Source organism: Gymnogyps californianus, chromosome 1, assembly GCF_018139145.2.
Source record: "Gymnogyps californianus isolate 813 chromosome 1, ASM1813914v2, whole genome shotgun sequence".
NCBI classification, from domain to species: domain Eukaryota; kingdom Metazoa; phylum Chordata; class Aves; order Accipitriformes; family Cathartidae; genus Gymnogyps; species Gymnogyps californianus.
In genome coordinates, this window is record NC_059471.1 from 134,058,173 (window position 1) to 134,201,586 (window position 143,414).

General features: G+C 45.1%; 4 protein-coding genes and 1 pseudogene across 4 annotated transcripts; 3 read left to right on the plus strand and 2 right to left on the minus strand.

Moving 5' to 3' along the window:
* Positions 1-16,045: 16,045 nt before the first annotated feature.
* On the plus strand, positions 16,046-32,260 carry NRIP2 (nuclear receptor interacting protein 2). The gene is made up of 6 exons (XM_050915601.1): positions 16,046-16,276; positions 21,328-21,504; positions 27,774-27,856; positions 28,322-28,449; positions 31,267-31,319; positions 32,168-32,260. Exons 1-6 carry the CDS (start codon positions 16,046-16,048, stop codon positions 32,258-32,260), a joined length of 765 nt encoding a protein of 254 aa, XP_050771558.1.
* A 6,291-nt stretch (positions 32,261-38,551) lies between these two features.
* Positions 38,552-54,830, minus strand: ITFG2 (integrin alpha FG-GAP repeat containing 2). Its single transcript, XM_050898580.1, has 12 exons — positions 54,735-54,830; positions 52,968-53,063; positions 52,476-52,517; positions 51,440-51,617; positions 50,979-51,118; positions 50,396-50,544; positions 49,170-49,264; positions 46,600-46,653; positions 44,224-44,315; positions 43,568-43,685; positions 43,070-43,243; positions 38,552-42,908 (listed from the first exon to the last, which is right to left on the minus strand). Exons 1-12 carry the CDS (start codon positions 54,828-54,830, stop codon positions 42,760-42,762), a joined length of 1,383 nt encoding a protein of 460 aa, XP_050754537.1. The 3' UTR covers positions 38,552-42,759.
* An 84-nt stretch (positions 54,831-54,914) lies between these two features.
* On the plus strand, positions 54,915-100,789 carry LOC127014400 (TRPM8 channel-associated factor 2-like). Its single transcript, XM_050893769.1, is given in 10 exon segments — positions 54,915-54,939; positions 86,288-86,650; positions 86,653-86,915; positions 86,970-86,974; positions 89,273-90,252; positions 92,219-92,304; positions 93,322-93,535; positions 94,394-94,633; positions 96,467-96,804; positions 99,553-100,789. Coding segments are annotated over 9 exon segments (2,718 nt in total). The 5' UTR covers positions 54,915-54,939; positions 86,288-86,304; the 3' UTR covers positions 99,799-100,789.
* FKBP4 (FKBP prolyl isomerase 4) lies at positions 56,642-76,547 on the minus strand. The gene is made up of 10 exons (XM_050893781.1): positions 76,137-76,547; positions 72,234-72,378; positions 70,822-70,964; positions 66,276-66,396; positions 65,581-65,737; positions 64,631-64,721; positions 64,201-64,284; positions 63,293-63,478; positions 62,513-62,752; positions 56,642-58,436 (listed from the first exon to the last, which is right to left on the minus strand). The coding sequence occupies exons 1-10, from the start codon at positions 76,218-76,220 to the stop codon at positions 58,338-58,340; spliced, it is 1,350 nt and encodes a 449-aa protein (XP_050749738.1). The 5' UTR covers positions 76,221-76,547; the 3' UTR covers positions 56,642-58,337.
* A 9,851-nt stretch (positions 100,790-110,640) lies between the features above and the next one.
* Positions 110,641-124,149, plus strand: LOC127015862 (TRPM8 channel-associated factor 2-like; annotated as a pseudogene).
* Positions 124,150-143,414: the final 19,265 nt, after the last annotated feature.

Sequence of the window (143,414 nt, forward strand, 5' to 3'; positions counted from 1 at the left end):
CTGTGATCACTGAGTAAGTAGTGATCATTAGGCCTTTTTTAGTATTCCTCAGGCCATGTTTGCCATACCACATTAGATTTGGTTACTCAACCCCTTGCTTCATTATAATATACTTTTTCCTGCTGTTCATAGGTAAATCCTGACTTTACAAGTCACAAACATACTAACTTAGTCTAAAACATCAGAACATCACCAGCAGACTAGTTTCTGTATTTTGTAAATGCAAAACAAGTCTCAATGTCGTGGTTTAACCCCAGTCAGCAACTAAGCACCACGCAGCCGCTTCCCCCTTCCCCCTCCCAGTGGGGTGAGGAGGAGGAAAGGAAAAAAAAGTAAAACTCGTGGGTTGAGATAAGAACAGTTTAATAACTAAAGTAAAATATAATACTAACAATAATAATAATGAAATATAATAATAATAGTAATGAAAAGGAATATAACAAAAAAAGGGGGGAGGGGGAGGGAAAAAAACCCAGTGATGCACCATGGAATTGCTCACCACCCGCTGACCGATGCCAGAGCCGCGATCCGCCCCTCCTGGCCAACTCCCCCCTGTTTATATACTGGGCATGACGTTCCATGGTATGGAATACCCCTTTGGCTAGTTCAGGTCAGCTGCCCCAGCTATGCTCCCTCCCAGCTTCTTGTACACCTGCTTGCTGGCGGAGCGTGGGAAACTGAAAAGTCCTTGGCTTAAGTGCTACTTAGCAACAACTAAAACATCAGAGTGTTATCAACATTGTTCTCACACTAAATCCAAACCACAGCACTGTACCAGCTACTAAGAAGACTTAACTCTGTCCCAGCCGAAACCAGGACACTCAAAAAATCTGTATTTCTGCCTTCCCCTATAAACACAAAACCAGATTTAGATGTGTGTGGTTTTCAGAATTGCAGTTCTTTCATGTGCTTGTTTAGAGGTTATTTGCCCTCAGAAGGTGTTTCAAGCACTTTGTGTTGATGATTATTATTTCAGTTTTTCTGGGGAGGAATATTGGACTCCCTGATCTGCATTTCTGTCTGCCTAGCACAAATGAGTGCTCAGCTTGAGGCCAACAGTGAAAAATGTTTTACTAGGCTGCCATGTGAATTTCGGACCAGAAGATTTTTGTCAGTGATTAGAAGTTGAAGCTCCATCACTTCTGATTGATGGAGTCTCAGGGTTTCTTTGCCTCTAAACAGGAAATAAGAAAGGACTTCAGAAAGCTTTAGGACTAAGAACTGTTGGGTGCCAGTAGCCTCTTAAGTGTATTTTGTTTAGGATTGATTTGCCAATACTGCCTGTGAGGGTAGGAGGTCTTGATTCCTCTTTGCAAATGTCCTCTAGTAAGGAGTTCATGTCCTCCAGCCTGGATTGAAATCATCATTCTCTGCTCAGGAAATCATAACATACTGCTGTGAAAACTGATCAAAGCTACACAGTACATCTGTCTTCAGGGAGGAGAGCTGAGGGGAAAGCCATAAACCTAGATCTAGGCCCAGGGGGAAGAAGAGGTGCAGACAGAAGGCAAGATTGTGGTCATGAGGCTGCAGAAGAGGCCCACTTTGTGGTTTGTGGCACACTTTCTGCTAGTACGTGTTACACAGCTGTCAACACTCGGGTTTCTCAAGACATCCTATCACCCTTTCACCTCACTTCTTGGTCCTGAGAGGATGCGTGCACACAACTGACATCCAAGAGCCAGCTTACTAAGGATCATGTCTCCAGCAAATTATGAAATGTTCTTGTCCTTGGGATGATGGGATGGTGTCAATTCCAGGTGGGTGATCCCTTGCTGTCCCCGTCAGCTGAGGTGCTTTGATGGCCACCTCACATCATTATGTTTTGAACATAGTAGTGCCAAAGACTAGTTTCCCCTCCTGCTAAGTATTCCAGTGGGAGCCCTGCTAGAGGGCAGTTATATCAAAAAAGGAGGGGGGAACAACAGAAAAAATCCCATTGAGCAGTCCTAGCTACTGCTCCCATAGCAGATTTCCCAGTGTTTTGCCCAACCTAATTCAAAGCCCCACTTGGTGAGGATTTTGTCACAGCCCTCAGGAAGACTACTTTATTTCTCTCCATCTGTGTTTGCCTGATATTCTGCCTGGATCCTTTCCTTAGTTTCATCCTGTTACATCCACCACTGTAAAGCTGTACAAAAAGCTATAAAGCCATCACACCGGTGTCTGAGTGACTGCAGCCAGCTTGTTGAAAATTGAAAGTCTTTGCTTCTCCTTCTGTTCTTTCCCTGCTGGTATTTACATGTCACTATTTATGGGAATGAGTTTTTGCAGCACGTAAACTACTATGAAGAGAAGTTTGACTGTGGAAGTCATGGATATTTGCATCTTTAGCAGTAAGAAGTTTCACATCTCTGCTGTCACAAAGGGAGGACACTTGCTCTTAATATCCCAGGCCTAGCCCACAGCAGATCTGCAAGATTATATGTGATCAGGTGTTGGAAGGCAGATAAGCATGGCATGAGCCAGAGAAGCGGGGAGATGCACTTCTAATCACTCAGCAAAGCAGCTCTTTGGAGGATGTTGGATTAAACTGGCAGAGTTTGTTGCTGGAGGTCATTGCTTAGGTATCCTATATTTGAGCAACTGAACTGTTCAAGGGTGCCATTCCTCAGGAGTGAAGTGACAAACAAGCAAGACAGTTGGAACTCAAGCACTTTGTACTTTCGGGCAAGTGCTAGAAGCATATGCAGTGAGGTCATAGTGGGAACAGTGGAAGTGGGGCTGCAGGGTAGCAGTAGTATGTTTTGAAAATGTTTGTCATGAACCCAAGGCTAGAACAACAAGATGATGGAGCTGCCAGGCAGAAGTAAAATATTGTGTGAGAAACAAAACCAAAGGCATTATTTTGGACCATGGGGAGCCAATTATTGAACTTTAGGTACATGGGCAGAGCAGGGAGTTGATTGAGCAGGACAGAAATTCTTCTGCAGTCAGGTTGGATGTGTAGTAGAGAACTTCTTGAGCACAAGCCCATCATGCTCTCCATTACGCAAAAGCATACATTCAGTGCTCAGAGCACTAATATCGCTGTCAGCCTCTGTTCTGCAGGAATTAGCCGAGTCAAAGAAAGACAGAGAAGTACACCTGTCCGAGAATAGAACACTCTGAACTGTCTTTCCCTTTGGACAGATACAGCCTCCAAACAGCAAGAACCAGCCTGCAATCACCCTGTGTTCGGCTCAACCCAGTGAACTGACTGGGCCTGATCTTGCCCCAGTCCTCATCCCCATTATCAGGAGACAGCATTGAGACTTTCCTTGAGGAAGAACAGTCGCCTTCTGTCAGGAGCTGGTGAAAAAATACTGGAAGTGCATGCTAGATAGAGAGTAGAAGACAATAGGGCACCACAATAAGGTGCAGCAACAGCACCCTGTATAGGAGTAGAGCATACACTGAAGTTTAGGGAGTTTGGGGCACTGTATACAGAGGTCTCAGACAGGTGGAAGCATATAAGTAATTGCATCATGGGATAGAAAGTCCCCCCTCCAGCTCTTGGCACAGACAGAACAGGTAACACAGCAGCATCGTCCAATAATAAAGATTATTGATAACCTCCCCCAGAAAAGACATGCTCCTGTTATGCCTCTGTTTTAAAACAGCACAGCTCTTGGGCAACACTACAGCAGCTGCAGCATTTCCATATTTTGCCAGTGTCTCCCTCTGCAACCCTTCTCAGTAAGTAACTGTACATTTTGAAATCAGAGGTTCTCTGGAAATTGTACAGGACCATCTACCTCCTTTTCCTGCTTGTGAGCAGGCAGAGGTGCAGGGCTTACAACCAGCCTCAACCAAAAGAGTTCTGATGTCTTCCCTGCAGTAGATCCACCACATACCTCCATCCTTAATGCTGATCTGGGGTGCTCACTTGAAGCTTTTGTCTGTGTCCTGGTTTCAGCTGGGATAGAGTTAATTTTCTTCCTAGTAGCTGGTACAGTGCTGTGTTTTGGATTTAGTGTGAGAACAATGTTGATAACACTCTGATGTTTTAGTTGTTGCTAAGTAGCACTTAAGCCAAGGATTTTTCAGTTTCCCATGCTCTGCCAGCAAGCAGGTGTGCAAGGATCTGGGAGGGAGCTTAGCCGGGGCAGCTGACCTGAACTAGCCAAAGGGATATTCCATGCCATGGAACGTCATGCCCAGTATATAAACAGGGGGGAGTTGGCCAGGAGGGGTGGATCGCGGCTCTGGCATCGGTCAGCAGGTGGTGAGCAATTGCATTGTGCATCACTGTTTTTTCTCCTTTTTTTCCCCCTCTTCTTTTTTTGTTATATTCCTTTTCGTTACTATTATTATTATTATATTTCATTATTACTATTGTTAGTATTATATTTTACTATAGTTATTAAACCGTTCTTATCTCAACCCAGGAGTTCCACCTTCTTTCCCGATTCTCCTCCCCATCCCACTGGGAGCAGGGGGGCAGTGAGGGAAAGGCTGCATGGTGCTTAGCTGCTGACTGGGGTTAAACCATGACAGTCTGGCTTGGGAATAAGATGGGACATATCAAGTCAGACTTGCTCAGCAAGTGACAGTTTGAAGCAGTTTGACAGTGTTGTCAAAAAGAGTGTCTCTCAAAAGAGATCTATGGTTGTAACCAGTTAAAAGGCTTGACTGCCACATGATGGTAATAGCAGGAGGGAAAAAGGAGTATTTTGTAAGGAATAACGGGGAACATGGTTAAGGCTTTGTGAATAAAGATCTTTCTTACTTCAGGCATTTGGGATAGGGGTGTCAGGGCAGTGTCAAGTTGGCAATTCACAGGAAACAGGAGGTCTGTGTAGCATAGGGAGTTGTAACCAGGCAAAGAATTGAAGAGTTGTATGTTTGAGAGCAGAGCAATGAAGTAGGCTCAGAACAGAGGAGATGTATACAGAGGGAGAAAAGAGGCCAGAAGGCAGGTATCACCTGTCCCTCTGCAGGCTCAGTATTTGGATTATAGTGTAGAGGTGTGATCTTTTTAAGAGGGTGGATGCCTCTGTCCATCCTCCTTCAGTAAGAGCAGAGCTATACTTCTTGTCTTCTCATGAACCTGTTGTAGTTCAAGAGCAGGTAGGCACAGTTCTTCATACCCTTTGTGCAGCACTCCCCAGGACTTCTCTGAGTAATGTGCAGGAACATCCCAAGACTGTCCTTGAGTTCTGATAACAGAGCAGGCTGTTTAACACCTTCTAGCCAGTGAAAGAAAACGTTAATTTAAGATATAATTTTCAAAGGATCTGGGACACACAAATCTACAGGGAGCCAGCAAGTGCTGCAGATGCTCCGCTCCTCCGAAAATTTGGTCTACACCTGGCAAGAAGTGCGACAGATGCAAAGGGGAAGGTAATTCCCCTTCACCGATTGAGTGGGGTTCCTCCTACTCCATTTTGTCAGCTGAAAAGGAGTGGATGCCCTCTGACACGAGGTGAGTAAAGATGATTACCACCTTTTTGCTTTTGCAACTTGGCTGGTGGAGGAAGAACTCAAGCCCTTCCCCATATGGAAGAAAGAGACCCTGTTTTACAATCCAGCAATCTTTTTGTGAGGGTGTCAGGCCTTCATTTCTACCAGAGGGCAGTCTAGCTCTAAACAAAGGTGGAAATTTCTTTTTTAGTAAAATACCTGACTTCCTTTTTAAAATGTGTTACGGATTCAGAGACCAAGACAGGCTTGAAAAATGTGACCTTGTTCCTGAACAGAAATAGCCTCCCTCCCCCTTCCCCTTTTTCCAGCAGATATGAGCTACAACTGGATAAAAAGATATTCAGGGTATAACAAAGTATTGGCTGCCTGAAATTCAAGAAGAAAGTGTCCTGCTTCACTAGTCATCTCAGAATGGTTTCTTGCTTTGATACAAGCAGAGTTTTTGAACGTAAAGTCCATGAATCTGAATTGCTGATGCAGTTCAAATGACACATTTGTCCTTGAGTTTCAGTTACAACTTTTCTTGGAAAAATAAAGATTATAAATATCCTGATACACAGTTTACCAATGCAGGCAAAAGATTATGCAAAGCAGAATCTATTCCACACCTCAAAATCTGTGGGAAGTCATTATATAGAGCACATTGGTAAACTGTTTGTGTAGAAGATATATCATCAGAATTATTTATCCCCCATGTTTGCTTCCTTTTTTTTTGATGTACCCTATTTAAAAACAGAAACATGTTATGACATTATTTAAGAAAGTCAAGCAGAACAGTCTGCACAAATTATTATTAAACTACAGTCAGACACGGATGGCTTATGTTCCCTGCTGTTGGTCTCTATTACCTTTTCATGGATGGATAGGAGGTTGCTGCCTATAGGGCCTTTGTTTATTTAGTAATGTAACTTGTAGAAGGTAAGCTTTGTTATACTCATCTGTGGTTACAAACAAGAGACCAGCTCATTAGAACCAGGACTGTTTGAAAAATGGATAGACCAATTTTCCAACAGGATAAAAACCCCCTCATCTTCACTGGACTTCAGAGGAATCTCTTAATATTGCTGACATTTTCTATAGAATACTTTTTTTTTCACTACCAATATGGTATCTTTTCTTGGTGTACTGTATTCTTTCACATTTTATGTATCTTTGTGTAAATTTGAATAAAGGCAAAGCTTTGAATATCATCACACAATAGGCCAGAACATCCCATCTCAACTCTATGCTTTCCTCATGGAGTAACATGTTTAGATTACTTACATTTTTTTTATTCTGAATTCTGAGATTACATGTTTGTCTACGCTCAAAGTTATTTTGGATCGTGGAATGATATGAAATTCCAACTGCAATTTCTATTCTGGATAATGCATGTGTATTGTTAAGCCCTGAAACACTCGACTTTTACTTAGGGGTAGTTAAATGACTCCTGTGGTATAATTTGTCCTGAATTATCAACATGCACTTTCCACTTTAAGATTCACTTTAGAAAAGCTTTTGTTTGGGGCAGTTAAAGTTTTGCCTGCTTAGCTGTTGTTGCACACAGAGAGGTAACTAGAGGAGGAATTGCTTCGGGCATTGTCAAGTCAACAGTACATGAAACTTTAATACGAATATTGGTTGTCAAGAACTCCGTCATCCTCTTAGGGCTACTTCTTGTAGGCTGGAAGTGCCCATACATAATCTGTGCTATTGCTGTCTCTCCATTTAGACACCCTCAGTTCTCTCTCTTTCTCAGGTTCCCCATGACCACACCCTATTTAATCTTTGCTCCATACGCAGTGTCTGTCTTCTCCTTTACTTCTCCCTCTCTTGACAGGGGGCATGTTACAGGTTAGGACTCGGATGCTGGGAAAAACCATGGTGCTCTATGTGTAAGGCCATCAATAGTCTTGCCAGGCCTCTGAATAGGGCTTTCATGTTTGCAAAGTTTCTGTTGGAAATAGTCTCCCAGGAGAGTAGGTGTCTCTACATTTCCCTCCACAACCCTAAGTCTTTACATGCAGACCAGGATGATCCCCAGCTTCCAAACTCCCACCCTGCCATAATTTTGGTGCACATATGCTTACTCTTTGTAGACCTTCACTCATTCCCTCTCAGCCCCTCCTCTAATTTTCTACATGTCTTAATCACTCTCTTTTTCTGCTTCAAAGGCCATTTGAGACCTTTGTCATTCCTTTATGAATTCAAATTATGATGTAGCTTGACGTTTTTGGACAATTATTAACAGTGTTTGATGTATTTAGCATCCAATGATAGGAGGGGGAGAAAGGTCAGGAATGCAGCAGAACTGATACCATAAAGCGCATCATTTGCAACTTGTGGGATCACTGAAGATGCTTTCAGCATCAATATGCTTTTCAAGTATTTGCAAATAATGATATCAATGCCACAGAATGGTCTGATCTCAGGAGCTCCACCCTGTAGCTAATTAGTGCTTGACAGTCTGCACTCTGCTATGCATACCCATGGGACTGGCTTACTACAATGATAAGAGCTGTTTTGCCGTTTCCCATAGCTGAATTTCAGTTTTGATTTGTTTGCTGTTTTCATTAAAATCTTGATTGCTGGAGTCAGGAGATCATGAGACAATCTCAGTTGTTATTCAAATCATGCCAAAGCCTAGCCATCAAGAACGCAAAGAACAGCTGGGTGATACGATGTACCAATGCACCCTAAAGGCTAAGAAACCAAAGGAACCCAGTATTTACAATTTAAAATAAAATTTCATTTTTAAACCATCATCGTTATCCATCAAATCCTTGGGGTGATAACACATCCCTCTGTCTTCCTGTCACTGTATGTGCATTGTGTACACAAAGCTGCTTCTGTACTAGCAGTACTACTGTGCTGGTGATTCCATCATAAAATCCTGAATTGTTTTAGCAGAAAATATCCCTACTGAATATCAGTCTCAGGTAGAGTTATTCTTGTTCTACTGGGGAGGGAAGGGGCAGGGAACACAGGGAATTCAGTTCAAACAACAGCCCAATTACTTCTATAAATGACAGCACAAGAATGTTTTGCTCAGGTTAAAAAAAACATAGCAAACCTTTTGTTGAAAAGACGTAGGGCCTCCCTGCTGTGGAGGAAGTTTGTCAGGGTGTCCTTCTTGGCTTTGATGTATCCCTTTTTATGAGCTGAATAAAAATGTTCCAATTTTTGGCTGTTATAAACATTCTTTAAAAAAAATCTATTTCACATCCTTAGCAGAGACATAGTTGGCAACTAAAACCTGAGAAGAGATTTGTTCAGTACAAAGTGTGCTCCAGCACAGACTTGCTGGAGTGTATGGAGATTTCTTTCTGAACTTGCTCTTCACAACTGCCAGCAGCTGAGCATGGGAACATGAGCTCTCTTGTGTCCTAGCGACTTCTACTGGGCTTCAGGGAGTGGAAGACCTTGATGAGAAGAAGGTGACTCAAAGAGCCAAATGGAGACAAGGGCAGAAGACATAGAATCATAGAATTGTTTAGGTTGGAAAAGACCTTTAAGATCATCGAGTCCAATCGTAAACCTAACACTGCCACGTCCACCACTAAACCATGTCCCTAAGTGCCACATCTACATCTTTTAAATACCTCCAGGGATGGTGACTCAACCACTTCCCTGGGCAGCCTGTTCCAATGCTTGATAACCCTTTCAGTGAAGAATTTTTTCCTAATATCCAATTTAAACCTCACCTGGCACAACTTGTTGCTGTTTGAGAGAATAAAGAACAGGAGAAGGCTGGATAAGGACCATCAGAGTTACAGATTCAACAGTCCTCAGGTTTAAGGCTGGGGCAAAATGATCAGGTACCGCAGAAAAGCATGAGACATGTGAAACACTGTTTTCAGGGCTGGGGTTTGACTGTTTTACAAGGGATGAGCCCAGTGCCTTGCACCTACCAACAAGGAGAAAATACAATGTGGAAAAGGTGCTGCTTCACTCCTGAAGAACCATCCACAACAGGAGCATGTCTTTAAAGATTTAGGCAGCGAGCACTGAAGCTTGAATTGCTGTATTTCTAAATAAAAGTCTGCCTGAACAAGAGAGCATAGGTGGGCTGCAACACCCTTTAGAGTGGCTGACTCCCCCCAGAACTGAGTGTGAGCATTTGAGTAGCCCTGCTACAGTAGAACTGCTCCAGCCAAGGTGCTCACAGAGCATTACATTGCAGCAACCAGAAACATGCTACAGGCACAAATACACATGGCTTAGACTGTGGATACTGACAAATATAGCTGCTTAAAGTTATTATAGTTAATTTCAGCAAGTTATACTGCTGACTGATGAAGAATTTGACTGATCTCTGTTGCTTTAAGATACAAAGCAAGCCATTTACAAACAAACATGGCAGGAAACATCGCAGTGCACCTAGCAAGTGCTGATAGGAAAGTTTCCCGCAGCGTCTGTTGGAGGACTCTAAACGTAAAACCTGTCCCCAAAGGAAAGGAGATTGGAGGCAAGGACAGCCAACGGAGAGATTCTTTACCTTCTGAGGACTACGTCTGGGCTTCATTTTGAGCAAGATGAGATCTGCTCTGATTCTACAGCTAGCTAGGCACAGGCAAAAAGTGTATAGGTGATTGTCTTATTTCTTTGCTTCTGTTGTTGTTTTATATGAAAAAATAAAAAGTTTTGACAAAAGCCCGTAGACAGCCACTCAAAAGCAGCTTGCCAAGGCTCTATAAGTGCTTTTAGTAATAAGCCCACACATATGCATACCAAGTTAAGCTTTTTGAGGCAACTCTAACAGCGCTGGGTTTTACTGTTTGAACATTCAGCTTTGAGGACATCCTCTGAAAGGAGCCTTAACAGTGAAAAATTTTCATTATTATTATGGCAGGATATAGAGACTTAAAAAAAAATGTCTGTGTTAAGGACAAGTGCATTCTTAGCCTCCAGCTAAGTGGATAATGGAAATACTGTTCTCCCTACGGATAGGAAGTGGAGGGACAGCGAAATGAAAGCAACTACCCAGAGACACACATGGGAGACATCTTTGAGACTGCACATTCCCAAGTACTATGCTATTGGCCTTAAATACACAACTATCCTTCATCTCAGACTCTTGCATACTTTTATTGGTAAGCATATTCCTACCAGAAATTATTCTCTACTTTAAATCTCTTCATGAGCACAGAGAAGCTCTAGCATGAGTAAGATAGTTGTCATTGCTACGCATTAGCACTCTAATAAAAGTGGATATTCTTTCCCCTTGTGAAAACAAAGCCAAAGTCATCTAGTATAATTCATGCAGCCATGTAATGGAAGGGGGAATTTTGTATTGCCTGCTGTGTGATCAGCAACTGTTCTGTGGCAATGCTAACTATTCTAACCAAACAGAAAAGGCCCCTTTGTATGCAGCTTAGCTCAAGCAGTGAAATCAATACATACAGGACACAAATAATCACCAGCAGTATTTATACAGCAGGGGGAATTCATATTGGACATTGTTCCAAGTTTGCCACCGTGTTTTCATAAATCTAGTCCCTATGGCAGGTGACTACAGAGACTTGACCCTAAATTACCTAATTAAGCAAACTATTCTACTTTCTGACTGACCTCACTGGCAGGACACACTTTGCTGTCCAGCAGCTGAGCTAAAACGTTATGTACATCTGAGATGACATTTGTCTCAAGGAAACTTGCCAGACATATTCACAGATGTAAATACCGTAACCTGTTACTTATTATTTGAAGAATAGGAAGATAGTTTATTATCCAAATAGACAAACTGGAGGGAATTCAAAGCAGAGGAAGCTTTTTTTTAAAATATTTTTTTTCAGAGATGGAAGGGGAGAGAGAAGCATGCATAGTTTGCCTGAGTAAGGTTTGTCCTCTCATCCCTCCTCTGCACCATCTGTGCATCCACAGACTGCGAGAATGCAAGAGGATGAGCAGAAAGTTGTCTCATAGTGATCCTGCACTGGGCCACCCCAAGGAATCTCCTGGCCTTGACATAGTTGCTACACCCAGGGGCACTTTTACAGCCACTTGAAGCTTGCTCTACCAAACTGAGACAGTGCCTTGGAAACCGGTGTAAAGTAGAAACAACCTTCGGGCTGGTTACATTATGTGGGGGCTATTGTTGAGCTCTGTAACAGCCCGGCTTGACACAAAAGAAATGTAAAGCTCTTTATCTACAATCTACCCTCCCACCTGCACTGTGTTGGCCCTACAAGAGGACAAAATAATAGTTTCTAAATTGTTGAAAGAGACAAAAATTCAAAGCTGAAGAGAATTCTCTAAGAAGGGAACAAGTGTTAGAAGTTGCAAAAGTAGCAGGAGAATATTTTAAAGAGGAATGATTAGGTTAGGTAAAGCTTCCCAGAAGTGAGATACAAGGAAAATCTGTGGTGAAAGAACCTCAGCTTGTGAAATTTAAAGTCAAACCAGTGAAAGCCTTCAACAGAGCAGCTCCTCAAACAGCTGGGATGCTCCCTAATGCTCCTGGCAGAAGGAGGTAAAATCTTTACTTTGTCTCATGTTCTTTAGTCTGGGAGTTACTTCTTTCAGCAAAGGAGTCCATTCCTCCCCTTCACTACTCTGGGTACTGTTTATGAATTTCTTTAACAAAGGAATAGCTGGCTGGAATATTGACCCTCTCCTGTTTCTTGGCTGGGCAAACTGGCTACTGGGAAATGCTGCTTTTCAGTGCCTTTCCTCAGAAATATGGGCACTAGTTCTGAATTCTCCAGCATTCTCCAGACATGGAGGGGGTCAAGGTCAGGGACCAACAGCCATGAACACAGATACAGTGCTGTGGCTTTGTGGTTAGAAGCTGGAATCTTTTGCCCCAGAGCTCTCACTGACCTGTAACTGCTTGAGATAGAAGGCCAAGCTACTAGCAGGAGGAGGGAGAAGGGCTTTTATCTTCTGTGGAGGTGGAGTGGTTCTTCCATTGTCTGAATAGCACTGTTACACATCCTGTAAGAATTTCTGTATGAAGAGTGGTGAATAGTGAGGTATAACAGGTTATGATTATTGTATGTGACTGGATCAAAGAAGGAAAATAATTTCTCAGTGTGTATGGATGTTTTTATCTAAATCAGTTTTATTTTTCTAACACAGGCTGTTGGTGAGTCATACGCTATTTTCCAGGGCCTACAAAAGATGACTGGGAAAGGCACAGCTATTGGGAATAAACTTAAATTTGCTGCACTGTGGTCTGGCTCTCCATTAGAAAACCTTTAAGTGTCCATTCTGCAAAAAAACTGAAAGCACCTAACCTGCTTAGTAAACGGGCTCTGCTAAGAAGAACAGGATGGAAAAAGTAATAGCTGAGCAGAAGAAAACAGTGACCTAGAACCCAGCATGCCTCTGAAGTGAGAAGATAATATCTTAGCTGACTCCACCTCCATCAAAATGCTAGGGTTTTTTGCTAGATCTGGGAACTAACACATCACAGGATATAGAGAGTTAAGTGACCTGCTTTTTGGAGCAGAAGGGATGAAGGGATGAAAGCTTTAAACAAGATTTGAAGAATTCTCCCCTTCGAGGCACTAGGAGAGAAATATTTTGTGAGTTAGGGGCCAGGATTAGCTGGTCAGACCCTAAGGCAGGACTGCTCAAGCAATGGCTCCAGCACAGCTGCAAGGCAAACCAACTTTGCCAAAGTGCAGTGCAAGAACAAATAATAAAGGGTGGCTAGCTGCAAGGAGGAACTGGGACTGGGAACTATGAGCGCTCTCTCCTCTTCGTGCCCACATGCATATCCAAGGTGGGAGACGATCTCATCAGAAATTGTGTAACTCTGCCCATAGGTTTCAGGGCAGGGACTGTAGGGGATCTGGTCCCAAGATGTTCTGTTCTACTTTATATTTTTAAAGTCTGTTCTGAGGCATTAAGAAAATTGGCACTGCCATTGCTGCCAGCAGAAGCAGAGCTGCCTTGTCAACCCTAACCTGGCCTGCTGAGGTATTCACAGTCAGCAGGAGGGGAAACACCTCGTGGCCCTGTGTGAGAGTAGAGGTGCATGATTCAGTACTGGTTTATGGGGATAGTTAAAGGACTTGGTAACAAGACTCAGAGGATGCTCAGTGAGGCCACTAGAGGTCAAAAGTGTGTGTAAATCAGGAATCATGACAACCTAGAGGCAAGAAAACAAGACCGTGGGAACACAGCGTTCCTGGGAATATCCATTATTTAAACTCTCCTCTTAATTCAGCTTGCAGAGAGACAAGGACAGTTGAAAACAGCTCTGCTGAGCTCTTGATGGGACTCTGCCTGCATTATGATGTTGGAGTTTGGCCTTGTAGTGTAAAGCAGTTGTTAGAATATATTTTTACTCCCATTCCTGCCAAATCTGGTTCTGCAAGTTGGTGCTGTGGGAACCATGATACCTTGTGTAAAGCAGTTAGCATACTGGGAACAAAAAGGTTAACCTCTTCAAATTTTAGAATGACTCTAAAAATGACCAGCCTCCCTTCTAATATTTGAGGACCAAAGATCCCAAGAGAAATGCTAACACTGTGATGATTAGCAGGGAGTAAAAGGTAAACACCATGGTTTGCTTTGCACTGAGGCCAACTTTTTTGTAGTTTCTGCGACCACACTGAGGTCTCACAGTGATTGACTGGACTCGTCTTTGTACATGGACCACTGGATTTACTTCCTAACATTGCAAACTCAGTGTTATATTTTTATATACAATATCTAGAACATAGAAATACTTGGTATCAGTAATGTTGGAATGTTACAGAATACTGTTGTGATTTAACCCCAGCCAGCAACTAAGCACCACACAGCCACTCACTCACTCCTCCCCGATGGGATGGGGGAGAAAATTGGAAGAGTAAAAGTGAGAAAACTCATGGGTTGAGATAAAGACAGTTTAATAGGCAAAGCAAAAGCCATGCACGCAAGCAAAGCAAATCAAGGAATTCATTCACCACTTCCCATCAGCAGGCAGATGTTCAGCCATCTCCAGGAAAGCAGGGCTCCATCACGCGTAATGGTTACTTGGGAAGACAAAATGCCATCACTCTGAACGTCCCTCCCCTTCCTTCTTCTTCCCTCAGCTTTATATGCTGAGCATGACGTCATATGATATGGAATACCACTTTGAGGTCAGCTGTCCTGGCTGTGTCCCCTCCCAACTTCGTGTGCACCCCCAGCCTACTCGCTGGTGGGGTGGTCTGAGAAGCAGAAAAGGCCTTGACTCTGTGTAAGCACTGCTCAGCAATTACAAAAACATCCCTGAATTATCAACACTGTTTTCAGCACAAATCCAAAACATAGCCCCATACTAGCTACTATGAAGAAAATTAACTCTCTCCCAGCCAAAACCAGCACAACTACTAAGCTGGAACAAAAGAAAGGGAGCAACAGAAAGCCTCCTTTTGCTCTAACTTTCATAGTCTGTTGCTGCTATTCCTTCTATGATGTTGTACATGAAAGCTGTTTCACCCCCAGTTGACATTCATGGAAAGGTAATGCTGTCTTCAGCTTCATAGCTGAGTAAAACTCAGTTTCCTCCTCTGTACCTGACGTCAGAACTGGTGCTTACTGGGGCAGTGCATTCACCCGTGAAAGGGAATCAAAATAAAGCAGTTTCAGTTCAAGTTGAAATTTATAGTTTCAAGCAGGACAATGTGGAGGCAGAAAGTTGAAAAAGTGAGCTCTGCCATGTCCTCTCTCCCCTGAGAGGAGGGATGTCTGCCCTGGTCCAGACTTCCCACACTGCAGCAATATCAGCAAACTCTTAGTGTAAACAGGGAGTCAAGTCCACTGGTATCGACAAGCTAGTGATTTTAGGCTTCTGCGACTTCAGGGGAATTGCTCTAGATGGAGAGGGGTGAAAATGAGGGCAGACTCAGGCCCAATACATTTGCCCTGGCTGGAAGCAGAAACCAGGCCTTCAGCATTTTGTTCAAGCTACAGAGTAAAATCCTTCAGTGCAGCCTATTCCAAATGCATGACACTCTCTGCAGAAATGAGACTGGGCATGCCTGCCAGGAGCCTTGAGGTGGATGCTCTCTCCTATTTACCAAGGCACTGCACCATCTCCTAGGCTGAACCATGTTGTTGCCAGTATTTACAGATTCACTGAGATGCGTCAAAGCAGAGACACTGAACTGCACAGCCTGCCACCGAGAGATTTACTGTCTCTTCAGCGTATCAGGGGGCACAGGCAGTGTACACACACACATACACACACAGGCTCAGACACACACACGCGCGTGCGCGCGCACAGCCCGAGGGAGTTAAGTCCAGCCCCCAACAGCAGGGCCATCCTTCTGCTGCTGGATTTTTCCAGCCGGAGCATCTTGCCGGCTCTGCTGTAATTTATGGAAATTGGTTTCTGACGTGGGGCTTTTTCTGTTACGACAGGGACCCACCGACTGGAGGAGGCAGAGCTGCAGTCAGGGCAGGAGAAGAGAGGGAGAGGAAGAAGTGGGGAGCAGAGGGACACCGGGTGAGCGGAGAGGACAGAGGGAGAAAAAGGCACAGAGACACTTCAGAGATGGGTGAGTTATAACTAAGAGCAGGAAGAAAGGCAGAGAAAGGGAGAGGAGAGCTGTGAGGAAGGGAAAGGGAAAGGGAAAGGGGCTCAGAGACTGAGTCAGCCTCAGGAGGGCAAACACCAGGAGACGGGTTCAGGGAACACCCCAGCATACCAAGAAGGACCTGTTCTGTCTGAATCTTCACCATGAGCACAAGGAAGAGCTGTCCCCTGCCACTGGGGCAAGGAGACTGGGAGGAAAAGCAGAGTAAGGATACTCCTGACCTGGAGCGACAGGAGTGTGAGGTGGAGCTGAGGAACAAAGCTATTCTGCAACAGAAGAGGCGCCTTAAACAGGCCACCCAGTTTGTGCACAAGGACTCTGCTGACCTGCTGCCCCTGGATGGCTTGACAAGGCTTGGCACCTCCAAGGATTTGGTGAGTCCAGTGGGACCCCATTTGGGAGGGGGTCCTCCTAATAGCCTTCATCCCAGTTGGGAAGTGCTGTCAGGCTTTGTGAAAGGGTCATGGGTTCAGCAAAGATGAAACTTCCCTTCAGCATCATCTAGGAGCAAGTCAGGGTGAGGGGAAAGAATGAATCACCCATTTTTTTGCATCCATCTTCCCATGCATCCCCATAGTGACCAAACTCCTTGCAGAGGCAGGCAGATAGGGACTGCAAGGACTCTCCGGGATCCAACTGTCCACTCACCCAGTACATATATATGTTCATCTGACATGTATGTTTCCATGTGGGACGTCTCTGAAAGCCCCCACATATACCTGCATGATCCAGCTCAAAAGCAGACTCCTTCCTAGACCCAGCAAGGAGGGGAGCACAGTTCATGAAACTCTGAGAGGCTTATGTTTGACCTTGTCACCTTTTTGCATTATTCTCTTTCCCCCCACTCTTTGGATTTCTGGAGGGGCAAGCACAGGGCAGGACCGCTAGCCAGGCACGCAGGCAGCTGCAGTGGCCAGCACCCGTGGATGACACCTTTGGGGAGGAGGCACAGGAGTGAGGCCTGTGGGCATCTCCTTGTGGAGACGTGGAGCAGGGGGCATCAGGGAGGGGATCTGTTCCAGGAGCCTGGGCAGTCTGTGGTCTAGAGGGACTTCCCCAAGGCCGGGAGCAGTTTCCCACGGGATCTCTTGCTGGCTTAACTGCATGCATCTGCCCCTTGCTTTGGCAGTTTTGCTGTCTGACTTCTCCTCTCTGCTGTGAAGTTTAACTGCTCAAGGATGCAGAGGTCTAAACCATTTTCCCAAAAGAGGGCCTGGGTCTGGCCAGTGATGGGGGCACAACCACTTATTCCAGCTGTGCCAGTGGGTGTCATAAAAGATGTTGCCCCTCCCTGCAGGCCATGCTTCCTTCTGTATCCTCAGTCCATTGCACCAACACCACAGATGCTCAGGTGCGTGTTACCTCCTCCAGTTGTTTCCTGGCTCCCGTGGCAGGCCCCATGGCTGCCGGCAGCAAGGTGCTGCTGCGCACAGGGGCACACATGTGCGGGACAAGCAGGGTCCCAGGCACTGGGCCTGAATGGAAGCTATCCTCCTTGCTGAAACCTTTGGGTGCAGCCGCTCTGCCACGCGCAGACGAGGGGTCAGTGCCACGTTCCTGTGCTGGTGCACCCTCCTGCTCCCACCACCCTCCCCGCGGCCGCCTCGGCTGCTGCTGAGAGTCCCTGGCTCAGCAGGGTCGAGGGTGCCTCCTCAAAGTCACCCTGAGCTGTTGTCTCATGCTCTGCCAGCCCTTCACAGCCGCACACATGGCTGTCAACAGGGACTGGTCTTGAGCGTCCCTCTGGCCCTGAACACAGTCGCTGTCTGAAGTACAAGAGGGGAGTCACATACAGAAGTGTCATGTTAGCAAGGAACAGGGCCTCCTGCCCATGGGGAAGGAGGCCTGGCCACACCGGAGCCTGAAGGGCCCCATTCAGGCTAGCAGCACGGGCAGGCTAGCACTGGCCCTTCAAACCCTGCAGCATTGCAGCTGAAACATCTCCTCAGGAGGTGATAGCCAGGCATACCCCTGGGCTCTTCCTTGTACAGCTTTTAGCAGCGAACAGAGAGGAGCCACTTTTGAGTCTTTTAGTTTGCTGAGCCCATCCACAAGGGCAGAGAGAAACACGTCTACTTGCTTTGCTTTGGAATTGACTCCTGTCACACTATGCCCCAAAATGACAACTGCGGTGCCAGCCAGAGGCCTCTGTGAGAGTCCTGCACAGTACGAGTGGCAGTCTTGGCCTCCAGAGTCTGGCACTCTGAAGCCCCAAATGCTTGCTCTAGCAAGACAAGCCTTGTCCGAATCGCTTGCCACGAGCAGCTCTCCTGGTCAAATTAACCATTCTAGGCAGGAGACTTCCTCGCATGCAGACGGCGTTTGGTCACTGAAAACCACTGCACAGTTCATGTTTGGTCCGTAATAGAATGGCTGAAACATTTTTACCATGGAGCTAGGGAGCAGTGAATAAAGCACAACATTTTTTCTGCCATGGAAATTTTGCACTGGTGTTAGAAGGCACAAAATAAAGTGTGGCACCTGTGCAAAGTTCGCACGCATAGTGCCATACCTGGGGTCAATGCAGTAGCTGTGGTACCTCTGTTTCTGGTTTACCTTGGAGCAAGAGAAGAACCAGGCCTTAGGTTTCCAAGAGAAATTCAGCAGCCCCTGCAACTTGATGGGCCACTATGATATCACTGTGATGTTTTGGGGGCTGCAAATTAGAGTCCAAAATATGCTTTCAGGCACTCCTCCAGCCCCATGCAAAACTCCATCTATGTTTCCTAAATTGGTCTGGCTCCCTCCTGGAGGACAGGAATGCAGGGCTGAAAACAAAGCAGCATCAAGAAGTGCCAGAGAGGTTGATTTTGGAGACAGTGCAAAACACCCCAGAGTCTTATAGCACTTACACTGGGAGAAGAGTTTAATTAATTCTCCAAAACATGTCTCCATTGACAGTGCCAGAGACTCCAGCTGTGGCAGCCCCGCATGTCCTAAAATTAGAGCAAGGCCCCATGTCATTTAAAAAACCTACACGTTTTCTTACACAGTCAAAGTCAGGCTGTTACTTTTTGCCACTCTTTTCTGTGTATTCTGGGTGTGCAGTCAGCTTATGCAATGCATCCAGCAGTGTCTGGGATTTGACAGGCCCATCACATCTCCAACAATGGGAAATTATACATTTCAGTGGAGACCTCACATTTCCCGCTTTATAACAACTACAAGCATGACACTTTTTTTTTTAAATGGGAAAAAAAAAAAAAAGTAGCTGCATGAGCTAAAATACTCTGAAAGTACCGAGAAGGTCTGAAGATCTGGCTTCTCCCCTCCCAAAAATCAAGATCCCCAGCTCATACCACTTCACTAATCCCAGCAAGGCCTTGAGATTTCACATTGGAGAGCCTGAATGTGATGAGTTGCACTGGGAACCTGCTCTGACCCTTCTAAGAGTCCTGAGAGGATCTCCCTTTCAGCTGCTGGCCACAACTCCCTTCAGGTCCTCCCTCACCATTCTCTTCATCTCACTGTTTCTTACCAGCCCAAGAGAGACAACGGTCTCCACTTCTCCGTCTCAGTGGTGAGACAGAAGACAGGGAGGGCCCCAGGCGTCTGCTCTTGAATCAGATGCCTCCACAGTCCCAAAGCTCAGCTACTCCCCATCAGTGCTTGGCCTCTTCCCAGCCTGAGTGACAAGAAGGGGACAGAGGTGGCAGCTACAAAGGGCCTGCTCTTTCTGTGGGAAAGGTTGTGGGGAGAGGGAAAGGTCCTTTGCATGCCAGATTGTGAGAGGAGACAAGAGGGAGGATGGGAATTTGGAGACCTACTGTTGGTTCCCTGCCCTTTTCCCATGGCCCAGATATTAGCTGGCAGCCAAACTGGCACTGTGCTCAGAGTATTTAGGGAGTGAAGTACAAAGGCCAGCTGTGCCGTGGGCCTGCACAGTAGGCTGGGAAAAGACCAGGAACAGAGGGATATTTTTACCTCACTTTTTCAACTACTGCAGTGTCTCTCATGCAGCATGTGAATGATCTGACTCTTGCCCCTCGAGTGACAGGGAAACACAGGCATGAGGGCAAAAGAGCAATGCTGAGTGCAACCAGTGTTGCTGGCTCTCCTGCTCCAACCATGGGGCAAAACTGACAAGTCAGCATGCTTTGAGTTGCAACTTACACACTTCCCCGGCCTCAGCCCTCTGACCAAGCATAAAGCCGGTCTGAAGCACACACACTCTGTAGGGTTAATACAGCCCAGCTCATTGGCAGGTCTGGTCTAATTCAGATGTTTGCTTGCACATCGATAAGATCCTACATCAAACTGCTGCACCATCTGGAGTTAATTTTTTAAATTTTTTTTGAGAAAGATAAAAGGAACGGTTTATGCTGTAGCACATTATCCCCTTTAGATTCATTGCCTTTCTTCACATAGGCAGTTGTTACTGAGAACGCTATTGTCAGCTCCGAGCAGCTGCTCTCCTGGAGAAGGGCCATGGGGCCGAGTGCATGGAGAAAGGACAAAGCTACCTCCAACAGGCCTACTTCATTGATGCTGCCCATTGTTGATTCAGTAGCTATGCAGTGACTGGAGGCACTGGATCAACATTGGGCAAAAACTAGAGCATCAAGCTGATGACAAAGGGAGCTTTCTTTCCAAAGCAACACTTTCCTGTGTGTGTATGGAATGTCCGGACAAGAAGTTTTTCACAATTTTTCTTCCCTTTTGGTGCACCTCCCCTTCTTCTGCCCAGAAGAAAGGAAACAGGGATGAGATAGGAATACAAGATACATGAGATATGAATGAAATACATGAGATATAGGAATAAAGTTCCTTCAGCCGTTGATCTGGCTGATGGCGCTCCCTTCCAGCGGTGAAAACCAAGGGCTTCACAGATGTTCCCCCAACTAGGGAGTCAAAATAGTATCACTTCTGATGGAGGGGAGCAGACACAGACTCCAAAGAACATAAGAAGCTAGTTCTAGTTTCCTATGCAGGGGAAGCTTCCCACTTCACTACAAACAATTGCTTGTACACCTAAAATTTCTGGAGTCTTGCCTTCTTACGCACATGTACATCACGCACATGCTGCGTCCCCTGTCCCCTCCCACATTAGAAGGTGTGAGTGTGCCTGGTTGGATGTCAGCACACACCCACCAGGTAGAGTATTGCAGTACCTGAACAGGTATGAGACTGCTGAGTGCATGTTTAGCTGAAGGAACAGATATGTGTGGGGAGAGCATGCATCAGGCATGTTCTTCTCCAATAATTGCATCCCAGAGACCTGCCTGTCACAGACATCTTTAACATCACCTTAGTGGCTACAGAAAAAAACTTGGGATTTAAAGAAAGTTTTTTTGGGATAAGCCTGTCTTTCATCAGGATGATCAGTCGGGTCAAGCATTTGCAACCTGCTTCCCTGGGCTAGCAAATGTCCTTGTCCTTAGCTCCATGCTTAGCTGGGATTTCTCTTTCTTTGTGACGGAGACAGCAGCCGCACAGTGTGGTCCAGCGGCGCCTCTTGGAAGACAATCTGAACAAGCTGCGGGGCGAGACCAGGGTTCAGTCTGCATGGGTTCAATCTCCGCTGGCAAAAGACCAGGATGAAAAGATGGAAAAGGGAGAGGACAGGAGAAAAGAGACTTCACCCCTGCTAATACAGTGCCAGGTAAGGCAACTACGTGGTGCTGCTGATTTCACAGTGATGGCAAATGCTCAATGAGTTCCAGCTGCCCCACTCCCGAGGGCCATGCTAAGTTATTAATTGCAAAGCCAGCTGCAGCCAGAGAGAGCAGATTTCCTTCATGGCCTCTCCTAGAGTTTGGATTCAGTTCTTCCAACGGACAGAGGAAAGCCTTTCTGCCACATGCATTCTAGTTGTCCATATTTGAAGATAAATTACCTTAATCATATCTCCTTCCTTTGGAGGCCAGCTTTCCCATGACATGAGGTATTTCATAACTGTATACAGAAGCAAGGAATGTCTCCTTATCACTTTAAGACATGTGCCCCTAGTTGATTTACACTTACTGGATCCAGTCTGGTCTGATTCTTTCTGGTGTCAAAGGACCTCCTAAGAAAGTGGCTAACTGTGCTCTGAATTAGCACAGTTGCATTTCTTGATGGAAGCAGTATTTTTAGCTCCCTTTTCTTCTTATATCCTCCTATACAGCAGAACACACTCCTCCCTGGCCCCTGTAGGTAAGAAAGCACATCCAAAAGCTGTGCCCCATGAAAGAGGACTGCACGGTTAGAGCTGTTCAGTAATATGCAAATATGAGACTCACCAAGATATAGACCTGGTATACAAAATCCATTTTAAAGCTGTGTTTATTTCAGTTACCTGTCCTAAAGAACATCTCACGTGTTAGAGTGTAAAGCCTACACTTCCAGGAAAAACATATATACCTTTGAAAATTCAGTTGGCACAATTAATTATCATATGAACACAGCCTGGGAGCAAGTTTCTGAAATGTTCAGATCAAGTGTGTCAGTACCATGCAAAGCCACTGTCTGGTTTGTTTTCCAGCCTTTACTGCTGCAGTTAGGCATTGCTTACCCTGGGTTTTAGAGTCTGATGTAGCTAGGTTAACATAACCATACTTGGGAAAACAGACTAATAGGATGAATGGCTCTCAGTGTAATTTCTCCAAATAGCTGGAGCCTTTTTTTGAGCAAATGAAGGTGTTCCTTTTTCTTTAATCACCAGTCTGTATTGTTCTGTAAGAGGAAACTCAGTGAGAAAAGGTGTTTTTTTGTCAGGCATGTACATCAAACAAGGACAGGCATGCATATGTATCATATCCCAGGGGCAGTAGCTAACTCAGCGTTAGAGTCCACTACTTGTTCCCCTTTTGTGTTTCTAATGGACTGTACCCCAGCTGCCACACACATTATATTTTCCTTCATGGAGGAAGGTTAATGAACATCACAGTCAAGGAAATAGGTCTAACGCTGTACTTAACTCTCCCTGAACTCAGTACCTTCTGCACAGGCGTTTCTCTTTTTCTGCCCTTCTTAAGAGCCAGTCACTGTTCGCCACACTTAATCTTCTTACATTGAAGGAAGGGAAGCTCTCCTCCCCTTCTTTTTAGTCTTGCTGCTTTTCATGTTCACATTTATGAACTTCAAAAAGCCTCGCCTGTAAGTAACAGATCTATGGCAGGAAATAGCACTCAGGCTGCCAGTTCACTTTAACCAGAGAGGTGAGCTGGTACCTTCTGGAGAACTTCTTGACTGTGGTGTAGTTTTTATTAGAAATGGAACGTGACCCCAGTGAAGTCTCTTCTCTCTGACAGCAGCGCCTGAGAAAGATCATCTACCAGCACAAAGCTTCCATTTACACTCAGGCAAGTATGCCGAAAATTTCAAAGTGGTAACAACTGCATCACCTGACTAGTAACAGAACTTGACTAGGAAATAAGGCTGAACATATGTAGACCTCAGTATTACAGGGCGATTCAGGCAATAAGTGTTTTCACTCTAACAGGTTATAGTTGCCCTGTGCCTAAGGCCTTTTTAAGTTTCAGAGATCACAGACAGACCCAGTCTATAATAGTTGTACTGCAGAGTCACTCACCCTCCTGTTTACTTAGGTGGGTTGCTCACATGGGCCTTTAGCAGAATTGCCCCTTTTTTTGGCAGTTTTTGCAAAGCACTTTGGAAAGCTTGTCATGACTGGCATCTGCGTCGTAAAATCAAGCTGTTATTTTTTGTGATGGGGCTTGTCTCTCGTTGACTTGGAAATAGATGCTGAAAGATTCCACTGCTGCCCAAGGCTGCTTTTCCTCTGTGCCAGAGCAACCTGGGATTAATCAACCTTGGTTGGTTAAAGCAGCTTCTTGACTTCGGAACTGACATTATTTCAGAAAACAAAGCTCTTCCTTTATAAATGGTGATCCTTTCTGATTCCCCTCCCCTCTTCCTCTTTCTTGGAAATCCCCATAATTGACCTTTAGATAAAGACTAATGGTGACTGGTAGTAATAGACTGAAAATTCTGGGGCAGAGATGAGAGTGGGTAATGTGATGAAAAATCTCTTTAGTCCAAGAAGGCTTGCAGTACTCATCAGCTGCCTGTGTACTCCTTACCTAATCTGCATTGTGTTTGTGGTATGCTAGACCAAGGACTCTCCTCAGGCTCCTGGTGAGTTCTCTGGGCAAATGGTTAGTGGTATAATTGGAAGGTGGATAGCTTTTGTGAGGCTGCTGGAGCTGATAACTGTGCAGGGCTGTTTACCACTGAATGAGATGAAATGTTGTTTCCTACAGAATAATCACTGTCCTGTTATATCCCAGCAAGTTTCTCACTTGCAACTTTCCCAGCCTGCTCTGAAACGAAACTCAAGAATCTGCCTAGTGATACAGTTTAGGTTTATTATCAATCACAACAACGCTAACAGCTCATGCATCTCAGGTCTGCCTGCTCCCAAAGTGATTCCTCAGCAATTACTATCCATACTCCAGTCTTCTATTTCTGATGAGCTGATACAATGCCTTTTCTGTAGCTGGGCAATGAACAGTTGGCTTCTGTGAGCCACAGGGGTGGTTAAATCTTTCCCAGTAGAATCCATGTCTGTTAATGAGGAAGAGCTGATTCAGCTGGACACTGTTGGCAGGTTGCAGTCTGTACAGATGTGGTAGCATACCTGACCTGACACACATGGCTAATATATCCACTTAGGTAACGAGGAGGCACAGGGAAGCCTCTTCTATGAAGCACAGTGCAGAGGATGAGGAGGTAGATGCTTAGCATGTATCTGCACTTCGTGCTTTACCTTGCCTCTCTGCTTAGTCTGGCCACAATCCTTCCAGGCAGGGCTGATGTGTCAGTGAGGACCAGACAGCACAGACATTACAGAGCTCTAAAAGCAGAAGGGGAGGCATTTTGTCATAGAATCATAGAATGGTTTGGGTTGGAAGGGACCTTAAAGATCATCTAGTTCCAACCCCTCTGCCATGGGCAGGGATAAGGCACTGTCCTCTGGGTCCAGTCAATTTCCAGGCTGTTTTCTCTCTAGAAGTCTGGACTTCGTAATACCAGCTTTTGCCACAAACAGCTGTTGTCATGAGGTAAGGCGGGATCTCTCCAGTTGGCCTTGGTGACATCTATGGGCAGGCACTACTCCTAGTCCTGAATGTTTAAACTTGACATGCCAGGCAGCCTGGAGCCACGCAGGCAATGTTTTTTCTTGAACAAGCAGAAGTATTGCCGAAGTCAGGAGCTTCTAAATAGAGTGCTTTGCAGCTCTTCCCCTTTTGTGAGATTCTGGCACGCTCCCCTGCTTGCTTAAAGCAGATTTGTGCCTAGAGGCAGGAGGCACGCATGAACAAAGGGCAAGAGAACGGGTGCACATTCTGGGAACAGGCAGCAGTTCAGCTGGGTCTCCTACCAGCTCTGTCATGTGTGATCTGTATTACCATGGGACGGCAGTTCAAGCTACTCTGCAGTGAAATGGGACTGCTCATTTGTGAAGGAGCCGGGGGAATATTCCTGCATGAATGTGCAAAGAACTGCAGAGAGGGCTTCTGGGGGCTGGTTTCTCTGTGATCTGACTCTGTTTCATGAATCTTCCAGATGGTATCAGATCAGTTAAGTTCTGTGTTCTCCCAACCTGTGACTTTGTAGTTCTGTGGCAATTTCCATACCATGTGCCAAAGAGCGGCCTTGGATTGAATGTAGATGCCAGTGTGGCTGAGACTGTGAGAAGTACATGATATAATGGGGAAGGCACAGTGCTGGCAGCCAGAAATTTGTGAGATCTGTCTTGGCTTTGGCTTTCCTAAAGTATTTAGCATTACATGCCTCACTTGGGTCTTGTAAGAAGTCACAAGTGTTTGCAGTCACACAGGACTGTTAATTAACTGGACAAAATTCTTTATGAATAAGACATGCTTTTTTACATTAAAGAAGAAAAAGTATAATAAACAAATCAGGAGCTGTTGAAAATATGCATCTGTGCATATTTTCTGTGTAGATACTGCTTGAGCACTGCTCTTCTTGTTCCTGGATAAGGCCACACATGGTGAATGCTCTTCCTTCTAAACGCCCTGTATATTATTTAAATGTACATCATATATACATATATGAGTTTTACATGATTCTCGGTGAACTCTGTAAAACAATATAGGTTGAGATCTCTAGCTCCAGTGGTCTTGCAGTTCTTGAAAATTTCTCAACTAAGTGGCCATTCTAGGAACATGGTGTATCTAAATGTTCAGAATGATGAAATTCTCTACACTGATGTACTGCAGAAGCAGTTTAGACCAGAGGAAGAGCTCCAAGACAAAACAGACTTGACATTTCCAGCATGCGCTCTCTGAGGTTGCCTTGAGTGCAATTAGCACTGGTTGTGTCTGTTGGTGGTGTGTCTGTTTGCAGCATTCCAGTATTTCTCACAGGAGGTGTTTTCTCCTTTCTCTTTATAATAACTCACAAACAGCACATTTTTGAAAATGAAATCTTGGAAATATTGGATGTAGCTCTCTGTGATGATTAACCCATGTAACAATCATAGGCAGATTTAGTAAAGAAATCGGGAAATTTAGCCATTTTCCGTGACCCTACTGGTGCTGCACTGAGTCCCTGATGGTCATGCTCATCTGCTTAAGGTGTTCAAAGCATTTAAGCTTGTCAGGAATGAGCATAAGGGTAGAGGAGCTGTGGGAGGTCTGTTGCTGCTTCTGAGTGGCTCATGGCACCGAGTGCCATAGTGGATTGAAGAGAAAGAATCACAGGAAAAATACAAATCATAGCAGGAGGAAAATGAGCCTCTCAAGAGGGAAACTTTGTGGTTGGTTTTTTTTGGGGGGGTGTTGGTGAGCACAGAGCCTTGAAGAACTAGGCTGTCAAGAATGGGTATGGTTACGCACTATAGGTCGGTGCAAGCCATGTTTTGTAGATGGCAGTTACTCCATCTTTTCCAGTTCCTTTCCTAAGTCCTGCTCCTCCTTTTCCTTCTGAACATAACTCTTATTGATGTCCTTGACAACCCTATTTTTTCAGACCTCTACCATATATGAGACCTGCTGTTATGTCAGCACCTCTAGCCTGCCATTAAGGACCTCTGTGCAGAGGGGACATAAAACAGATGGCAACCACATCTCCCGTTCCCTTTCAAGTGCAAAGGGGTGAAGAAATGAAGTGGGCAAGGCACTGAGGATTATTCCAGTAAGATCTTGCAGAAGTGACTTGGGTGCAGGGCATCCCGTCTCTCCCTTTGCCAGATGATACCAGCTGTGAATATTGTAGTTGTAGTGTTCATGTCATATTTCCCTAAAGAGCTGTCTAGGAACTTAATGTAAGCCCCCCACAAAACAGACACCTCTGGATTAGGTTGTTTCTTGGATTCAGCAGTCACTTGGATGTGTCAGTTATCTTGGGAACTGCCTTAAATTCAAGCTCTTCTCAGGGATGCTTGTCCTGGGTGCTCCTGCTTCTCCCACAGACTTCTCCCTCTGGAAGCTATTCAACTGAGAACAGATGTCTAGCCCTGGAACACTGTTCCCTGTGACACCAGAAGAAATGGAGAGAGGAAACCTACAAAGGCTGTAGCACATGCTTATATTCCTTTAGAAGCTTTTGTCATAGCAATTATTCCTCTGCTAATAAAGTCCATGTGGGTTTTCTGAACAAATTCACTAGTTATGCATCTCTTGACTGCAATACTGCTAAGTTAAAGTCGCTAATAACAGATAAGTGTCTGGGCAATCAAATGCAAATTAAAGAAGACAAATTCAAAAAGAAGCCTTTGGCAGAGGTTTGCAGAGCACTGGGGAGACCACAATTGTCTTGGATGAGTCTCCTGCCTTCTGACTACTGCCTGAAACACCACATCTTTGGCTATGTTGCTAAGGAAGGTCTAAGGGATTGTCACACTGATGGATGAGTGGGTATGCCAATTTTGAGTCCACAGTAATAATCTGTTGTTTTTTCTAGTGCCATGGTCAGGTATTGAAAGCGACTGTTAACACTGGGTGTCTACCAAATCTCATCTCCAAGAGCTGTTTAAACCAGCTGGGGTAAGTCTTTGCACAGTAGAAAAGGAGGGGTAGCTAAAAGAAAACCTATGGCAAGAACCTACGTACTCTTGATTCCCAGCCCCAACGATAATTACTAGCAGCTTTGCATGTGCACATGGCTGTTTAGGAGACGATACAGAGGGTGGGCTACAGGGCAAGGCATCAGGAGCACTGGCGAAGTTGTGTGCAGACCCTAGGCTAGGAGGCAGAGCTGTGTCATTCTGTCTGTGTGTACTGCAGGACAAAGCTGCGCAGCTGATGTTTAGCCTCAGCAGTGAGGAACGCAAATGGACATCGCCTTATGGTTTTGCTTGTGGAATCTGCCTCCAGACATGCTGTATGAATGAGATTCCTTCTCTCGTGGGCCTGTTCCCAATGAGACCAAGAAGTACCACCATCAGTGAGAAGTCCTGTTTTTCCTCCTCTTCCTCCACTTGAGGCAATAACACCTCTTGTGTCCCACAGGCTGGAAGAAGTATCTGCCATGGACTGTGGAGACCTCTCTCTTCCCATTCCCAGCGTTGTTGGCCGAGTAGAACATATGGAGTTGCAATTTGGCCAGGAGACAGTGCTGTGTTCAGCACTGGTTGTAGGTGAGAGTGCCAGCCCCTCCCCTCCCCCAGTTTTCCTGTGTGCCTCTTGCCCTGCCAATGGCATTGAAAAGGATCTCTGGGAAAAGCGTAACGTGGTGGGAGGTTGGTGATGTGATCACCTCCACTGCTGGCCAAGATCATTATGTGCTGTGAATACCCTCAATGTAACCAAAGGCAAAGGGCATAGGAAGAGTACAGACAAGACAGAAGACATTGAAAGTGGGGAGAAATGAGGTGCTTTTTGGTCTTAACACAGGATGTGGAAAATTCTCATTTCCTTCTAAAATGGACCTTTCTTAAAGTTATCCAGACTGCTTGATTAGTCCCCTGGTGCCCTATGTTCTATTGAATGGGCACTTGTGTCTTTGGCTGGATGGAAGTCATAAGAGAAACTGACTGAGGCTGCAGCTTATTCCCCAGAGGGTTTCTCTGTGTACTCATCTGCCTCTGCTGCAGGGAGCACCCTGGAAGAACCTGGTAGCCCCAGAGTGCTGAGTCTCCCTTGGTGTCCTGAGGCAGAACCCTTTGAAGGAAGGAGCCATAGGAGACAAGGTCAAGTCAGCAGGCACTGGAGCACACCCAGAAAACAGCAGAAAGGCTGCATGTTCTGCATTTACATCAAGCTATGCATGTGCTGAAAACAACTTAGTCGTCTTTTTTCCCCGTTCTTTCTCCCTACTAGTCTTCCAGCTTTACCCTCTTGCCTGTATCTGACTCCTCATCTTTGATGAGTACTATTCATCTTCCAATGCCTCCCTTGCTCCCTCTTTTCATGTCCATTCTTCCCACTTTCCTAGTCATCTAGAAAGAGTTTCCTCCTCTTCCACATTCCAGCTTCCTCTTCTTCCCTGGTTTCCCCTCTACTTGCTCTTGCCCTTCATAGGGAGTCTCTATTAGTACCAGCACAGGTGAATTTAGCCCAGTAGCACCTATCCATTTTGCTGGGATGTGGAAACGGCGGCCTGGAAGGAGCAGAATTGCTACATCTGTGCCTCACATCTCCCTGTGTACACAGTGCTCTTGCTTATGTGGTTATAAATAAATTATAAAATAACAGCCACTGGTTACAGGGCAAGCAGGCATCCAGGAGACAGGGGAAGTGTTAGTGATGTTACTGGTGGCTGCTGAATCCTGCAGACTCCAGGACCTCAGGATTCCTCCTTCCCTGCCACTGAAGTCCAGATGGATGACTCTAAGACCCAGGAGGTCGCTCTTGCCCACTCCAGTGCATGTTCTTAGTGGCAGGTTCAGACAGTAGCAAGGCTGAACATATATTCCAGAGAGGCACATATAGAGAGGACACAGACAAGGCCAGCCACACAGATTACCACACATAGAGCAGTGCCTTTACCAGCACTCACATAAACACGAGCACAGATAGCCCAGTCCTGGTCCTCCTCTCTGGCTGACCAGGATTGACGTTCACTAGCAGAAGCTCATACATCCTGTCTCTAGATTCACAAGCACACTCATATTCACAGAGTCTTCAGATAACAGCACAGCTTCTAGATCTGTCTTACATCCATGTCTGGACCCTGAGCCCCTTACCTAGCCACTGACCCAGACCTTGAGTCTTTCCAGATGCAGGTTTCCTCCTACTCACTGGCTAGACCAGATTGAAGTTTGCTAGCTAATTATGTATACAAAACCACAAGCATATAGGATTAAATTCACTGGGGAAATAGAAACACACTCAGTCTTTCTAGTTAGTGGCATTTAGACCTCTCACACATATCCCTGTCCTCTTCAGTTGCTGGCTTATAAACGTAAGGCCCCTGTGACCCTGGTCAGAGCTGGTACCCAGAGCTCTCTTGCATGCTGATGTCTCCAGTTGCTAGCACCTAGACCTATAAGCTCTGTGACACACAGTCCTTCTCCAGTTACTGGAACTTAGACCTTGCAGCACACATTGCAGTCCCTCCAGTTGCTGACACCCAGGTGTATAAGCCCTATGGCCTGTGCACCCTTCCCCTGTTACTGGCACCCAGAGTTCTCTTGCACACTGGTCTCTCTAGTTGCTGGCACCTGTGAGCTACGTCCCCTTCTCCAGTTGCTGACACAGACCTATGAGCTCTATGGCCTGTGGTCCCTTCACTTACTGGCACCTCTCTTGCATGCCAGTCCTTCCGGTTGCTGACATCTAGAGCTATTTGCCCTTTAACCCGTGGCATCTTCTACACTTGCTGACACTTAAGACTTGCAGCAGTCACATGTAGGATAGAGAGGTTACACAGAAAAAAATTACTTTTTAAAATTATTTAATAAGAAGATTGGATAGATTTTAGCCATCAGGCGCAGGGTTCAGTCAGACCTGCTTGCATGTGACTGGCCTCCTTATCCCTTCTCCTCTCCATTTTTCCATGCTTATTCTTCCCTGATCCACCCTGCTGCTTGCCTTCTGCCTTTGGCCCTATCCCTACACAGCCCATAGTAAGTTTTATATGATCCCACAAGCCCCCTCAAATATCTCATAATACTCATGATAATCATGGTTCCCTCCTCTTATCAGCTACAAAGTTCATTTTGACACTCTTCAGGACTGTGCCTAAGTAGCTGCTTTAATGGCTCATCAGTCAGTGGCAGAAGAGTGCTGGTCTTTGTTATTGTCACTGTTACCCCTGCTTGTTAATGTTTGTGTGTTTAATTCATCACTTTCCTTGTTATTTGTTATTTACTTTATACTGAATACACCATAACCATATAACTTTATGAACCAGATGCTCTCATATTCCACATCCTCTTACAGGAGAGACACACTTTCTTTAGAGGGGCAGTATATGTAGTCTTAAGCCTGATCAGACTCTTCTCTCTTCTCAGATGATGAAATGCTGGAGTTTTGCATTGGTCTGCAGACTCTGTTGTCTCTCAAGGTAAGGAACAGCTTCTTGCTTATTGCAGGGCTCCTCTCAAGAAGTTCCCCAAGATTTGGTTGCTGTAAGCATCAGAAATACTTACGTCCAGGTCTTCCAGGGTGCTACTTGCAATGCTTGTTGCACAGCTGCCTGGCTGGCTGCAGTATGCTCTGAGTCACTGATTCCTTTCCAGTCCTTCTTAAAGGTTTTAAGAAAGGAATCACCCAATAGTATACTATCACATCTCCCATTCTTTGTATTCCTGACCATACAAGCTGTAAACAGGAAGAGGAAACTGAAGAGGAGACAAGGCAAGGCACACTGTGTGACAAGTTATATCTGTGTTGCCTTTCGAAGGCAGATGTGAACAAGCTCTGCCCTTGCTTTGAGCCAAGTGAAGTTGTATGATCACATTCAGTGTCCAACACTAGCTGGACACGAGTGGAAAGAGCGCTCTCCTTTTGTCAGCTCAGCTCAGGGTTAGTGCTCTGCTGAGCCTGGCTCCTGGGTGGCTCAGAATATGGCTGCAGCAAGCTTGCTCCTGCCTGTCAAATATTTGTAGCCACATGTCAGACTCATAAAGCAGGAAAAGCATTGGGCTGAATGGCTGAGTGATGTGAAGACATCACCTCAGAGGGACTCATAGGAAGAAGGGTGGGGAATGGCGCTGTGAAGGGTGTGGAGAGGAATCCATTGAAGGTAATAGGAGCAAGGAGGCAGCATAGGGGACAGGGAGGGGAACTATAAGGTCTCTACAAACCCAAAGTGGGGTTGTTTGATGGTTATACAGGTTTTTCCCAGTCATAGACATCATGAGATTTGCTATCTGAAATGTCCAGCAAGTAACTGGCTCTCTCCTTCTTTAGTGTTGCATCGACTTGGAGGAAGGAGTCCTGAGATTTAAAGCACTGAGTCAAGAGCTGCCTTTTCTACATGCCTCTGAAGAGCCTGGTCAGTGACTGGCTGCATTCCCCATGTCTGGGGCTGAGGAGACTTGCTGCCATGAGAGAGAGATGAGGGTGAGGCTCACATGCCCCTAACCTTGCTGAGTTCTAGGCTGAGGCATTCACTGGCGAGTGAGAAAAAGGCAAATGGGTGCTGGAAGCTGTTGTTGCTGGGAGTGCCTCCTCTTGAGAGATACCCCTCCTTTCAGTGGACCCTCTTGCTTGTCCCCATGTGCCAAGTGGGCATTTTGTTCTTGTTTTTCTATCTGTCCCTAGTCACTCCAATTTCTGCTTCTGTACTAAATTCACCCTACCCTTTTAATGACTTATTTTTACAATACCCTCTGTTCATGAGACAAGAGAGTCTCTGTGAACAATCTCCAGTTGTTCTGTGGACAGGAGGACAGTGCTTTCTCCAAAAGCCTCCAGAGATTGCCATGAATGTTTCCTTTCTCTTTGCCTTGATGTGAGCGGACTCCACTCCCGTTTCTTTGTGGGAAGGGCTCTGTGGCTAGTCCCCTCACCTGTACTCTGGGAAGCTGGATTTTATTACTTTTTGCTGGCTCAGAGCAGAACAGAAGCATTTTCTTGGAAAAACCTTGCAGCAAGAACACTTTTAGAGTTCTTAATTTTAAGAAACCTTTGCAGAAATGCTGAGCATAGATGCCTAGAGTACGGTGGACACTCACAGGGGCTTGGGCCTTGCCCCTGCATCCTTGGCCACTATGCTATATTATATGAATGGCAATGCTTATCATCTCTTGGTGTTATACGTAGTAACCAGACTTGCACACCCTGTTCTTCTGACCAGGCCTCTCCTCTCTGCACTCCAGCTGCTAGAGCTACATTCCTATCACCTCTGCTGCCTCATCAGAGATCCTACCACTCAGTTTAAATGCTGCGATGAATTACAGCCCCCCGAGTCTTCTGCTCTGTCAGCTCCTTTCTTTCAACTTGAAATCTAGTGATTGCACACAGATACATCATCAGCCTCAAGTCCTGGCATCTCACAGCCCATCAACTTTGCTACTCCTGCATGAAACAAGAACTAGACTTCCTTGCAGTATCAGCTCAGGTCAGAGAACTGTGAACTCATCTGGGATGACCAGGGTGATTACTAAGTCACTTAATTGTTGGGTTTTTTAAATTTTTTTAAAATTATTTACATCCTAGAGTATAGCTGTATGATAAATACAGTCTATTCTTTACTAGCTCTAGGAAAGATGCACCAGATCAGGGCTCGTTCCATGCCTCATGACTACTGATTCACTATCCAAGCTCTGCACAATGTTCCTTTGTCCACCCTTAGAATGTCATGACATCCCCATTTTGCCTGTCTTCCTGGATTAAACACCGCTGGCTCTCTTCCTTATCAAACAGCTCATTGTTTCTGTTGTGCTTCTCAAAGAACTTCTGTATGTATTTTGCTTTTTTCTGTTAGTTCTTTCCTAAATCAGATGCTGTATGCTGTAGTTTAACACATGCTAAGGACAGCAGAGTACAGCCTGGCTGATATGATTTGGGATGCACTTACCAGTGTTAGTTGGTGTGACTGGCATCTGCTCCTCCTATAAGCAGCATCAGGCTAGTGACTTTTATTGTTAGTCACCATATCTTGCAGCTTCTGATCTGTTCCTTGGCTTCTTTGCCATTCTTCTACTTGTGCATCTGATTATTTCTGGCTGCATGAACTGCTTTCCATGAATGTCCTGAATGACACCAACAGTTCTCTCATTTATGTCAGGACCCATGTCTACTTCATGAGCCTGTCTTCCACAATACCAGTAATTCCTCCTGGATTTGTATCAGTTGCATGTCTGACTGGCTTCTCAAACCCAGGGGTCTTTAATGACAGTTCAGACTTGTACTAAACCGTCCTGTGTGTCAGCTGGAATCTACATGGTACCTGGGTCAACTCTGCTGAAAAATTCTTGTTTGCGATAGAAGAAACACTTGTTCCTATGTGCAGAAACTCACCTAGTTTCTAACTCTCGTTGCCCTCTAAAAATGGCATGTGGAACAATGGTAAATATTCTGCTAAAGCTGACAGATACCATGTCCATTACATCTCTTATTATTCATTAACTTTTACGACCAATTTTAAAAACAAAGACAAACCCTAAACCCTAACCCTAAACATTAAATCTAACTCTAGCCCTAACCCAAACACTAAACCCTAAATCTAACCACTAAAGCTAACCCTAACCCTAAATCCTAGCCCTAAACTTAACCCCTAAATCTAACCCTAACCACTAAACTTAACCCTAACCCTGACCCTAACCCCTAATCCTAAACACTAGCCCCAACCATAAACCCAAACCCTAAACATAGCACCCTAAATCTAAGCCCCTGATCCCCTAACTCTAACCACCTAACCCTAACCCCAAAACGTAAACCTAATCCTAAACATAACGCTAACTATAAACCCTAACCCCAAAACCTAACCCTAATCCCCAACCCTAACCCTAAACTCTAACCACTAACCCTAATCATAACTCTTTCCCTAAACTCAACACTAACCCTGACACTAACCACTAAACCTGACCCTAATCCTAAACCTTAACGCAAACCCTAACCCCTAACCCGGACCCTAATCCCTAGTCCTAACCCTGAACCCTGAAAGTTAACCATAAACCTAACCACCTAAATCTAACCCTCCAAACCCCAAACTCTAACCTTGTAACCATAACCCTAATCCCAAATCTTAAACGTAACAATAAATCTAATTCCTAAATTTAAACTCTAAAACTAACCCTACCCCTAACCCAAAATGCTAACCCTATAACTAACCCTAACCCGAAAACAAACCTCTAACCCTACCACTAAGCCTAACCCATAAACTGTAACCCTAAACCCAAACCCTAATGCCGATCCTAACTCTAACCCCTAACCCTAACCTTAAACCTAATCGCCTGACTCTAACTCTAACCCAAAACCCCTAATCCTAACCCAAATCCCCTAACCATAACCCTATCTCAAACCCTTAGACCTAACCCTAACCCCTAACATAAAACCTAACCACAAAACCTAATCCCAACACTAAACCTTAATGCTAATCCTAACCCTGACCATAACCACTAATCCTAACCCCTGGCCCATAACCAAAACTCCCTAACTCTAACCCACTTATTCTAACCCCCTAAACCTAATTCCAAACACTACCCCTAATCCTCAACCCATTAACTCTAACTCCTAATACTAAACCCTAACCCTAACTCTAAACAGTAACCATAAACTTAACCCTATCCCTAACCCTAAGCCCTAACCCTAACCTTAATGGTAACACCTAATCCTAACCCCTAAACCTAAACCCTAACCCTAACCCTAAACTGCTAAATCTAACCCCCTAACCTAAACCTAATCCTAAAACTAATGCTAACTCTAATCCCTAACCCTGACCCTATCACTAACCCTAACTCCTAATCCTAATTCTAACCCCTGACCATAACTCTGAACCCTAATACCCAATGATCTCACTAACCCTACAGCTAACCCTAATCCTAAACCTACCTGTAACCCCAATCACCTAACCCTAACCCTCTCCCTAATCCCAACCCTATCCCTAATAACCCCTAACTCTAATCCTAACTCTAACCCTAAACCTAAACCTAATCCCTAACCCTAACCCCTAATCCTAACTCTAAACATATCCCTAACACTACACCTAACACTAACCCTAAACCTAACCATAACCCCAACCACCTAACCCTATCCCTAACCCAAACCCTAACCCTATCTGACGGCTTTTGCCAGTGCCCACAAGGGGCCTTTCTTTCCTCCAGAGTGCCCTGGGGCTTCTGCCGGGTTTTGCTTTGGCCTGCAAAGGGTCCTGCTTCTCTCCAGAGCACCCCAAAGCTTTAGCCAGGCTTTGCAGAAGCCTGCAAGGGGCCCTGCTGCCTTCCAGAGTGCCCCGGGGCTTTTGCCAGGCTTTGTGAGGCCCGTAAGGGGCCCTGCTTCCCTCCAGAGCACCCCAGGGCTTTTGCCGGGCTTTGCTGACACCCAGGCAGGTCTCTGCTGCCTTCCAGAGTGTCCGACAGCTTTTGCCAGCCTTTGCTGGTGCCCACAAGTGGCTGCCAAGGGAAGGTGAGGGCCACTAACAGTTTTCAGTCCTGGCCACTTCTGTGTGGGAGCCCTAGGTGGTAGGTGTGTATTTTGGAGCTGGGATCTGGTGAAGGTGAGGGGGTAGGGGAGGGTTAGGTGGTAGAGCAAGCGCAGAGCTCCAGCGTTGGTGGGGCTGTAAAGGGTATGCCAAGGGAAGGGGAGGGCCACCAACAGCTTTCAGTCCTGGCCACTTCTGTGTGAGAGCCATGCCTGGTGGGCATGTTTTGGAGCTGGGCTCTGGCTAGGGTGAGGGTGTAGGTGAGTAGGAGTCTTCCCGAACTCAGACTGAAGCCAACAGGAATCTTTCCAATGATTTAAAGGGTGCTGGATGGGATCCTACAGAAAATTGGCACGACTTTGAGTTGACAATTCTATTTTGACTAGTGCCTGTCACTTACAGCCCTGCAGATACTGGCACACTAGCTGCTGTTGGAATTCTCCAGGTGCTGTTCCTACATGTCAGTCTTGGCATAACTCTGCTTTTGCTCACCTTCAGAACATCCTCCAGTCCTTCTGAAACCTTTCTGTGATTCACATGCCTCATTTCTCAAATCACTAATAGTTAGGTTCCTCTGAGAATTTATGTGCTACAGTAGGTGAAAATCACCAGCCCTATCTGTCCCTCTCTTCTCTGCATAATGAATCCTTCTTTGCATCCTCCTTACCTTCCCTCAAGCAAATCATTCACTCTTCCACACTGGTAAGTGACAAATTTCCTTCTTACAAAAGGAATTCTTTCCTTTTGAAATAACCCTTTTAACAATTTCCTGTACCCTGGTTGCTAATACTCTCTCATGTTGTGCCACTATCTTGCCAGCATTTCCTCTTTGTTGTTAACAATTGCATGTATAAATGTAGACTGTGCCACTTGTCAGTCACAGAGAGGATGTTTCCAAGCAAGCACTAGATCAGTGTGTGAGAACTCTTCTTTTCAGCTGTGACATCAGCTCCAGAGCAGAAGACATGCTTTTCATCTTCCTCCTGTCCATGTCAGTCGAACATGCAGGTCCACACAGTAAAGGTCTCTTCCACCCAGACATTGAGGAATCTGTTGCCAACAGTTATCCTGGAACATCCCCATCAAGCTTGGCTGCAGGCAGAGCTTACAGAAAAAAACATTTATATGACTAAATGAGAACTGCAGCTCATAACATCATGGCTGACACCTCACTTCAACTCATTCCCTACATCACAGTCTAATCCTACAGTGTCAGCACCTGGTTTCCTCATCATCAAACAGAACTCCTGGTGGGTTTCCACCTCCCAAAGCTCCTTGGCATTAAATGACATGTTGTTACTGACCTTAACACATGTATTCTGAATTCTTGCCCAAACTGGTGTTTTCTCCAAAGACCAGCATTTTTGTGTCATTACATGGGAATCCCAGCTTTCATTGTGAATGACAGAAATGTTGGCTTTAAAAGATGTGATTATAAAACAGGACTTACATCATCTCAAAGAAGGAAACTCAACCCCCTCTACAAACATGGTAATTTTTAATAGTCTTCCTACATTAGGGAGCCCAGTAAGTAATTTTTAAGTGGGCTGGCAAGGCTGAAGACTGTCTCAATTGTAGTTTCTTTTGGAAAAGCCTGTTATACAGATACACTTCCCTACCCCCAATTCTAGTCATCTCTATTGCTTTTGGGGGACAAGGGGAAAGAAGGAGCTATCTAAAGGTCTTTTCCACTGGAGATCAAAAAATGCTAATACTTTCATATGGAAAGTAGAAACCTAGTACAAACTGCCACTTCAGAGCAGGACATAGGCACATTCTGTATGTGTCCAACACTGGCTTCCTCATGATGAGGCCCATCCCTTCAATACAGACAATGGAATGTTAGTATTTTAGGGATAATCTCTCTGAACCGCCTTGGTGATCAGGTCCTACTAGGGCTACCTTCCAGTAGAGTGGACACAACAGTTGTGAAACAGTCTGCAGGGAAGTGTCTGTCACAGCAAGTCTTTGGAACAGGTGGTATATGGCAGGTGTGAGATACATATGGCTGAACCTGCCCAGGGATGGGGAGACGGACTTCTGAGGCCCCTTCCAAGGCTTATGTGCAAGAGGTAAACCTATCCCGAGAACATGCACTCTGCTGAAGCCATAATCAGGACCATTTCCAGGAGCTTGGGGTTACCTGGTTTTGAACGAAATGGGAGCTCCAGCCATCCATATTCCCAGAGGCCTGCTCCTTCTTTCACTACTAAGCGGGTGAGTTATGGAACTGAAGACCACTGAGCCACCTACATATGTTTGCAGTAAGTCCTCCTTTCAAGAGACTCCACTGGCAAATGCCAGGATATACCTGAAGAGTTATAGAAATAACTAGTCAGCAAAGAGATCACAAAAATGAGGGCAGGGATGGCCAGCGGGTTTATTATGTCTCAGGAAATTAAAGCAAACCCCTCCCTTTATTTTCTTGCTAGTAATTTGAGCATCACAACCAAAGCCATGAATCACTTATCTGCAAATGCCCCCAGTGTCTGAGAATGCTGTTGGACTCCTCACTTGCTGTGTGCTGGCACTGGGACATACAAATGTGTCTTGCAAATCCTGCCCTGTCAAAAAACTTCCTGGCACCAGTGGGTATGCCAATCTGCTACTGAGTAGGATGCAGCAAACAACATTTTCTGCTGCATAGGAAGGAACAACTTCTAATTCCAACTCTGGCTTGTGTTGGCTGGCAAGGACAAACAGGCAATGAGTTACAATGAAAGTATAATGTAACTCCATCAGTCCAGACACAGAGCCTATGTGGCTCCTTCTCTCAGTATATGTATACTTCACAAAAAATTGTTGCCAGTAGAAGTAGCCTGAAGCATTGACTGTATCCAGTCTATTAATTGTCACTTTGGAGTTCAGGGCATGAAAAAAGAAGGGAAGTCATCTTTTGGCCAAGGAACAGTACTTAATTCTTCTGTATACAGTTTTCATTTTCCTTTGTGCACAAGGGGCACAGGAACAAAATGCATCTGCAAGTTATTATGTGCTGTAAACAATATAAAACTGTCAGGGGAAGCCCTCAAACATTAGTATTTTTCCTCTCAAATGGTTTTAAGAGCTGAAGAGTTTTGGGGAATGGATGATCTGTAGTATCCGTATCTTCTCACCTGTGCTTTCCACAATGCAGCATGCCTGGGCTTGCACAGCACACAGCAACGTTATCCTCAGGCCAACAAGAGAAGAGGGCTAGGTTGCACAGGTTGCCCTGTCCAACATTTGCATTGGTTTTGCCCCATTTTCTTTTAAAGATGGTTCTTAGGAAAATTTCATCTCTCCCCCATTAACCCTTTCCTGTTTCTCCTCAATAATTAACAGTCCAACAGTGGATCAATTTGACCTTCCTTCCTTGGAAATCATTTGACCTGTACGGCAAAGTTTGTTTTGCATAAAACAGTTTCAGTCATACAACCATTTGTATCCCCCTTGCACTTGCGTTGCTAATAAAGGTTTATATTTGGCATGGACAGACAGCATTGAGTTGTCCTCTGTTATGAGTGTAGACAATCCTGTTTTCCTGTTAGGCCTCCAGACGGAATTACAATATAGCAGCACCGCAATAGCCTGTAAGACCCAGCTACCAGGTTAGCTCAGCCTGGCCGAACTCTCAGGCAAATAAAATGCTCCAGCCAATTGCTGCAGGAACCTCTGTGGTTCCAGCAGTGGATCAAGAGAGAGAGTACTTCTGTGGAGAACACCTGCCCCACCAAAGCCAATGTTGAGTGGGGCCATGGCAGGCACACGTTGTGGTAGGACTCCACCTGTTTTTGTCAAAGCACACACAGCATAAGAGCCCATCATCTGTGCAAGAGTACACATGCCAGGCTGTGCAAGCCATGACTGAAAACTCAGGCATTCCTATTTTCTGTTGCTTGTAACCATCCTGCTTCTGTCCCCAGTGGGGGAGACAGAAGCCACAGAATTAGGGGGGCCAAGAGGGGAGCAGGACAAGAAAATACACAGCCTTAAGTAGAGGAAGAATGGCAGCCTGTGTTCAGGATGGAAGAACAGCATATGCCAAGACACAGGCCTGTTCAGGGACATTGCTACAACTTTATTTCTGTGGTATGCTTCTGGAAACTGCTCTGCAGAGTCCTGCTCCACTGTGGTCCCTCTTTGTGTCAGTTCCACTAATTTTGAAGTGCAAAATTAAAACCAGGTAGCAACAGGGTAGGCAGAAAGTATCCCAGAATACAGTGAAACCAAACTGTTCGCTCCACCTGGAGGGACATCTGCTTCTCCCCAACTCAGCTGGGCCCCAAGGGGAGGAGATAAGAGTAGCAACTGCTACTACCTCACCTGAAGGGAGAGAGGGGAGAATCCTTACTTGTTCTGGTCATCAGAAAGAGCAGCTTTAAGTTTTGGGAAACAAAAACCCAGAAGTAGCAAAAACCCAATATACTGTGATATAGTTAATAGCCCCAACAAGACCCATCCTCATTAGGAAAGGACTACACGACTGATGAGAGCACCAGGGGTCACACTGACTAATTTGCCAGAAGCAATGGTGACTGCCCACAGGGATGGGTGGCTGTACACCTCAGCATCATGAGAGCTGACAATTCCTTGAGGTTACAGCCAAGAGCTGACAGGCTTCAAGACAACTCCTTGCTTTAGCCCATTAGTAGATGGTCCCTACACTATCAGCTCTCCATAGCTGACAAACTCAAGCCCTGCTGCTCTGAACACCGTCATTACTAAAGCCCTATTCTGACTTGAGAGCTCCTGCCTGAAGGGTCCAGTTGTACACAAGCACTTAGTATGACAGGGGAACATTTAAAAATGCTTCTCAGTGAGGTCATTAAAATGGAGAGAAACTTCCACTGTAGTTACAGAGTCAGAAGATAGAGTGGTCCAAGAAGCAAGAAGAGTGCTAGCTGATACAGAGCAGGTCATACCATTTCACTGCTCCATGGTTCAACTTTCACAGCTATCAAACACAGAGGACAGACGCTGTCCTCTATAAAGTTATATAAATCTATGGATGGAAATTGCAAAGAAAAGCTAGGGCTTATTACGTAAAGATCCTGCCCTTCTACCACATGGTGCTACTTCAACAGCAGTCCTTGTGTCCCAAGGGCAAGACACTCCTTTCCTCTATAGAAAGTTCTTTCTCCCAGTTAGGGCTGCCCTTGGATGTTTTGCAGTATAGCACAGCAGATTTTCAACAGCCTGCAGGATCTTTAAATGTTACCATTTGCTAAAGAGAGATCACTGAATTATATTTGCTCTGACCCAGATGAAACCCTCTCAGGCTGCCATAAAGGGTGAAGGGACAGCTCCATCCATTATGCATGTCCAATAAAACATCACATAAGTGAGAGAAGATCATAGATGCAAAACAGCGGATGAGCCTGCTGCTCCTATCCTAATAAGCTGAGTTAGGAAAGGGGCAAGCCGTGATGGGGAAAAGCAGAACACAAGCAGCATGTGGAAAGGTTCCTGCCTGGGCCTTTGCATATGAGCAGCCTGGGTGAGCAATGGCCTTTTCCATACTCCACATACCAGCAAGCGGAACGTCACGTCCAGTCCACCTCTTTCAATTGCGCAGGACTCAAAATAGCACAGCGCTCTCCACAATAAGAGGGAAGTGTGGCATTTCCACTGCTTATTATAAAATGGACAAGCTCTCACAGAACCACAGATCCATGGTTAAGACAGATTCCTCTTATTGCCCAGTTCACAGCTGCTTTGCTAAGTCACAGCCATCTCTGGCATCACCTTGCCCAAGAAGATGGAGACAAGCAATGCCGCTCAAGTACAGCTGGGGTTCGCTGGAGCTGTTACCTCTCGACACCTTATTAGTGCAAGTTGTGGTTCTTCTCACACATGTCTCCAGCTCCTCAGAACAGGAGGTGATTTGTGAGAAACTGCTTGATAGAAGAGCAGCAGCAGAGCAAAGGCAAACAATGCCTGGGTCTACTTTAAAAACACACCTAAATGGGAGACAAGGCCCTTGCCTGCTCCCTAACTCCATTCCTTCATCTGCAGTTCCTGCACTGTGATCCTGCTAAGAACTCAGAAGTAATCACTAGAGCAGTGGTAAGAATAGGTCAAAACAGAGACTGAGCTCAGCTATTCTATTTATGTCCTCAGTGCTCCTTCACAGTCACCCATAAAGCGCTTTAGCTAGCGGAGAACATGGAAACTGGCAATGGAAAGCCAATGAGCAGGACCCTGGACTCTTGCTCTTCTGGTAACTTCCTCAGCTAAAAGCAAATCAACCCACCACCTTCACTCAAGCCTACAGCCAAGCACATCCCTCCACAGAACCCGGCCTGTACACCCTTTGCTGTCTGGAACCTTTGACATAGATGGGAAAAGAACAGTCTCATCTTCACTAGATGCCCGATTCCAGTCAGAGAAGAGTTTGTGCTGGTACTAAAGATGTCAACCTCCATGTGACTTGTTATACGGGATCCTGGACGACAGTGTAGTGGGTAGACAAGTCTGGTCCAGCAGGGTCCTGACACTGCGAGGGGCTGCTCTGCTGCTGTTTCTCAGGAAAATACAGTGTTTTGTGAATCAGATCTTTCACAGCAGAAACATCACCTCTTTCTATGGAAAAGAGAGAAAGACAGTTGTTACAGATTGTCAACAGGCAGTATGAAAGCCTGTCTTCCTCAAGAAGTACCTGAAACTCTAGTTCCCAGCAAGTCACCTGCCAGCAGCCCTTCCTCTCTTTTTTCCTGTACATCCTTCACCCTTTCTGCACTCACCCACACCCAGCTGCTGCAGGAGATTTCCGAACTCTGGGTCACAATCCAGGATTTTCAACAGGTTGGTGGACTCCATTCTCTCCAGCTGCACATCCCAGTAGATGTAGATCTTCTGATTGAAGCTGACATAAACCAGGCAGGGGCTGTTGCTTCCTCCTTTGCATGCATAGAGGCCTGCAGAAAGCAAAAGTGTGGAGATCTGACTACTTCCAAAAGGACAGAGAGAACAAATAGGTGACTTCTCATGATGAGGTACCAAAGCTGTTAGCAGAAAGCGCCTGGGATGAGGGGCACAGACATGGACTGGGGTATATGAAGTCCCTTTGAGACAATCCAAGAAAGTGTCTCTAAACTGTTATTAATACATGGAGCTTGGGGATTTGCAAGCTGCTTCTTGCAGGTCTGAGAGAGGGGACTGAGCAAAGCCAAGGCTCAGGCTGGTCAGTAGCTTTGAGGGAGAAATGCTGTGAGGGCTGGCTTTGGAGTCAGACTCCCCACCTGCACAGAACGCACTGACGTTCTCATCTGCTTGAAATCTGGCAACAGTCCGATTGTGGTCGATGATGTACGTCTGACCATCCCATGCACAGGCAATCACCTCCTCATGCCCATTGCCCTGCAGGAACCATAAGATCACATATTAGCACACACATCAACTATTCCCAGAGGCAGTCAAGAATCTTCCCTGCTTGTTCAGAGACAGAACACTCATGTCTGAACAAGACGTCACTTTTGGATGTCTTGTCCAGACATTTTGCATTTGTACAGTCTTTTTGCACTTGGAGACCATCTCTCTCTTCTCTATTGTAATCCTTAAGTATCGTAAGAGCTCGTAGACAATCGTGGTATTAGCAGTGTGCAAAACCATTCAACTTCGCAATAAGATAAAAGAGCAGATGGGAGACAAGGAAGTTCATTGCACGATGCTGGGCTCACTAGGTCAAACAGGCAGACACAGCTCCACCTCTTGCAGGTGGACAGACTGACATGAGGGCAGAACGCACCGGCAGTCAGAGCACTCTGTGTGTCATCCTGAGATAATCCCAGCCTTTTTCAGCTGAGTCATACTCCCTCTGACCTTCCTGAATTCATATACACAAAGCCATGCTGAGTTTTTGTCTTCATCCCTCCCAGCCCTATTCACAGACACTCACAGTAACATCCAGCTTTTCCAGAGCAAACAGCTGGTGATCAACCTGCACAGACCAGAGCAGCTTGTCTGCTCCCTCCATGAGTTTCAATGTCCCTGAAGGGAAAAAAAAAGAAAAAAAAATAATAAAGATTGTCTTGAAAATATTAAAAGAGAGCAAGATGTTTGCTAACACTGGGTCCTGCACACTCCTACACTTAGGGTCTGCAGGCAGAGGGTTGGGCCCATGGTACAGGCTGTGGTTGATAATAGATAACACAGTCTCAGTTCTGGGAAGGACAGCAGTCCATTATCTTGTCATCAGTAACTGGAAACAGAGAGGAAAAATGGCAGCAGCCCTGTAATTGGATTGTGCTCTAAGACAAAAAGAAAACTGCGCAAAACAGGCTCCCAAAGTACAGATCTCACATGAGACAGTGAGTAAACTAGAAGCTTCTCACCATGTCCCATAGATCATGTGATCTCAGGACAGCATGTTGACAGGTATCAGCTGAGAGCTGGCTGGCTAATAGCATGGTGTCATGGTTTAACCCCAGCTGGCAACTAAGCACCACACAGCCACTCACTCACTCGGCCCCTGGTGGGATGGGGGAGAGAATCAGAATAGTAAAAGTGAGAAAACTCGTGGGTTGAGATAAAGACAGTTTAATAGATAAAGCAAAAGCTGCGCACACAAGCAAAGCAAAACAAGGAATTCATTCACTACATCCTGTCAGCAGGCAGGTGTTCAGCCATCTCCAGGAAAGCAGGGCTCCATCACGCATAACAGTTACTTAGGAAGACAAACACCATAACTCCAAACGTGTCCCCCCTTCCTTCTTGTCCCCCGAGCTTTTATTTGCTAAGCATGACATGGTACGGAATATCACTTTGGTCAGTTGGGGTCAGCTGTCCCAGCTGTGTCCCCTCCCAACTTCTTGTGCACCCCCAGCCTACTCGCTGGCGGGGTGGAGTGAGAAGCAGAAAAGGCCTTGACTCTGTGTAAGCACTGCTCAGCAATAACTAAAACATCCCTGAATTATCAACACTGTTTTCAGCACAAATCCAAAACATAGCCCCATACTAGCTACTATGAAGAAAATTACCCCAGCCAAAACCAGCACACATGGGCATGGCCTCTTGGCTGCTAAAACCATACGGGACACTTACCTCACATACCATTTTTCTATCATCCAGAGACACTGTAATAGTACTGGGGGGGCAGGAAAAGTGGTGGCCATGAGAGAGTGGAACATAAACATGAATCTATCCTCACAGTGCCATCCAGCCTTGGTAAGGCTCATGAGTGAACCATAGTGAGGCAGGAAGCCTGGCCAGATGCAGAAGCTTCAGAGTTCGGGCCCAAAGAATAATCAGAAATTCCCTAGCAAGACATCATTGGGCAGGTGGACATCTGGCCCAAACAGGCCAGGCTGCCTATCTAGAAGAGAGAAGCACAGCATCTTGTCTCCACACTGTTGGTCTTTGGACAGAAACCCTGCGTTCAGCTCATCACATTCAGTCCTATTGCAGCCTGTCCTATCACTTCTCAGTTAGAGGCACAGCAGAAGAACCTGGCTCCAGGCCTGTGAGGCCAGCTCCTCTCTACCAATACTCAAGTTCCAGCATCAATTTCCTTTACTGCTTTTGGAAACAACTTAAGTCCCTTCAAGAACAAGGACACATCTCCACTGTGGTTTAGAAGCTCCTGTCTACATGAATGGCACTGTTGAACTGGCATCTCAAACAGTTGTTTGACCAGTGGGTAAGCAGGCAACTTAGGAGTCAGCAGATGAAAGTTCTAGTCTCACTCTCCATCTCAAGCTTTCAGTGTGCCTTTGGGCCAATGACCTAGCCTCTTCATTTTCCCAGCTGCTCACTGCAGAATGGCTTTAATACTTCTACCCCCATAGGCCATGGGACCATACAAGTAATTAATGTCTGTAAAATGCTTTGAAATCCACAAATTAATAGACTGTACCAGGGGAGAGAGAAAGGCAGATATTAGTAATAGATAGAAAACACAACAGGTTTCCTGGAGAGAGCGAGCCTGTGCAGCACGAGACTCAATTCAGTAAGGAACAGAAAGACAGGCTCAGCTTTAATGTTTCATCATATCCTCAGATACAGGCATGTTATCACACACCTGGTTGATGGGGGACTTGCTCAGTGACAACTCTTACCTTGGCTCCTGTCTTACCTTTCATGTCTTCATATAAAATATGTCAGCAGAAGGAGTCTTTGAGTCAAATTCTCTTGCCTGACCCAGGAAGCATTTCTGAAGCCCAGCTCCCCCTTCTTTCAAAACCAAAAGCACTGAGCCCCTGGTTCCCTGCTTTGAATTAGTGACAGGCCTTGGCCGCCCCACAGGCCTTTCTTCCAGGACAGTGGTAGGACTTACCATCCAGAGTACAGAGGGCAAAGAGACCTGAGCCACTATTCTCACTGGAGCAGCCTGTAAGTGCAGAAGAGAATTACAAGAGTTGATGCCGTTTATAAGCATTGTCCCCTCCCTCTCCTGAAAAAAAAAAGATCCAAAACAAGCTGATCCATCCTGCCTCCTTTTTTGCCCAACCTTGACACTTTGCTTAGCAGATATCTGCAGATTCTTGCAACCAATTGTGCTTCATGCTGGCTTTTATTTGTAGGGCACTGGCATCTCAAAACCCAAGACCTTCGGTTTGCACTGACATAGGCACGTCCAGCTCTGCTGGCTGCTCCTAGGAGTCTGTCCCACATATGCACTTGCAGGCCCACAGCAGTTCCGATTTTAGTGGACTGCATCACATCCTCTCCAGGGTCCAGAAATGCACAAGCACAGGCAGGACCATCACAAGGGACAAAGTGAAGAACAGCTGAAGCCAAACAAGAGTATTACAACTGTACCCTCACTGTTTCTTTCAAGGACAGGAACATGGCCTTCGGCTGTTCTGGGAAGGTGCAGGGTTAAAAGAGAGGTCCCACCAGAAGGACAAAGCTTCAGTCACATTAGCACAAAAGCACCTCCATGGCAACTCCTGAATGAGCCTGTAGAGATCACGCTACCACCTCTATTGTTTTCACTACAGCAAAACTGCACAGAAGCTGTGATCCTCTCCCAGTAAACACTGGTCAGATGCTAGAGAGCCCTTGCTTTATAAGCAGATTTGACATGTGCCTTCATGTTCATCTACACGCTCAGCCCTGGCTTTCCTGGGCTATGCTTATACAGCTGTGAACTTCCTGCAAGCAGTATCATCTCCAAAGCCTGTATATCACAGCTGTGTGCAGGACAGCACTGACAAATGTGACAGTTAAATCTGAAGAGGAGACTCCCCTGACCACCAGGCTGCTTCAGCCCTTCAGTACACTCTCTACCGAGCTACCAGTCAGAAAAGACATGCAAGGTCAGGTTTTGAAAGTGATATCACACTTGGCGGGGGAGGACTGGAGCTGTATTCAACTACAGCTGCATTTAATCCTTTCAGTGACAATGTAGGAGACACACTAGCTCTCTGAGGTCTACAGGAACCCAGGAAACATGGCAGTCAGGGACAAGCCAGCAGAGCTGAAAGCAAATAGGCAGTTTCCCCAGAATGACGTAGTACTGCAAGCCTACCTCCACTGCCCACAGACAGCTCCAAGGTACAACACCCTGCACACTCCCAGGACACAGACTATCCTATTTCCACAGATCAGCTTAAAGCAAACAGTCAGCTCGTTGAGTGCTCTGTTGCCGCTAGCTGACATTCATCCAGACAGGCTCTGATCCAAAATATCTGCTGTGTCCCCCTTACAAACTGGTCAGCATGGCACTCTTCAGCTGTTTCATTACTGATGGTCCAGCATCAGTGGGCTTTTCACAACCTTCTCTTCATCCCTTATTCTGTGTGCCTTCATTTTTCACAGACACGTCTCATTAGATGCAAGGCTTTGTATGCAGTGAAATAACTGATTTCACGCTCTGTTGACCATGTCGGTCATAGTAGCATCCGAGAGGCTGAAAACATGACAAGCTTAGGAACTGGGGAGGAAGGGTACTCTGGGGAAGGGGAAGAGGGGTTTCAGTGGATTGCTCTTCTCCCCCAGCTCTAATTACATTGGGCAGTCTATTGTTCTCGGACAGCACAGCAGGGGGTAATACTTGGACAGAGAAAATGCAGCTGGATTCCAGCCAGCTGTGGACAAGAGAAAGCGATCTGCACTGGGAATTTTCTGTCTTCTTGTATTATGCCCACACGCTCCTAGGGGGAGTGAAAGCTGCTTATTCTCCATAGGTACCAAAACAGGGTTCAGCAGGTGCACCAGGCACAGGTCAGAGCACAAAGCAGTTACACAAGGGAAGCAGTGGCAGTGTGTAAGAAAAGTCTGGACAAAACATCAGTGTGTCAGGGCTGAGAGAAGCCAGCAGCTGTGAAGAGTCTAGATACAACAGCTGAACAGAATACATTGGAAGGAGACAGAGGACAGTGATATAAACAAAATATGGAAGCAGGTCTGGAGCGGTTGGGACTGCATAGGTAAAGGAAGAGCAGGATAGAGCTGCCAGGCATCAGGAATCAAATGCTGAAAAGCACAAAAGCAAGAATAAAGATGAGGCTGTGGAAAGGAAGAGATGCATCTAGGGAATAAGAAGAGGGCATAAGCTGCAGCCATGCAAAAGCAAAGATCAAGGGCATCCGTAGGAGCAAGGCATGGCAGCCATTCAGGATGATTAAATGCAGGCCAGTGGAGGCTGCAGAGAAACTGTTGTGCTAGGTGAAGAGTAAGAGCTACCTAGGGAGGTACAAAGGCTATAAAAAGCTCAAATGCAAATATCCAGCTGCCTTTCTTTGGGAGCTGGCTAACAGAAGCAGAGTTCCCTCTGTTCTTGCAGCTGCCTTCCACTGTTATTGTTCAGCCATAGGAAATCTGATTTCATGCTGGACTGACATATTGAAAAACTATCGGGGCAACTGTTGGGCCAGAGACACCAAGCTCCTAATCTCTCACCTCGGCCAATGCTACCAATTAGATGAGTGGAAACATTCTTGTTGTGAATCCGTCCAGATGTTTGGTGTAGAATAACATCTCGAATAGGGGCCTCGCTAGGGAAAAGAGAGACAGACATCAGGGAAAGGTTAGGGAACCATGCCTGGGACTCTGCCAGAACAATCTCAAGAGCAGTGTACTCCAAAGCTCTACAAATCCAGAGACTGATAGAGTTTGTGCGTAGGTTAGCCCTTTAATGGTAAAGACAAAGGAAAAGAACTCATGCTACCCCAGGTATGGAAGGAACTCGCTAATGTTTAAAAAACAAGAACAGAATGATGTGATGCATCAGAAAACTGGAAAGACCTCAAAAAAAAAGAAAAAAGAAAAAAGTCAATAAAAAAATGTATTCCAATCGAGAAAAAAAAAGACAATTTTTATCATTACTGGCATGTAAGTCTGGCTGCTTTTCACTCAGGAAGTGTCTGCCCAGGGTTGAACAGGTTGGTCAGAGATCGTGCTTGCGCCTGGCTTCTGGCTAGGAAGCGTACCATTCCACTAAGGTCTCTAAGACATCAAGGAGACTTGCCTAGCTCCCCTCCTTGCTGCAGTTTTCTGGGTCTGCCTTAACGTCTCACAGAACACCACAGAAGCACCTGAATTCCCCACAAAGGTCCCTCCAGCACCACGGATAGTAACCTCACTGCTCGTCCCGATTGCTCTGGTTGTGATTTACAGCACTGGCTGCCGGGGGTCTCATTAGGAAAACCTCCAGTTACCTCACCTGGAAGAAACAAGTGAATGAACCCAAAGTGTCATCCTGGGCTTCACACTAACTGGGCTTGGCCCAGCCTTTCAGCTGCTACCCTTCCCACCATTAGATAGGTCACCAGATTGCCTACTACTCTTTCTCTGGAGATCTAGGTCACTCATTTCCCTGCCTTAGCCCTGAGTACTGTCCCCCTCAGTGACAGGTTTTGCCACTCTCCTTGCCCAACCCAAGGAGAAGAGAGTGTGATACAAGGAAAGCAGTACTATTCATCTTTGTGACAGAGACATGAAGAGCGTTCATGGAAGCTTGGGTGCAGGTGGGCTTAAGTCATGAACTCCTAGCAGTACAGCAGGTCACTGAAGCAAGGACAAATGACAGCAACCCCCACCCCGAAAGGTGGTGTGGTGGTACCCACTTGTGACAGGCATCTACAGCAGAATCTCCTCATCTACCCCATGCAGTAATTGCTCTTCACCTGCTTGGGGCAGAGTTGTCTCTTCCCTCTGTCATGGCCTGCTGCTCAGAGTCCCAGGTGCACAGCAGAATAGCATAACCGCAGCCTGGCTGAGACACCATCATCTCCGGTGAGCCATCAGGGCCTGGGTTCACAGAGAGGCTGTCCACCTATACTGGCAGAGGAAAAACATGGATAGAGTCGAACTGAGAACTTTAAACACCTCAGAAGGGTTCACTGTGCTCCTTGTGCCTAAGCTTGAATAAGGCAGATCTGATAGAGCTGAGTGGCAGCTGAACAAATTCAGCTAGAAGCAAAATGTCCAAGTTACAGTAAAAAGTTATGTTTCCTTACCAAAAGCCACTTAAGAACAACACTAGTATTGTCCACTAATGCTCTCTATTTGGGTGAGAGCAACTGTTTCCCAGACCAACCCATCAGCTGCTCTGCATGTACAGGACAACCACTGGGCAAATCTCCTTTCAAGCCATCAACATGACAATTGCTTTGTTCATAGGACTGAGATTTTGTGCTTCTTCCCTTGGGACAGCCACCTCTTGAAGACTGTATGACAAGTTCTGCTCTGAACATCCTGCTTCCTTACCTGACCTTCTAGCAGCCATTTCTTCAACAGGAGCAGCTGCCCAGAGACATGGTCTGAATTCTCCGACAAGTCCTCCCAGCGGAAGGCACGTACCACCCTGTCAGTGTAACCCACCACCAACTCACATTTCCCATCTCCATCTGCAGGGAATAAGGAGATAGATGGGCTCTCTCAGGCTTTCATAGCCCCAAGAGCCCCAACATTCAGAAATCACTCTGCTGGTTTCCATCAGGTAGCATCCCTGAGGATCCCAATCCTGTAATGAGAACTTGCGCTTCAGGAAAATTCCTGAAGTTTTTGCTTCTCTCCTCCATAACTTGGCTGTGGTTTGTTAGAGCACCTATTTCAGTAAGACAGTAATTTCCTTCTGTCAGTCCCACACTCTTTCTCTCTCTCTCCCCCACCACCTCATACCCACAAACTCCCTCACCCTGCACTCCCACACCAGCTTCCCAGCTCACCAATGTCATTGATCAGCATGACCTTGGTGTTGGCAGGAATGTGCTGCTTGAACGCTGGCTTCTGCTCTTCTGCTGCTCCCAACTCATGGTGGCCTGAAGCATCTGGGTGTTTTAAAGTTGGAGAAGTCAGGTCAAAAAGATGAAACCAACCTTCTGCACTCACCGCCACCACGAGATTCTAAGAGGGAAGAGAAAAACCTTTTGATTTTTCCTCTTTTAGAAACTGCAGAAGCTGTCCCACAGCAGGGCGAGAGAAGACACGAGGGCAGATCCATCAAATCAATGACTGCTACAGAGGGAACAGGAGAAGGTTTTTGGCCAGCACACAAACTGTTGAGGTACTGCAGGGTCCAAACTTCTTGTTCATCCTTGTCAGACTAGGATATCAAGCTGATGTCTACATGCAATCCCCCAAAAATGTATGGCTTTCTCAATGCTCACTTCAGCTCTGCTCCCCACTGGAGCACACATAGCTACAGTATTTTAGGCAGGGTGCCTAAACTGGGACTTTTGGACTCAGTGGTCCTGGCTTAACCCCCAGAAATAGCAATCCAGCAAAAGGAGTCATATTAGACCCAGTGGAATTTGCTTGGGAGTCTAGACTATCCTGTGGCTTAGTCTTGTTTAGATGACCTTAAAAGCACACAGCCAAGTGGCAGAAGGGCCATGGCCCACAGCAGGGACCAGCACAGAGCAGGGCAAAAGCCACTGAGGAAAAGGAGCAACCCTCAAACCACCAAAGCCTTGTGGCACTCACACAGGGGGACATGGAAATCAATAGTGCTTTCTGAACACAGGATGGATTTCCTTGCTCGCTAAAACCTGCATATGGCTCACAGAAAGATACAAGTTATATGTAAACAGAAGAACAGTTTTAAAACAGTAGTGCTAAAACTCTATGAGCAAGGACAGATCCTGGAGAGAAAGCACCTGCAACCTGTCCTCCTCCACACTCAGGATATGACATGACTCTAATCTCCCAAGCACCTCCCACATGCCCTACAGACACAGCTGGGAAGAGTTTGGCTGCTCTCACCTTTCCTTTATTGCATACATCTCCCACACCAACACATGTGAGCTGCAAGAGAAAAGGTGGCCATACATTAGAGAAGGCAACGCAAAACAGCACTTTGGGATAAGCCTCTGCCTTACCCCCTCCCCTCTCATAAACCATCTCTTGAACTCTAAACAGCCTTTTCGAGGACAAAGAGAGCAGAGTCAGGGACAGAAACACACCTGCCACACAACTGCCCAGAGCCCTGGGGCAAAATCCACAGTGCACAGGAGCAGGGTCAACATGGGACAGAAGCCCAGTTCCAATGGTTGTTCAGTACTTTGCTCATCACTTCCAGCCCATGGGGCTAGCTGTGGGCAAAAGCAGGGTCTTGCATAACTACATGAAAGGCATCAGAACCAGTTCTGGCTGCCATTGCCCTCTGGCCTTCATATTCCTAGGCAGTGGTCAAGGATAGCTGGCTGCATATACACCAGAAGGCCCAACCATTTAAAAATTTTGTCAAGAACTGACCATTCCTTGGCAAGATCGCACAGCCCAGGGTTTGCTGTCATCATTCTTGTAAACATAGAGTTTCCCATTGGTGTCTCCCACCACTAACTCATTCAGCTGTACAAGAGAATTAGGTCAGTAAGAAGAAATGCACAATTACAGCAACAGTATTCCCACACAGTAATAATTACAGAATTCATATCTAAAAATCACTCCATGGGAAGAAGCAGTAAAGCAAAACAAGAGTTAAAGAGACAGCCTCGAATCAATAGAGAAAGCCTGGGGAAAACAAAACCTCTAATTTTACTCTCACAGATAAAAGAGCTGGAGAGTGGCTCCTTAGAGCAACATCCCATTATCCACTGCTTCTCTAGCCATTGTTTCAGAGTTGTGTCACTGACTGTTTTAACACCCTGCTCTGCTAATCATCATCATCACCACCCCATCTTCCATCCTTCAATCTAGATTGACTTGATCTTTCTTGAATCACTTGAGGAAGACGATGGCAATGAGGAAAATGTAATCATCCAGAAAGAGGCTGCAAGAACACTTACAATAGATTTACCCTGGATGTTCAATCTCACTGATGAAGGGATAAAGGTCTTTCAGAATGGTGATTATTTCTTTAAGGAAGACTGCTAAAAATTACCAACCAGCCCTGCTGATGAGCCTACTCCTACTATCACATCTTCTGCATCATGCCTCTATGTATTTAAATTGTGTGCATTTCATAACTCCCTGCGCACATTACCCCACATAACCCAACTTCTTATGAGGAAATTTGTTTTATCATCTACTGTATTGCTAGCCATGACACTTTTCAGTATATGGCTGTAATAAAATTTGACTGTTGAGGACAAGAAGGGACAGTTCACATATATGTGGTTAAGCTAACCTCCTCCTAGTTACAGACAAATCAGACCCATCAGAAACAACCATCTGTGGGACCGATAGCAACATTCCTGATGCACATCCATCCATCATACAGGTCAAGAGACATTGAAACCTGGCTCCACCCTGTTTGTAATCCACTGTGCCCCAGCAAAGCATTTCCCCACACCTCTACATCCCCACCACTGCAACAGGAGAGTATCTCTCTTTGGGACCAAAAGTTAACCTTCCTACTAGTTATACATCATCCAGGGCCCATGCCAACGGCACCTAGCATGTTTAACGGTGACAGAAGCACTGACTAGCTGCAGACCAGAATCACCAAAACATTCAGTTTACAAGGGACCTCTGGGGCCATCTGATCCAACCCCTGCGTCTCTGACATTGCTCAAGCGCCCATCAATCTCTGAGACCCTCCAAGGGTGGAAGTCCCACCACCTCCTCCAGACACCTGCTCTGGTGCCGCACCATCCTCTCTGTGCTTCCCCTCTGCCCGGTTTTAGCTTCCTTCACTACCACCTGCGACTGCTGCCCCTTGCCCTGCCGGTGCTCATCTCTGAGCGGCCAGGCGGCGGCTGCGGGCAGCCCCGGGGCGCCCGCGGGTGCTCCCCAGGTCGACCAAGCCCGGCTCCCTCGCCCCACACGCGCCGTGCGCGGCAGCCCGCCGGGCATCGCGGCGGCCCGCTGCCGGGTTCGCTCCAGCTCGCCACCCAAACCGGGCCCAGTACTCCGCCTGCGGAAGCGCCACCTCCCGCGGCCTGCTGCCACAGGCCCGCCCGAGCCCCGCGGCGGGGCAGGGCCTGCCCCGGGGTCGCCGCCGCCACGCGAAGGCGGAGCCCGCCCCGCCCCGCGCGCCCGCCCGCGCAGGCCCACAGCAGCCACCCGCCGCCTCCGGACCGTGTCGTTGTCGGCATCCCCCAGGCAGATAGCGTGCGGGAAGAGGCTGCCACCGAAGTCGAGCGCCACGCACTGCACGTAGCTGACAGACCGCATCCCGCCGCCGCCGCCACCGCCGCCACCCGCCGAGGCGCAGCTCCCGCCGCTGGCTGCCGGGCCGGCCGCCAGGCTGAAGCGACGGGGGGGGACGACGGCGGCTCCGCAGGTACAAATGCAGCCGGGGCGCGGAGGCGCAAAGCGCGCGCGCGCGCGAGAGCGAGGGAGAGGGAGAGGGAGAGGGAGGGGATCACGTGAGGGCGGGGTGGGGCGGGAGGCTCCCGGCAGGGGCGTCCGCGAGGGTGGGGCGGGGCCGGGGCGGCCGCGGGGGCGGGGCTCGCGGCGCCGCGCTCCTGCCGAGGCCTCTCAGCGCGACCGTTCGTCGCGCGCGGGGCGCCCCGCCCCGCCCCCGGTTTTCAGCGGCAGACGCGGGCGTTCAGCGCGGAAGCGTCCCGGAGCCGTCGGGCAGCGGCGAAGGCCGGGGCGAGGGGAAGGGCCAGCCCAGCCTCACGCTCCGAGTTTGGAAACGCGCCTTTCGCCTTTGCGCTCTGGGCAGCCGGGCCTGCGGCTGCTCTGCCGACCGACCGCCGCGGCGGGCCGCCCGTCTGTCCAGCAGAGCGAGCGCCCGACCGCTCGCCCTGTTACCTGGTCTCGGGCGGCGCCGCTTGCCAAGCGGCAACAGCGGGCAGAGAGACGACTCCCGCGCCCGCGGCCGGGAGCCTGGCTGCCGTTTTACATGATCCAGCTCGTCCTAACAGCGAAACCGCTTCCCTACCGCCTTCCGCAAACGAGCTGTTTAATTCCTGGTCAGATCCAAGGGCACGGTCACACATGGGACAGCACTGAGCGGTTCCCCTCGTGCTTCTGTCACGGGTTGGGCAAAGATCGGCTGTTCCCACTTTCAGATGATAGCGAACTGGGACACTTCTGTTACTTTAAAGATACCATGCAACTATTAGAAGAGTAGCACACAGGATGAAGGATTTATAAATTGAGACAGATGTGTGCAGTTTACAAAGTCAGTATTGTAATTGTTTATTTTAAGCATTTTTCTATAAGAACATAATAGTTTATATTTGAAGTTTACATGCATGACCTCACTTATAAACACTAGTATGCCATCTTCTGCTGGCAACTAGACCCATTTTTAAAGACAGCATGGAACCTCCTTTCAGCTGCCTGAATAGGGTCTGTTTAGTGTCCTTAGTAGATTTACATTCTTCAACATTTCGTAGTTATGTAGTTACAATGAGGCAAAATGGTAATTTCAAGATTGCTCACACTTAACATATCCACCATTGACTCTAGGAATTTTTTAGATGCTCTACAGAAATAATCTCACTTTTTGCTTTCAAAAACATGTTGAAGAACTGTCATCCCTGTGGCAGATTTTTGAAAACTGTTGTTCAAGAATTAAAAATTTATCATTAGGACTTGGCCCTATGCTTACTTTCACAGCAACAACAGTTTCAGCCACAGAGGCTCGTTTTTCCAGTAATAATTCCCAACAAATCAAGGAATTTCCTTGCTGGAGAAAAAGAACTCTTGCTTGGCATTCCTGCTCCCCTTACTGTTCTTCTGTGTCTGGAAATCCCCTGTTGTAACTTCAGTTGACAGACATTCTTCGTACCTTGCTGTAACCTGTCTGTAACATTCCCCTTAGAGGTAGTCGTGCTTTGGTGCTAGGTCAGAGTTTTCACATACACAGGGCTGATACTATCGAGAGTCAGAACTCATGAAAAGCACCCGCATTACCTGGCAACGCTAAGATTTTGCTAAGCAAATCAAATCAGCGTTTCCTTAAACATGATGACCTACTAAGCACTTTATCCTGCCTCTTCTCCTATCCCTCCCCCACCCCACTGAAGCTCAGGGCATTGCCACACAACACAGAGAGCAGTGCGGTTCACAGCTCCCTAAGCTAGCTCCAACCCAGCAGCAGGTGGTGAAGTTTTTGTCTTGGGCCTGGGGACAGGACAGCATGTCAAACAGGCCTTACCACTTTGGTGACAGTTCAGTTACACAGCTGCCAGGCCCAAGCTGGCGCTCCTGCAGGGGCACTGGCAACTTCCTGGCCTTCAAGAACCTCATGAATAAGTGCTTACACAGTACTTCTGTCTCAGCAGAGGAGACCAGGAATTCAAACTAAGATTTCAGACATCATTCATGTTAAAACAGGGATACTCTCTGCAATATACACACAATTCCAGCCCATCCCATGCCATGCAAAGACAAGACATCTTTCTCACTGCAAAAAATCCATTTTGTATCTGAAAGGAACAGATCATCTACCTTCCTCCTGCAGAGCAGGCAAAAAAGTGTCCCTGCTGCTAGAGGGGCTCAGAACAGGACAGTGGAGATGCTGAATTTAACACTGCATAACAGGATAAATGGAGAAGATGAGTTGGAGTACTATGTGCCATGCCTGCAGACAAGCAAAAACCCCACCCCAACAAAAAGCCCACACAAAACCTGAAAGCACAGCCACCCCCGAACAAGACACACAGCATACTACAGAATGAAGCAGAATATCAAGTAATAGATTCTTGTTAGATGGGGATAAGCAGACGTTAGAATCACTCGGAAGTCTGTAGTTCATTAGGATTTAGAAGTATTTGTAATGTGTTAAACCATTATCACCTATTTTCTCTTCAAAGCCAGTCACTTTCAGGTACAAATAAATGGTTTTTTTCTGGTCCAGTTTTACAATGTGGAAGGTGAAGAGGAAGGTAGCAATATGAACAGAAAATAAGCTCTATGCATAGGTTACAGGCTTGCTTTTTGTACAATTTTCAGCAACATATTTTTTCCTTTTGCAAATATATGGGTAAATACCATTATCGACTATTGTGGGAATTTTCTATGGCAATGAACAAACAACACAAAAATAATCAGATACTGTGGCTACTGTACAGCTATGTGGATGAGAAAACGCTGAATGACCAAAAGACCGTAAATTCTCTTAATTCTGTGAAAATTCCAATAAAAACCCACAAAAAGTTCTGTTTTCTTGAGTTTAATTAGAGCTTTATTACTTAAGCTGTGACTTCACAGTCTTCACCTTCAGCAGTTTGCAAAGAGGAGGCATACAAGAAAGGTTACAACACTTAATGGAAGGGACTCCCTACTGAACAAGGGGGAAGCGGGCAATGCCAAGGCAGAACTGGGAGCGCCAATTTGTTCTCAAGTCTCATGTGAGGACTCCTGGAAAAGGCTGATTACTTGAAAGAAATCAAGGAAATAAATTTAGGAAGCAGAACCTGGGATTAAAGTGAGCTGGAACCAGAGACAAACACCAATGGCAAAATGCAAATAAACCAAGCAGAGTAAATCCAGACAGAACCCAAACAGTAACAGAGGCTGAATGAATAAATAAAGTCTCTAGGATTAAACGAGATTTATGCTGCCACTCAGCTTCTTCAACAGACATATAGAGCTGTAAGTGACTGTGGCATGGTGGCTTCAGCCTCTGCTCCCCTGAAGCCACTGTCCAACCAGGTAGAAAAATAAAGGTTTAATTCACTGGAAATTCTTTCATTTACAAAACTAATGGAATAGGGTTTGTTTTTATGCTTCTGTGTCAACTTCCGATTTATCTTCAACTCCATTCTGCTCATCTTTCATTTCTGCATCTTCAGTGTGGCTAGTCTGAAGAGTAGCAGCTGACTAAATAGAGACACAAAGAAAATATATTGCTTTGTTATACAAAATTGCTAGCATTTGCAAACAATACCACAAACATTATTTGATTCTTATCACTAGGATACCTGGTCTCCCTGCAAGACCGAATTAAGATGTTAGGACCTTCAGCCAAGAGAAACCAAAAATTTCTTTGCATTTTTTCTGCATCTAAGAAACCAGAAGCAGTTTAGAGGAAGCTGAGAAATAACACTGGTGTTAGATGGTTATAATTCATAACATGGCGTGCACATGCTTACCACATAGAAGAAAGTGTTCTTCCACAAACTGAAATTCATTTAAGAAGCTTCTAAACAGAACTGCTTTTGTCCTGCTTCCATTTCAATGTGATTCAATTTCAGCAATTCCTATACCCTGCCCCCACCCCCAACTTGTATGAGGCACACCTGAACTCAAGATATGAAGAAATATCTTTGTTGGACAACTCGTTTCATGAAGAGTAACTTCAACTCGACAACAGTCACTTGGATGTACTCTGTAAGACCTTAGCTGGAAGAAAATCTAATCTGACAAGGTGGCTGCCCTAAAAGCCCTCTCGTTGCTGTATCTTCCAGTCCACATAAAAAGGTGTGGAAGGCAGAGAGCCATGTGGTAAGGGTCCGAGGTCAGTTTTTGCAACAGGACATAACCAGCACATCCTGACCTTGCAATAATTTTCACACACAATAAAGGGAGGTAGAAATGTCTTGTCCTCCTCATCTCAAAAGATAGTGCAATGAAATTGCTATTCCACCTGTCAGCCTAGCACCCTGAACCATCTGTTTTATTATCAGGTTAGATGAGAACCAAGTAAGAACAAACAAGGACATGCACTGTTGGGGGAGTGGAATAGGAGGGGGAAAAGGGGCAGAATCCTTAAACTAAAATATTCCATCAACTCAGCTGCAACAAGAAACCACAGCTAAAGAACATCCAGGCATCAAAGGTCAACCTTTCATCCTTAGAAGCATTCTGTGAAGCACATGAGAGTGAAGTCCTCTCTCCACAGAAATCTGTTAGCTAGCAATCCTGGGCCTAAGATAAAGTGATAAAGATCCTGACCTTTAAAAATTCACACTTTACATATGTGAACTATTTGAATTCATGAACTACTGATGCAAGAGTGGCTGTCAAACTTCAACAGACCGTAAGATATGCAGATGTCAGGAATTTCAGAACTATAGTCCAAGCTGCCTTCTTAGCAGTCAGAAGACATTTGGTAAACAAACCCTCTTCTCCAGAACTCTTGAACTTCTCCCGCCACCACCAACAGAGAAACTATTGGAGCTAGAGTAAAGCAACATGATAAATGAATTAACAGGAAAACATGTTTTCTTGCAAGAAAAATCCCCAAGCCTGACCTGGGGAGTAAGTGTCCTTTGTTTACCATTCTGTGTTCCACCGATCCCTTTTCATATAAAACCACATCAATTTGAAGTAGACCAGATGGCTCCAAGAAAAAACAATGTAAACACATGCACATTCCCAAGATCATCTAACTATTGAGAAGAATGAACCGGGCCAACAGCATCCTGGCCTGTATCAGAAATAGTGTGACCAGGAGGACTAGGGAAGTGATCGTCCCCCTGTACTCGGCACTGGTGAGGCCACACCTCAAATACTGTATTCAGTTTTGGGCCCCTCACTGCAAGAAAGACATTGAGGTGCTGGAGTGTGTCCAAAGAAGGGCAATGAAGCTGGTGAAGGGTCTAGAGAACAAGTCTTATGAGGAGCAGCTGAGGGAACTGGGGTTGTTTAGTCTGGAGAACAGGAGGCTCAGGGGAGACCTTACTGCTCTCTACAACTACCTAAAAGGAGGTTGTAGCAAGGTGAGTGTCAGTCTCTTCTCCCAAGTAACAAGTGATAGGACAAGAGGAAACGGCCTCAAGTTGCACCAGGGGAGGTTTAGATTGATTATTAGGAAAAATTTCTTCACCAGAAGGGTTATCAAACACTGGAGGAGGCTGCCCAGGGAAGTGGTTGACTCATCATCCCTGGAGGTATTTAAAGACATGTAGATGTGGTGCTTAGGGACATGGTTTAGTGGTGGACTTGGCAGTGTTAGGTTTATGGTTGGACTCAATGATCTTAAGGGTGTTTTCCAACCTAAATGATTCTATGACTCTCTAAGCTGATTCTGCCCGAAGTAGATGGGAAAACTGGAACTAAGTGCCAGGTCTTTGCAATATCCCAGTCTGCAACGTAAAGACTGTGAGTCTGCCTTTTGCCAAGAATACGCCTCTACCGTCTGTCTGTCTTAGGGGCTGAGGTGTACATTTTGAAAAGCATGAAGGCAGCCCTTTTGTACTATTACTGAGTATAGCTTGTTTCAGCAATCCACTCTTCCTCTCTGACCAGCAGATCTTGCCGTGTCCCACACCTAGTGGAGGAAGCCAGATTCCCAGCAGCTGTGCTAGCTGAAAGGAACCTACACAGCAGAGCCTGACAGCTGCAATTAAAACCTGCCAGTTCAAAAGTGAAGATGCCCAACAGTGAAGTAGTTCTAGTTTAGCTGCTGTATCTTTATCTTCCTGAGATTTTTCATTAAAGCCTACCAAAAATTAAGGTATTGCGTGGCTATATGTGACAATGCCTAAAAGGACAGAATACTTTCTTCCAGGCTCCGATAAGCAAGGACTGTTGACAACAGTCAACATGCTTTAGCCAGATACATAACTACATGGACAATGACACTTTCCTTGCAGAATCAGTGGGGAATGTCTGCATTTATGTGTTTGTTTACACTCCTCCATGAGAAGCTGAACCAAATCCACAGTACTACTGCTACTCTTTGAAGAGAAAAAAAAACACCAAAAAAACCCCACACAACCAAAAACCCACAAACAGAATAGCTTACCCACCAAACCATCCAATTAGGGGTGATTACTCTATGCTTACTATATGACTACTTCAGCAGAGTAAGAGATGAAGAATGGAATACATCTCCCATTGTCTCTGGGAGATAAACTGATTTCAGATCTATCTCATTTTGAAAGGCTGGGGGAAGGGGAGAAAGAGAGGTTTGTGAAGTGTTTCATGTAGGAAATTGTCAGCTGACAGTCTGAGATGGCTGAATTGTCAGGATACACTCATCTGAGGACAGTGGGCCCCTGGACAGACTCACTGACACACTTAACCACAGGAAATTGACATACCAGTATCTGACAAGTTTTTAGATTCTCCATGCATATTCTGGGAAGGTGGACACAAAGATCTGTGAAAATAACCTCACAAGATGCAAGCTTCTGCACTCCCCCATGTTACTGAGAAAATTTGAGTCTGACACAAATCCCAGATTTGCCTTGGAAGTTACAGGTTTACCTAGTCCTTCTGGACCATCGGATTTAAGGAAAACAAACAGAACATTTTCTTAGGATACGTGATTCTCACCAGTAACTTTGAATGTTTCTTGCTAGCTGATACAACCATGTAATAACCTGGATTCAAATATTGCCATTGTTAACTGAACTAGTATTTACTAAAATTCTAGTGAAAGCTTAGTAGGAAAACCATCCATACAGTAGAATAATGAATCTTCTGACAGTCTGAATTCTGACACTTCGAATTCTGACACGTCATAATCAATCTATGACATTTGAGATGGAGAGCATCAACCACATCTTAATGTCTCCATGAGAAGCAAGATAGTGCTGAGCACTAGCTGTATGATAAACATAAGGTCTCAGTAGATGGGCCACCCAGGCACTAGAACAGACTGTTCTTTTAGAATGATCAGTTCAAGGAGAATAGGTGCTTTCTTCAGTTCTTAAATGTTACCATGTTTGCATCTCATCACTTCTGATTAACACTGGTCTGTTGCAAAATCAGTTGAAATAAGTAAAAGCATTCTGTGCAATCCTTGGTACTGCTAGTTGTCTTGTTCAAACAAGATGGCCTAATTGTTTTGACTGTTGGCTATTTCCAGTTTTCTCCCCCCAGAGGAAGCTACTTGAGTGTTCTCCCACTATATTTATCTGTACTAAGAAGCAAGCTGAATACCTAAAACACTATGCCTTGTCTAACACATGACACCACCTCTTGTCTTCTGGAGTAGTGTTACTTACCTTTAACTCTTTGTCTGCAAGCCTTTGGAACATGTTGGCATACATCTTTTTCTCTTTCTCATGCTGCTCCCGTATTTTTTGCTGACAAGCTACCAGTTGCACTTTAGCAGCTTTGTTACTTGGATAAAGTTGTATCACTTTCTGGAAATCTCCCCGGGCCAATTCAAAGTCATTGACAGCCAAGTGTGCTTCTCCACGCCGGAAGAGGCCTTTTTCGTTGTTGCTATCCAATTCAAGGGCCTGCGTTAAAAAAAAAACAAAACAAAACCAAACCACATTCAAGAATAATTTTTCTTTTTTTAAAATAATATGCAGTCAGAACACCAGAGACTGCTAGAAATGTACCTTCTGATGTAGAATTATGAGTCTTGTCAGGGCTTACTAATAAGGTGAGTTAAATACAGTAAAAGTAAGTAAAAAGAGGACTGAATATAGTAGGCTATTTGACAGAGAACCAGCAAGTCTAAGATTTAGTCCTGGCTCTATTCCAGCTCTTTGAAGGACCTCTGCCAACATGACTACCTTCACCACATCTCAGTGTTTCTAATTTCTAAATACTTGAATATTCTCAATGTAGCACAAGTTAGTAAAAGATATGCAAGGACAATAATTATGGAAATAACCTGTTGGATATTTTTACATTGTGTATTCAGTAGTACCCAACTGCCAGCTGATAAGAAAGGCCAAACACCACATGGCCTGGTATCCCTCAAATTGTTAAAGCAAGAGATGAGCTGTCAGATTGCTTGTGCAGCTTAAGAATAAATAAACCCTTACTACCTTGTTGCAGTTCTCCAAAGCCTGGGAGTATTCCTTCAGCTTGAGATGGCACATAGCTAGATTAAGGTGGGCAGCAAGCCTCAAGCTTTTGGCTTTCGTATCCTCCTCATCAGAGAGTCCTGATTCATGCTCCAGCCATGACACAATCTTCTTATACTGTAATGCTGCCCGTTTGTATTTCCCCTCCTGTAAACAAGGCAGTTCAATTATCACACAGCTCATCATAGTAACTTTTATCTCCCTCTTGCCCCTTCTGCATACCTTGAGCAATAGATCTGAAAAAATAATTCAATCAGAAAATAACTTCTATCATCAAAAATATACTACTTCTGAAAGCCATTCCTGCATAGGATCAGAAAATCTTTATGAATACCTACTGGTTCCCCCACTAAAGCTAGGGGTATAGGCCAGCATTGATACTTCACTCTCAAGTCCCACGTTATATTCAACTTTTGATACAAAAGAAGGAAGATGGGGCATTTTCAAAACAGCACAACTATTGCTGTGTCATGAAGATAATGGGAAAGTCTGCCTTTAGCTGGTCAAATGGTTTGAAACAGCTTCTCCACACATCTCTACCCAAATGAATGTTGTTCATTCACAGCACTATCCCACAGCAGGAACTTAAATACTGTAACCTTGCTACTATTCAATGTATGCCCCAAAGTTATCTGTAGGTACAGCAAACAGCTCTGACAGAGAGAACTCCCTACAGAGTTAGTTCTTTGGATATTCCAACTCTGAGGCGCTTTTTGTTTTTTTAAGACACCTTCCCCTCCAGTCCTCCCTGTAAAACACCACAGAGAATACCATGAACACCACTCTGGAATGACAGCAGCTGTAATCATCATTATCAGCTCATGACATGGGCTAAGAAATGCTATTATTACTTGGGGACTGTAACATACCTTGAAGTACTGAGTGCCTCTCTCCTTCACAATGCAGCTTTGTTCCAGCTTCTCATCTGTGTTCATTTCCCAAGACTCCTTAGCCTACACAAACAGGAACAGTTCAAGTCAATGATACAATTTCTGGGGAAACCAAGTGGCTATGCTGCTTCCCACTAACAGTATGGTAGAGATAGGTTTGGCAAAGCAGAGTTTTGCACTGCTACTGGAAACTGGGCTAGAGCAGGAGAGACACTGATGGCAACAGACGGGGATACAGTAAGAACAAGGACAATTTCAGCCAAGAGCTCCCAGCATGTCATCATCTCTGACAACAGTGGCTTCCCTATTTCAGATCAATGTTCAAGGATTCCATCGTCCTTGTTTAAGCTGCACTCACACTTCTTTTCCCACCTCCCAATCTCTTTGGGACTTCATCTCTCGTTCCTACCTTTTCAAAACTTTTGAGTTTCACTTCATACTGTAGCTCTGCATCTGGAGGGATCTGAAACTTCTCCTTTCCAGCACTTCCAAAACCATAGCTGTAAGATTGGGGGGGATGAGGTGAGGAAAAGAAACAAAAACAAACAAACAAGTTCCAAAACTATCCAGCCAGCCATATTAGCTACATAGGAAGCTGGAGGCAAAAACTCCATACAAATGTGGGATGCCTATACAGCATTATTACAAGACATAAAGGCTTGAAGAATTCTGGGTAGTATTCTAAAATTAGCAAGCACGAGGTACAAGAAAGCTGGAGAAACCTGGAGTTAATTTCATTTATCTCTAGGTTACCAGTTCCTATTTTTTTTTTTTTAAGCTTATATGAAGGAAAAGCAAGTTCTCTCTCCATCAAGGAAAAAAAAAAAAACTTTCAAGTTATACACAGCTTGCTTTATATTCATGGTCTGAGATTGAATGTTTCTTTCAGAGCACCTGTATTTTAGTACTATTCTCAGAGGAGCAAAGACAACAATAAATACAGAGATTAAGTGAACAGCTGTATACTTAACATACTGCCAATCAGCTGATAAATAGTAAATGCCTATAGAAAGGTTCTGCACTGTAACTCCAGTAAGAAGCTGCATATTAGCAGGAAAACGCTGAAGATCAGATTGCTTTGCTTTTCTTCTCCTGTCAGGTTCAGTGCCAGTTTAAAAAACTTAATATTCACTGAGATCAACACTATAGAGACTTAAGTAAATTTCTTTTGGAGTGCTACTACTTCATAACCAAGTGGCAAAGCAATCTTAGCTTCATACTTCTCATACACCAAACTTTTGGGGATGATCAAGTTTTTACTACAGCACTGAAAAAAGCTGAAAAGCATTATAACAAAACAATTCTTGCCAACTGCTTAGTATAAGCCCTTCAAGTATCAAAAGATCAGAAACAGCATACTTGGGTTTGAGATAGAACACAGATTCCTCCGATTTCTCCATTTTTTGAATTGCTTTCTCCAGACCATGAGGAAGATCATAGTTGTCACCTTCTCCAATCTCAAACCGCAATTCCCGCCTGTCAAAAACACGATCTCCACATCGGCCTTCAAACTGGACTGGTAACAAAAAACAGAACAACCCAGAGAAAAATCAGAAGATATCTATGTATGGTAAGGGGCAGGTAGCACAGGTAATACAGGGAGTGCCAAAGTCTCCTCCTAAACAGTCTTCTCTTTTAACAGCTACCTATGCATGGTGGCTACTGGCAGCAAATACAATTTCTGCTGCTAAACTAAATAAACCCCTTTTTTTTGTTCTTCCATGTATTTTTTTTTTTTTCACTCCAGCAAGTGCCAGAACTACTTCCCCTCTTGTTCCTCAGCAAATGGAAATACTTCATTAGACTCATCTACCTTTTGTCATCAGATAAGCACTTTATCAGATTCAGCATGTCTGGAGAACACAGTTGCTGCTGGAAAATTTAAACCTCGCTAGAAGTAAGAGCATGAAAGCTTACTCTAGGTTGTTAAGTTACTTGGTAAAGGAAAGAGAAGCCACATATTCCTCTCTCTCAGAGCAAGGAGCTGTAGATTGGGAAAAAGGTTCTGCCCTCCCACACGGTAAACCCATTTACAATTTGTGTAACATACTTACTCTCTACAAGTGCACCCTCATTGGGCTTGGAGTAGCCTTCCCCTTTTTTACGGATTCTTCGGATGATGCCACCATCTTCATCATCAGTGAGGTCCTCCCCCTTGAACTCAAAAAGTTCTATCTGTGGAGGGAAGAAAAGCTTTGTATTTATTCTCATCACATCAATTCAGTAACTCACAGAATTTGTTCTCCAGAGATCTTTGAAACTACAGCTGTTCAGGAAGCCACTATCTTAGTTAATGTCCTGTAAGATACTAGATAGCCAAGGGTATGAAGATGCTGTATTCAGTAGATACTGGATAGAAACCTGCTGAAGAGTTTCAGATTATATTCAGGCCTTTTTCAGCTTTTTTCTCTAGCAATCTTGGTATCCCACAAATTAGATCCCTTAGTTGGAAGGGCTGTGAACCTGGCTTCCGAATAGTTTACATGAGCCACAATGCTTTGGGACTACTGCAAAAAAAGATTCTATTGGCTTCTTCAATAGTATTTTTGCTAATGTCTGCAGGCAGAAGTATGGATAGTGGGTTTTGGGCTTGAGGTTTTGTTTGGTTTTTTTAATATGAGGGAAAAATACCTTTGAACACATTAAGCCAGGAATAATTTGCTCTCGGCTGCCACTTTGCAGTGCTACCACACTGATCAACAGCTGTCACACCCTCTTACTCTACAGTTGAGTAGAATCACCAGTAGTGTCACTACATCCAAGGGCCAGGGAGGTTTTTAAGTAATGCAAGGACAAAAGGAGCAGGAAAATTAAATATAAAGATGCAATCCTTATCCTTAAGTCCTGATTATACCCTTAATTCCATCTATGGTCAAATTCAGATCAACTTTAAAGTGCTTGGAATGGAGCCCAAACTGGTTCCAAAAGCTTGTCCTGCAATATTAAAACAAATTCAAGAGTATCTTTTCAGACTTCAGCTATTCCCCATTTCTTCATCCTCCTACTCTTGTGCCACAGGACAATAGTTTCAAAACTTCTGTGTCATTCTCCCTCGCGTGCCTGGTTCTCTTCTTACTCATTACATTTTCCCCTCTAGTCTTGCCTTATCATTGTGTATTGTGGGAGCATTTCAGAAAAAAATTATGTCCCAAAGAATGGTAAGACAATAAAACCGTGACCTGACCCACCTTTAATTTAAACTTGTTGCTGCAACAAATTGTTTAGAATTTTTAAGAGCTGGTGTTAATGTAGGAGATAACTATCCAGCCTGAATCTTCACATGCCCTCCCAAGTCTCTAATGCAAATCATAGTTTGAAGTGGGAGTACCATGACAAGATGGAAAAATAGTCTAGTCACAAAAGAAATTTGTTGTTGCTGCTATGAAATTAAGAAAAAAATATTTTGCTATCCTATGTTTGAGTAAAACAATAGTAAAAACAGCACTAAAGAGCAAGCCATTATAATCAGCATCATTTAGACTAAGTACCTCATTTTAAAAAAAGAGTTCAGGGCTAATGCTGTGGAGGTTCACGACACTGGACTTAAGACAGCTGGAATGCAAAAGCAACTGAATATTCACCAGCACAAAGAATACTTCCACTTTGTATTTTGACAGATACCTAGTAACAAATAACATTCTGGTCTTTCTCTTCAGTCTGTCTGAAACAAGCTAAGTTATTCCAGAACATCCCACTGATGACCATACAGGTTTCCTCATTTTTTTTTTTTTTTTTTTTTTTAACCTGAACAACAGTATTCTATGGAAGAATCTATCTATTCATATTGCTCAGCAAAAGCAATAATGAGGAAGGAAAAAATCAAAAACAAAACCAAAAACCAAAAATCCAAACCATAAGATATCCATTATTTCAGGCCATAACCAAATGCTGACGTGGTGATGACAGAGCTACAAAATCTTTTAACGTAAGTTTTAGAGGACCCTTTTTAAGGCAACTCGTACAAATTTTGGTATGGTGATGGCACTTGCAAAGGAACCATGCTGACATTGTTCTAAATAATAAAAAGGAAACAAAGGAGCAAGACTAAAGAAAGTGGAAACTTAAGAGATTTTAAGTGCCTGAGAGTCATACTAGGCAGAAATCACTCCTACCTAATAAAACTTACGAAAACTTTCTGGATCTAGGTTCCACCCCACCCCTCCAATTCACTGCTTATTTGTTGTAGCCAGTCATCTGCAGGCCATTTTGTTAGGGAAGCACAAAACCATCATAGGCAGCTTCAGTGCTTTTCTTTCTTTCTCCCTTTTCTCTTCTAACATTACTACTCAGGCAGGCATTAGGGGATATAAAGGGTCATGAATGAAACACTACTTTTATCTAAACAGTGCCTAGAAGATGGAGAGGTCAGACTGGCATCATTAAGAAAAATCTAGTGGGAAGTGAATAATCTGGATGACTGTATCAGACAGACTCAGCAGTACTGTGATGAAACAAATCCCATCTTGCAATTATTGCTTTTATTTATCAAAAGGTTAGGTATTATCTCTTGTTGCAGGACAACGATGTAGCATCCTGTGTACTACTGCTAAGCCCTTAAGAATGCTTTATTATGCTGCCAAGGTAGAAGGTCTTGAGCTTTGAGACACTGCGCATGGACAGTAAAAAGCAGAGAAGGTGAACATCTTCAGTAATTGCTACACTGAAGTTCTGTTTGTTTTTCTTCTTCCTCAACCAAAATGAAGTGAGCAGAAAAAGGCGGAAGGGTAGGGGGAAAAAAAAAACCCCAAACATTAGAGTTTGCATTTGAATCATGAGGTCAGAGCACAGTAAATGTGTGTTTTTATCTCCCCTTTCAATCCTGCCCTACATTACACTTAGCATCACACTCGCATTTGTGCAAAGCACACCACATTCCAGCATGTGTAGTTTGATCCAATATAAATAAGCCATGAGTATCTTCAGATTTATATATTAAAAAAATACTGTTTAAGAACAGCTTTACAAGATATTATTTTTCAACAGTCAACTGCAGAAATAATGGCATTAATTTTGATGTACTCGAAATGAGTAAGTTCTCATCACTTAGTGGCCTGGGATACCACCTGCTGGCAGTATTTTTTGAATCCTTCTGCACAAAATACATCTTTAATGCTATTACTCACAAGCTCATGGAAAAAAGAAATGTAAACACACTATCCAAATGTAATACAAATACAATATCCAACTATGTTTAGTTTACCCTTCTTAACAGATGCTCATTGTTTCCATTAAAATCTAAATAGGTAAAAACAGCTCATGGAGTAGAGACTAAAAGCCTCTCTCAGATATGATGATTAAACATTCATCTTGGAGCAATCATCAGAGCTTAAAAACTTTCCTTATGCCCCCAACGTAGGAGTCCATTCCATTGATTAAGTATTTTAGAATGAAGTAATTTTAAAAATCACACTTAAAAAGAGTCCATCTGCCTTCTCTCAGGTGCAATCGATTTTAAAGTATTTCTTGGAAAATTGAACTGTTTCAACAAGAATAAAAATATATCCTCCCAAAACACTGTTTAGACTGTTTGTCAGAGCATGCTCCAGGAACAGCTTTAATATCATCCTCTATGGAAAAATCAAACACAAGTCTCAGCATTCTGAGCAACTACTCTCACTACTGAAATAATACACAAGAGACAGCTGCTATTTCCACTCCTTTTTGGGAAGGGGTGGGGGGAAGATGCCTTAAAGATTACTAGGAAACAAATTCTGTCCTCTGCTGATGAGGTTGAGAAATACCCATGATAACTGGCTCCATGCTCACCAAGACACGCGTTCACCTCCGAGGAGACCAACTGTCCATGTGAATTGTAAAACTAGCATTACCCAGGCACCAAACTCAGGACTGCCGAATCTGTCACAGGGACCAAGCATGTACAAATGATTTATCAATGTAGCCTGGATCCACAGACAGACTTTGGTAATCAACAAGCAACCTGAATCCAAACTGTTCTTACGGTGCTTTAATGTGTATTAAAATGCTTAGCTCTACAGAAAACAGAGTTCATAGTTGCAGGGCTCTTCAAATACACTTTATATTCTAGCAGTTTATATGGGGTAATTATCTCTCTTCTCCCTCAAACAGCTTATAAAAGATTCTGTTAATGTTGCAAAGAAAACAAAAGAAAGTATGAAAAATATATTACTGAGGACATTAATTACTCTTTTTAAAGTTTAAACTTTATAATGTTTAACATAAGTATCATTACTTTGAGTCTTACAAAGTGGAAAGAGCATTAAAGATTTCATTTTTTCAACTACTTCAGAGTCTGCCACTGAGACAGTCTGCCCCCACCCTCCCGACCTGCACTCTCCTACAGCGAATCATTCCATAACTGTAAAATTAAAACTATGAACACTGGAAAACATTCAAGTATTTTAAAAACTCCAAAATAAGGGAACCTGAGCCATTGCAGATGAGTAGCAGCCAGACTAGAACTCTGTACTTTGCCCACACTAGCCTAATTGACCTTATTTTTCTCTTTAGAAACCTAACATTCCTGTTTTGAAAGGCTATTACATCACACATTTTCTACAGTGAAATATGATTTTTGTTTGTTTTTCAAGCCTACAGGTTTAATGACCATCTCTCACTTACCTCAAAAATCAGTGTAGCATTGGGAGGTATCTTTGGGGGGCTCCCAGCTGAGCCATAGGCGTATTCGGGTTTACATGTAATCCGACAGATTTCACCAACCTTCATAGTTGCCACAGCAATGTCCCATGCTTTGATCACCTCGCCTATACAAGTCAAATTTCAATCAAATCATTGCTAGGCATACATGAAAGGCATGATCAGCTGTGAAACTGGGCATCATCACTTTTAGTACAAAAGCTAAGACAGAGCAGAAATACTGAAAGACTTGTGCTCACTCTGATTTATGTACATCAGTTTTAACCCTAATCAAATTATAAAGTCACCTGGGGACCCAAATTTGGCTAAATTTCTTCATTCTAGGTGTAGTGATTCTTTTCCTCCCCTTAATTCCTCGCCTGTAGAGAATACAAGTCATCTGAACACAGACACGGGCTGAAGCATTTGGCACAATCTCAAGTGCGAGGAAATAACAATAAACTCTTCGAAGAGGAAGGTCATAGGGTGAGAGATTGCCTACTCGTATTTTGAAAACAATCCAGAACAACAGCCTTTTCTCTCTGTACTTTATCAGTTGGCAAAGAGCAGCACGAGTGGTAACTAAAAAGTTACACGCACTTGTAACAGAAAGGGGGAGGAAAGTAGGAGAAGTAGTATTCCTTCTAAAGCCAAAAGTGAATAGAACTTGGAACCTCAAGTAACAAAATCCTATCTCTTACTCATGCTCTCCTACTTGCTGCTCCTTTCAACTCCATCAAGCAGCCTTTCTATTAGTCTTGTATTAATAGGTACACTTCATATAATCTCAAATCTCAGTACACTGCAGAATCTATCTCCCAAATAAAAAAGCAGCAGGTAAGGAACTGCCAGGGAAAGCTCAGATTAAGTACAAGGATGTTTGGATTTTTGCATTCAAAAAATGAAGGCTCTTGATAACGAAGAGATGCACTGCTTCAAGATTCGTATTTGGGAACCTAGGGAAAAAGGGAGTACGTTTCATCATGCTGCAGCTGACAGCTGCCCCTGTGCACCCTGTCCCAGTATCTGGTCACAATTAAGTACTCCTGAATTTGAGTCTTTGCCAAAAAAAAAAAAAAAAAAAAAAAAAAATCAACAAAATGCACATTCTGGCTATTTAACTACCCTTTATCACTATGCTTCAGGGCAACTTTGCTCCCCTGGAGTGCTTTGTCTGAGGCCCGTGAATTGTTCAGCCGGCCTCATGAAGGGGCTACAGAGTTTTCTCATTCAGAAAAATCTCAAAGCCATTCTGATTGGGCCATTCTAAGAGAGTAAACCTTAAGCTCTGAAAACTAGTTTAAATAGCAACTTTAACATGGAAAGGAGTGACACATGCAAGGAAATCCCATCTCAATTATTACCAAAACTGATTAATACCAAACACAAGACATTACCTTTCCCCAAGTCAAATGAAAATTTGTCTCTCCTGTCCAGACTGGAGTCAAATTTCGTGCCATCAAGAAGCCATCCTGTGTAATGGACAGTCACTTTATCACCTATCATCGGAGACTCTGTCCCACTGCCTTCTCTCTTGATAACCTGAGAAAAACAGTAAGAAACATTATGATGATGAAAACTAAGTCTGCCTATTGGACATAATTCCATTTACTTAGATGCACGCGTTACCTTCAGTAGATAAAAGATTTGCAGGTTTACTTCATTTATCTGGAAATGGATTGACTATTCTGTCTACAGATTAGCAGTGTTGCAAATGCAGGAACCTCAAGATGGCTCTGCTGTGATATGAGAACTTAATTGGCAACAGTTGGCACCAGCTTACAGATCTCTGCATCTATAGTTAGCAATGTCACTTACCTTTCCTCAACAAGATTTTACACATTCTTGAAACTTAATCAGGTAAAGCATTAGGCAGGGTTTTTTTGCTTTATTCAAGTACTTTCCTCACCACCAGTCTATCATTACCCCTGAGTTCAGTGTCCTAGGTAAGGCATTTAAACAAGAAAACGAGCTGGTTCCCTCCATGCAAAGTCTATTCCAACATGTAATCTGAGATTACTCGAGTTAAACCAGACAGTTTAACAAAGGCTAACAGAATCTTGCCCCAGCACAGGTTAGTTCTAGCAGCCAACACAGTAACACTTAGGAATTATTATATTGTATTAATGTTGTCTCCCCACAACTCTGACATGGATTGCCAGCACCCTGATTTCATACAGCTGCAAGGATCTGATTTTCTTCTCAGGAGATTCCCCAGCCTAGCTAGCAAGACCAGTATCAACTAAATCTACACTATACAAAAAGCAAGATCGGCCAATCTCTCTTGGCGTTCATTTGAAATGTATGTAAAAATAGAGAATAATACTGACATATCTCATAGGGCAAGGATATGAAGCCTTGCCCATAACAGGATTCCTTAAGCTCAAATTCAAGTTTTCTCCAGTACTGACTGAAACCATCTAGCTCCGAGCCAAAGCTCTGCATTACTTTAGCTAGACAAAAGGGAACCAATGGAGGACCCTATTTGCTTGCATCTATAGAGATCTGGAAGACATACTGTTCATACAAGATAAACATTTATTCAAGGGCAGTTATACAGCAGTATGGATTTGTGTCCCTCCTTTAAAGAAAAGCTATAGAAGTGTCATGCTTCTATACCAATCGTGTTTCACTGAAGGAAGCAGACCCTTGGGAGTTTCCTTCTCAAATTTCAACTTCTTGCAACCAACCACTGTCAATCTCCTACTTTGCCTCCCACCATCCCTGCAACTGACTATGCGACAGAAATGCCAGCACCCTCCGCCCAAAGCCAAGGCAATGTGGACAGCTTCTGTCAGACTCTTAACAAACTGAAAGCACCTCACTGGATGCATTAAGGGGGGGGGGGGAACAGAAAAAATACTACCTGCTCAGTTTGCTAGGGAGAGAATGCTCAGTGTGAAAAGGGATGCTTGACCTCATAGAGCACATCATCATCCCCTTACCCTGCACCACCTCAGTGCTACAGCAGTTATTACCATTATAGAACTAATCTATTGATTTCTCCCCAAGGAAGGCAAAAATTCAAGCAACCACTATCACAGAGATGAGGTAACAGAGACATGAAAATAACGTGAATCTGGTAATCAACCTAAACTACACCATGCTTAGATATAGATTTAAAAAAATGGATCCAAACTAGTAATTTTAAAGCAGCCAATCTGAAGTCACTTTGAAATAATAACTGCATTTAATGGAAATTTACTAAGCTTTTCCAAATGCCATATTCTTGTAGTGTCATACCAAGTTATCCACCATGAAAGTAATGAGTATCTCATTTTCAGTATTTACATAATATTATTCTTTTGCATTTATTTCATTTTCAAGAGACTCGTTTCACTTTTTTCATATACTCAATATGGTAACCCTATTTTCCGTAAGGTTTACACTTCCCTTTCAGATGGAGAAACCTGATTTTTCTGTTCATATTGTGATTGCAAATATTTCTATTTCTAAACTTAAACACTTACACTAGAAATAGTGCAAGCACATTCAGCAATACCAGGTAAAAACCCCTGGATACTATTCTGATACAAAGCTAATGAACAAATAAAAAAACTCTCCTGGAATCAGTGCAATGATACCAGTACAAAATTGGTGTAGATTAGTTCAGAGTTAGACCCTCGACTTCAATGGGTGTATTCCGCACTCTGGCAATTACTAGAAAAATAAAGTCTATGAAGGCTGGACTTCATGACCTCTACAGTCTTTTGCCTCATCAATTCACAATCTCACCTTTTTTGAGGTTTTCACAACCTCAGTTCTTTTGCAAGTATTTTCTCCTCCCCTCCTTTTAAAAAATTGTTCTTAAAAAAAATCACCTGCTGCTTCTCCATCATCATAAGGTGGGTACTGTGTGGAGTAAGCAGACACTCACTGCCTTTTACCATGCTCAGGGATCCGAGATACGGGAGACCCGCAGGCAGCTTCCTGGGCAGCCATGCAGATGAGAACTCTAACCTGATACTGTGCTATGTCCAAAAAATAGAAACTCTCACCAAAGCATGTTAGCAGGAAACACGGGAAAGCAGACTATAGAAGCCAACCACACATCTTCAATCTGGTCCCTGATACCCCTCCTGAACTGGAGACAGCGCCTCTATGACAAACCCAGAATTTAAAGCCAGTCGGCTCCGAAGGTTAAAACCAGAATTTTGTCTTTGCTGTGGTGCCGCTTTTCTTCTTCTTAACACCGTAACTCTGAAATTTCACTGCGATTAAAAAATGCTTCCAGTGATCATCGAAGTTTTTAAGAGAGACTACAGAAGTTTCTAGAGATATGGAAATAGGAAATATCTGACAGAGGAAGTTAGTACAACTCCCCCTCATGGTATAAATTCTGCTACCCTTATCAACTGACTTCCCAGTACAAAAGGAAGAAGCCAGTCTACCGGCATTCTCACTACACAGCACAAACCACGACCGCAGCCAGGCCCGCAGCCAGCTCTGCCAACGACCTCACCTGCAGTTTGTCAATAGCTAGTTTGCGCGCTGAAGCTGAACCAACCGGCAGCCCTTCCGGCTCCTGCCGCCGGGGTGCATTTACATCAGGCCCACGTGTACAATGCACCATCTCAGGTCTGAGAGGCTGCTCGTACCAAGATGGAGAGCCCCATTTTCAGAGCCTTAAAGACAAGCAAAAGTAGGCAGCTTCAGCACTGCTTTGCACCAGCTGTGAGCGCATACCAAATGCACGTGCCCTACCGAGGCATCACCTTTAAATCCCAGCCTCCGAACACACGCTCGGGGGCGGACCCGGACCCCCCAGAACAAGCCGTGCGGGCAGAGCCGCACCCTGCGAGCCGGCTGGAGAGCCCACCCCAGCTTCGGGGAAAAGCCCGAATGCAGCGAGAAGCGCCTCTCCTCTCCACAGCCCCCCGTAACCCGGGGGTTTCCCAGCGGGCGGCCCGGGCTCCGGCGGACTCCGGCTCGCCCCAGCCGGGGCGAGGGGGGGGCGGGGAGCCGCCGGCAGCCCCGCGCCGCCGCCGCGTGGGAGCCCCTGCGGGCGGGCAGCGCGTGCGCGGCCGAGACGGCCTCCCGCCCTCCGCGCGCGCCGCTGCTAATGTTTAATCGCCAGGGCTGCGCAAGCCTAGCGGGCAGCCCGGTAACGGCCTTGTCCGCTTCCCCTCAGGGGACAAAACGGGCCCCGGCGGGGACAGGGCGCCCGGGTAGCGCCCGCTCGCAGGCGAGGAGGGACCGGCCCCCCCCCCCCCGCCGGCGCGCGGACCCCTCCCCACCGGCCTCCGAGCCAGCGCGGGGAGGTTGGGGACGGGGAGCGGCCGCCCGCAGCCGCAAGGTACCTTAAGGACGCCCTCATCCCGCTTGGGGGTGATGTCGGCCCCTTCCAAGGGAGCCCCGTCCGCTTTCATCTCCTCCGCCGTCATCCCGCCTGCCGCTGCCACCGCTGCGCAGGGAGGGCCGCCTCGCGGGGTCGGGTTCAGCACCAGCCTCCCGCCGGGCTGGGGCGAGCGCCTCGCTGCGCCTCCGGCTCCGAGCAGCGCGGGCGGGGGCGGGCGCCGCGCGCCTCCTTCCCTCTTGCCTTCGCCGCAGCGCCGGCCCCTGGTCGGCGGGGAGGAGGAAGGGGAGGGGAGAGGAGGAGGAGGAGGAGGGACCGAGAAGTTTCTAGAGAGGCAGGCAGGCTGCCGCAAAGCGCCCGGCCGTGCCAGGGGCCGGGGTGAAAGTGCGCGTTACCCCTGGGGCGGAGAGGCCATCGCCAGCGGGGCGGGGGGAGAGCAGCTGCCTGGCGGCGTTACACGGCCGGGGCGAAAAGGAGGAGGAAGAGGGCGAAGAGTTTACTCAGGAGAGGAGGGAGCGCGCGCTTTTACAGCGCTGGGCGCGCGGGGCAGGTGCGCCCACCTCTCGCAGGTGGTGCAGGGGGGCCCGGCCCGGCAGCGAGGAGGAGCCGCTGCGCCCTGCCCTGCCCTGGGAGAGTTTTACTCTAAGCGCAGCTTAGAGTAAAACTAACCCTCCTGCCACCTCAGTGTTAGCAGTCCTTTGCAGATGCGTGGGCTTGTTTTCTTTTTGCCCGCCACGTGAAAAGTGTTGGCAGCAAGCATGCAGCCCGGGGAGCTCGGGCATCCCTTGGCTTGCCGGGCTGGGGGATCCCGTTAGAAACCATGTGCTTGAAAACGGTTACCCTGGCCCAGGAAAGGTGAAGACATGCTTAGGGCACAGAGTGTAAGCTCTGTGGCTTGCCCGTCCGTATCCATTGGGGTAAGCAGCACCATTCTGTGCCTTGACCAGCTGCTGGAATATTTGGGGATGCATCAATAAAAAGAGATGCCCCCTCTGAATACCAAGAGCATTGGTGCAAGTGTGGAGGAATTATTAGACCAGGTTCTGGGCTTACTCAGCATCTGTACAAACCTCATGGGCTGCATGCTACTTTTGGCCAAATCATTTGCAACTTCCAGTGATGTAAAATCAGACCAGGACTTTGTCCATCATTTCGGGCATAAATAACTAAAGTAAAAGTGTTAAATGCGTTCAACCTTCCACTGCAACCCATTAACACTGTCTGCCCGGGCCGCCCCGCGCAGCTTTGCGCGCTCCCCACGTTGGGCGGCGTCTTCCCACAGCGCATTCCCGGCCCTTCTTTCCCCTCTCTTCTCCCGCTTTCCTGATGGGCCCTGGGCGGGCAGGCTGCCGCACAGCAGCCCTGCCTGCCTGCCTGCCCGCCTGCCTGCCGTTCTCCATCCTCCGCGCCGTCAGCTCCAAAGAAGAGCTGGGGCTGCACAGCCGCAGCCATATCTCGCACACCCCCGAGCGGCTGAGAAAAGGACAGACGCGTGCTTGTTGTGCGCCTTCTGCTTTTGCATCTTCAGCGTGATGTTTGATCCTTCGGTAACAAAACGTGTCACTGAAGGTAAAAGGAAGAAGGCTCACAGGCTGGTGTTCAGTGTTCCAGAGTTGCTTTTCCAAACCGCATTGGCCGTCTCAGGGCACGGGCCCATGCAATGCAGACCTCTAATTTCAGAAGGGGTCGCTGGAAAGGCTGCTGAAGGTTTGGCAGCCGTACATGAGATTGCTTTGTGAGTTGGCATGTTGCATCTGTCCTGACACTGCATGCAACCTGGAGTATAAAGCCGCATCTGTGCATAGTGTACAATGACTCCAGCAGCCTTAGGTTGCCTCTGCCAATGACAAAGGAAAGTAGTAGCAGAAGACCCTAAATAAAGAACCTGTAGTTACTTCAGCAGGTGGGTGTAAACTGCGCAATCTACAGGTTTCCCCTGAAAAAGAGCATGCTTTTCAACCCCAAGCAAACATACATTTTACTGCACATTCAAACAGAGCAAGTAGGGGGAAGGTGGACAGGGAAAGAAGGAACTGTGGTTTCTGGGTGCATTTGGTCTAGAAGCTTCTAGCTGCTGTCCATTTGCAGTTTAACTTGGATGCATTATTTGGTGGCAGATTAAATCTGTAGGAGGTACAAAGCTGGTTCTGTACGTAGACCCTAGACCCTGATACACTGAGGAACACAGAAGCATCTGAGCTGGTGCTGGTCCAGCAGGTCTAGCAGGTCTTGTTAGGGGAGGCACAGGAAAGACGTGGGAGATGATATACTTCTTCATCTGTCCCCTGACTAATGAGTGTGTATGGTACTGAATTTACATTGTCCAGTCAGCACTAACAACACACAAGTTCTCTGCACTCCCAATTCATTGGGTCTGACCTCTCTTTTCACCTAGACTTTCTAATAATAAACCAACTATATGTTGGCTTAAAATAAGTTTTTGCTGGTCATCTGCGTTATGTTTGGCAATGAAGTTTCTGTTTGGGACTAGTACTTTTTCAGATGTATGTTGTATACTTCATAATCCAGCATTTAAAAATTGCAGTATGTAGAAATGGTGCCAAATTAACTACAACTGCCAAACATGCTAGAACCAAGTTTACGAAAGTGATAAATAGTAAAAAGGAAAGGAGATCTTTTAGTGGACATCTCTTACAGGTGTTATATATTTCATGTATTTTCAGCCATTCCCTGTTTTCAGCATAGCAGTGCAACCTCTTACATAAGTAATTTAAATCCAGTACTGCAGGCTATGTCCCTTAGTAACTTTTCAGAGACTGCTTAGATACTGTTTAAGGGCCTCCCTTAGGGTGCAACAGGCAAAAGTTGAAAGCAGGCTGTATGTGGAGGGCTTTATGGAAAAGTGGGCAGAGATAGTAGAAAAAAGGCAGTGAGTGTTTTAGGTGATGTCAATGCCATAATGCTTTCGCTAGGGTATGTATGGGTGGAAGGCAGGTCAAAAGAGTCTCCCCTGTCTTTTAAGAATCATTTTAAGTCTCCTTTAAGGCATGTTTATAGTACCACAGCATTGGAAAGGAGCCTTAATGTTATGTCAGGCCTGTGTTCAGAAGATATACAGTAGAGACGATTTTGAAACTAAAGACAGTAATGAAGTGAGGTGGGGAGAATACAAAGGAAAGATTTCAGAACTTGATGGGTACACTTAGGAGAGGTGAAACTGAAAATTTTGGCAATAGCTTTCAGGCAGAGCGGAAGACAAGTGAGATGATTGCCTAAAATAGCAGAGAATAACGTGGGCAGTAAAATATCCTGAAAAACATCTGATTGCAGCAAGAGTCTGGAACAGCCTCGCAGGACATGAAGCCTATCTAAAACTGGTCTGCAACATGCTAGACTTATGAATAGGTTTATATAAAGACTTGCTAGAGATAACAAGGTTTGGACATAAAACATAAAAGATGGCGTAGGGCAACACAGCTCAGCTGTAGTTTTATTGACAGGTCCTGCACGGGCAAGGGCAGGACTCGAGGTGGCCTAGCCCATCAAGAAGGAAGGACCTTTGGGGTGCTGTCAAAGGGTCAACTTCCCGGTTATGTCATGGCTTGAGTCACTGCACTGTGTAGGTTGACCAAAGCCCCGCCATGACAGGCTGTGGGCTGGAGGTTCACTTGCCCAGTTGTGTGGATCGAGCTGGCACCACAGACTCACACGAACAGGGATAAGAAGAAGTGAGGAATGCACGTCTGCACAAGCTCAAAGATGATAATACGAGATAACAGCAAACAGAATAACCAAAATGGGAACGACCCTGAATATTCATTTGACGTGACGGAACACGAACTGAACCCAAGCTCATCATGAGCACTGGGTTCAGGATTGGCTTGAAAGGGCTGAGCATGGGGCGTAAGAAAGGAATAAAGACAGAAGCCACACACTCTGTGTTGACTTGGATTCACCGCTAGCTGGCAGACGGACCGACAGCCGAGCCATCGGCAGGGACGCCCCTGATGCCAACTGCCAGGGAAGACAAGATTCCACCCAGCATGGCTCGAGTGTGGTGAGGACATTCCTGGGGAAATTAATACCGGAGGGATAGCTTGTAGGACATGGGCGAGAGCGATAATTTGTGCATCCATGCTATTTGAAATAAGGCCTTAAAACATCGATTGATTGTAAATATCTATCTAGCTGCAGTAACAAAGAACTAAGTAAACTTGTTACTTCTTTTTACTTGGCATATATTTCTTCTGAGTGATTGCTTGGTTAGTCTCAGAATCCAAAAGAAACCCCAGATGCTCCTCTGTTGGTATGTCACACTTATACTGAGTTGGAAAAGAATACGGTTTAAGAGATCAGAGATTGCTTGTAATACTTCTGCTTGTTGCATTACAAAATATAATGGTGCATGATAAGGAGGAAGCAATGTTCAGTTTATGTGAATTGCACATTTTTTTGTTGTAATAAGCGGTGCTACCCCTGAAGTCCGCAGTAGGGCACAAACCTTCATCAGTCTAGTTTGTGTGACATGTCTGTGATTGGCCATTAAGGATGTCAGCCGCTGCCCACCACTTGAGTTACACCCTGCCTGTTCTTCATTCGCAGCTTCAGTGAGCTGTCCCAGTATCCCTGCTTTCCCTTGCTCCCCGGCAGTATATAGCAAAACAAGTCCTGTGCTGTCCTATTAGTTTAGAAGGGATAAAGTTGTTGTTTTTCCTCATCCTTTACTACATCATTGCAGACTATAGCAGATTGGCATGGCCCCCATGCAAAGAGCATTAGACCTCTTCTCTGTTCCTTTTCAAATGAAAACAGTGGTGTTTGTTACACTCATCCCCTGCTTTAAAACCTAGCAACATTTAAAGGGAAATGATCTGAGCTGTTATATAGCAGGCATGCAAATGAGACGCAACCCCTCCAGCAGGCGTTTGGAAACTGTATCTGCAGTTGCTGGAGATTTCTGAGCTGCTCTGCTCCTTGTTCACCAACAGATGTCAACACTTTTCTAGAACTACAGGCCATAGGACTTGCATTTAGGCAAGTTCTCATTTTTTAAAAATTATTTTCTAGTAAGGTTATGATTTCTTTTCCTGTGCTTCTGCACAGTACTTTCTATTATTTTGTGATTTCATTTGTGATATGTGCTGTCCTTTTTAGATCACAGATGTAGATTTTTAAAAAGACTAAACAGCACTTTTTTTGTATAGACATCTCTTCTGATTCAGTGTGTCCTTGTCTTTACTGATCATAGCCCATCAGCCTGCTTTCAGTTCATAGGAAGTTAGTAAAATTCATTTTAATTAAGATGTTAATTACCTTTCCAAATGCAAAATCATTTTAAAATACCCAGACAGATGTCATCAGTTGCTTTCATTTTGTTCTTTCCTTGCCTTATCTTTAAAAGGAATTAAGATTGCTGGACAGATGTATGTTTAGACATTCAGGTTTTCTATTTCTTTGCATCCTGTTAGCCAGTGAGTGTACCCTAATGCGTGCATGTTAACACCACCAGAAAGGATGGGCAATTCCTGGTTTTTTCCTTAAAACACAGCAGCATTTTACTAGGTTTGGAAATTGTAGTGTTTTGTAATCTACTGCTGTAAAGTGCCATATGAAAATAACACCAATAACAGTAATTACAGATGGCAATTGCCTGATTGATTCTGCTGCACTTTTACTAAAAAAAAATTTTTTTTTTAGTTTTTATCGGTTTTCAATCTGTTTTCTAATAACTCTAAACACTGTAGTTGTAAAAAAATTATATATAAATACAGTAACTTCCTTTGGTAATTGCTTTCTTGACCTAATTTTAGAGTTGTCATTAATTTACAACCTAATCTACTTCTTCTTTGGCTCTATTTCCCTTTGATGTATTTAGCTTTGTTTCTTTGACTTTTGTTATGTAACATTAGAAGGGCTTTTTTTGATGTATTTTTTCCTAACTTTTGTCTTTCCCATGCAAGCTTTCTTGCTTGGCTGCCTGCCACTTCTCCATCCCACTTCTCCAGCTGTGTTAGGGGAAGTTGAGATTGGATATTAGGAAGAGGTTCTTCACTGGGAGGGTGGTCGGTCACTGGAACAGGCTCCCCAGGGAAGTGGTCACGGCACCAAGCCTGTCAGAGTTCAAGGAGCGTCTGGACAACACTCTTAGTCATATGATTTAGTTTTCGGTCATCCTGCAAGGAGCAGGGAGTTGGACTTGATGATCCATATGGGTCCCTTCCAACTTGAGATATTCTGTGATTCTATGATCTCCACTAGGTGCCTTCTTTTACCATAGTTTTGAGCAGTTCTATAAGAAAGGTTGTTGTCCAAGTTTAAGTGTTGTATTCTCTTTTGCATGCAATCCATTGCACCTGAATTTATTGCTTCATCTCACCACCCTTCTTCCGCATTGCTTGATCTTTACATTTTATGGCTTACTGCTGTAGCCTACCCACTGGTGGCTTCATGGTGCTTATGCTTTCACAGGTGTTGAAAAGGGTGGAGAAGCATGCAGAGCATACGTGAGATGTTCAGTCCTGAGAGTCGTTGTCTCCATCTTCAGGTTAACAACACAAATTTGAGCCCATTCTCAAGTGGTCCAGCCTCACAGTTACCCTGGATGCTCTATGTGTGTGAGCACACACTGGCTAAGACCGAGTTCCTGATCCTCCAGCGAGGCAGAGCCTGAGCATATTACAGCCCTAACATCAGCCCAGACTCTCACTTGTAGCTTAAGCCAGCTCTAGAGCCCACTTACTTTTGCAGTGTAGACACTGCCTAGAATATGCCGTAGAACTTTGAAATACACTTGCAGTTTTTATGTATGTTAAATTTGCATTTGTGCTACACAGCACACGAGTCATAGAATCACAGAATCATAGAATGGTTTTGGTTGGAAGGGACTTTCAATGATCATCTAGTCCAACCCTCCTGCCCTGCTGGGACATCTTTCACTAGGTCAGATTACTCAAAGCCCTGTCCAACCTGACTTTGAACACTTCCAATGATGGGGCATCCACAGCTGGGTAACCCATCCCAGTGTCTCACCACCCTCATCATAAACAATTTCTTCGTTATATCCAATCTAAATCTACCCTCTTTCAGTTTAAAATCTTGTTGAGGATGAACAGACATAATGAATATAAGTACTTTTGTCTGTTCAGCAAATGCTGAGTGTCAGCATTCTTCTCCTTGCTCACTTTGTTGATAAACATGTTAAGAAGCAAGAGCCCACCAATTCTTTACTGCCTACAGACTTTGCAGCATACTTAGTGCTTGGTTACTGTGCAGTCAACTAGACTGTAAATCTGAAAGAGAGGAACGACTGGAAACCCCAAGAGTCGCCCCTATTTAGGAAGAGCAGCCAAATCCCTAGGAATTGTGTCTCTCTCACTCACTTAGGCTGCCTGTGTTCTTAAGAACTGATCCACCTCAGTAGCTGTCCTGTGCCTTTTGTCCTGTTCCTCTCAGATATTGCCCAATCCCATACTTTTTACTCATGGAGATCCTCACAGGCTTTACAGGGACCTTAAAGACTCACCCCAAAGTGACTGAGCACTTGACACACAAAGTCTGTTCCCTTATTCACCCTTAGAGCCCTCCCAGGTCATCTGTCTCCCAGAGATATTCTTCCTGAGTGGACCAAGGGGTATTCCTTCCTTTGTACCACATCCCTTTTGCCTGGGTGTGATGGCTTCTACACAGCAGATGATAGAATCTTAAGTCAGCATTTAATGAAGCTCCAATACCTTCCCATCGTGTTTTTGTCCCTTTTCCAGAGACAGAAGAAAGGCTAGGAGAGAATTATTCATCTGGCAGGATTTATAAATGGATGCTCCAATATCTACTCTCAATATTCTCAGCTCTGCGGGGAGTGGGAACTGTCTGGAGGTGAGAGGTGGAAGGGGCAGGAGGGAAGACAAGGAATCAAGAGTCTTTGACTCATTCGAGACACTGTCATGGAGAATTTGCACTTCCATGTTATGAAGGGAGGCAGCTAGGAGCCAAGATCTTCCCCTTCCCTCTGTGTGTGCCCAGATCTAGTAGTTGTTTCTTCCTGATTGACGTTACAGGCATACAGCTCAGTCTTCTGCAGCTTCCTGCAATTCTTGTTAGACATGGGTGTTCTCTGTCCCTGCTGTGTCTTCTCCCTTCTCTCTCTAGAAAGAGGAGGTCGCCCGTAGTTGTGTCTGCTCTGGGTCTAATGAGTACACTTCCTTCCTTCTCTCCACACTGAAATGGTTAATACAATGGGAATAGAGAAATTGTGATTACATAGAAATTGGGAATTCTATTATATGGTGATAATTGCATTCAGTTAAGAGAGTTAAAATCCTTCCCAAGACAGCCACACCTTTTTCCAGATAAATGCCAGGGAGCACCCATCCTTTTATGAGTCTGGAGTTTCGGACGTTAGCTTTCAAATCCTGTGATAAGGAGAAGGGTGGGGACTAAGAAGTAAGGGTTGGGTTTTACTGAATTTACTTCAAACCTGGTCCTGTAGGGTAGTCCTCAGGTAGAATATGAGTTGCTGAAACTATCCACCTGATTTTCCTCTCACCTACACCATGGTCAGTTTGTCAGTATAGGTACATTAGTATCAAATCCACAGAAGCCACCAGAAAAAAAACTTTAGTATTTTTCCAAGCTGTGTTACTACTTTGTTGCATGATTCTGGGTAAAACATCCTAAACTACTTAGACCTCGTATTTGCCTTTAAATATAGGGCTTATTCAAACCCAGGGAAGCAAAGCTGGAATTCCGACTAAGCCAGCAAACAAGCACTAAATTACTGGGCAATGTAGTTTTTACCCTATGTTAATCAGCAGGTTTGACTCATAAATCATATGTAAAACAACAGTGGAGTCTCACGAGAGTTTGGGTGAAAAGCAGGAGCTTCCAGGCATGTCCAGAGGATAAGCAATGGGAATGATACTGTCATTTTTGATCAGGTTGCTGTTTCTGAGCACCGTGGGGCTTGTGACAAATTCAAATCAAGGATGCTGCTTCTCCAGGATTTCTCCATTTTCCTGTGTTTGCGTGCCAAGGATTTGCTTTCAGGATAGCCAAATATGAAATGCATGTGAAGACCAGAGAATGCCTCTCCAGTGTTGGCACGGGATGCTGCCAGGGAAAGGGCTAGGCCCGCCCCGGAGCAGCTCCTTCCCTTGCCATAGGCGTTGTGCTCCAAGTCAGCCTTGTGAATCCTGAATGACAGGAACTGGGTGGGACTGGGTCATACGCTCTACCTCAAAACCTTCCTGTTTGCACAGTCACAGCCGCCCCAGCTCTGCAGAAGATAATTTTGGTGAAGAGCTAAGCCAAACTTTCAAACTGAGGGAGCCTAAATAGAGCACGTGTCACCCATAGACCTTAAAGGGCTTGGCAATCGAGGTCAGTACCACTCTCCTTACTTCCTAGATGGGAAAACAGCTGAAACAAAGCTACGGAAAAGGGAAATGATTTCCTTGAGATCACGCAGCAGTTTGGATCAGGGAACTAGGGCATGAATCTCCTGTGCCCAGACCTGCTCTCCTAGGTACTGTGTGACTTTGACAGTTATTCCAGGGGAGCTGGTTGTCTCCATCATTTCTACTGACTATCCTCCCCCTCACAGCACCTCCTAATACTAAGCAAGGGCTTATAGTGCCTAAACAGAGGTAGAAAAATACAAGTTTGGAATACTGTCTTGCAGCAACTGTGTGTAGCTCTGTACGTATCCACTTAGGAACTAAAATGTGAACTGCATGTTTGAATTACGCTGTGCGTTGTGTTGATAAGGTCTTTTCATTTTCTGGCTGTTTCCATGTAAACCACCTCTGCCAGGCAAGTTCCTAGTAGACTTCCTGGAGCCTCTGGCACTCTCCCTCTCCAAATAAATTGTTAAGGGGAAATTGAATACCTTTATTTCCCTATTCTCCTCCATGATGCATAGCAGAATTTGTTGAAACAGTCACTTTCTTTTCCTCCATCATCTTGATATACTTGTCACTTCTGTTTAAATGGTAAATAGTGTGATAACAAAGTCAAACAAGCAAACAAAAAAACCCCCAAATCCCTGAAAAAGTTGTGTCCCCAAAGCTGCTTCCAGTAAATTATTCCCGTTTGTTTGGAGTTCCTACTAGACAACAAAGAAATTACTCCACAGGGTTGTTACAGCTGTTCTTTATTGCTGAGCCATACTGGAATGAATGTTGTTCTTCTCTCCACCAGATAGGATTGACCTGAAGATGAAACCCTCTGCCACGTATGAGCTGTTAGTGGACGGTGTTGGGCCATGGGACTTCACGGGCGGTTTTGTTCCTTGTGAGCTGCTACTTGTTGGAGAGGATGCCTACCCTGTGCTTGTGAGCTCTAAGAAGCAGGTTCTGATTGCCATTTCACAGTATGGGAAGGGCCGGATGGTGGTTGTTTCCCATGAAGGAATCTTGAAGGACTCCAAGTTTTCCCGGTTCCTCAGAAATGCTGTGGAGTGGCTCAAGCCTTCCCCCGAGGCCCTGGTTGGGGTCCATCCTCGTTTGGATTCCCTCTCCCAGCTGCTGCTCAGGGCTGGCACCAAAGTACAGGCTGGGGCAGAGCTCAGCCCCCCCTGGGGGTGTACTGTCTGGACGCCTATGACAATACGCAAGCAAAAGATCTGGTTGGCTTTGTAAAGGGGGGTGGAGGACTGCTCATTGGAGGCCAAGCCTGGCACTGGGCTAGTCGACATGGCAAGGAGAAGGTGCTGTGTGAATTCCCTGGGAACCAGGTGACCAGTGTGGCTGGCGTGTACTTCACAGGAAACGCCGTGGAGAAAGGCATCTTCAAAGTTTCCAAGAAAATTCCTAAGATCCCATTAATTGTCCCATGAGTATCTGAATTGCTCTCTATTTAAACAATTGATCAGGTTATGCAGGTGAGGTGTTTATAGAAGATTCTTGAGGTGAGAGATGAGGATGATGGTGAATGCTGGTTCTTTAATAGCCAGGATGGGATGCAACTGTTGTCTTCCAATTTAAGGGGGACCTTCCTGCTGTTTGCAATTGGAAGGAATGGTGTCTTGGACTGCTTTCAGGGCCGCTGGGCCAGGCCCAGGGAATTCATTCAAGGGGAAGGAAATGAGGGGAGCCATCTTTTAGAGCAGTCTGCCTGACCAAGTGTGCCTGAGTGCAACACACAGCAACACAAGGACAGGAGGAGGAAATCCTCTCCCTCTTCCCCACGCGCGCGCGTGTGTACGGGTCAGAGCAACTTTCCCACAGTTCAAAACCAGGTTGGAGATGGAGCCCCAGGCCAGCCCTCTGGGCCACGCTCTGGCTGGCAGCTGCTAAACCTGTTTAGCCTGTTACTTGCAGAAATTCACCTTCTGCAAGTGAAACCTTGGGCTGGTGCAGAGCTGAGGAGATGGGCTAGATGCCACCTCCCTTCTCAGCTTCTGACACAGGCTGTGGGCAGGAAATCTCCATGCTCCCAATTTGTTTGGGATTACAGCCTGGCCCTTTGGGTCCTGGAGCAGCAGGTGTAAAACTGAGGGCTGTTGTGACTCGTATCTCACAGCCGAGCCAACAGTGGAGTCCTGGGCATTGCTCTGTCGTCTTCCTCCACCTCCCCTTGCCAGCAGGTGTGCCAGGCTGTGCCTCCTGCCACTTTCTGCTGAGTTACACAAGGCACAGCGGGTTCTCCGAGGAGCATGAACGCTGCTGCGCTTCCTCTGTGTGGCAGCTTCATTTCACTGCAGTGAAAGCTGCAACAATTACAATAAAATTCCCTGCAAGTCTTTCCCTCACAGCCTTTTCCTTGTGGATATATAATACTAAATTTCTAATATTTTCAAACAAATAATTGGATTTGATACTTTCTGGATGCTCAGTTTGTTTCCCAATAAAGGTAGTAGAAAGCTCTGCTGTTGAATTCAGTGAAGTGCTTAGGACACAGCTAACAAATGAAGTTACTTAATTAAAATTTGCTGATTGATTCTTGTTCCCGCCTGCATTGCATGGGCATGTTCCAACTGCCTCATGCATAGTGCGTGGAAGAGGGAAAGGGGCGGAGAATTCAGCAGAGAAAAATTACATAGCAATTAAAAAGACTTCAAATGGTAACTAAGGGTGAATTACACCTTATTTAGGGTGCTTTTGTGGTGGTTTTGATTGGATCTAGAGCCACAGAGAAATTTAGATACCTAATTTCCTTGCAACACAACAGCTCTGTGCATCTGGGCCTTCCTGCTGGCCTTTGCTTAACACACAGAGAATCAGACTGCAGTCTGAGGCAGGTGCTATCCTGTATGCCTGGGCACATACTCTGTGTGACAAAGGGTCTCAGTAAAGTAATAACCAAAGGAGGGCTGCAGATTTAATTCCTGTCCTATGAACGTGCAGAAGGGCAGCATCATTTATTCTTATTGAGTTGGCTGCAATGGCCACGTAACAACATATTCTTTCCAGGTGTTGGGGGAAAAGTGTATTTGGCAGAACCAGGAGAAAGGGTAAACAAGGCAAGTGAGAGTAATTCAACATGTCTTTCTCCACAGTGACATATAGGAGTTACATGGAAATAGCAGAGATAAGAGAGCCTTACAGAGTATAATCTCTTTATATTGTGGAGACCAACTAGTGGTAATGTGAGGACTATGTGTTAGGGCCCTGATTCAACTTCGAGTCACTCATTATTTGTTTAGCTGTGTGTCTGCCTGTCTGTCTAGCCCATCTGACCTAGCTATCCTTTCTTCACCTCTCAACAGTGGCAGAGGCTGGGAGAAGATGCAGAGAAATCTTTTGGGCTTGCCTAGTTGATAATGACTAGGGTGGGGGTAAATGGAGAAAGTTTCTATTGTAGGAGATATGCTAATTCCCACATCATTTACAGTTTAAACCTGCAGCTTAAAAAACATGGAAGGTCTTCTGATTTTTGAGTTTCTGCAATGTATTTAGATTTTCAAGCTGCTCTTCAAAGTCAGAGGTCTAGAAACTTCCTTTTGACCTCTTCTTTCTCTCCTTTTTTTAAATGAGTGCTGAGATTCTTACAGATTTGCTTGGCTGCAAAAACTGAGGCTTTAAAAGGAAAAAAATGAGGTATTGATGGATTGGTTTTTAAATGAAAGAACTGACAACATGATGTACTAGGATGAGAGGAAGAAGAGGCAGGGATGGACAAGGTGGCTTTTTGTGCAAAGGATTCTGGGACGGGGGCTAACCTGGACCTCTCTTGGTTCTGCAGGCACCAGGCCAACCTCAGCCTTGATGCTGACTTTCTCCTGCGTGGTGTGTCGGAGCTGGATTTGGTGACAGGGGGCATACCCTCCATCTTGCTGGTGCATGGTGTACTCTCCTTCCCACTCTGCCTGGACAGCTCGCATCGCTGCCTCTTAGCTGCGGCACGCTATGGCCAAGGCCGTGTTGTGGTGGCAACCCACGAGAGCCAGCTGTTCTCCCCAAAGCTGGCCAGATTCCTGCTCAATGCTGTCCGCTGGCTGGATGCTGGGAGAAAGGGGCTGGTGGGCGTGAATGCCAGCCTGAAGAAACTGTGTAGCCTCCTCTCTCAGGAAGAGGTGAAGTCGCAGGTGTCACAGCTGACAGGTGACATCAGCGTGTACTGCTGCTCTTCTTACAGCGACAGAGAGGCGGAGAGGGTTCACGCTTTCGTGGCAGAGGGAGGTGGCCTCCTGGTTGGAGGCCAGGCCTGGTACTGGGCTTCCCAGAACCGTGGCAAAGCTGCTGTGGCAAAATATCCTGGCAACAAAATCCTGAACCGCTTTGGGCTGAGCATCCTGGGACAGAGCGTCCAGGCAGCTAAGCACCCAGTTGTGGGGTCTGGGGAGCACTACCACTTCCGCAAGGCGCTCGCTCTTTTCAACAGGCATGTAGACAAGCATGAGGAGCTCAAGGCCCCCTTGAAGGACTGGCTGCAAAGGCTAGCACAAGACTGCACTGCCTTTCTGCACATTCCAGCCCACGACTGCCCTGCATATGCCTCGCTCCACCGCATCCTGACCAAAGTGCTTCAGAGAAGTGGGATCCCACATGTCAGCAGGCACTGCCCTGTCAAGAGCAACTCCAAAGAGGCAGTCCTTCTCTGCATGGCGACCGAGCTGTCCCTCACTATGACGGACAGCACAGCCCTAGTGCAGAAATCTGCTGCTGGTGTCTGTACCCTCCCCGTCACTGTGGAAATTGATGGCACAAACCCAGGTGAGGAGTGTATCTCCTGTTGCTGGGATCAGTGGGGCGCCCGTCCTCAGTGTGCATATGTCTGTGTATGTCTGAACATGGGCGCAGATGTGCAGTTTCACTGTGGGGTTGTGAGGAGGCTGACCTCTGTGTAGTGGCAGACAGGCTCCTGTTGTGGCCAGCCCTGATTTCAGCGCTCTGAAACACCCGGTGAAAGTCCTGTTTCCTCGCTGTTGGTGCACAGGCTCCTGGGGTAGAAGAACCACCTGACAGAGGTCCTCAGGGTAGTTGCACAGCACAATGGCTTTGGCAAGACACCTTCCTTGAGAAACTCTGGGCTCTACACTGCAGGTTGTTGTTGCCATAGTTGTGCTGATACAGCCATCTATGGGGCCATCTTACAAAGAGGTAGGAGTTACAAACAAAAGGTTTATTTTTTATCTAGATAATTTCAGCCTGAGTTATAGCACAGTCTCACAACTTCTTGTGTCAGCACAGTTCATGGAGTCAAGGTCTGGTTTTGGGGGTGAAAACAAGAGGCTGGAAGCATGGTGGGAACTTCTTGGGCTGACACCACCACTGAAGCCAAGGTATTTGGTAATTACACCCTGAACGATTTGTCTAAGCTTAGGCCTTGTATCTATACAACCTTGCTGAGATTCGTGCTCGCAGCTGATACGTTTAAACTCTAGGTTAAATTCCACTAGTAATGTATTGTCCCCTGGACAGATTAATCTTGATTTTTTTGTATTAGAATATGATTGACAGGAGTTGTTTCCAAACTGTTGTAATGAGATAAAGGAGACTGTTCTGGAGCAGTGATGTCTGAGTGCAGAGTATATGCAGAGAGAAAAGTTGTGGAATAACTGCTCACTGGTTTTAACACTAATGAGTCAGGTCAAAAGGGGAAAATTGTTAGGGTTGCCTGAACTGAATGCGTTGGATCGGACACAGTATTTTGTTTGACCAGAAATATTCAGAATTTGTGTCATTTCACATAAACAAAAAAGAAAGAAATGCTAGAAAACCCTGAACACCATTTCAAAACTGCCTTTGGTGCAAATTCAGCAAAACTGAGATGAATTGGTGAAACATTGTGATATGGTCTAATTTGCATTTTTCCTTGGATTAGCTTTTTCTTGACAAAACTGGTCCTGCTTTTTTGGAGGACAGGAAAGGTTGTAAGTTGGGTGCATTATGACAGTTCAGCTCTTTTTAGGACTTTTGCTGTTTGTGTTGAAATACGCTTGAGTAAATTTTATGTCAGAACTAGGGAGTGGATTTTGCCTGATCAGTACAGTAGAGATGGATCAGTTTTGCACTGTGTATTGCAAGTGTTTACAGAGATCTACACAGAGGAGACTTGCATTTCCATGGGAAGACTGTCTAGAAACATGCTGAATTGTAGTGGTATGGTGGGGTACCCATCTTACAGTTACACCTAGTATAGAACAGTCCTTTTAGGCTTTCTCATAACTTCAGTCAGCTAGAAATGGGAATTCCTGTGGGCCCAGCTTGCGCTGGACCAGGAAAAATGCAATGTCACTGTCAGTCTGTTATTTAGGAAATGTTTTATGACCATTACAACTGCAACTGTGTTTAATACCACCACAGTATGCCCCTCTTATGAGGACTTTAGGGTAGGAGGATCTGAGTGGAGGAGGTGTTGGGGTTTTGGTTTGGTTTTTTTTTCTTATTATTTTTAAAAGATACTAGTAAATGCATTTAAGCTTGGCATTTCCAGAAGTTCAAATTTGGGTGGGCTTGCTTGCTAATGGTGTACTGATCTTGTTCATGCTGCTACCCTATTGCTTTAAAACTGTATTTCTGACAGGTTGAATAAAACGTGAGACAGTTCTGTGAGTGTGGAGCAAGGGAAAAGAAAAGGATGGAAGATTCTTCTGTTGCAGCTTGAAATCTCCAGAATCCATAACATCAGGCCAAAGAAGTGCTTGACTGTTTAGGACTGTGTTCTCTTACCTTTTAGGTAAGACAGCCTGGAGGAGTACGGGACTCTACCTTCCTGAAGGGCACACAGCAGTTATAACATTCCCTTGCCTGGCGGTCGGTGCTGGTCTGAAGGTAAGCTGTCTCTAGTTTGGCTTCTGTTTACGTGGATATATCTGTCAGGTGAGCACTCAAAAATAGCACGGAGAAGGGTTTTCTCCTTACTGGTTTTGCTACCTTTTCAGTCCTTTCCTAGTGCTGCCACCCTGTGGCACTTTCAATGCATTGGCATCATTTTTCACTGTTTCCCCTCTCCTGTTGCATTCCTCTTATTTCTGTGTGCTGGTGGGATAATTGAGTGTGGCTGCTGCCTGAAGGCAGCCGTATTTGTTTTGTTATCGTGCAAAGAGAACTGATCAAGGTGATTTTCAGGCCCAAGATAAGTACTTGGGCCCTTCTATGCACCAAACTTAGTTCTGTCTCTCCAGATCTCTCGTAAGGTACTTTAACAGTGCTGTCACTATTGCTTATATAGATGTATCCAGATCAGATATAAACTAGTTACTTGGGATCCTGTTCTCTGCAAAGTACGAAGCAGATAAATGCTTACCTGCTTGGATATTTTTTGCAGTGAGGTCCCTGCAGCTGAAATGCCAAGTTAACTAACTCAGGTGTTTCTGTCTGATCCTGCAGCCACATTCTGTCTGTTTTACTGTATGAGGACCAAGGAAGAGGCACAATAAAAGAAGCCAACAGTGATCATGTCTCTCCAACTTATATGTTACAGGATGTGACTTTGATGCTGATGAAGGGTGAAGGAATGATCAGTGCAAGTACAGTGCAGTGAAAGAAGTCACTGCAGTACCCTGAACTGCTGGTGAAGGATGTAGTTGAGCCAGTAATAATGGGAGTATAGCTCTAAGACAGTCTGAGACAGGGACAGCACTGAACTTCACCGGCTTTTGTCACTGTATTTACTGCTTCTGGTCACCACAGGCTGAAAACTTGAACTAGGCTGGAGTTAGAAGGCAGCTTCTGCGTGCGTGCCCTGCAGGGACAGTGCTGCAGCAGACGGCTCAGGGTGTTGCTGTTGGTCTGACAGGTCACGCTTGGAGCCCTTTGACCAGCTGTTCCTACCCTTCTGTTTGCCAGGTGCAGATTGGGTGTCACACGGATGACCTCTCCCACGCCACAGAGCTGAAACGGGCCCCAGTGGTAATACGCACCTGTGATATTGCCTGCCAGAAACACTCTATTTCCTGCCTCTGGGGTGGACTCATTTACATCGTAGTACCAACAAGGAGCACCCTGGGGAAAGTGCCCATCACGGTAGAAGGGGCAGTCAGAGCTCCTTTCTTCAAGCTTGGTAGGTTTGTTTACCTTGGTGCCTTTCACCTTAGTGCTGCTCACAGATGCTGCTATCGCTGTGACTGAAAAGGAAGATGGTCCCATGCTCAGGAACGTCTTAGAAATGCCTGGGTTTAGGAATATCCAGATTTAGTTTCCTTGCTTTGTTGTCCTCTGGGATTGTGGGTAAGTAAGTCACTTAGTCACTCTGTGCCTACTATGTGGCAGGAGGTAGGTGAAGGAGCTGTCACAAAATGGGCAGGGTTTGTCCAAACCAACATTTCTTGGAGGCTGGTGTTGTCATTTCCGATGGAAACCATTGTGTTGGAGGGAGACAGGCTGACCTCTGCCACGACAAAGCTTGCCTTGTGCTCTGCCTGCTCTACTGTGTCCCCATATGGCCATCTCCAGTCCCTACAGTAAATCTCTGCTGAGTTTCCTGTGTTTCCATCAGTTTCTATTCTCTTCCTGTATGCAATTTCTTCTTGTGCTTCTGTCAAAGTAAACAAAACCAGGGTTGTTATATGAAACAGCAAATCTCTGCTGGAGAAGAAGAAATGAGATCATCAAGAGACGCTGGAGAAACCTGATGCTTCTTGTTCTCAGATGGAAAACAGGGATCTGTTCTTGCTATGCTAGTACTCTGGTATATGCGAGTCCTTTTCTGTGTTTCCCATCCATTAAAGAGCCTGAGGAGGCTTCCCAAGCACAGGATGAGGATTAACTAGTTAACAACCACCACCCACAGTCATGCAACTACCACATACTGTTTTCCAAGGGAATTTCACGACTGTGGTCTCTTACTCCAGCTTGACCTCTGGGACCACGCTCAGAAGTCAGAGCTGTGCTTAACCAATTTTCTGTGTTGTTGATGTAGGGGAGACCTGTGAAAGCCAGTGGAAGGCCTGTATCCGGCACTACCCAGCTCCCTGGGCAGAACTGGCTGTTGAGAATCTCATCCTGACAGTGCCGTCTGACAGCATCCGCCACATGGAGAACCCACAGCCGCTGCTGACCCTGTGGAATGAGATCATGGAGGCAATAAGCAAATTGGCAGCCATACCAACAAAATTCCCAAGGCCAGAGAGGATTGTAACAGATGTCCAGATCTCATTTGGTAGGTACATTGCCATATGGCCTTCTCAAGGGCTGAGAGACAAGTGGCCTCTAGCAGCAATGTCTGTTCTTTCAAGGTTATTTTGCTAAAACCAGACTGGGAACATATGTAAGGTGTTAAATGGCTGTGACCCTTGCATAATTGCGAGGTACTCCATCACGATGGAAATATGATAAGGCAGGGCTTAAAAAAATGTATTGACCCTTTCAGATGCCTCCCTGCTCTCAAAAATGGTGTTGTCTCATTCAGCTGTTCTTCTGCCTGGGTGTGTTGAGAGGCAGAGCTACTGACTGCAGTGGCTTTGACTCACATGTAGTTATTCATTCTCTGTCCTGCAGATTCAGTACAGCTGGGAGACAGCGACCTGATTTCTGTTTTTCCCCTGCCTCAGCCACTGGACTGTTCTCACACATTCAGTGACAATTGTTAAACCTGTGTGTGCCTACCTGCTGGAGATGGGCTCCACAAAGGTTATTGTGGGCAAAGCTTAGCCTGAAAAGATGTGTGCCTGAGATGATGGCAATGGAGAAGTAGAACTGGTATCACTGTCAAAGGTCATGAGTGTGTAGTTTTGCAGCTGATGCTCCCCCACCCCAGCTTTTCCAGTTGTGAACTGGATTTGATCTAGAGTCAAACTGTATGGTACATGTGGAACTTTGCAATACAAGTTTTGTTCAGTTGTTTTTCAAAATAGACTGGTTAAATTCATCATCCCACAATGAGACAAGGGCTTGGCATGAACTCTGATGTCCTAACCCTTTGCTAAGCCACATGGAAAGAATTTATTGCACATCTTGGGAGTGTTAAGTTCTGCTATCCTGAGCAAATGCCAGTTAAAAAGATCATAGTCCGCTGACATAAAGTTCCCGTCTGTTTTAGGTGGACTAAATGGTTTCACTCACATTTCTGGACCTGAACTTTTTGGGTGCCAGTGGCTGCTAAATGCATGCATCCCTCTTATTAAAAAAGAGGGAGCTCAAGATCTTAAAAAGTTCCTGCAGGAAGGGGGTTGCCATTCATGTTCTCCAACTTGGATAGTCTACAAGCTTAGTGTTCAGTCAAAGCCAGCTGTGTAGGCTCCCTATGTAGTGAGTGCAAAGGGCTGCTTATCCCCTGCTACAATAGGTGTCTGAGTTCGGGGACATGACTCTTGTATGAAGTTTTGGGAATCTTCAAGAAGGAGGACAAATTAGGGATGAAGACACCAAGGAGACATAAGTAAAATCCCTTGCAGTGCAATACTCTTGCCTAGCACGATTCTGGGAAGTTGTTTATCGAATAGCTATTCTGTGAGGTTAAGAACAGGCTTAAGCATGACAAACTTTGCAGCCCTTAAGCATGACAACCTGTGACTTCCATGTGTCATCCACACTGATGACTTACTGGAGTGCAGACCTGCAGTATCCACACTCTACATAGGAAGACTCAAGCTCTGCCAGCGTGCTGAATCACATTATTGCATGGTTGGGCTGGCGTCAACTGTGCTCAGTTTGTGAGAGTTGAGGTGTATTCTGGGCAATGGTCAGGCTTTTTCCCTCATCCTAAAATCTCAACCTCAGTCCAACTGTGAGTGTATGCTTATGTATAAAAAGGGAAAGCAGGTGAAACTGTGCTTGACTGATAGTTCAGTACTACCTTTACACTGCTTATTTGACTATTTGTTAGGGTGAAACTTGTATTTCCAAAGGGAAAAATTTGTCATTCATGGTAATACAGTCTGGTTTGTGAGATGGAGGAAAGGCACTAGAGAAATGAAAAAAACCCAGTCATTTATGTATAAGAAGCATTGGGGTGAGCACTTATGACGTGTGTTGGTACCTGTCTTTCCTGCAGGCTGGATGCATGCTGGCTACCCCATCATGGGCCACCTAGATTCGGTGAAGGAGATGTTAGACATCAAGCACATGCAAACTACTGGTCTTTGGGGTCCTGTCCATGAGCTGGGACACAATCAACAGCAGCAAGCGTGGGAGTTTCCCCCTCATACCACAGAAGCCACCTGCAACCTCTGGTCTGTCTATGTTCATGAGAAGGTGCTGGGGATTCCCAGGCATCAGGCCCATCAGGCACTTAGGTCACAGTGTCGGGAGGAAAGGATAAGAGAGTATCTGAAGAAAGGCACTCAACTAAAGGACTGGGAGGTGTGGACTGCTCTGGAGACTTACCTGCAGGTAACTGGGAAAAGCGGGTGTATTCTTAGTGCAGTCAGTGAAGCCTGTGTCAGAAGGATGTCTGCAGCCTGGTGACTGTAGCTGTCATGCCTTTTAAGTGTTTGGTTACAATCTGGGTTCATCTTGGGTCCAGAAAGCACCTGAGAGGTATACAGATAGAGCATCTAATGCTGGTGTCTCCTGAAAACCTTCCTTTGCCAGACTTGGGCTTAGCCACTTACGGAGAGAGCTTAGTGCGATACACTAATCTTTCTTCCTAGGAGAGAAACAGGAACTACTTCTTGTTATACAGCATGGGAAAAGGATGATCAAACTTGGGCACAGCTCTTTAATCTGCTGCAGATTTCCTGTGGGACATTGGGCTAGTTGGCAAAAAAAACCTTGGCATTGTAAAGTGTCTAGAAGAGCCAGGCTTCTAGCAGTATCCTGGTGAGTTACATGGCTAGGCTCGTCTTTACGAAAACAGCAGAGAGCAGGGTGTTCATATCAGCCGATGCACTGAGAGGAGCCAGTGTAGTTCATCAAATGGCAAGGGGACGGGTTCAGCTTATCGTCCTGCACATGTAACTGGATCCCTCACTGTGGTCAAGACTCTAAATCATAAACCCTTTCCTAGATTAAAGTGCATTCTCTTGGGAAGCATGCGAGAGAGATTTTTCCCTTCCCCCTCCCTTAATCCTCGTAGCAACTAGTAGTCTAATGGAGAGAGCACTCAACCTGATTTTAACTGGGGACTGTAAGGTGAATGTCCATTATGATGGCTTAAGCTACTGAATGTTGTGAGGTATCCCTCAGCCCCCTTGTCTGGGAGCTCTCACGTCCTATATGAACAAGAAAATATTTACTGGAGGAGTATTGATCCTGATTTTTCCACATCCCAGAGAAGTGCCTGAATCATCAAGCTGAAGAGTCAACCTCTGTTTTCTCTGGTGCAACGAATATCAAAATAGTTATACAGAGTGGAACAGTTTCAAAAGGGGAAATTTTTCCACACTACCTTACCAGTTTGGCCACTGCCCCACTGCCTCACGCACACCCTATAGGCTGGGATCTCCCATCTCCTGTCTAGCTACTGACAGGACTGCTGGGATAAATGTAACATGAAAGAACAGTTACAATTCTGTCTATATACTGTCCCTATTACAGCCATGTGGTTTTTTTTTTTTTATGGAATGGTCTCCACATTCCTTTGAGCCCCACATTTGGCTGCCATTTAGACACTTTTCACATTCTTTCAATCCAGGAAGTCTTCAGTCTTTTTCAGGCCTGTTTAGGTCCAACTCCTATCTGGTTCTTACACTTGCATGGCAGCATGGTGTCCTGTGGTCTTGCCATTGCCTGATGGAGCATACCCTCTCTCAGCCCGAATACCCATTTACCTCTCCAGAGTGGTCACTAAAGCCTGTAACACAGTTCTTGCAAAAAAGAGTATAAAATAATTAGAAAATCAGTTAATTGGCTCAAGAGATTTACAGATTTAAATGGAACAACAAAACTCCTGTCTGTACTGTTCTGTTTCCACCTCCTCACTGCTTGCTTTGGAGTAAAGTCAGAGACCTCCAAGGTTCTGTCTAGACTAGGAAAAAGAAGCACTTGCAGCATGCTCCAGGATGCTGGTTCCCCCAGTTGTCCAGGATGTGCCACAGTTCACCCCGACAAGTACCTGTGTTTTCTTCCCATAGAAAACTGGCGACAGGGGAGGGAACAGACAGTTTTCACTGTGGACATGTTGTGACAAGGAGTTGGGAAGTGTCTGGGATGGATACTTGAACTCAGGGTCCAGCAGATGTTCCTGCATTCTGCAGTGCACACATAACTTAACATGGTGTGGAGCCTCCTCCAGTATAAGTTGGCTTACTGCTTTTGACCTGGCACAAGACCAGACCCCTTCGTCTCCCACCTTCCACTCAGCCTCCTCAAGGCTCTCTAACCTTCTCACAAAAAAATACTGCCTAGTCCATAGCTAGTGTCAGCACCAGAGTTTCCATATCAATAGGGAATTATCAAAGGTAGATAACCTGCCTGTTTGTTCTGACTAATGTAGAAGTGCTGTCTCCTGCTTAGCTGTTCCAGCATGATGGAGGATTTGTGGAATGTAATTTAGTGTCAATCTGTTTAGTATCAGAAAGTGAGATGTAGGTCATGGCTTGGTAAAGAACTATGGACATTGAGTAGACTTTCTGCATCCTGTCATGCTGTTGTTCCAAGTCAGCTCTTCATAGTAACCTCATCTTGAGCAACAACGTAGGTTTCCCATCCCTCTTTAAACTCATTACTCACGCAACAGCAGTTTTTCTATCTGAATCCCTTTTCTTCTTACTCCTAGACAAAGCATGCCCTGCTCACAATCTCTCCCTCCTGTTTTCTGATTACTCCTTGTTCTCCTGTGCTCCTTCTTTGTAGGTTTTCTGTCAGTGTCCTCTTTGATGCTTTTTCACTGCACAAGAAACTTTCCTCTGCCCAAAGCAGTAGCTTGTATAGTAGGTTGCTGACATTTCTGGCTGCTCCCAATGCATCTTTCATCTCTGTTTGTTTTGGGAGGCCAGTGTAATGGGAAGGTGTATTTTTCTGTACTCTAGTGCTGGAAGTTATGCTCTGAAGCCTGAAAGTTGGATGCCTTCGTCTAACTTTATATTCATTCTAAATGACACTGCAGAAACCTATGGAATTTTCTATTGCTTGTAACATAGGAATAATGCCAGTGACATGAGAACTTCATTGTTTTTACACTATATTCTTCTCCATCAGTTGCAGGAAGGATTTGGTTGGGACCCCTTCATCCACCTCTTCTCTGACTACCAGAAAATGTCCACCATCCCAAAAGACAACCCTTCTAAGATGAACTTGTGGGCACAGAAGTTTTCTCAGCAGGTGAATAAGAACTTGGCTCCATTTTTTACAGCCTGGGGATGGCCTATCAAGAAAGAGCTGTCTGTGGAACTGTCCTCTTTACCCAGCTGGGAACAGGACCCAATGAGATCTTATAGACCATGAAGGAAAAATACGTAAACCTTGATTCTCGTACTAGCTATGGCCTATCTTTTTCTCCTTGTGTGCTGCATGGTAGCTCACTGGGTGCTTAGCTTTACACTGAATTCTTTAGCTTCTTGCTGTCAATGGAGCAAGGGCAACAGAAATTCAACAGAAACTTGTGTGCAGATCAGCAACCATCTAAGCCATCTTCTGAAGGGTTAAATAACGAATGAGATTTGTTCTGGGTTCTTCACCTCAGGAGGAATATAATTCTGAGTAGATTTAGTTGCCGCAGAACCTTTCTCTCATGAAATGGAAGTTTTCAGGGTGGAGCAGTCACTGGAGCTGTCTCAAGGACAATACCAATAGAATATGGATCTTTAAAGCAAATAGTAGCCTCCACAATGTTGTATTCTTCAGTTATAATCTCAGTAACATGAGATTTTCGCTACGGTTTTGGTTACCCTAAAATCCCTAATTTTTAATTGCTCTAAGTATGCAGAACTTTCACACCTACTATCATGAAAGTGACCTTATAATGCTTATATACAGCTTATATAATACATAGCTGATTGATACTGATATGCTGTAGATTTCTTCCTACATTGTATGACTGTGTCACCCAACATCCAGCTTTATGTGAATAAGTCAATTATAAGTTGTAGCTGTCACTCTTACCATAGCCTGACAGCAAGATACATGCAATGCGAGATGGGAGAGTGGAAACAAAGAGGTGACTTGATTGTAGTCAGTAATGGTGTAACTTGTGGACTCATCAAAGGTTAAAAAGTAGGCGCTGACATGACAGCCTGAGGGAGCAGAGAGGAGGAAGACAACAGTTCATCAAGACAGGGGACCAGCCTTTTCCAAGGAGCAACAGAAGTTAATGTTTCCTCCACCTCATTCATAATTGCTTGGCTATTATGGGGGCTGGCAAGCATGTTAATGTTTAGCCTAATAGCATACCAGTCCCAACCCATTCCTTGTGTATCAGCAATAAATAAAACAATCATTGTGGACTTGAAGGTTTTGTATGTGGTCCTACTTTCATGTCTCTATGCCCAGTAAAAAAAGCCTGAATAGAAGTGACCCAAAGATTTGTTACAGCAGCTTTTCATTTTTGTTCTGGTTCAGATGTGGTTCTGATTTCCCTGTGATTCATTGGCTTAATATTTTGCTTTGTCTTTCAAACTTTCTTTCCATTCTTATTCACTACTAGTATGAGTTGTTCTTCCAATAAGATAAATGCAGAGGCTAATCATAGCTTAGACACTGTTTCGGTACTGGTTTGGTCCTGGTTTGGAGATTCAGAAGAAAATTTATATGGTATAAAGATTTAGACCTGACCCTACCTACAGAAGCAGATTTCACCCCTAACGAGTTTATGAATAAAAGTTGAGTTCGTGTCCATTAAAAAAATGCTCAAAATGTTATCAGATCTGTTACCTAAGTATGGCAGGATCTATTCTTTTTTTCATGAATGGCACAACAAAAAGGATCTTGAAATATTTAAGAGAGAAAAAGACAAAAGGAAAAGGTAATGGGTTGGGTTCTGAGCTAGGATGGATTCATCCAACCGTAGGGATTCCAATGGAGAAGCTACAATTTACACCAGCTCTAAATGCAGCCTGAAATATTTAGGCATAGATAGTAAAGAAATTCAAAATTGGACTAACTCAAATTAATGTCACCCTCAGAATGATGTCTGTTCTCCTCCATAAAATAAAAAAAAAAAAGCAATGTAGCATAAATCAGAGAAAAGATTGGCACATTGCAGGACTGAATTCTGCAATTGCTTATCCACTAGTTATGGTGCATGCTGGAGTAGCCCGTCAAAGCAGAAAGGCCAAACTGAGATTATAGCACTAAGACATGAAAATGTTAGCACAGAAACAGACTGCAAAATAACACATGAAACATTTAATAATTTCTCTGAAAATGTAGTTCAAGCAGCAGTCACACAGCAATTCAGCATGCAGTCTGGGAAAATCCTAGGACACGCCTGAGACTGACCTGAGCAGGAGCTGAAGTGGAAAAAACTAATATAGACTAGGAGGCCACATTGACCTTAGCAAAAATAAAACCAGAAATAGAGGATTTTTGTGCTGTGATAAACTAAGAATGAATGGGTTCGCTGGTGAGGTTTTCAAATTACATATAGACTTAGTGGCTTCATTTTTACAGTCAGCTTGCTTTTAGTGGAAAGTTGCCTGCTATTGCTATATACTTGGCAGATTTGCCAAGACACTCAGAGAAACACATAGAGGCACAATACCTCTTCAAGAGCAAATGTGAAATAAAATACCAATGACTGTCAATTTTATTAACGACTTTTGTATAAGCTTTCTGGCTAGCAGGAAATTATTTTCAAACATGGCTTTTCCTTTTGTTGGTAGTAAAGAACTCAGTGGTACTGAAGGAGCTGCTGATTTAATAACAGGTTCTGCTCATTTTGATTTGTCAAAATTTAGTTAGACAGCTAAAGAAATTTTTGCTATTTGTATTGATTACTTTAGCCTTTGATTCTCCGGCAGCAACTTTAGGAAGTAATCCACAAATCAAGCATAGCTAAAATGGGATTTATCTGCCCTGATTTGGCCTCCAAAAGTTGTTAGCCATCTCAATCTAGGCTGCTCACCCAAGGCTCCCTTTAGGGCCAATGCAGAGAGCCAGGCACCTGCAGAGGGCAGTTCATCCCCTAAGACAGCGCAGAGGATTTGCCCTTTGGAGGTCTCTGTTTCTCTCTAAGGTAGGTTAGATGAATCATCACCTTAGCATGAAAGAAAGTGAACTCTGCAGTATGGCAGTGACATACACGATCTTTTGGCCACTTTCTTCAGGTGTTCAGTGCTATGTGCACCTGTCTTTGGGACTTGAAGACTCTTCCCACTCAATCTTGCATAGTATAACCATGCCAATAATAGGAAAGCTGAAGGTACATGAGAATGGGGAATAATGGCTGGAGAGGTTGAATGACTGAAAGCGACACTTGAAAACATGCAATATGAGTTGGTTACTGCCAGAGCTAAGCAGAAGTTGGATTTCCATTGCAGAGCAGTGGGGTACTAGGGGTCCAGGGAGTTCTGTGGGAGTAGAAGGAGGGGGATAAAAAAACTTGCTGAGTGATTTAATACTTGATAGCTGAAGGCTACACAAGAAAGAAAAGAAGCCTGTTGCAGGTGCAGAGATTTTGGATAGTCAGATGGAACTGTGCTGAGTGCAAGCTATGTGAGTGAACTGAAGTTTGAATGGGCCACGGTATTCCCTAAATAAAACTCTTCTGGAATACAGGAATGGCTCTTTTCTTTGAGGAAATACAGTTCCTTTTGCACAATATTTTATGAAACAAATAGTTCTGCTTGGTGTAAACACTGCATCACACAGTGGTTCCCCTTTAGAGAAGTTCTCACCTTTGGTGCCACCTGCCCTGTGATACAAACACAGGATAGTGAAGGGAGGAGCCAGTGAGAGACTTACAGGGTTGCCTTTAAAAAAACCTTCTCAACAACTTTTAATAAAGTCGTTAGGCATTTTCTATTTGCAAGTTACAACTCTACTTTGAGTGAGCAGCCTTCAGTTAAGCCCAAAGAGACACGGTTGAAGATGTGAGCATTATTTTTAACACCATTTGTTTGGTTTATTCACGTGTTTGAACTAAACAACAGCAATAACACAGTGCCTGATTCTAAATCCTCTGAAAGCAATGGAGGTCTGCTATACTGAGACCATTAAGTAGTCTTTGGGTCAGAACTGAAACTGAAACAATTCAGTCAGCCAGTTCTAAAATGCAATTCCCCTTTTTCATCTTGCCCTTTGCTGTCTCTGTACTGCAGTTATGTGGAATTTTGCTTTGTCGATTTGCTCTGCTCACTGTCCACCATGATTTGCTTCTGACCTTTTTAACATGCTCTATATTTCCTCCTGAATTGTTTTGTTAAACACAGTCTCTTTTTATCAATCAAATGGTCAAAGTCACTGCTGTCTGGGGCTGTGTGCCTTCTCTATTTTATTTTTTAAAAAATATATTTAGGATAAAAAGCGGACTGCTACAAGGGAACTAGAGAATATAAAACATCATAATGCAAGTAAAATATATTGCAAGCATTACAGGTTTATTTTTGTAATAAGTTATTTCCATTGCGTGTATTACCTTAGATCCCCATTTTTTCCATCAAAACCACTTTACTTAATGTAGGAATTATGAGACTTTCTACATACGCATGGCCATAGTTTTGAATTGTGTCACCTAAGATGCTTTTTTCCTCCCAAGATAAAACTCATTCAGTATATAGCAGAAATGGGCAATCAGGCAGTATTAAAGTGAAATGGTACCCTTAAATCTGGCAGTCTTACTTTTTGCAGCTTAAATAACATTGGTTTAGCATTCTTATACATTTTTGTATGTATCTAGATGTATAAAGACAATGAAGTAGGAATATAATTAGAAATGGAATTTGTTACATATATATGTATATACTTTCCCAATTTGATATTTTTCAGTTATAAACAATGCAGTCATTATTCTACTTTAAATTTGTCTGCCTTAGTTTGAAACATGAAATTGTTTTAGTAACTTGATAGCAGAGAGAAGTGAAAATAAGTGACTTCATCATGAAGTATAATGTGTGTAAGAGCCAGGGATTTTACTATGTGTGTAGACATGTACTTTATTAGCTAGGAAATAGCCATTGAAGTATAAACTATGATCTTTCATTGTTAAGATATTGGTGGCTTCTTTCCATAAAGTATACCATGACTTAATTCAAGATGTATGGATGTTTTCAGATCAGGCATATTTGGTGTTTAACACCCTGTAGGGAAATGTATAGATCTGGGTTATTTTCATGAATTAGTCCTTGTTCTCCACCGTGATAAACCAGATTCAACCATGCAGGTGTCGGGCCTTCAAAGTGGGAACTTTATTATGACTGTGATTTCAGAAAAAAAATCATACAACTGAGAAGAAACTGTTCTGATCGCTGATGCACTGAAGAAAAGGTCCCTCGTGACAGTGTTTCAGAGGCATTGGTTATGCAGGCTGTGGCAAAGGTGCTGGCTCTGTGGTACAGGTTATGTCTAGATCTACTGGTAGAACTGCAGCTTATGCAAACCAGAGCCACCTTTAAACTGTCATGAGTTGGAGTCTGCTCATGAGTAGCTGCCATAGCACAGAGCTCTGTAGGAGTTAACAAGAGCAAGCAGTAGCCTGGCTAAGGGCAAGACAGAAACATGCACACTGACAAGAGTTCATCACAGAATGGCCACAGGGGACTGCAGATGTTTGGGCTGTTCTGAGGGTGCTGCCTTACCCTGTAATCATCATACCAAACTAGACCATTGTTTTTAGGCTTAAGTTGCCTTTTGTAACAGTGAGCATCTCAGTACCGTGCCCTCCAAAATAAACAGAATTCTGCAGAGTATAGAGACTTAATTCTGGTAAATGCCCTCTGTTCTTTTTCGAAAAAGAAACAGTACAGTCCAGCTTGGGTGACATGACATACCTTTTGATAGTTCACATTGCTTAAAATCTGTGGGCTTTCATGAAACTGTAATCCAAAATTCCACTACTTAGATGAGACTTCTTTTCAGCAGTGGATTAAATGAATTGCATTCTTAAGTATTTGATATTATCTTTCTTGTATGCAATGTTTGCCTACCTTCCCTTTTTGGACCTACCTGAAAAAGGGGTAAAACCAGGGGACATTACTGAAACCCTGGACTACATAAATTAATCAATAGCCATTACTTTCTGCATTTGCCTCTAGACTAAAAATTGTCCCCACTATGTGACACTAGATTAACTCCTGCATTGCCAATAATTTAGATAGGCTCTGTGCCTGGATGGAATAGGAAGAACAGCTGGTAATTAATTATACTGAAAGGCCCTTGGTAAGGGAAAAATGCAAAATAATATTGGTGGCTGGCTGAGAGCAGAAGTGCTTCCAAACCAGAAGCCTTGTCTTTGTCCAGCATGGCCACTATTGAGGGTGAAAGAAGGTGGTGGAATAAGACCCCAAGAGGTAAAAAGTTGATAGAACATCAGGTTGGGACTCTCCCATTATGTGGTTCCTTCATGTGGCTAACATGTACGTCAGCTACTTGGGTCTTTGGACCTGTTTCTTCCTCTGGGTCCTAAGGAGGTTCAGTATCACTGACTTTAAGCTCAATACACTGACCATCTTGATTATTTCTTTGGAAGTTGCTTGGGGCGTTGAATTCAATGGGACTGGATACATCACTCTTCTCCCCTAAATCAGTGAAGTCAAGAACCTGTACACAAGATGAAACTGAAATACAAAGTTTGGCGACCCTGTGATCCATAATCAGGAGCATAGAACACAAGTCTGTGAGCTTAGGTGCAGAACTGATGTGTGCACTGATGCACTATGGCTATGCTCCAGCCTTCACATAGGAAGCTGACGTGGTTGAGATGACCCATAAGCAGTGGAAGGCCCAAAGATAAACAGGATGACCAAGATGTATAGCAGAGCAGCGTTGGGTATCACCAAGAGGACTCGGCAGGTGCACAGTGTTTGGTATTGATTAGGGATATGGCCTCACCAAATTGGCTGTGAATAAACCCAGGCAAAACTGAATATGGTCCAGCTCATGGTAGTGGGTTGAAAAATGTACCTGAAACCTATAGAGCTGGGGGGCATGGCCTACTGCCATTTCTTAAATGGGAAAATACAAGGCCAGGCACAGAATCAGCCAGAAGCTGCTGCTGCTTCTGCAGAATGTAAAAGGTATGTGTGGGATGTACAACATCTAAACTGGGATCCAGCTCCTAACTCCAAGGATTAGACCAGTCCAAAAGCAATCCTATGACCAGTGTGGGATTAAATAGTGTATTTGAATGTCCCATGGTTTGAAATAAACATACATATGTGACTGCAAAACAGGAAATTATCCCACAAAAACTCAAGTGTAGCCAAGGGATTAATCTTAAGCTACCTCATAAAGAAGCATTTTTCCACACACCCAACAAATTTGTTTTTGAAACAGAGCTCCCTGAAATTCCCACAACACCTCAAAAACAAGTAACAGGGTCATGAGCTCCACAATGGATTAAACTGCTCAGTGGAGGAACAGTGTGGAAGTACAGAAGAACAATTTCATTTATGTCAATATTGTAGAAGAGAGGAAGAAACTTAGAGACCTCTGTCAATGGAGATGTATATTTTTAGCTGTGCTTTGAGATGTCCCAGAATGCTCGCATAGAGGAGAGGTTCAAGGATGTGTCAAATAGCAGCAGCTTCAGAGGGGAGGGACATGGCTGTCATTGGGCTGTGGAAGGGGACATGGGTAAGTCAGGCACGTACCAAAGCTCTATGGTCTGAGAGGAAATGCTTGACTCCTGTAGCAGGGGACAATGCCCTCTATATAGTATAAAAGACCTGGTGACAGGTGGCTTAAACCATAACAGATGATTTTGCATGTCAGAGCAAATTCCGACTGAAGCATCCTCCTAGTGGTTCCTCCCAACTGAAGCATGTGGCTGTGTCTGTAAATTCAAGTCCAGAGATGGCCACATGGTGTGTGGGTACCGTTTTGCAGCCTCACAGGCTTCCTTGTTGCACGTGATCAAGAGTGCACTTTTCTGACAGGCAGCACTGGGGGTGGGGAGGGAGATAAGAGTCTCCACAGCAAGCCACCTCTGATATTTATGGTCTCTACCATGCCCTTTTTCTTTAATCCTTCTATTCTGGATAGCTTGTGCAACTTCAGTGCCAAAGACACTGCTTATTCCAAGTCTGTTTAAATTATTGAGGTGGGGCCTTTCTCATCCAGCATGCACTAAAATGCATGTGGGTGTAAAGCTGTTCTGCCCTCAGTGGCCTGTTTTTGCCTGTTCCTGCTCTGAGAACAGCAAGGCTCAGCAGCATCTGTAGTTTGACCAGAGCAAACAGAGGAAAGGTAAAAACCTTAAGTGGGTAATCTCAGTGAGGAATTAACAGATCTAGTTTGACATGATTCATATTATCTTTGGTTTGACAGTTCATGCAGGGCCTCAGTTGTACACAGAAAGTAAAAAAAAAGGTTACCTTGACCTTAAAAAAAAATAGTAATAGATATTTCAGTGTTCACCGAAGCCACCTGACTGAATAGTCAAGAAAGCAAAAGCATTTACCTAATCAAAGAGGTTCAGCCTAGGATTTGACAGCCATTTACTATAATTATTCTTTTTAGGCCATCAGGGTCCTGCAAGGCTGAGAGCCTTGTTGTGCTAGGCACTGTGCAAGCACACAGAAACAAATGGTGCCTTTCCCCACAGGCTACAGTCTAGTTAAGAAACTGAAAAAGGTTTAAAAGATAAAATGATTTAGCCACAGCTAGATCAGGATGAAAATCACTGTCTTCTGAGAGTAAGGCCTAGACTCTGTCCCTTGAATGAACTACAGTCTACCACCTGCCCTTTGTGGTGTGCCCCAGAGTTGTGTGCTGCGGACAGTGACGAGGCCAGGGGGGCTCCGTGGCACTGTCAGGCTTTGGCTTCTCAATGTGAGGGAGTGGCAAGGGACAGCTGCTCCAAAGAGAAAGCACCCTTGGAGCTGAGGGTGACGGCAGCACAGGCAGTGCCCTTGTGGACCAGGCACAGCCCCACGGGGTCTGAATGCCGCAGGCAGAGCAGGGTGCTGCTAACAGAGTCCTTCAACGGTCCCAGGCAAGGCAAAGCAATGAGCCGGGTCCAGGGTCCATCCAGGGAGTCTAATCGGGAGCAAAAGGAGAGAGGGTCAGAGGCAGGACAGGAGACAAGCTACAACGTATGCCTGTGGAGCCCATCCTGGAGAAAAGCTACCTACAACAAATTTCTGAGAGCCATCCAGAAGGCAGGGCCAGAGACAGGCCTAGAGACAGGCACACCACCAACATCTGAAGGCCCAGGGCTGAGCCAAAATGGAGCCCCCAGGCCCATGGGCAGGGGGAGTGCGTGGAGGCCCCAGGTGAAATGGGCCATTAAGGCCTTTTGGTGCACTCAGGACCCTGACATTCAGCTGAAACTGCCAGCAGAAAACCGTACATGGTGGCTATTTTGACGTGTTCTCGGCTCACAGGGAAATGGGTTTAGATCAGCTAGTCACTTCACTGAGCTTATAGGAAGCAAATATTAAATGGCTAGAGTTTCCATTCACTCCAGCCTGGGGTAGATGTGAAGTAGCACCCTATTCCTTGTCCCGGTGGGCCATATCTCTAGCTCTCTGCCCTGTCCCCTTGCTGATACAGGAAGGCACCCAGTGTATCGCTAGGTCAGCTTATGTAAGAAGGTGGCACCCAGTGTAGGATCGGATTAAAAAAAATTCTGTTAACACAGGTTTACCTTGCTGGTTAGTTTCCCTGTCTGGACAGGTGGAGATATGTGGAACCTGCTAGACCAGTGTAGCCCCAGAGGAGACACGCTGGTCATGAATGGACCCAGTTATCTATCCTAATGTTCAGGTAGATGGGTGGGGAGGCAATGAGACCGCACTGCTTATGCCAGAAGACGTGCCCCTAAACACACAGCCTTGTGAAAGCATGGGTCTGTCTAATTCTTCAGCACTCCATACATAATGTTCTGGAAGGGGTTTGATCTTCTCTGTTGCCCAGTAAATGCATTGTTGCTATTGCTAGAGGCAAGCCACAGGCGTTGTACTCATTTAACAGCTCAAGACTCACCAGTAACTGTCTTGAGTGGCCACAGGTCTCCTTTAGATATAACTTCAGAAATTTATACGTGTCAGGAAGGAGTCAGGAGGGCTATCTCCTATAGCTTAACACTGATTCTGCATATTTATCAGATATGGTAGAGGTCTAATATTACTGAGTAGTCATCATGTAACTGACCCATGGGCCAGTAAGAAACAGGTTGTTTAAGAAGTATAAAAATAACTCCAAAAGGACCTAAGATCAAGGAGGAAGAACTCCCCTCTCCTTTCCTCCATTGAATTCCTCCAAGCAAAGAACTCAGGATATTGATGGCTCACTGCAAACCATCTCTTCTAAGAAAAGACTAGCATGACTGAACATCAGGACCCAACACTGGGGAAATGGTTAGATACGGGAGAGCCTATGTATATCAATTTTAACTGTATCATTATTGGGATTTAGCAATAATTGAATAATTTGTATTATATATGTTAGTATCATTTTAACTGGATTCATATTTTTGCTGTATTGTAATTACCCTGTCAAGGCACTAATGAAACTAATGATAAATTCTTTACTCTGTGTATAAGGTATGTTCCTTTAAGCCTATACAACTTTCATTGAGTGCAACACACTCTGACAGCAGGTGTACAATGGCATGAGAGCCACTGATTCCACCTCTGCCAGTGGGATGAACACTGATTACCTCTACACTCTTAGAGGTAACTGAAGGCCTTTGCCTCCCTGAGACACAAGACTTCCTCTTAAAATTGAGCCGTGGAAACATAATAGCTTGTGGCTAGACCTAGTAATCTGAAGTCTGCGTATTATCTAATTAAAAAATTATTTGGATTGTTCTTCTGCAACTCCAGGCATGTTAGTGTTGTAAAGCAGTTTCATACCAATTCAAACACTCATAGGCAGAAGAATATAGAAAGGCTTAACTGGAATTGTGTCTTCAATGTACATTTCCTAACATGTCTGTTGGGGTTATTGTGTTACTAGTAGCTATGCAAAGTTTCCTTATTCCTGTCATGATTTCCTGGCTTACCTTACTGCTGGGCTATATATTTGTGCATCACTCGTGGATACAGGTTCCTCCTAGGACTGTAGAACAGCATAGCTGGTATGTATCTCAATAGCTTGTATCTGTTAAACATTTCAAATGTAGCTTCTAATCTAAAAAGTGCTTCCCTTTCTTTCTCTTTGAATACTCTTCAACAAGAGGTATATCAGATGGATTCCACAGCAGCCTGTGCCTCTCTGGTGAAAGATGTTAATTCGTTTGAGTTCACAACAAACTATCATCCATGTGAGCTGTTGGTCATTGGAGATGAAGCCTTCCCAGTGCTGGTGAGCACCAATGGGCAAGTGCTAATTGCAGCATCTTGTTATGGGAAGGGCCAGATGGTGGTTGTTTCCCATGAAGGAATCTTGAAGGACTCCAAGTTTTCCCGGTTCCTCAGAAATGCTGTGGAGTGGCTCAAGCCTTCTCCCAAGGCCCTGGTTGGGGTCCATCCTCGTTTGGATTCCCTCTCCCAGCTGCTGCTCAGGGCTGGCACCAAAGTACAGGCTGGGGCAGAGCTCAGCCCCCCCCTGGGGGTGTACTGTCTGGACGCCTATGACAATACGCAAGCAAAAGATCTGGTTGGCTTTGTAAAGGGGGGTGGAGGACTGCTCATTGGAGGCCAAGCCTGGCACTGGGCTAGTCAACATGGCAAGGAGAAGGTGCTGTGTGAATTCCCTGGGAACCAGGTGACCAGCGTGGCTGGTGTGTATTTCACAGGCAGCGAGGGAGAGACTGGCACTTTCTCAGTATCCAAAGAAATGCTGAGGATTCCTCTGATCACCCAGTGAGTATTTAAATATTTGTTTGCACTGTCTTTAAATTGTATATAGTGTTTATTCTGCCTTGGGTTTTCTGCTATTGGCCTGCTGGAATGAAAAAGATCTCTTATCCCTGTCCCCCAAATGACCATGAATAGAGATGGATGTGCAGGAATTGAAGGTGCTTCTACATGTTATTGAGAAACTACCGAGAAGCTTGGCTCATGTGCTCCATGTTAAAATGTTCAACAGATGACTGTTTAGGAAGAAACTTTTGGTTGGGTCTGATCTGCAGTGCTATGGCACATTTAGCCTTTTTTTTCCACTGTGTCAATAGCACAGCTATGGGGCCACTTCCCGAGGTATTTAAATCCTTCCTGATGCAGGACCTGGGACACAAAAGATGACCTTTGTCTTTCCTGCTAATCTCCTGTGGCATGGTGTAAACTTTAAGGCATTTGTAACAGAGTTCTTAGCTTTGTTATAGGGTGTCACTGCATTTCAGGGTGCACTTCAAAGTCTCTGGGAAGTATGGGGTAGATACTGTGTGGATCCATGAGGTTTGGATATTGTCCACACAGCGTCCACGATCTAGCCGTGCATTCCGCACTAGATTGTATGTTGTGTAGATGCCTGGTAGTGGAGGCAACTAGAGTGAGTAGCACAGGTGATCCTTTCCTGCCCAGTGCTGCGAATAGAATAGAATAGAATAGAACAGAACAGAACAGAACAGAACAGTTCCAGTTGGAAGGGATCATCTAGTCCAGCTGCCTGACCACTTCAGGGCTGACCAAAAGTTAAAGCATGTTATTAAGGGCATTGTCCAAATGCCTCTTAAACACTGACAGGCATGGGGCATTAACCACCTCTCTAGGAAGCCTGTTCCAGTGTTTGACCACCCTCTTGTTAAAGAAATGTTTTATAACGTCAAGTCTGAACCTCCCCTTCTGCAGCTTTGCACCATTCCCATGCATCCTCTCACTGGATCCCAGGGAGAAGAGATCAGCACCTCCCTCTCCACTTCCCCTCCTCAGGAAGCTGTAGAGAGCAATGAGGTCGCCCCTCAGCTTCCTTTTCTCCAAACTAGACAAACCCAGAGTCCTTGGCTGCTCCTCATAGGACATGCCTTCCAGCCCCTTCCCCAGCTTTGTTGCCCTCCTCTGGATGCATTCAAGGACCTTCACATCCTTCTTATATTGTGGGGCCCAGAACTGCACACAGTATTCAAGGTGAGGCTGCACCAGCGCTGAATACAGCGGGATAATCATGTCTTTTGACCAGCTGGTTATACTGTGTTTGATGCACCCCAGGATGCGGTTTGCCCTCTTGGCTGCCAGGGCACACTGCTGACTCCTATCGAGCCTGCTGTCGACCAGCACCCCCAGATCCCTTTCTGCAGGGCTGCTCCCCAGCCACTCCTCTCCCAGTTTATACTTGTGTCTCACATTACTCTGTCCCAGGTGCAGAATCTGGCATTTGTTCTTGTTAAATTTCATGCCATGGATGATTGCCCAATGCTTCAATCTACCCAGATCCCTCTGCAAGGCCTCTTGTCCCTCTAGAGAGTCAACAGCACCTCCCAGTTTAGTATCGACTGCAAACTTGCTAATGGTGCATTCAACTCCTGCATCCAGATCATTGAGAAAAATATTGAACAGAACTGACCCTAGAATTGAGGCCTGAGGGACAGTGCTAGTGACTGGCCACCAACCAGATGTAGCCCCATTCACTACAACCCTTTGAGCTCTGCCATTCAGCCAGTTCTTCACCCAGTGCGCCGTGTACCTGCTCATCTCACAGTTGGACAACTTGTCCAGAAGGATGCTGTGAGGAACAGTATCAAAAGCCTTACTAAAATTTACTTACATCCACTGCCTTCCCTTCATCCCCTAGGTGGGTGACCTTAGACTATTAGAGTTAAGGCACTTTCTTTTCTTGTCACAAGTCCCTGAAAGTGATGATAATTCTTCAGGGAATTTCTCACAAATAAGGTGGGAATTTGAAGCTCTATAATTGGACCTTATACTGCTACATAAGGAAGAATATATTACAGCTTCATCGCTGTCTCAGAGCTATGTTCAGACAAGGATAATAGACCATGTCATGATAACAAGACTCAGCTCTGGCCATGCTCAGGAGGCAACTTTGCTGAGGCAATAAGCCATTGTCTTCACAATAATTTTTCAGGTGTGCTGCACTGCCAATACATTTGGAAAGTGCTGATGGAAATCTGCATCATGGCATAGTTGAGGTTGGAGGGGACCTCTGGAGGTCAGTTGCTCCAATGTCTGCTGAAAGCAGGGCCACCTAGAGCACGTTGCTCAGGGCTTTGTCTAGTCAAGTACTGAATATCTCCAAGGACAGAGATTCCACAACCTGTCTTGGCACCTGTTCAGTGTTTAACCACCATTATGATGGAAAAAATTATCCTTATATCCCAGGATGGAGAGGCAGGCAGGCAACAGAGGCCAAAGTTTAGACTGAAGCCTGTGGTAAAGAGACAAGCAAGAGAGCAGATAACTGTGCAACTTTGCAAACAACTATCACAGTTTTGACATTTTACTCCCCGGTTTCCATTTGCTCTATGACTGGAGGTTGCCACCTTAAAGCTGAACTGTTAGAAGAAAGAGTGTCAGAGCTCCTAGACTTCCTGAAAGCAAAATCAATTGGAGTAGTTGAAGCCATTGCTGAGAATGTTTTGAGGTACATGTCTGCCTTTGCACTGAAAAGAATTAGGAAGTGCTTGCCTGGTCTCTTATCAATTCTGTGCCCTGAGGATAATAAATTCTTCTTGTGAAGGATAGAGCCACCCTCTGTGGGTGGTAACATCTTAGCCCATTGCAGAAAAATCTAACATGAGTCACAAGCACACAGCACCATTCTTGCCTGGAATTCAATTTATACCATGCTTAAGGTATAAATGCTGGTGATCCCTGTAATTTTAACATTGCTGCCACTGCAGTGATATCTGTTGGGTTAACTTTCAGGTCTCTTTTGATAGTGATTAATATATTTGCCTTAATAACTTCTTGAAACAAGGAGTGTTAATAGGAAGTCATGACTGTATCACTACTAATAGGGCAAAGATAAGTACAGCTTTCAGCATTTATAAATCAACCTGGATGACAAGGATTTCTTTTGGTTTTCCAGACAGGATCGGATGCGAAAAAAAATTTAGAAGTTCTTTTGAAAGGAGTGACCAAATTCAAGATAGAAGATGGCAGTGTCCCCTCCCATCTACTCATCCATGGTACATTAGCATTTCCCATTGCTATGAATGACTCCCACCAGGCATTCCTTGCAGCTGCACACTATGACAGGGGCCGTGTTGTGGTACTTGCTCATGAAAGCTTTTTCCAAGCATCAGCAATGAAAACCTTTATCCTCAATGCCATTGGTTGGCTTGATGCTGGGCAGGGAGGACAAGTTCGTATTGCTGGTGATCTGCAGGACTTTTTCACTCTCCTAAGCCAGGAGAAGATCCCTTGCAAGCTAACAGATCTTAAGGAAAACCTGAGTGTCTACTGCTACAAAGCCTACAGTGATGAGGAGGTGGAGATTTATGAGTTTGTTTCAAGGGGCGGTGGTCTGCTGGTTGGAGGACAGGCATGGTCCTGGGCTGCAGGGAATGCCGATGAGAATGCCATTGCTGGGTTCCCTGGGAACAAAATACTGCAAAAGTTTGGAGCTGATATCTTAGGAGATAACATACTAGCATCATCAGCCAGTCTTACATCCCGATGAGGTTTTCTCACAGTACCACTTTTGCAAGGCACTCTCCCAATTTCGGCAAAACCTCAAGAAAAAAGAAGCTCTAAAGCCACCATATTCCCCCTGGCTCAAGAAATTATCACAGGACTCAACAGTGTTCCTGAGGATTCCAGCTCAGACCTCCCTAGCTATCTGCTCTGTTCAGGAGGAGATGGCTGAGCTAGTGCTTTCCCAGGGGGTTCCTGATGTCAGTGCTGACAGCCCAGTCAAAGGCAGCTCTGAGGAAATGGTTTTAATCAACATCATAGCTGCAGAGCTCTGTGACAACTTCCCTGATGTATGAAAACAAGTAAGTGCTCCCAACAAAAATCTTCCAGAAATTACTACATCCCTAACTGTAACTGTTCAGATTGATGGAAGAAATGAAGGTAGGGGATATTTTTCTATTTCCTTCCTCAGCAGCACCCAAACTGTGGAATGGAATCAGGCTGACCAGAATAATATATAAATATAATAGTCTAAATGTCTCTGCTTCCTTCCTGCCCCAGCTTTCTGCTGGGATTGCACACTCACCATGTAATCAGAAATACCTCGGTCTTATGATGGATGCTGGCATATTGATCATTTGATCTTCTGTTAGGTACAGTTTTGGTCAGATGATGAATGAATTTTTGGTTATGCGATAGGGGAGCTGTCCAGGCACATGGCCCATAAATGCTTCCAGAGGAAGCGATTTAACTTGTCGGTGTGAAGTACCACTACTGCTCTTTGTCAAATTCAGGTGCAAATTCAGGTGCAATGACATTTCACCTGAAGGTGTCATTGCATGGAGCTATGTGTTTTGTCTTGCTTGAGGAGAGCTTCTCTGGAAAGAAAAAATCCCTGTTATAGAGTGTTTCTTGTTGGACATATAAAATCACAAGTCACTTTTGGAGATTGTTCTGCATTCTTTTCAGAAACAAGCATCACTTCTGATGTTTGTTGGGGTTTTTTTTAAATAAAATTTTACCAGAAAGGTCACCTTGATACCAAGTTTATCCAACTGAACTAACTTTTATGACTTGAGGGTGGGGCAGGATTATCTTGATAGTTTAGTTTGAAATTTCCTTGCATTTTCTCAATTCCCTCATAAATCATTAAGAATTCAAACTTTTCAAAACAGGTTCAGCATTAGCTGGTGGTCGGATGGGGAAGAATTCAGCAAAAAGGTGAAAGCTTCAGAAAACTAATTTATTAGAATTAGAATTGAAGCTGCTGTTGAATTTTATCTGTAACTTGAAGACTATCATATGACTTATGTGTTTCTATCTTGATAATGCCTGTGGTTCTTTCTAAGGTCAAGAAGCACTGGGCTTTATATTCCTCCCAGAAGAACAGCCACTCTGCATTTTTCTGCTTCTGCTATTGCAGCTAACCTGGAGGTGAGCCTTTGTTTCTCATTACAGTTAGAAGAACTTTCCTTGCTTCCATTCTCATTTCTTTGAAGTTTGTCTTGGCCTTACTGAGACATGAATCACAAACAATTTCTCCCCAAGTTTCTCCTATCATAAACCTCTTTCTACATTTTTCAAGTTATACTCTCTCACTTCTGTCCTGAAAAATGACTGCCCTATGCAGCTGTAATGGACACACCTCTGGTTTTTATCTGCTCCATACTGTGGCCAGTCATGTTGGTCTCATACCTCCTCTGTGCCCTTCTCCATTCCTCTAGAGAAGGCAGAGGTCAAACAAGACAAATACCTATATTGTTGCTTTCAAGATTAAAGGAATAATCCCTATATTGACAGTGAATAGGATGAGAAATAATAAGGTTGAATGTTGTCTATGTAGAGGAGACTACTAGATATTTCTGCCCACTATAAAAATATCTTACTTTCACCACCTTGCTGTCTTCTGCTATTATCCTGCCTCATTTCAAGGCCTCCAAGTTGTTTTCTTTCAAGTTTTTTTATCTTTGTCATCAGGATAAACGAACACCCACACTATAAAAAAATATTTTTGTGGGGTTTGTATCTTGACTCTGAAACCAGCGTAATTGTAAGTGAAAAGGGATGAACATTACAGTAGAGGTAGTTATCCAAACAGTGTTATCCCATAGCAGGGTGGGTTGGTTTTTTTCTGTTTAAAGGGACAATAGGACAAGCTTTGGGCAGAATTGGGCAGGACTAGTCTGGGAACCAGGGATTCCCATGTCTTCAGTCACTGTTGACTGGCCCATGTGGGCATTACAGTGTTTCAGAGAGTGCGTGGAAAGCAGGTCAATTATTATAAATGGGGACATTATTCCCTTCCCCAGCTTCCTTTCTCCTCACACATTTCATATCAGGGTAAGCTCTGCTCACTCTCTGCTTTTCACCTTGATACTATCCATTTAGCAGCACAGCTGTGGTAGCTGTGATGGGAGGTAAGGGTGCTAAAACTGGGGCCAATCAACTTTGAAATTTCTTCAAAATCAGTGAAATCACTCCTTTTGAACAGAGCTGTAGAAAGAGAATTCTACTTTTCTTTGGCAATGGATCCAGCTTTTCCATTTTCTTCTTCATGTGGCTTAAGTCCGCCCTTGAATTCTTTCATGCTACTTTCATCTGATTGATCTGTGCCAAGGTGAAGAATAATGTTCCATATGGTAGCATGCTGTTGCCTTTCCCTGCTGAGACAAGAGCGTCTTGTTGCCTATGGTAGCTACAGAACACACCGAGTTTGGAGTGGAGCTACCTGAGCCTGTCTGAGTTGCAGTGCCTTTTGGTGACCAATGTTCCCCACCAGGTGCAGATCGGCTGTCACACTGATGACCTCAGCTATGCTGCAGAGGTGAAGTGGCCTCCCTTGGTGGTAAAGAAGTTGAAAGTTGAAAAAAACACCATGGAAGTCTCTAGTCTGTGGGGTGGCCAAAGGAGAGCACATGAGGCCAAGTATCAGTCACAATTAAAAAGGCTGTGCAGGCTCCATTCTTCAGGCTTGGTAAGTGGTCCCAAAACCTAACTATAGGCAGGGGAGTAAAGAAGTATTTCTGTATTGATGGCTTGCCTATATTTTCCTAGTTTTTTGTGGTTGTGCATGGAGAAGACCTCAGAATAAGTAATGCCCCAGGAAAGCCTTTGCATATAGCTTCATATTTCTCAGTGCAGAAACTATATTGATAGGACTTTCATTTAGGAATTAATCTCTGTCCATGTTCCCAGTATGAGCATGTCTGAGACACCTTTAAAATGGTGTGATATTAAAAAGTGAGTATCGTCAACTCCTTGAAGCAACAGTAGACATGGGGTCACCAAAGATGACTGGACCCTTTGCCAGAATCTCAGGATCTCCCCCTGATTCTGTAAAACCCAGTTACATCTAGATTAATTTATTGTTTCTGAGGCTATGCAGATGGTTTTAGCTATGGTGATTCTCCTCTCTCTTCACACTTAAAACTCCTTTTTAAATTGGCTATCTTTTTTCACCTGAATGCTGAATTAGGGGAAACTGACATCTCTGCCTGGCAGTCAACCTTCCGTTAGTACCCGGCCCCCTGGGCTGAGCTGGCCACAGAGAACATCATCCTGACAGTACCAGCTGCTGATGTATGCCACATGGACAACCCAGAGAGTCTGCTTTCCATCTGGAACAAGATTATGAATGCAATAGCCAGACTGGCAGCCATCCCAGCAACTTTTCCAAGGCCAGAGAGGATGGTGGCAGATGTCCAGATATCTCATGGCAAATATAATAGCTAGAACATTTTGTCTTTATCTGTGATGGATATTTGTAAGGGAAATACACAAGGCAGTAACATTATCACAAGATCATGCAGATCCTCAAATCAGCAGATTAATCCCACAAAATTCAAGGAGACTGCTCGTGAGAGTAAGAATCTTCTGTGAATGTCAAGAGCTTGTACACAACAGTAACACATTCTCCTGCTAAATCTGAGGCTATCCACGGTAAAAGACAGTGGAGGGAGACAGGCTGGCCACAAAATGACGTGTGTACTGTGTCATGTTACTCTTATTACTGTGGGAGTGAGTTTAAGCTAATTGCAACAGAAAGAAGGGAAACAGAGATAGCTGTTTTAGGCAGGACAAATGAGATCTTGAAACTTAAATGAAGGCATGTGACAGATACACAGGCAGCCTACTATGTAATAAGACTGATGTTAGCAGGCATAGGATCACTTACATCAGTGGGGAAATGAGGGCAGTGGTAGGGGAAAAAGTTTGTTGTAAGCAGCATTTTGCTATCTCATTTAAGAAACATGCTGCTTAAAGACAATTCACTAGGCCAGTGGAACTGAAGCTTGTTATGGGTGGTAAGGAGGCTCCTAAAGGCCAAATCTCACCATTATTTGCAATTAATCTTTGTTCAAGTATTGCACTTTTCTCAGAAGGATTGGGGGTGCTTTTGGCTGTACTTGATTGCAGCACTAGAGGTGTTTTCTACCACTTGATAAGTTCATCAGCTGCCCAGGCCACCACTCTGTCAATAATCCACAGCTCTAGCAGCTTAACTCACGTGGTGTAGCTGCTGTCAGTCAAGTAGGACTAATTCAAGAGAGGCTGGCTCAAGTGTAAACAACTTGCACTTCAGTTATTAATAACCAGTTAATTATAATCACTAGTGAAATATAACCAAAATAAATAATAAGCCCCCTTTCAATACTTAAAGGGGGCTTATAAGAAAGATGGGGAGAGACTTTTTAGTAGGGCCTGTAGCGGTAGGACAAGGGGTAATGGTTTTAAAGTAAAGGAGGGTAGATTCAGACTAGATATAAGGAAGAAATTTTTTATGATGAGGGTGGTGAAACACTGGAACAGGTTGCCCAGAAAGGTGGTGGATGCCTCATCCCTAGAAACATTCAAGGTCAGGTTGGACAGGGCTCTGGGCAACCTGGTCTAGTTGAAGATGTCCCTGCTCATTGCAAGGCGTTTGGACTAGATGACGTTCAAAGGTCCCTTCCAACCCAAACCATTCTATGATTCCATGATAAATAGGTGCTATGTTTCCATGCTGCATATGCTCCTCCAAGCATATCCTTACGTAAGAAGGATTTTATCAGAGTAATCAATCATTACATCTGGCCACATATGGCTCTGAATTTAACAATGAAGTTGTAATTTGTCAGTGACTCTGCAACAATTGTGTTTAGATTACCTGTCAGTTGCTAATTTTTATAACTGCTAACCCCTCAAGCTCAACAGGGAACATGGGAGTATTATGTTTTTCTCATTTGTTCTTACTGTTAGTGACAGCTCTATTTGAAACTTCAGACTCGTGACACAAAGGTAACATAATTGTCATGAATAGTTTTGTACAGGTATAAAGGATGAGCAAGCAGTTCATCTGGCAGTGCATGTCAGACAGCAGAGTCCATCCCTTTCCCTGCTTTGTTTTAGCTGTAGTGACTCCATAAGCCTACTAAGCAAATCATGGCATGTGTATGACCCAGGCCAATCAGTAGGTTTTGTGCTGACACAAGTGGCTGTTCTGAAGTAATTTTAGTGATGCACAGGAATAACTGACTTCCAAATGCCAGCGTTTAAAATCCTTGGATGTCTACAGATGGGGGTGAACTTGAAGCCACTAGCTCTCCCTTCCTTTGAGCTGTAGAGAAACAGAAGTGTTAAAAACAGCATGACCCTGAACACGCACAGAGTTGATTCACAGCTGCTGTGAATCAGATCTTTTGAATGAGTTTGCACCGACTGAGAAGCTGCCCCGAGAAACACCTGTTGTTTAGGTAGCTGCCGTTCTCTGAGTGAAGCTGCATTCAGGAACAAAGACTTCTGGATTATTGATTTCTGTGGCTCCTTCTTATTCCAGCCCTCTGCAGAGATACTCACCATGTGATAGACAGCTATGTTCACCAGAGGCCACACTCGTAGAACCTAACATATAAAACTCTTCCAGCTTCTACCATGCCTGCTGAAATAAGTGGAGAGTAGCACCATTTCAGAGATGTGAATGGCTCTGTATCCTCCCTGCACTGTTCTGGAGCTGTAAGAAACCAGTGAAGGATCCATTGAGCCTATTGAATTGGCACTGAAGGAAAAAGAGCTAAAGATAGTAAATTCCTGTGAAAAGCTACTGAAATATGATTTTTAAAGCTGGTTATGGTAGTCAGCAATACTGAGAAACTCATGGGAAATATTAAGGAGTATGTTAAGTCTGTTTGTCTTTTCTGAAAAAAGATTTTTACAAACAGCATGAGAAAGAGCAAAACTGGAACTGAAGTGATGACAATTATAGTGAAGTAGTAACTGTGGCCATCAGCAGCAAGTTCTTTCCAAAGCTGAAGTGAACTATGGAATATTTTTCAATAGTAAAGAGCTGCTTTACTAAAAACACTGACAAGAATCTACCTTCACAAAAAAAACCCCAAAACCCAATTCACGTTTTGCTTTCTGGTACAATAGACATTGTCAGGGCACAGTGGAGGCCGGCTGCTCCCCAAGGGACAGGGAGGCAGAAGTCAACTGCAGTAACACAGTCAGCAGGACAGGTGCCTCGCCAGCTGGGGGCCATCCCACAACACCTGAGTGAGGCAATCAGGGCAGACCTGGCACAACAGCCAGGGTCAGCTGAGAGTCTAGATTGCTAGACAAGTCTTCAGGGATGAGGCAGGTCTGAGGTCAAGCAAGGAAATCAATCTGCAGGTCAGGGTCAGGTCCAGTGATGGTAACCAGGGTCAGACATAGTCCAGTGATTACCACGCAGGCCCACCGTGATGAGGCATGTCTGAAATCAGGCAAGGAAGTCTGACCATGGATCAGGGTCTGGATCAACAGGATCCATGGCCAGACACAGGCACACCTACAACATAGCTCAGGCAGGGACTGACGGCCCAGGGCTCAGCTGAAATGCAGCCCCTGGGGCCACCAACAGGAGGTATAGGTGGAATCCCCAGGTGAGGCTGCTCAAGGCCATTAAAGCCTTTTGGTGCACTCAGGGCCCTGACACAAAATTTTGCGATTAAACATTTTAGTCCCCTGCCTTCGAGATGAAAACCTGCTTCTTCTTTGGGAGCATTTCAGGAAAAATAATCCATTTTTCTACTTCATTTGTGCCTGCTATTTATCATGAGGTTTTTCCCCCATGTATTTCCTCCAGAGCCAGAACTTACATTACGGAATTTCTAGGGAGAGCTGGGGAGGGTGCTGGGGTCATTTTCATCAACACAAACCATACGGTTATTTGGCTATACAAGGATACAAACTGTCCTGGCAATAGTATCTTCCTCGCCAGATCTGAAAATAAGAAAACACCAGTGTCAACAGAAAATTCTTCTACAGACAGAATTAGATTTCCACACCTCCTCTCCACTCCTGTAGCTGGGAGTACGGTCATCTGCAATGTCTGTAGTTCTGGCAAAAGTAATTTGGCCTTTTTTGCTCTTTGCGTTTGGTAGTGCCAAGAAGTGGAAGTGGAACAGAAGAGCATACAATACACACGTTAAACTTTTGCTTGTGGTTGATACATTTGATACTCCAGCACAGGGGGTGGAAGCACATCATAAGCAGCATCCACTGATGACAAACAACTCAAAGAATGAGTTAATGTAAAGAGAATTAATTGTATTTTTCTCACTGTGGTGTTCCATCCCATGAGCTTTCCCAGACAGATTGCCAAGATTGTTTGTGGTTTACCTTCCCTGCAGGTTGGATGCATGGTGGCTACCCAGTCGTGCATCATTTGGAGTCAGTGACAGAGATGATAGATGTGCAGTCACTCCAAGCCAATGGCCTTTGGGGTGCCATTCATGAGCTGGGCCACATCAGCAGCAATCTGAATGGGAGTTTCCCCCTCGCACCACCGAAGCCACCTGCAATCTCTGGTCCGTTTATGTGAATGTTGGGCATCCCAAGAGATAAGGCCCACAATGCACTTGCACTAGAACTTAGAAAGAGAGGATTCAAGATTACATTGAAAATGGTGCACAGCTGAAGGACTGGGAAGTATGTACTGCCCTGGAGACATACCTGCAGGTAATCTGCAGGCAAATTAAGCTTGCAACAGATTTACAATCTGATAATTTTAATTCAGGGCTGCTTCTTTCCTTTTCCTCACTTTCTGCAACCACTTGGTCCCCACCCCAGATTATCTCTCTCTGTCGACTATTAGTCTCCAACAGTGTCTTTGCGTGTCAACTCATAGGATTCCACAAATCAACATGAGTCAGTCCTGCTCTGTCTCTGAGTAGCACACTTCAGCAGGAGACCCAGGGCTGCAGGGAAAAGTTTTTGAAGCAGTCCTCAAAAATGTACTTGTTTTGAGTCATTTGTGATCTCAGCACAGTGTAAAGGTCGTTGGTCTGTGGAATGTACCGGTTTGGGATGTAACGGTAAACCACAGCCTTTGGGCATTACCAAAGATGACTTCTGATCATTGATAATTGTTTCTTTTTCTTTTTTTCTTTTTTTTTTAATTTAAGCTGGTCTTTCAGTTTTGTTAGTGCAATACTTCATTCAGTAGCACCCAGGATTAATTGACGGTACGAACATCAAGTGCAGAGTCACCAAGCAGGGAGCCTGGATTTTGTGCTGAGAGAAGAGAGTGTTACGTATTGTAAGTATGCAGAGATATTATACATATGCATAGTTATAAGCATGCAGAGGTGGGTTGATATTTGTATCAATCTTGTTTCGAAAAATTGTAACAACAGTAAAAAAAAAAGTAGCCATCGAGCCTGTAAGCACAGCCATGCCCTTCAGGATGAAAAGCACTTCTATAAATACTTGATTTTTGGTTTTGTGTGAATATTAGAAATATAGGCTCGTTGAATAGTCTGATGGTGTTAAAGGTCTACTCTGATTCTTCAGTAAGCATTTAGAATTTGTCAGGTAGCTATGCTTATAAAAAAGAAAGAAAAATACCTGTAAAAAGATCAGTAACTGAATTTAGTAAAAGATTTTGTAAAGAATGCAGGTAGAGTAATTCTAAACTTCCATACATATATTTTGTACTGTTTTCTTTCCTTATGATTCATAGCTGCAAGAGGCCTTTGGATGGGAAGCCTTCATTGAAATCTTTTCTGAATACCAAAATATGTCCCAGCTCCCAGACTCAAAAAAGAATGTGTGGGCAGAAACCTCTTCTTGTCTGGTGAAGAAGAACTGGACTCCTTTCTTTAAGGCCTGGGGATGGCCAATCAAGGAGAGCCTTTCCCAGCAGCTGGCTGTTTCTTTCCCCAGTTGGTCAGATGATCCAATGAAGCAATATGTCTCCTAAGCAGGTTTTTGCTCATGAAAATGAAAATGTGATCATCTGTGATAAAACCAGTGCTCTGCAATAGTTTTAAATGATGTCTGAATGGTATGGTATTATAATGAATCTGAGAAGCAGCTCTACATTGCACATGTGATAGAAGAGTATGTTCTTGGCTCCCTTCCAAGTCTGTCTTTGTATGTTAGGGCCCTGCTACTTCCTTTCCCAACAGGAGCCATTTTAACCACAGAATGGGAAATATTTGCTGTCTTAATACCTATGAAACAAAGCAACCACTTCCCATTTTTTTCTTCCTCTGTTTCCTTGTCTCTAAAAGGTTCTCTGTTCCAGACTTACTCTTGTTACAGGTATGCAAAGTTTGTTAATTAAGATCATTAGAAGAAGAGTAAGAACAGGGAAAAAAAGTCACTTTAAAAATAGAGACATGTTAGGAGATAATAAAGCTACAAATAAATGGAAGAACTCGGGTGAAATTATGGCTACAGCAATGAGAAATGAGAATGATCATTCAAAGGAAAACCTTGATGGACAGTGTAGGAAAGGCCTTGATCTTTGTTTAATGTTTTGAAGGGGTTGCCTTCATGCTCTGCTTTCAGAGTTGGTAGCTGTGTAGTGAGAAACTGCTGGTTTAGCTCAGGTCAGATGCAAAACAGTGTCCAGGCAGTGAAGTTACCTCCTTGATCCTCAGCTAGAATAAATCTGCAGACATCTAGTGAATGTAAAATTGTGGCAAATTGCTCTGCCTAAGGACCTAAGACAGCAGGTGCCTCACCTCCCAGGATTGAATGTGTTGACAGGAAAGCAGCACTGAAGTGTGTTTAAAATGGTCTATTTTGATCTCCAATCTAAATAATCAGATCAACGGCCATTCTTAAATGCTACATCTCAATTTCCCCTATGTTAAAACATGGACTATAGCACAAGCCAATTTTTATAGTGCATTTTGAGATCCTGAGCCAAGCAGTTGCTTGTCTTGTGGTTCTTTTTCTAGTGAATGTTACAGAATTCTTGATCTTGCTGTTAAGGCCACTGACACGCACCACAAGGGACAGCAGCGACAGAGTCAGAGCCTCTCTGCAACTCCTCCAGATCTCATGGGCCATAGCTGAGCAGCTTCTTCAGCAAAAGAGCTGGGAAGTAAGGGATACAAGGATCAATCATTTCTTTTCACTGTGTCCAGATAAACATATGTATGTCAAACCTATGAATAATCCGAAGTCAATGAAGTGACTTGCACTAATAATACTACAAATTGTTTACATGTACATCCAATAGCACATGTTATCCGGAAAGATCCCCCAAATCCTTCAAAATCTTTATTCTGTACTTTGAAGCCAAATGTTCAAATGCTACAATTTTTTCTTCTGGCAAAAAGTCCTACAACTATGCTGTTTTGAAGTTTTGGGGATTCTAAGCTGGGAAAGAGCTGAAGACTTTATGATTTGATTCTCAGGAACTAAAACCTAACAGTGCATGATTATCTCCTCAACCCCGACGTTTGAAAAATTTCCACAAAGCTAGTTTTAAATATCCCAGAAAATAGAACTTGCTCCCTTTTCTACAGTAGAGGATATTCTTCCAAATTGGGTACTTTTAACACTGATATTTAATGTTTCTGTAGAACCTCTTTTTGCCGCTGGTGGTTTGTGGTGTCTTTAATAAAGGCTTTTTGATTGTTCCTATCTGTTTGTACACAATATGATAACATACTGTTAACACATCTGGGATTCAGCGTTTATATCCAAGGTGTTAGAAATATTTCCTTCATAATGTACCAGCAGAGCATGAAGAATTGTACTAGGCACAAATTTCATTTAGCATTTTCATCATGATCTCATGCTAATAAGTCTTGCTGATGCCACAAATACATGGCCATTGTTGGTACAGAGTGTATGAATATTATCTGAAAATAATCAGATATCACTGAAGACTATAGTATGGGAAATAGGATGAAATTTTAAAGTGCAGAACTATTTTGAACTCCTCATCAAGAGTTCCATTTCTAAGCTAAGAGCTTATCGATGGGAAAGGGCAGAGAGGAAAAAATCTGGGCATATTAGTGGGTCCCTGAATAACTTACGATATACTGAAACTGAAATAAATGCAGAAGATAATGGGGAGGAGGAGTGAGGAACCAGCTGTAAGACTGGTTTTGTTAAACATAGTTTGCTTAAGCCTTGAAAAATTAAAGCCTGGGAGAGGTTCTGTGATTATTCTGTATGAATGCATTGGAGGGCTAAACTCCAGAAATGAGGAAGAAACCTACCTCGGATGTCTCCAACTGCAGTAACTGCATGGAACCTCCTCCAGAAGATACACTCAGGGATCTGCCTGTGCTCTCAGATGCTGGCCTGGAGCTAGGGAAGATCTTCAGGTTTCCCCAACTTAGCATTAGCAACATAACAGACATCTGCTCTGTACCTGTTTCCCTGACTTCTCCCCTGGGAAGGAGTCTGAGTAGTATGGTGTTTTATTTTAAAATATTAACACACACTCATGTGTTCAGGCATGGGTAGGTACTCGTTACTGCTTCTTTACATTAAAAGGGGGAAGGAAGGTAAGGAATTGTGCCTTCCACTCTGGGCAGAAGATTCATGATGACTCAGAGAATCTGTCTGACAGTCTGGGACAGGCTCCTGAGAGAGCTGTTGCCTATCTCAGGAATGCATTGTTGATCATGGCCATGAGCCCACAGCTTTATCTGATCTTTCAGATCCTCTAGGCATGGGGTACCTTAAGAACCAAGGCCTTGAAGTCAGTTGCTTCTTTTATGAAAGCCAGTGCAGGGTCTGGAGCATAGTGATTGCGGTAGCCAAGGCTGAGATGTGCTGCAGTGTTCTGCCTCTGCTGGTGTCTCCTAAGAGCTGCAGACTTCTTCTCTGGGTATACTGCACTGCTGTAGTGCCTCTGAGTGGTGTGGGGGACATGAACAACTGGGTTGGAGTTTGCCAGCTTAGGCCTGAAACTGCCTACCAACTACAAACAGCTACTGTTACAGAAGATCTCATTTTTGTGAGGAAACCATCGGTGAACCTAATCTCCTGAAATGAATCAGCCACTTTATCACAGGTTATTATTTTCTCAGTGAACCCTAGTTTCTGCAAGGTAGTGGATAAACAGGAAAGCTGTGACAGCAGCAAGAGGTGAGAAAGAGCAGTGGTGCTATTTAAGGCTGAGGGCATCTCACTTCAGCCTCCCTGCTCATGCTCTACAAACAGTGGTGCCATGAAAGGTCTCCTGTCTTCTTGGATTCAACCTAATACAGCACATGCATGTGCGTACTTACCCCATTACTGCTAGTGGACCCTCACTCTCAGCAACTCATATCCTATGTCCACACACTGCTCTCCAGTGGGACTCTGCTTTCCAGTAAACTTCAACTGGCTCCACAACTTCAGTGCTTTCCGATGGTTCTCCTCCTTCCTGAGTTTTATCTTCTCTCTTGCCTCTAACTCCCAGAGACCCTGCCTCACAGGAGCTCCTCTGCTCCTCGCTGCGAGGATTCTTCATAGAATCACAGAATCACAGAATGGTTGAGGTTAGACAGGATCTCTGGAGATCATCTTGTTCAACTCCCTGCTCAACCAGGGCCAGTTGCCCACGATCAGGTCCAGATGGCTTTTGAGTATCACCAAGGATGGAGACTCCACAACTTCTCTGGGCAACGTGTACAAGTTCTTGGCCACCCTCACAGTAAAAAGGTGTTTCCTGATGTTCAGGGGGAACCTCCTGTGTTTCAGTTTGTGCCCATTGCCTCTTGTTCTGTCACTGGGCACCACTGGAAAGAGCTTTGCTCTGTCTTCTTTCTACCATCCCTTCAGGTATTTTTACACATTGATAAGATCCCCCCAAGCCTTCTCTTCTCCAGGCTGAACAGTCCCAGCTCTCTCAGCTTTTTCTTGTAGGAGAGATGCTCCAGTCCCTTCATCATCTTAGTGGCCCTTTGTTGGACACTCTCCACTATGTCCATGTCTCTCGTGTACTGAGGAGTCCAGAACTGGACTCAATACTCCAGGTGTAGCCTCACCAGTGCTGAGTAGAGGGGAAGGATCACCTCCCTTGACCTGCTGGCAACACTCCTCTAATGCATCCCAGGATACCATTAGCATTCTTTGCAGCAAGAGCACATTGTTGGCTCATGTTCAAGTTGGTGTCCACTAGGACCCGAGGTCCTTTTCTGCCAAGCTGTTTTCCAGCTGGGTGGCCCCCAGCATGTACTGGTGCATGGGATTGTTCCTGCCTAGGTACAGGGCTTTGGTCTTCTCCTTGTTGACTTTCACAAGGTTCCTATCAGCCCATTTCTCCAGCCTATTGAGTTCCCTCTGGATGGCAGCATGACCCTCTGGAGTATCAACCACTCCTCCCAGTTTTGTGTCACCAGCAAATTTGGTGAGGGTACACTCTGCTCCATGATCCAGGTCATTAATGAAGTTGTTAAATGGGACTGGATCCAGTTTAGACCCCTGGACTGCACCGCTAGTTACTGGCCTCCAACTAGACTATGCACCACTGATCACCACCCTCTGGGCCCACTGATCACTACCCTCTTCTTACCAGCTTGGCCAGCCTGTTGGCGAAGATGTTTTTGCCCCACTTAGTCAGGTGGACGTCATCTCTTCCAAGCATCTCTTCCAAGCAGCTGTCAATCCTCAAAGGGGGTCCCATGGTCACAGAAACCAAACCCCTGTTGCCAACTGTAGCGATCCTGACCAGAAGACCATTGAGGAGTTAGTGATCCACATTAACAGTTAACCTGAATAGGCGCAGGTCTGTGCTGTGCTGCTCTGTGATGTGTGTACAGTGTGGCCTTCAGGCTGTGTTGTGCTGCCCATATCCATTGTCCACAGGATAAACTTAGCTGGTTGATTCTAACAGGAGCCTGCAGGCAGCTCCCACTCAGTACCAGCAATTACACCGTGTATACTTGCCTTTATCTAAGGCTGCAGCAAGAAGTACCCATGTGAACATCCTTTTGTTGGACAGAAGAAATTATGAATAGAATTGTTCTCCTTGTAATAAAATCCTATAAGAGTTCAGAGGAGCAAAATGAGGTAATCCTTGCAGAGATGGGATCTGCTCAGTGTCTTGTGACCTGATTATAGGACCATTCAGTGCTGCACAACTCAGGGTTCCCAGCATCCGAAGGGACATAAGATTATCTGTACTGTCCACTCTTTCTTTATAGTGTTATCTCTGATAAATAGCATTTTAACCGGTCCTTTACAGAGTCTTAAGTGCCTTTCTTACTGGGATCACAATGAAACAGCAGTTCTTGGTGCAGAACACCGACACCAGCTGTGCAACTAGTTGTTGACGCACAAGATCCATCCACTCCTCCTCAGGCCCTTTCCCCCTCACTGGATCAAGGAGATCAAGGAGAACATCACTTGGGCTCTCATGCCCTTGAACCTTACCCCTTGCCCTCAAGCCACGTAGTGCTGCTTGATATGCTCCAGGTCTCCCCCGGCAGTATCATTGTTACCCACATGGAAAAGTAATAGTCTGAGGGCTGGACAAGTGTTGGCAATCTTTCCACAACATCATGAATGCAAGCCCCTGGCAAACAGCAAACCTGCCTAGATGGTGTATCAGGTTGGCAGATGGGAGCCTCAGTTGCCTAGAGCAGAGAATTGTCCACCAGGGCAGAGGTGGCCCAAAAGAGAGAGGATCCAATCCCTTCTGATCCAAAGACCACTTTTAAGAAACTTCCCACTTACCTTGAGTCTGTCTAGGAGATCCAAAAGGGAACCACAGCAGCAGGTTAGCACCTCAGCTCTGTATTACTTTGGTAGATGGGGATTAATAATGCAGCTGTCCTGGGACACCACCAGGATGGCTGAAGACCTAGCTCCCCTGTGCTCTACAACATGCCAGCACTGCATGGAGCCAGCAGTGTTCTACCATCACTCAACCCAAATGCCTAGCAGAAATATGGGATATTCTCCTGTCCATATATGGACTTCTGGCTGTGCCAGAAAAAAAATAAATGGCAAAGACATCTCTGTGTTTGCTTTGCTATGTATCAGTTGCAAGAGAGCTAGAACTGCACAGGCTGCCTTGTTGAAGTGATATATGCTGTGCCCCTCTGCCTGCTTCCTGCCCGAACTGCCTGAACTGCTAGCCTAGTTCACAGATATGGGTAGGCATTCAGACAGAATGGGGTTGCAACTGCAGTACAGGCACTGTTTTGGCATAGACAGAGCCTCCCTCATGAAGTTATGTTTGTTTCGTTGTATGGTACTTGAATGTTTGTGCAGGAAGCACAGATGCTTGTTCTCACATGGATACAAGTCATCAATAACTCTGTTGTTTGGAACTACACAGAATAGGGGAGATACGCTCCTATTAACAGCGTGATAGTGTTTGTTACTTGGACAGTTTTCATCCACTGCTTTCATTTGCTTTAATAACTCTTTGGTGAGTTCAGTAGCTGTGGACGAATGGCTGGAAACCTCAGCACTCCAGGAGCAAAACCTGCAGCACTCTGGAAACAGGAAGCCACCATTTCTTGCTTTTCAGAACTGCGAATCAGCCTCACAATTTCGGAAATGACTCATAATGGCTCATGTGGCTCTGGGGTGCAGCCACACTATATGGCCTCCACATCAGCCACTCTTCAGGCAGGGGGAAAGGACAACATTAATCTGTCCCATAGCACGCTCATCCCAACCTGGCCCATACTATCCTCAGTTTCCCTTCCTTCTTTGACCAGGTGAACAGTGTCACGCAGTAGAATGGCTTCCCAACAGCCAGCACGGAAAGAAGGGAAGAAAAACTGGCAAGGGTCCTCCTGAGGGAAGTGACCCATGGCACTTCTGCATGTAACATCATGTCGTGGTTTAACCCCAGCCGGCAACTAAGCACCACACAGTTGCTCGCTCACTCCCACCCCCGGTGGGATGGGGGACAGAATCAGAAGAGTAAAAGTGAGAAAACTCATGGGTTGAGATAAAGACAGTTTAATAGGTAAAGCAAAAGCCGTGCACGCAAGCAAAGCAAATCAAGGAATTCATTCACTACTTCCCATCGGCAGGCAGATGTTCAGCCATCCCTAGGAAAGCAGGGCTCCATCACACGTAACAGTCATTTGGGAAGACAAATGCCATCACTCCGAAAGTCCCCGCCTTCCTTCTTCTTCCCTCAGCTTTATATGCTGAGCATGACATCATATGGTATGGAATATCCCTTTGGTCCGTTGGGGTCAGCTGTCCCAGCTGTGTCCCCTCCCAACTTCTTGTTCATCCCCAGCCTCCTCACTGGTGGGGTGGTGTGAGGGGCAGAAAAGGCCTTGACTCTGTGTAAGCACTGCTCACCAATAACTAAAACATCTCTGTATTATCAGTCAACACTGTCTTCAGCACAAATGCAAAACATAGCCCCATAGTATCTACTATGAAGAAAATTAACTCTATCCTAGTCAAAACCAGCACACATCACCAGAGGACATTGGGTTAACTACAGAAGTTAACGAAAAAAAGTTTTTTCCCTTTTATTTTTCTTCTCCTTGTCCTCTTCCATATCTTCTGGATGGACATCAAACTGCAAAGAGCACAAAGCTTTGCTGCAGTACCTTAGAACGGAAGACTGTGTCTGTAAGATATCTGGTGGCAAAAGTTGTTTACCAGGAATGATGTAGATCACCTCTTCTTAACACCTCCTATGTCAGTCAGGTAGCTAACTTGCTCCCACATGTCCCCACTCAAAATTGGTGGTCTTAAAAGCAGAGGATCAACTATGAGGTAGGACATAGGGACAAAGGAAAGCAACAGACTGCATTTCAAGTCAGGGAGTGGAGAAATAGACAGGGGTGAGTCTGATTACATTGAGATACTACTGGTTTTCTCCAGGCACAGATTTCCACATGAATGGTTAGATCCACAATAATCAGCTTGATGTAGCTAGAGCTGCTAAATGTATTAGGAAGATCTTCTCATAACCCATATTTTGTCCTAGTCTCAGCAAAGGCCTAAACACAAGATGGCAAATCCTTAGACATAGGGAGGAAATTATCCTGTATGGTTCCCAGGGACTGTGGGATGTCCCATGGAAACCATTAGTGCTTACTCTGTGCTTGTCCTCCACACACAGGGAGAGGCAGGATCTGCTGTCCCATGGACTGGAGAGGTCTTCAAGTCAGCTAGTCCTCTGTATTGTCTGATATAATGTTCCAGCAATGGGAACAAGAACTGCAATGGCATGGGCTCCCACCCTATCTGTACAGGTGCTGAGAAGGTGACTACAGAGCTCAGCAATTCTGGTGGGATCTTACACCTCTCACCTTGCTCCCGAGTTGGACCCTCCCTGTTTGGGCTGCCTCCGCCCTCAGTCCTATGGTCAACCCACAGAGACTCTTGTCTGCTCAAGCCCTGCCTCTACTGAAGAATTAATTTTATGTTTCAGCAGGATTTCCTTTTCTGTTTGGCTCTAAGTACTTGTCACAGGCAGCAAAGAAGTAAACTTCTGCATCAGTCTGGGTGTGGAGAAGGCAGAAGACTAAAGCCACTGGGCATGCCACATCATTGCAATGTGTATATGCTCTATGATGGAAACCATTTTTCAGAGCACACCAGAGATAAGCAGGGCTGAAGATGATGTCAGCCATGTGTGCAGCTGGATGCTGAAGCATGTGTGAAAGAGATCATTCTCCTTACTTGGAATGAAGTCCTTCTGCTGTAACACCAAAGACTGTGTTGGGAGAAACTCCTCTTAGGGCAACAAAGAGAAACCTTTCTGTGTGATTCCGAGACTCTTCCCACCCCTTCAGCTCCAGCTCCAGCTTTGCAATATCATGTTGATAATAATTCCCTTCTGATGCAAGGACATTTCCCTCTTGCAGAGGCTGGTACCTAGAGGTACTTAATCATACAGATGGGGAGGATTTCTTGTGTTTGTGAAAGGAATAACATACCAGAATGCAAACAGGAATTGCCTGCTTTTCCTTGAGAGCCTGTCACATTTATGGCACTCCAGGAAAACATCTGTGAATGATTCGTTGGGTCTCCTGGATGTGGACCCAGAGCAAGAGAGACCACCCTAGCTCTCTTGAGGGAATCTGATGAGAGAGGACTTGGGGAAACCTGAATCATGGCTTTTATGCCAAAAAAGGAGAGGCTGAGGTGGCCTGGTTCACCATCTTGAAATCAAGAAACAAGCATTATTCTTTAAGCAAATTTCAAACATTTAAGATGTGGCAGTGTAGGGTGGCCAACCTACCATGTGAAGACTTCTTATGAGTATCCAGACATGTTCTGGAAGAGGTTGCTTGGACACAGATTTTCTTGAGAAGTGATACAGGGCAAATGAGACCAATACCACTAAACTTTGTAGCTTCTGTGTGAATGCTGTGGATCCAATAGGTGTGTCCAAACAGGAATGAGGAAGCGGCTCCTCTTGTCTGCAAACTTTCTATGACAGCAAAGATTCAGCTTTTGGGCAACGAAGGGCCAAACTTCTAACTGTTAATTGCTTTGGCCCCAGTGGAGATGTACATGTTTCCAGCTGGGGACAGCGGTAGTGTCTAGCATGTTACAATGAATCTCAAAGTGTCAACAGGGCAGCAAAGGCCTGCCTCATAGCCTCTACTCAGGAACTTTGTCCAACCTGCCTTCCTCTAAGCTAGCTCAAATTGTGTCTCAATTTGTCACATGCAAAAGGTCTCACAGTGTCTCTCAGCCAGCCTAACCCTGCGGGCAGCTGATCCATGGGCATTGCACACACTGGGGTAGAAACCCTCCAAGGCAAATGCGTCTGCTACAGGTGGAGTCATGTAGGACCTTGTGATTGCTGTGCTGTGTTGGGTTTGTGTGGCGGGGTTTTGATAGTGGGGGAGGGGCTCCAGGGGTGGCTCCTGTGAGAAGCTGCTAGAAGCTTTCCCGGCTCCAAGTCGGACCCGCCTCTGGCCAAGGCCGAGCCCATCAGCAACGGTGGTAGCGCCTCTGTGATAGCATATTTAAGGAGGGGAAAGACTGCTGAAAAAAAGGAACAGCTGCAGCAAAACCAGGAGTGGGATGTGAGAGAAACAACTATGCAGACACCGAGGTCAATGAAGGAGAAGGAGAAGGAGCACTGGAGCAGAGATTCCCCTGCAGCCTGTGGTGAGACAGCAGGCTGTCCCCTGGCAGCCCATGGAGGTTAATGGCGGAGCAGAGATTCCCCTGCAGCCCGTGGAGGGCCCCACGCCGGAGCAGGTGGCTGGGCCCAGAGAAGGCCGTGACTCCGTGGGAAAGCCTATGCTGAGCAGTTCATGGAGGACTGCAGCCTGTGCAAAGGACTTGCGTTGGAGGTTTGTGGAGGGCTGACCCCCATGGAAGGGACCCCACACTGGAGCAGGGAAAGAGTGTGAGGAGTCCTCCCCCCGAAAGAGGAAAGAGGGGCAGAAACAACGTGTTTTGAACTGACCACAATCCCCATTCCCACCCCCCTGCGCCACTGGGGTGGGGGGGAGGTAGAGAAATCGGGAGCAAAGCTGAGCTCAGGAAGAAGAGAGAGGTGGGGGGAAGGTGTTTTAAGATTTGGTTCTAGTTCTCATTACCCTACTCTGATTTGATTGGTAACAAATTAAATTGATTTCTTTTTTCCCCAAAATCGAGTCTGTTTTGCCTGTGACCATAACTGGTGAGTGATTCCTCCCTGTCCTTGTCTTAGGAGCCTTTCATTATAGTTTCTCCTCCCCATCCCACCGTGGGGGAGGAGTGAGCGAGTGGCCGTGTTGTGCTTTGTTGCCGGCTGGGCTTCAACCACAACGTGCATATTTCTGTGTGGCATAGGTGCACCTTTCTGGGCAGAAGAATAATCAAAATTTCTGCTGAGCAGGTGAGACTGCTTTGGGGTAACCTCGTGATGTGAAGGAGCAGCGTTTTGCTGCTGCAGCTTTGAAAAGCTGTCTCCTCAGGGCCATGAGCTGTGGGAGAAGTTTTCTGCATCGCAGCTCTCATGTCACAAGCTTGCAGCTGTTCCCCATGCAGCACAACTGCCCAGCAGTCCCAGCGACCACCCGAGCTGCACCAGCAGCCTGCATTTACCATCCCTTTACACTCCTGTAGCACAAGCTTATGGCCCAGGGCTGGTTGGTACTTTTGCTGGTAGCTGAGCAGGGGTGGAGGGAACAGACAGAAAACCTTGTCTCTCTCCTCTGGCAGGAGGAGGACGTTTTTCCTCCACGAAGCGGGGCCTTTCCACCCTGCAGATCCTGGTCAGCTGCCTCCACCCTTGCCTGTCTTCCCCGTCTCTCCCCAGCCACAGCTGCTGGTCTCACAAGCCCTCTCCCAGCTCCCTTCACCTCCTCCTGTCTCCTGGCAGCCCCCCCCATGGCTCCTGTCAAGTACATCCCACTCAGGTCCTGCCATCTCCTCTCCGTCTCTCGGCAAGCTGCACAAAAGCACAAGTGTCCTGCAGCCTTGTGGAGGCAGCCCTGGCCACAATGTAGGCAGTGTGGAGGACCAGGGTGTGTAGAGGTATGGCAGAGATCAAGCCCTGAGGTGACAGAATGGTAGAAATGACTCTACTGTGTGGGAGACCCTTACAATGTGAGACTTTAGGGTCTCACATCACACAGTCCATCACTCTCACCACAACAGCCTTCCCACCACTTATTCTCCCCAGCAGGTGTCCATTACTCCCAGGTGAACGTAAATCACAGTGACACTGAGAGAGAGTGGCAGGTGACTTGCTGTGAGCAAGAGATGGTGCTGGAGTACTGGACCTCATAATCAGCTAAGGCATTTGCAGGAAATGCAGGACAACCCAAAAGCATGTCAAAGAAACGATTTCTAATTAAGCAGCTAAGAGAGAGCAAGGTGTTCTGTGAGCACAAAAACAGAATGTGAAAAACATTGCTCTGGTGTGTGGACTGTCTGCATATAAAATAAGAAAGTGTTTGTATTTACTTGTAACCAGGTAGAGATATAAAGGCTAAAGTCACAGGATTTGTCTTAGACAACATGTGAGGTAAACAATGGGTAACCAGCATGAACTGGACAACTGAAGGGGGGTTTTGGAGATCTCTTGGATAATAAGAACCTTGCAAGGCCAACAGTACCTGGGTTACAGCTAATACCTTACACAAGATTGCTTAGGAAATGGTTTTAGAAACACAAAATTTGGATATAGATGTAGCAAAACTGAGATCAATGGGGAAAGAGTAATTAGGTGTAGGCTCTTTACTTGGGAGGAGACTGCGCAGAGGAAGATTGGTACTAAGGTGGCAAAAAGTTGGCTCCAAAAATGGAAAAAAAGGAGAATATAAAATCAGTTAAAGAACAAAGGAGGATAAGTCTTCCAAAGGCAGGAATATGGCTTGTAGTGAACCTGCCCCAAGGATCCAAATACAGCAGAACATTGGAGGGATCCCCCTTTGACAACCCACTGGCCTCTCCATCAGGTCTATGTCTGAAAGACTAGATGTGGGAGGGTGGAGTAAGGTGGGGTAGGATTCCATCCTAAAACTAAGTGATGTGGGAGGATAGAGAAAAGGGCAGTAGAAGTGCAATTCAATACTAGTTGTATGTATGAGAGATAAACTGTAGCTGCATAATTGCAAGTAGCTGTGAGAAATCATAGAGCTGTAAATTGATAACAGATGTTAATTAATTTATTGGTCATTTAATTGATTTATTCATTTCTTAGTAGTGTGTTGATTAATCGATAGTCTCATGAATATAGTTGTCCTGGTTTCGGCTGGGACAGAGTTAATTTTCTTCTTAGTAGCTGCTACAGTGCTGTGTTTTGGATTTAGTGTGAGAATGATGTTGATAACACTCCGATGTTTTAGTTGTTGCTAAGTAGCGCTTATCTTCAGCCAAGGACTTTCCAGTTTCCCGTGCTCTGCCAGTAAGCAGGTGTGCAAGAAGCTGGGAGGGAGCAGAGCCGGGGCAGCTGACTTGAACTAGCCAAAGGGGTATTCCATACCATGGAACGTCATGCCCAGTATATAAACAGGGGAGAGTTGGCCAGGCGGCGCGGATCGTGGCTCGGGAACTAACTGGGCATCGGTCAGCGGGTGGTGAGCAATTGCATTGTGCATCACTGGTGGTTTTTTTTTTTCTTTTGTTGTTGTTTGTTGGTTTTTTCCCTTCCTCCCCCTCCTTTTTGTTATATTCCTTTTCATTACTATTATTATTATTGTATTTCATTATTACTACTGTTAGTATTATATTTTACTTTAGTTATTAAACTGTTCTTATCTCAACCCACGAGTTTTACTTTTTTTTTTTCCCTCTTTCCTCCTCCTCACCCCACTGGGAGGGGGAAGGGGGAAGCGGCTGCGTGGTGCTTAGTTGCTGGCTGGGGTTAAACCACGACAGCTTTTTGGCGCCCAACGTGGGGCGTAAAGGGTTGAGATAACAACAGATCTGACCAGAGCGTGTTAAAACAAATTTGTTATTTGTTGTATTGTATTAGTTTAGTAGTCGCCGGTCACAATGTTGGTTTATTGGCTCTTAGAGTTGTGGTGTTCGTTCTTAGAGTTTTGTTATGAATCACCGTACTTGCCGTATATAGTCCCTGTGCTGCTGCTTATCACCCATAAGGTGAGGTGGATTAAGGTTTTCGCTTTGCTTTACTATGTAACACTGGTTTATGGTACGATAAAATTATCAGTTCTGGGACTAATCCGGTATTTGTACTCAGCATTGCCGTTATCTCCATACTTCAGGAGCTATCTAGCGGAAACTGTTAATAATTACACCCTTTACCTTTTCTCCTCGGAGAGCCAATCTATGGGGAGACACCTTCCTTCACCTTCCCCTCCTCCTCCAGGCTAATTACAGCAGTGTTTGAGAATTTTGAAAATTTTGAATATCTTGGAATGTTGAAACTAACATGGTTCTATTGCTAGGAACTAGCTTGTTCCTGAATGTGGTTCAGGTCTTGCTTAGGGTTAAACAACTATTTAAGAGGATCACCCAGAGATCTGCCCCAAAGCTGCAGAGTTATGAGTGGCAGGGTGTGTGGGGTAGCATGAGTAAATGCGAGGACGGTGGGGAACTCCAGTGTTTTGGAACTTCACCCTGGAACAAGTGCAGAATCCTGAAAAACTAGTAGAACATTTGGAAAAAGTATGCTGTCACCCCGACAATTCCAGGGAGACACAAATCACTGCAATGTGCTGGGGCCTGGCTCATGCCTACCGAGCTCTGTTTAACATTATTCAAGGAGAAGCGAAGGTCTCTGGATCTGACAACAAGATGACAGCCACTGCAGCCCCTCCAGCCCCGGCGACAGGCACTGCAGCCACTCCGACCCCAGCAACAGACGCTGCAGCCACTTCGACCCCCGTGACAGACACTGCAGCCTCTCCAGCCCCCGTGACAGACACTGCAGCCTCTCCGGCCCCCGTGACAGACACTGCAGCCACTTCGACCCCCATGACAGACACTGCAGCCTCTCCAGCCCCAGCAACAGGTACTACGGTTACTGCAATGCCTGTGACGGGCACTGCAGCTGAACCGGAGAACCAACCTGTGCCAGTATCAGTTGCTCCTATACAGAAGAAGAAATATACAAAAAAATCAGCTCGTTTAGCGAAGGATGAAGATGAACCAGGGCCATCACGAGAACAGGAGGAAGAGGCAGAACCAGAAGTAATCACCCGATCTCTATCCCTGAGTGAGCTGCGGGATATGCGAAAAGATTTCAGCCGTCGTCCAGGTGAGCACATTATCACCTGGCTGCTCCGATGCTGGGACAATGGGGCTAGTAGCCTGGAATTAGAGGGTAAGGAAGCCAAGCAGCTGGGATCACTTGCTAGGGAAGGTGGCATTGATAAGGCGATTGGAAAAGGGACACAAGCCCTCAGCCTCTGGAGGCGACTCCTGTCAAGTGTGAAGGAAAGGTATCCCTTCAAGGAAGATGTTATATGTCAACCAGGCAAGTGGACCTCCATGGAAAGAGGTATTCAGTACCTGGGGGAATTAGCTGTGCTAGAGATGATTTATTATGACCCGGACAGTTTACAATTACCCAAAGATCCAGATGAAGTTCAATGCACACGACCCATGTGGTGGAAGTTTGTACGGAGCGCACCATCATCGTATGCCAACCCATTGGCAGTACTAACTTGGAAAGACGAAGAGGCACCGACAGTGGATGAAATGGCTCGCCAACTCCGGCAATATGAAGAAAATCTCTCTTCATCCCTACGAGCCTGTGTCTCGGCTGTGGAAAAACTGTCCGAAAAGTCCGAAAAACTGATCGAACTAATTGAAAAGTCCTACTCCCCACCTGTACAGACCAATATCTCAACTATTAGGAGTGAGCATTCCTCTGATCAAGAGAGAGAATATAGAAGGTATACACCACGGGGTACCCTGTGGTTTTACCTGCGTGACCACGGAGAGGACATGAGGAAGTGGGATAGAAAACCCACCTCGGTCCTAGATGCACGGGTACGTGAATTGAAAGGAAAAACAACCAGAAAAGGGGATTCTTCCAGGAAAGATGCCACTCCGGTTTCCAGACAAAGTAGAAGGTCTTCTGACCCTCTTGAAGGGACCTCTAAGTCATTTTTACAAGAAGTGAGTAACAAATACTCTGACCAGGATTAGAGAGGCCCTGCCTCCAGCCAGGTGGAGGAAAGGGACAACCGGTTTTACTGGACTGTGTGGATTCGATGGCCTGGCACATCACACCCACAGGAGTATAAGGCTCTAGTGGATACTGGTGCACAGTGTACTCTAATGCCATCAAGTTATGAAGGGGCAGAACCCATCTGTATCTCTCATGTGACAGGGGGATCTCAACAGCTAACTCTATTGGAGGCTGAAATAAGCCTAACTGGGAATGAGTGGCAAAAACACCCCATTGTGACTGGCCCAGAGGCCCCATGCATCCTTGGCATAGACTATCTCAGGAGAGGGTATTTTAAAGACCCAAAGGGGTATCGGTGGGCTTTTGGCATAGCTGCCTTGGAGACAGAGGGAACTGAACAGTTGTCCACCTTGCCTGGTCTCTCTGAGGACCCTTTGGTTGTGGGGTTGCTGAGGGTTGAGGAACAACTGGTGCCGATCGCTACCACAACAGTGCACCGGCGGCAATATCGCACCAACCGAGACTCCCTGATTCCCATCCATACGCTGATTCGTCAACTGGAGAGCCAAGGAGTGATCAGCAGGACTCGCTCACCCTTTAACAGCCCCATTTGGCCAGTGCGAAAGTCTAATGGAGAATGGAGACTAACAGTAGACTATCGTGGCCTTAATGAAGTCACGCCACCGCTGAGTGCTGCTGTGCCAGACATGCTAGAACTTCAATATGAACTGGAGTCAAAGGCAGCCAAGTGGTATGCCACAATTGATATTGCTAATGCATTTTTCTCAATCCCTTTGGCAGCAGAGTGCCGGCCACAGTTTGCTTTCACTTGGAGGGGCGTCCAGTACACCTGGAATCGACTGCCCCAGGGGTGGAAACACAGCCCCACCATTTGCCATGGACTAATCCAAAATGCACTGGAAAGAGGTGAAGCTCCAGAACACCTGCAGTACATTGATGACATCATCGTATGGGGCAGCACAGCAGAAGAAGTTTTTGAGAAAGGGGAGAAAATAATCCAAATTCTTCTGAAAGCCGGTTTTGCCATAAAATGGAGTAAGGTGAAGGGACCTGCACAGGAGATTCAATTTTTAGGAATAAAACGGCAAGATGGACGTCGTCACATCCCAATGGATGTGATCAATAAAATAGCAGCTATGTCTCCACTAACTAGTAAACAGGAAACACAAGCTTTCTTAGGTGTTGTAGGTTTTTGGAGAATGCATATTCCAAATTATAGTATGATTGTAAGCCCTCTCTACCAAGTGACCCAGAAGAAGAACGATTTTAGATGGGGCCCTGAACAACAACAAGCCTTTGAACAGATTAAACGGGAGATAGTTCATGCACTACCCCTTGGGCCGGTCCGGGCAGGACCAGATGTTAAAAATGTGCTCTACACCGCAGCCGGGGAGAATGGCCCTACCTGGAGTCTCTGGCAGAAAGCACCTGGGGAGACCCGAGGTCGACCCCTAGGGTTTTGGAGTCGGGGATATCGAGGATCTGAGGCCCGCTATACTCTGACTGAAAAGGAGATATTCGCAGCATATGAAGGAGTTTGAGCTGCTTCAGAAGTGGTTGGTACTGAAACACAGCTCCTGTTGGCACCCCGACTGCCAGTGCTAGGCTGGATGTTCAAAGGGAAGGTCCCTTGTACACATCATGCAACTGATGCTACATGGAGTAAGTGGATTGCACTGATCACACAATGAAGTCGAATAGGAAACCCCAGTCGCCCAGGAATTCTGGAAGTGATCACAGACTGGCCAGAAGGCAAAGATTTTGGAATATCACCAGAGGAGGAGGTAACGCGTGCTGAAGAGGCCCCACTGTATAATAAACTGCCAGAAAATGAGAGGCAATATGCCCTGTTCACTGATGGGTCCTGTCGCATTGTAGGAAAGCATTGAAGGTGGAAGGCGGCTGTATGGAGTCCTATACGACAAGTTGCAGAAACTGCAGAAGGAGAAGGTGAATCGAGTCAGTCTGCAGAGGTGAAAGCCATCCAGCTGGCTTTAGACATTGCTGAACGAGAAAAATGGCCAATACTTTATCTCTATACTGATTCATGGATGGTGGCAAATGCTCTGTGGGGGTGGTTGCAGCAATGGAAGAGGAGTAATTGGCAACGCAGAGGTAAACCCATTTGGGCTGCTGCATTGTGGCAAGATATTGCTGCCCGGCTAGAGAACCTGGTTGTGAAAGTACGTCACGCAGATGCCCACGTACCTAAGAGTCGGGCCACTGAAGAACATCAAAACAATCAACAGGTAGACAAGGCTGCTAGGATTGAAGTAGCTGAGGTAGATCTGGATTGGCAGCATAAGGGTGAATTATTCATGGCTCAGTGGGCCCATGACACCTCAGGCCATCAGGGAAGAGATGCAACATATAGATGGGCTCGCGATCGAGGGGTGGACCTGACCATGGACACTATCGCACAGGTCATCCATGAATGTGAAACATGCCTGCAATTAAGCAAGCCAAGCGGTTAAAGCCTCTTTGGTATGGAGGACAATGGCTGAAATATAAATATGGGGAGGCCTGGCAGATGGACTATATCACACTCCCACAAACCCACCAAGGCAAGCGCTATGTGCTTACAATGGTGGAAGCAACCACCGGCTGGCTGGAAACATATCCCGTGCCCCATGCCACTGCCCGGAACACTATCCTGGGTCTTGAAAAGCAAATCTTACGGCGACATGGTACCCCAGAAAGAATTGAGTCAGACAACGGGACTCATTTCCGGAACAATCTCATAGACACCTGGGCCAAAGAGCATGGCATTGAGTGGGTGTATCACATCCCCTATCATGCACCAGCCTCCGGGAAAATTGACCGATACAATGGACTGTTAAAGCCTACATTGAGAGCAATGGGTGGTGGGACTTTCAAACATTGGGATACACATCTAGCAAAGGCCACCTGGTTAGTCAACACTAGAGGATCTGCCAATCGAGCTGGCCCTGCCCAATCAGAACTTTTACGTACTGTAGAAGGGGATAAGGTCCCTGTAGTGCACATAAAAAATATGCTAGGGAAAACAGTTTGAGTTACTCCTGCCTCAGGCAAAGGCAAACCCGTTCATGGGATTGCTTTTGCTCAAGGACCTGGGTGCACTTGGTGGGTGATGCGGAAGGATGGGGAAGTCCGATGTGTGCCTCAAGGGGATTTGATTTTAGGTGAGAACAGCCAATAGATTAAATTGTATGCTATATAATCCTGCCACTGTATGTCATCATTATTATAATTATTATGTGCTATATTAATGGTATTACAGTAAGAATTACTTAGATTAATGAAGAATGAACTTTGATAAAACTGAGTGAAGTGCAATAGTGATAGAACCAGGACTGACTTCAGCATGCAATAATCCGACACCACACACCATCCTCCTGCTGCGCCCAATGTCACCTGCCTGCCACATCACACCGAAGCCCAATCCTGTTCTGCCGACTGAGCGGACTTTGCACCATCCCTCCTGCCCAGACAGACTGTTACAACAGATGGAGCTCAAAGTCATGGACTGAATGAACTCAACAGACATTTGATAGAGACAGCCCATAGACTGTGGGAATGATATCTATATGTATATATGAAGGTGATTAATTGGAAATCTATTGGAAAGTGTGGGATCTGGCCATAACGTAAATGGTATAGAATAAGGGGTGGATATTGTCCTGGTTTCGGCTGGGACAGAGTTAATTTTCTTCTTAGTAGCTGCTACAGTGCTGTGTTTT

What these genes read in the sequence shown, in the direction of transcription:
- NRIP2 (XM_050915601.1), top strand. Translation starts at nt 16,046, where the DNA reads ATGAGCACAAGGAAGAGCTGTCCCCTGCCACTGGGGCAAGGAGACTGG. An exon ending in TTGGCACCTCCAAGGATTTG is followed by an intron (nt 16,277 to 21,327) that starts GTGAGTCCAGTG and finishes TGACGGAGACAG; the next exon opens with CAGCCGCACAGTGTGGTCCA. An exon ending in GTGTTCAGCACTGGTTGTAG is followed by an intron (nt 28,450 to 31,266) that starts GTGAGAGTGCCA and finishes CTCTCTTCTCAG; the next exon opens with ATGATGAAATGCTGGAGTTT.
- ITFG2 (XM_050898580.1), bottom strand. Translation starts at nt 54,830, where the DNA reads ATGCGGTCTGTCAGCTACGTGCAGTGCGTGGCGCTCGACTTCGGTGGC. An exon ending in AATGGCTGCTAGAAGGTCAG is followed by an intron (nt 50,545 to 50,978) that starts GTAAGGAAGCAG and finishes CTGCCAGTATAG; the next exon opens with GTGGACAGCCTCTCTGTGAA. An exon ending in GACAACTCTGCCCCAAGCAG is followed by an intron (nt 49,265 to 50,395) that starts GTGAAGAGCAAT and finishes TCTTTTCCCTAG; the next exon opens with CGAGGCCCCTATTCGAGATG.
- FKBP4 (XM_050893781.1), bottom strand. Translation starts at nt 76,220, where the DNA reads ATGACGGCGGAGGAGATGAAAGCGGACGGGGCTCCCTTGGAAGGGGCC. An exon ending in TGAGGGTGCACTTGTAGAGA is followed by an intron (nt 65,738 to 66,275) that starts GTAAGTATGTTA and finishes TTTTGTTACCAG; the next exon opens with TCCAGTTTGAAGGCCGATGT. An exon ending in TTGCAGACAAAGAGTTAAAG is followed by an intron (nt 58,437 to 62,512) that starts GTAAGTAACACT and finishes GTCTCTATTTAG; the next exon opens with TCAGCTGCTACTCTTCAGAC.